This window comes from Micromys minutus (assembly GCF_963924665.1).
Source record: "Micromys minutus genome assembly, chromosome: X".
In the NCBI taxonomy this organism is placed as follows: domain Eukaryota; kingdom Metazoa; phylum Chordata; class Mammalia; order Rodentia; family Muridae; genus Micromys; species Micromys minutus.
The window spans coordinates 91,702,320-91,846,498 of record NC_137970.1 but is presented as its reverse complement, the minus strand read 5'-3'; the positions used below and the strand labels follow the sequence as shown (position 1 = coordinate 91,846,498).

General features: G+C 42.9%; 5 protein-coding genes and 1 pseudogene across 6 annotated transcripts; 3 read left to right on the top strand and 3 right to left on the bottom strand.

Moving 5' to 3' along the window:
* Positions 1–19,746: 19,746 nt before the first annotated feature.
* On the bottom strand, positions 19,747–20,277 carry LOC308415937 (vitamin K epoxide reductase complex subunit 1-like protein 1; annotated as a pseudogene). The gene has a single exon. The product of its transcript is annotated as a vitamin K epoxide reductase complex subunit 1-like protein 1 (transcript).
* Positions 20,278–33,211: 12,934 nt separating this feature from the next.
* On the bottom strand, positions 33,212–39,390 carry LOC308415136 (homeobox protein Rhox13-like; the record flags this gene model as incomplete). The annotated part of the gene is made up of 3 exons (XM_080910195.1): positions 33,212–33,331; positions 36,689–36,734; positions 38,816–39,390. The coding sequence occupies 3 exons, from the start codon at positions 39,388–39,390 to the stop codon at positions 33,212–33,214; spliced, it is 741 nt and encodes a 246-aa protein (XP_080766321.1).
* Positions 39,391–54,155: 14,765 nt separating this feature from the next.
* Positions 54,156–59,662, top strand: LOC308415135 (homeobox protein orthopedia B-like; the record flags this gene model as incomplete). Its single annotated transcript, XM_080910194.1, has 3 exons — positions 54,156–54,592; positions 55,139–55,184; positions 59,567–59,662. 3 exons carry the CDS (start codon positions 54,156–54,158, stop codon positions 59,660–59,662), a joined length of 579 nt encoding a protein of 192 aa, XP_080766320.1.
* A 25,494-nt stretch (positions 59,663–85,156) lies between these two features.
* LOC308415134 (uncharacterized protein) lies at positions 85,157–91,654 on the top strand (the record flags this gene model as incomplete). Its single annotated transcript, XM_080910193.1, has 3 exons — positions 85,157–85,536; positions 88,065–88,110; positions 91,418–91,654. 3 exons carry the CDS (start codon positions 85,157–85,159, stop codon positions 91,652–91,654), a joined length of 663 nt encoding a protein of 220 aa, XP_080766319.1.
* A 4,160-nt stretch (positions 91,655–95,814) lies between these two features.
* Positions 95,815–99,929, bottom strand: LOC308415674 (pituitary homeobox 3-like; the record flags this gene model as incomplete). Its single annotated transcript, XM_080910738.1, has 3 exons — positions 95,815–96,009; positions 97,479–97,524; positions 99,589–99,929. The coding sequence occupies 3 exons, from the start codon at positions 99,927–99,929 to the stop codon at positions 95,815–95,817; spliced, it is 582 nt and encodes a 193-aa protein (XP_080766864.1).
* A 34,655-nt stretch (positions 99,930–134,584) lies between these two features.
* On the top strand, positions 134,585–135,088 carry LOC308415679 (protein BTG1-like; the record flags this gene model as incomplete). Its single annotated transcript, XM_080910743.1, has 1 exon — positions 134,585–135,088. The coding sequence occupies exon 1, from the start codon at positions 134,603–134,605 to the stop codon at positions 135,086–135,088; it is 486 nt and encodes a 161-aa protein (XP_080766869.1). The 5' UTR covers positions 134,585–134,602.
* Between the last annotated feature and the right edge of the window lie 9,091 nt (positions 135,089–144,179).

The window sequence follows — 144,179 nt, the reverse complement described above, 5'->3', positions numbered from 1 at the left end:
ATGCTCTGAAAGAGCAGAGAATGTGCTTAACCACTGAACCATTTCTCTAGTCCCAACCCATCATTTTATAATCCACAACACTCAATGCAAGCTGGTCACCACCTTGCTGAGGAGAAATGCATTTGCCACATCAATTGCTACATACTAAATTTCCTTACCTTGACATGGCCTCTGTAACAGACCATGTATTGTTGGTGCCAAAGCTGGTACTAAGCACTGAGTTAATTATAAACAACAGTAAGCCTGCAAATTCCCACGGTCTTGTTGCATAGGCAAGACAGAGTCATAAGATGTAGAAATAAATTTTGCAGAACACATTATCTTCTGTGTTTATTTGCTTCAGACAATGTTTCTTTGTGTAGTCCAAGATGGCCTAGAATTTACAGAGATCTGTAAACCAGGCTGGTCTCAAATTCACAGAGATCCACCTGATTCAGTCTCCCAAGTGCTGGAATTAAAGGGGTGAGCTGCTGCTGACACCACCCCGTACGCATTATCTTCCTTAACTACAGTCATAATGGCGATTTTTAATATACCTCAGGAAGCTAACATGGAATGTGTTAGTCATCAGATGAATTCATTGTAATTCCTGTCATGCCTTAGAATCACAGGCAAGTGGAGGTATATATAAATAGCATTGCGATACTTGTATTTCATTCATCACTGAGGACCATAAAAATGAAGGCTAATAGGTTTCCTAAATTAGAGAGATGCTCATGTATTTTCTAGCTGTCTCTACTAAAGAGGGTGTGGGGGATCATAGTCTTGTGCAGTGGTGTATAAAAGGACCAAGAAATGCAATCCCTTCCACTATCAATAAACACTTATATCTAAGCCTCCTGGACTTGGTGTTCTGTTTTTGTTTCCTATCTTGTTTCTTTCTGCTAGGATTCTTGGTGAGAGCCTACATCCAGATGCCTGGCTGAAGGGCTTCTTTATTTCCTTATGTTTCTCATTTTTCCCTGCTTTTCTATTCTGCCCTGACTATTTCACCTTCTTTCTCTAGACTCTGACTTACTGCATCAGGGACTTCTGCCTTCAGGGCCAGCCACTCCCTACATCCAGCTTATGATTACTTTTTTCAACAAACCAGCGTTGTTCTCTTCCAACAGTTGTTACTAGGGTCATCATGCGTTCTTGGACGAATTATGCCTTTCTGAGAGGAACATGTTCTGATGGCAGCCCAGAACTTGATGACAGTTGTTACCCAGCCACCTCCTTAAAGCTGCAACTTCCATTATGTTAGCCATACAAAATTTTCTATTCTACAGCTCCTAACAAGTCTAGTGAGCATGCTATGAAACTCAGATGCCTGGATGACAGTGTATAAAACACAATTAATAAAAGCCTGTCTAAGTTGGGGTTTTATTGCTGTGCACAGACACCATGACCAAGGCAAGTCTTAGAAGGACAACATTTAATTAGAGCTGGCTTACAGGTTCAGAGGTTTAGTCCATTATCATCAAGGCAGGAGCATGGAAGCATCCAGACAGGCATGGTGCAGGAGAAGGTGAGAGTTCTACATCTTCATCCAAAGGAAGCCAGGAGCAGACTGAGCATCAGGGAGCTAGGAGGAGTGTCTCCAAGCCCATCCCCAGAGTGACACACTTCCTCCAACAAAGCCACACCTTCTAATAGTGCCACTCCCTAGGCCAAGCATATGCAGACCATCACAGAGCCAGAGTAATATATCCCCAATAGCGCCCAGAAACCCTAACAGAGCAGGTCCTAAGTATTGCAACATAGCTGAAGCACAAGAAAAAGACCTTAAAATAGCCTTTGTATTCTAGAGGTCCTTAAAGAGGAAGCAAATAAGTATATGGAAACACGTGGCAAAAACAATGGAAAGAAGTGAATAAAACAGTCAAGACCAGAACATGATAATAGAATCAATAAAGAAAACCCAAACTGAGGGAAAATTGGAAATGCAAAATTAGGAACTTGAACAAGAATTTCAGAGGCAAGCCTTACCAACAGATGGAAGAGGGACTCTAAAATGTTGAAGCCACAGTAGAAAAAATAGATACATTTGTTAAATGAATAGAGGAAGGAGAAGAATCCCAGCTCAAGGGTCCAGAAAATATTTTCATCAAAATCATAGAAGAAAAATTTCTTAACCTAAAGAAGGAGATGCCTATAAAGGTACAAGAAACACACAGAACATAAAATAAACTGGACAATAAAAGAACCCTTGGCACATAATAATTAAAACAAATACATATAGCCATTCATCTTCCATAAATGGTGCTGATCACACTTGATGGCTGTATGTAGAAGAATTAAAATAGAGCACTAATTATCATCCTACATGAAAAATTAACTCCACATGGATCAAAGACCTCAACATAAAACCAGATATGCCGAACCAGAGACAATAAAGTGGGAAATAACCTTGAACTCATTGGTACCGAAAAGACTTTCCGAACAGAACACTGTTAACACAGGCACTAAGCAACAATTAATGAATGGGATCTCATGAAACAGAAAAGCTTTTGCATGGTAAAAGAATAGACAATGTGGAAGCCTACAGAATGTGTGTACATGTGTGTAATCAACACACATATAATAGAGGGTTACTATCCAAAGTATTAAAGCAGTATTTAAGGCATTCTGGAGAGGTTGCCCCATCTCTCACATGGGATGCAGTACTAAGAGAGTAGGCCTTGTGCCTTACCCCGGCTACACAGTGGAGCTGACCCTGGCGGCAGAATTATGGGTGAGGTGGTTACCTGAGGATGTGAGTGTGGGAGAGCTGACCCCCCTGCCACATATCTACTGTGAAGTGTCCCAGGAATAGAGGTGATGCCCCACCCCACCCCTCCTCACCTCCGGCAAGATGGAAAGCTGCCCACAGGCTCATGAGGGAGGGAGAGATAGCCCTGCCCCTCACCAGCGGCAGGACTTGGGAGAGTGGGCCCTACATCTCACTTGAATAGCACTGCAGAGCTGAAAATGCTGGCAGTGGCTGAGGTGAGCAAGCCTGAGGCCGAACGTTGGGAGAACCGGCCATGCCATTAGTCTCCCACAAGGTAGTTTGGATGCTAGGAGTGGGTGATTGTAGGGAGCTGCGCACGCTGCGCCACTTTGTCGCACCCTAAGATGGTGCCGGTGTACACCCCCTCTAAACAGTAAACACCCTAGGAGCGCATGCACCTGTATCACGCCACTGTCACACCACATTACAGACCAATGATGCTATGACACCTCAGCTATTGGACGGGCTCGGACGGGCGGGGAGGATAAAAGGAGAGAGCCTCCCCGGCTCGGGGCTCTCGGGATCCATCAAAGCATCAAGAAGGTGTCCTGAATAAATCTGCTGAGAGAAGAACCTGGCTGTATTGTGTCTTTTCCTTGCGGGGCGAGGCTGGGTGTGACAACTGGTGCCGAAACCCGGGAATCGTGAAGGTTCAGAATTCTCAAGCGGTGACAGGAGCGGTACCGGTAAGTTCCCGGTAATTTGGGACAATAAAGTTCATGGTATGTGACTAGTGGATGGATCATTTCCTTGCACTTGCGCTGTTGGTACCGATGTGGACAGTTCTAGTGCTGAGAGTGTTCCTCATTTGCGGGTGCCATCTCCCCGCGGAAGAGCATTAGGCTTGCTTGGTCATGGTTAAAGAATCCGCACATGTAGTTAAGTGTGTCCGCAACATGGGAAATAACCAGAGCCATCCCATATGCTTGGCACTCAGAGAATTGCTGAGAGAAAGATGAAACTAAGCGAGAAAAACATCCAAACCTTTTTATCTCAGTGAGATCTCCATGTTCCATGGTTTGCAGTCTCCGGGGACCTTAACCTTCCTTGTTGGGACAAGTTAGGAAGAGACTTAGATAGGGCATATGAAGAAAACAGGTTAAAACCAGGTCTGAGACCTATTTGGAAGTTGATTCGTGCCTGTCTTGAAGACGGCCGCTGTAGCGCCACTATTAAAAACAGTCAAAAGGCGCTCAGAGAATATCAAGAGAGCCAGTCAGAATCTGATGATAGTCATAGTGATAAAAGGGAAATAAGGCATCAGATGAGTAAAATAGCACAAAAGGATACATTGCTGAAAGACGAGACAGAAAAGAAACCACTACCAAAAGAGAGGGAAAAGAAATACGTGCCTAAGATATAACCTTCTCTGAGAGAGTTTGAAGATGGAAGTGAATCAGATACTACCTTTAGTGAGAATGACGCTGAGGATCTTGATGAGGAAGCCACTAAGTATGAGAAAGAAAGGTATGGTCCTGACAGGGCCGTAGTTGGCAGACCATCAGTGCCACCCTCCTATTTAGAACAGGGTGGGCGCACGTTACATCGTGCAACTTGGAGAAGAGTTGGGAGAGAGCTCGCCTGCCCCATATTTGCAGATGCCAATAATCAAAGATACTATGAGCCTTTGGATTTTAAGGTAGTTAAGAGCTTGGCAGAATCTGTTCGTGCTTATGGGGTTACGGCAGCCTTTACAGTGGCTCAACTGGAATCCCTTGGTCGCGTAGCTATGACACCTTTAGACTAGATGCAATTAGCGAAAGCCTGCCTTAATCCAGGGCAGTACTTAGACTTTAAGGCATTCATGGCAGAGTATGCCAGTGAGCAAGCTTACATAAACTCACAACAGGGCAACCCTGTGTGGGATAGAGACATGCTTCTAGGACAAGGGAGATTTGCAGCACAACAAATTGGCTATCCACCTGAGGTATATGAGCAGATTAATCGTATATGCACTAGTTCTAACCTAATAGGGGAGAGGTGAGTGGAAATCTCACAAAGATCTTACAGGGCCCCACAGAGCCATTTTCAGATTTTGTTGCTAGAATGATAGAAGCTGCTGGTAAAGTATTCAGTAATCCAGAGGAGGCTATGCCATTGGTAAAACAGCTAGTGTATGAGCAATGTACCAAAGAATGCTGCGCTGCAATAGCTCCTTATAAAAATAGAGAACTAGAGGCCTGGATGAAACTGTGTAGGGAGTTAGGTGGACTATTAACTAATGCAGGTTTAGCAGCAGCTGTTATGCAAATGACTATAAGAGGAAATGGCAACAAACATTGTTTTGGATGTGGCAAACCCGGACACTTTAAAAGAAACTGTCCTAAACTTAGACCAAAAGGCCTCCACAGAGGGGACCGGGTCTGTGCCCCAGATGTAGAAAAGGAAATCATTGGGCAAATGAATGTCGCTCTGTTAAAGACATAGAGGGACAACCTTTAAGAGCAGGATACGGGAAAGCCTGTCCAAAAAACAGACAATGGGGCCCCCAACCCCAGGGCCCTCGAATATATGGGGCAATCACCAACAGAGTAGAGAAAGGAGAGGGGAAGATCAGCCTCAGGAATCCTCGATACAACCAAGGAGAGCCACTGCGGGTTCCACAGGACTGGACCTCCGTTCCACCACCAGACTCGTATTAACACCAAATATGGGAGTACAACTTGTAGAAACAGATTTCTATGGACCTATCCCTAAAAGCACAGTGGGATTATTAATTGGTAGATCCTCACTCATCATGAGAGGTTTGAAAGTTCACCCTGGAATCATTGATCCAGATTACACTGGACAAGTAAAAATTATGGTAGAATCCCCCAGGGGTATCACAGTTTTTACACCAGGAGACCAAATAGCTCAAATTCTCATATTACCTAGTTATCATAATTTGTTTGCAGTCAAGCCTAGGATAAGAGGAAAGCAGGGTTTTGGATCGACAGGACAGGACATTGCTTATCTTGTTTTAGACATGCACCAGAGACCTACCACAACCCTCCTAGTAGATAAAAAACCCATATTAGGACTTTTAGATACTGGAATGGATCGGAGCATTGTCACCTATAAAGACTGGCCAAAAGGGTGGCCTATTCAAGTCTCAGATCAAACATTACAAGGCCTCAAATATGCCAAGACACCAGATATCAGTGCCAGACAATTAAGGTGGGAAGATCAAGGTTATTCTGGAACAATTCAACCTTTCGTGCTCGACCTCCCTATAACACTATGGGGCAGGGATGTTTTAAAAGCACTACAACTAAAACTTACTAATGAATATTCCGTGCCATCCCAAAATATGATGAGTACCATGGGGTATATACCAGGTAAAGGCCTGGGAAAACATTTACAAGGAAATCCACAAATGATAGACACAAAGCTTAAGTTAGACAGAAAAGGGCTGGGTTTTTCCTAGGGGCCACTGCGGAAGCAATCCCCATCACATGGAAGTGGAGAGATCCAGTGTGGGTGCCGCAGTGGATCCCCATCACATGGAAGTGGAGAGATCCAGTGTGGGTGCCGCAGTGGATCCCCATCACATGGAAGTGGAGAGATCCAGTGTGGGTGCCGCAGTGGATCCCCATCACATGGAAGTGGAGAGATCCAGTGTGGGTGCCGCAGTGGATCCCCATCACATGGAAGTGGAGAGATCCAGTGTGGGTGCCACAGTGGATCCCCATCACATGGAAGTGGAGAGATCCAGTGTGGGTGCCTCAGTGGATCCCCATCACATGGAAGTGGAGAGATCCAGTGTGGGTGCCGAAGTGGATCCCCATCACATGGAAGTGGAGAGATCCAGTGTGGGTGCCGCAGTGGATCCCCATCACATGGAAGTGGAGAGATCCAGTGTGGGTGCCGCAGTGGATCCCCATCACATGGAAGTCGAGAGATCCAGTGTGGGTGCCGAAGTGGATCCCCATCACATGGAAGTGGAGAGATCCAGTGTGGGTGCCGCAGTGGATCCCCATCACATGGAAGTGGAGAGATCCAGTGTGGGTGCCGCAGTGGATCCCCATCACATGGAAGTCGAGAGATCCAGTGTGGGTGCCGCAGTGGATCCCCATCACATGGAAGTGGAGAGATCCAGTGTGGGTGCCGCAGTGGATCCCCATCACATGGAAGTGGAGAGATCCAGTGTGGGTGCCACAGTGGATCCCCATCACATGGAAGTGGAGAGATCCAGTGTGGGTGCCTCAGTGGATCCCCATCACATGGAAGTGGAGAGATCCAGTGTGGGTGCCGAAGTGGATCCCCATCACATGGAAGTGGAGAGATCCAGTGTGGGTGCCGCAGTGGATCCCCATCACATGGAAGTGGAGAGATCCAGTGTGGGTGCCGCAGTGGATCCCCATCACATGGAAGTCGAGAGATCCAGTGTGGGTGCCGAAGTGGATCCCCATCACATGGAAGTGGAGAGATCCAGTGTGGGTGCCGCAGTGGATCCCCATCACATGGAAGTGGAGAGATCCAGTGTGGGTGCCGCAGTGGATCCCCATCACATGGAAGTCGAGAGATCCAGTGTGGGTGCCGCAGTGGATCCCCATCACATGGAAGTGGAGAGATCCAGTGTGGGTGCCGCAGTGGATCCCCATCACATGGAAGTGGAGAGATCCAGTGTGGGTTCCGCAGTGGATCCCCATCACATGGACGTCGAGAGAGCCAGTGTGGGTTCCGCAGTGGATCCCCATCACGTGGAAGTCGAGAGATCCAGTGTGGGTTCCACAGTGGATCCCCATCACATGGACGTCGAGAGAGCCAGTGTGGATGCCGCAGTGGATCCCCATCACATGGACGTCGAGAGAGCCAGTGTGGGTGCCGCAGTGGCCTTTGCCATTAGAAAAGCTTAAGGCAGCAATAGACTTAGTTCAAGAACAGCTTGCATCCAACCACATTAAGCCCTCCACGTCACCGTGGAACACTCCAATATTTGTAATCAAGAAAAAATCTGGTAAATGGTGATTTTTACATGACCTTAGAGCCATTAACCAACAGATGCAACCCATGGGAGCCATACAAAGAGGGCTCCCCCTTTTAACTGCTCTACCGTCAGCCTGGATTACTATTTCCATTGATATTAAAGACTGTTTCTTTTCTATTCCCCTACACCCTAAGGACACTGAAAGATCTGCTTTTATGTTACCCTCATGTAACCATGAAGAACCAGATAGCAGATATGAGTGGGTCGTTCTCCCACAAGGCATGACCAATAGCCCTACCATATGTCAACTATATGTAGCATTGGCTATACACCCTATTAGAACAAAATTTCCTCATATTCGTTTTGTGCATTATATGAATGACGTCTTAATAGCAAGAAAATCGGATAAAGAAGTACAGACTGCATTTTCAGACCTTATTATAGCCTTGCAAAACAAGGGATTATACATTGCCCCAGAAAAGGTACAACAAAATACAGTGATTAATTATTTGGGAGCGTACATAGCTCCCAATAGCATAACCCCTTAAAAAATAACCATTAGAATAGACAAATTAACAACCTTAAATGATTTTCAAAAATTGCTAGGTGACACCAATTGGATCTGCCCTTATCTACATATTCCCAATTGTGATTTAAAACCCCTTTATGCTATACTTCAAGGAGATTCAGATCTTAATTCACCTTGTACCCTTACCCCTGCCACCCGAGAAGCATTGGTGGAACAAGCATTACAAAAGGCACAGCTGACTCGCTGTCTTGAAGGTAAAGATGTTGTCTTGTGCATTCTGCCTACTTTATTTCAGCCATCTGCAGTACTTTGGCAAGGTGGTCCACTTCTGTGGATCCACCCCCATGTTTCCCCTAGTCAAGCTATTGAATATTACCCATCAGCTGTAGCAAAACTAGCTATGCTGGGACTTGCCAATGTATACAGCACTTTGGTAAAACTCCAGCCACTATTATAGTCTCTTACACAGTAAACCAAGTTTCTGTTCTCTGCAACACTCTAGATGTTTATGCTATCCTGTGTTGTACCTATACGGAAAACATTGATAATCATTATCCTAAACATCCCATATTACAATTTGTCAAGGCCCATCCCGTTATATTTCTAAAAATAACGGCATATAACCCACTTGTGGGAGCAATTAACATTTATACTGACGGCTCTAAAACTGGAGTTGGAGCTTATTTAGTAGAAAATAAACAACCTAAGGTCATTCAATTCTCCCCGGGATCACCACAGGTGATAGAATTACAAATAGTCTTGGAAGTTTTCAAAACATATGATTGTCCCTTTAATCTCATCTCTGACTCAGCTTATGTGGTAAATGCAGTGAAAACTCTAGAAGCGGCAGGCACTTTTAAATCCACTAGCACTGTGCTTGCCCTTTTTGTCCAGCTACAACAATTAATTTGGCAGCGCACAAATCGTTTCCATGTACTGCATATTAGAGCTCATTCCAATTTACCTGGTCTGTTATCCATGGGCAACCATACAGTAGATGCTCTCACCAGAACTTCTTTTGCCTTTTTTACTTCTTCATTAGACAAAGCTGTAGAATTTCACAAGTTGTATCACGTGCCTTCACGCACGCTACAGACAAAATTTCATATCTCTAGGGCCGATGCCCATGACATTGTTCTCCACTGTCCACAGTGTGTGCCATTTCATAACCCTCCCCATATAGGGATTAATCCTCGGGGCCTACACCCCCTACAACTCTGGCAAATGGATGTCACACATATATCTGAATTTGGTAACCTAAAATATGTCCATGTATCGGTGGATACTTGCTCAGGCATTATCCACGCTACACCTCTGACAGGAGAAAAGGCGTGTAATGTGATCACGCATGGCCTTGAGGCATGGGCTGCCTGGGGAAAGCCTGCAAATATTAAGACAGACAATGGTCCGGCTTATACTGCAGCAACTGTTGTTGCATTTTTCAAACAAATGAGAGTCTCCCTCACCCATGGCCTGCCCTATAATCCTCAAGGGCAAGGCATTGTAGAATGTGCACATCGCACCCTCAAGAATGTTTAATAAAACAAAAAGGGGGAATTGGCTGTGGTCGTACCCCTAAGGACCGCTTAGCCATTGCACTATTCACCCTAAATTTTTTGAATTGTGACACTGATGGTCGCTCTGCGGCGGATCGTCATTCTGATCCCCGACCAATCAATAATCAAGAGCCAGTAAAATGGAAAGATATGATAACTGGTTTATGGCATGGCCCAGATCCCATGATCACGAGATCTAGGGGAGCTGTTTGTATTTTTCTTCAGGACCGGAGTGATCCTTTGTGGGTACCCGAATGGCTGACGAGAAAGCTGAAAGAAGACAAGAAAGATGCAGAAACTTCTATTACTCCTAGCCATGATGACATCTGCCGTGAGAGCTGAAGAAGCCATCTTTTGGGGAGGTGTCCAAGACGTGGCCAGTTCCCCTCCCCATTCATTGTTATTCCTCTATTTTACCGATTTTCTTTTCTACCAATTGCAACTCTGGCCTACCTTGCATACAACCTGACCTTTCAGCAGAGCCTTACTCTATCACAAATTTCTCCCTTATGTTTTACCGTAGTTAATTTTAGTACTAATTGCATTTGGCTTTGCAATAGTTCCCTTTATAATTGGCTAAACCCCTTGCAAGGTTCTAAGGTGCTGCTAACTCTCCTAAATGAGGCTCTGACACAGGTAACAAGCGGAACGGCCTCCAGGTCGGGGTCTGATAATGGTCGGACATGGCCTGTGCCCATCAAGTGAAGGAAAGATATTCTATAAATCCACTAAATGTAAGATACTTCCATACTGCCTCCCCATACAGACTTTCCCTACTGAGTATACCTCTTGCCAGAGCCCCATCCACAAACCAAAGCAGATAGCCCCAGGTTTTGAGTTCTCCCCACTCTGGGTAGAATGCTATTTACCTGGAAGAGTACCAAAAGTAATGGATGGCCATGGTATCAAAGGATCTTATCTAATGATAAGGGCACCTTTACTACCCTAGAGGCTTTTTCTTTACTGACTACAGAAAAAATTTCTATTTACAATATTTCAGCCACAAGAGACAAGCTCAAACTTACTAATATAAAGTTTAATAGTTTGTATGCTAACTATACTGTACGCAAGGCTGCAGAATGTATACAAGCCCCTTTCTTTTTCTTATTGTTTCACCGCAATAATAATTCTGATGTCCCTAATTGAAATGCTTCCTAAACGCAATGCTATCTTACTAATTGCTGGCATGGACGTAATAACTCAGCTCTAATTGTCCAAGTGCCCACCTTTGTCCCAGTGTCTGTCGTGGCAGATCCAAAACAATTTGCACTACTGCAACTTTTGCGCCAAAAGTGTGACTTTGGCATCACAGCAGCAGTTATTTCTGCTATTGTGTCTGCAGCAGCTGCGGCCACAACTGCAGCAGTAGCTGTGACTAGTACAGTACAGACAGCTAGTGCGGTTAATAAGATTGTAGAAAAGACAGCTATGGCATTAGAGACACAAAGAAAAATAGATTCTCAGGTAATATCAGGTATTCTCTCTTTAAACCAAAGAGCTGATCTACTACAACACCAGCTAGATCAACTCCATCAGCTGATAACCCTCTCTTGTGTACATTCTCTGAATGGTTTGTGTGTTACCCCCTATTTGGCTGCAAATTGGACCAATCATAAAAAACCAGTAATAAGTAATCAGTAATTATCTAAAGGGAAATTGGTCCTTGCAGGCAGAAAACCTTACTAACCAGCTTTTGTTTGAGATAGTGACCCTCAATAACACAAAGGCTAGCCTTCCCACTGCTCAGTCTATTTTAACCTGGCTGCAAAAATCGTTAAGTTTTATTAAGGAATGGGCAGGGATGGGAGTGCTCATATCCATGCTCCTCCTGGCCTGTCTGGTATGCTGTTGGTGTCTCTGTAAAATACGGCTCGAACAGTGCCGAACTAAAGCGGTCATGGTACAGGCTATGCAAGCTCTTGAAACCAACGTGTCACCAGCAGCTTGGTTAGCTGCTCTGAAAGACTAGTTTTAGACATGGCACATGGGTTGTCAGGCGGAGCACTGCACAGAGAATAGTCGAATTCCAGCTAGACATTCTCTGGGAGGTATATCCAACTAGATGGGGGTTTCAGTGTTCCCCCCCCCAAGAAAAATGACACGGGAGCTGGCCAGAATCTCATTGGGTGGTGAGCCCAGCTGTGGTTCTGAGTAAGGCCCCTAGAATTTTGCACATGGGAAGTTGGACCTCTGCTTCCACGCATGCAAGTTGTAAAGACAAAATGCCGACCTCGGCACAATTGGCATAAAACGTCGTCCCTGAGCTTTGAAGTGACCCTGCCCAGTGACGGGCACCTTCCCTTTCACCTAAGGCAGGATACGGGAGGACAACACGGTTATCCAAAGACGGGTACAATAAAGGGATGATCTTACGATGGGGGGGGGGTCACTGTGCTCAGCTTATGCTATCTAGACTATCTTAATAAAACAAAAAAGGGGGAACTGTAGTGAGCTGCGTGCACCGTGCCACTGTGCCGCGCTGCTTTGTCGTGCCGCTTTGTCGCACCCTAAGATGGCGCCGGTGTCCACCCCCTCTAAACAGTAAACACCCTAGGAGCGCATGCACCTGTATCACGCCACTGTCACACCACATTACAGACCAATGATGCTATGACACCTCAGCTATTGGACGGGCTCGGACGGGCGGGGAGGATAAAAGGAGAGAGCCTCCCCGGCTCGGGGCTCTCGGGATCCATCAAAGCATCAAGAAGGTGTCCTGAATAAATCTGCTGAGAGAAGAACCTGGCCATGTTGTGTCTTTTCCTTGCAGGGTGAGGCTGGGTGTGACAGGTGATGTCTTTCCCTTTGCTCCTCACCACCTGTACCAGTAAGGAGATCTGGGGTCCTGAGGACAGGAGAGCTGGTCCTGTCCTCACTGGCTAAAGCACTCGGGAAAGCAGTGCCTGTACCTCACCTAGGCAGCACAGTAGTGCTGCTGGCCCTGGTTGAGGGGGAGCAGGTAAGCCAACCCCGAGGGTGAGCATGTAGGATACCTGGCCCCCACTACTAGTCTTCCATGAGGTGGTGTGGGTGTAGGGTGATGCTCTTCACCATTCCCACCTTACCACCTGTGGCAGTCGGGAGAACCGGCTTTGGGGTCATGAGAACAGATGAACTGCCTGTCCCTTGCTGGCTGGGAGAATTGGCCCTGTACTGCATCTGGGCAGCACAGTAGATCTGGCCCTGGTGGAAGGGGCATAAATGTGACAGCACCAAGGTTGAGAGCACAGAAGAGCTTGCCCTGCCACTCATTTGGTGTGAGGTAGCGTGGGTGTGAGAGAGTTGCCCACCTCTTCTCCCACTTGCCACCTGTACTACTAGAGAGAGCTGGCCCTGTGGTCATGAGTGGAGGCGACCTATCCCTGCCCACTTACTAGCTGCAGAACTTGGGGGAGTGGGCCCTGCAGCTTAACTGGGCAACCCAATGGAGCTGGCTCTGGAGACATGGGTGTGGGTGAGCTGGTCCTGAGGGCATGCCATCAGGATAGCTGACCCTGCTTCAGGCCAATAGCAGTATTGTGTGGCCTAGCTATGGCAGTGCTAGCCCCGGTGGGGTGGATAAGGGAAAATTGCCAGGCTGACCAGCTTATCTCCCACCCAGGCTCACATCTAGGGCTCTGAATTGGTCTGCCCCAAAAATCATATGTGAAAGGTTGGGACTTGTGAAAGTACTGAAAGACCCCTCGTCCGCCTTAGCTGCGGTAACGCCATTTTGTGCAATGCTTAAATTAGACAGAGATGGAAAAATACTAAACTGAGAGTCAGCCAAGAAATAGCACAGCCAAACAAGATATCTGCAGTTGACCACCTGGACCGGGGTAAAGACACAATATTTTGCCATACATGCTGAGACAAGGACGAAAAACAACACCCTGTCCCAGAAGAGGGGCCAAGGCCGCCCTTTCCAAAAACTTGAGGCTTGTCCCCAGTTCACCCTGGTTTCATTTAAACTAACCAATTAAAACCCTGTTGCTATGCTTCTGCTTCTGTACCTTGCTTCTGCCCCCCAAGCCCTATAAAAAGGGGACTGCCCCTTTGTCTGGCGCGCAAGTCCTCTGAGAGACTGTGTGCCCACAGGTACCTGTGTAAATAAACCTCTTGCTACTTGAATCCGAAGTGAGTGGTCTCGCTGCTCCTTGGGAGGGGTCTCTTCAGACGGAAGATACCCTCCGGGGGTCTTTCAGTACCAGTCCTGCTGCTCCAATGCTGCAGGGTCTCCATGACACAGGGAAACAGCAGGAGAACCAGGAAAAGTCCTGATGAGGATTCAATATTGATGGTGTCACAGAAGCCAGAGATCTCAAACCAGACCAATGACTCATTGCCATGAGCATTTATAAGTGAGGATGTGTGGACAGAGGGACACACTGTGGGACACATTGTGAAACAGCACAGCTTCCACGATGGGAAAGAGGACTGACTAATAGAGGAAGCTATTCTTTATGTGGATTCCCAAATTCAAGATATTAAGACTCACCTGACCACCTCCTGCCATGCCAACTTTAAATGGATTCCGTTGGAGTTTAGCAATCACCACACAAAACATACAAACATTGATCATAGTTAAGCAAGAATATTTTATTGAACACATACCCCAAGAATGATCAATCAGAACCATGATAAAGGACTTGGGAACCTAATTATGGCACCAGACTGTTCTTAGGGCAGGCTTTTTATAGGAAAAAAGTCCAAGTTCAGAAGGCAAGGGTGGAGGCAGCACTGCATTTTGGCTGACTAAACAAAGAGTTATCAGCTGACTTTTCAGCTGATTGATTGGAATTGAGGTAAGAAGTGTGGTGGACAGGTGGGGAACAGGAGAGTTTCAGAGCATCGAGATAACAGAACATAAATAATACAACAATAGTGTTCTGACTTTTAGGAGAATTTTTCAGTGTCAGCAATGGACAGTTATTTCTGGGAAGTAGAGTCTTATAACCTGAACTTAATTTCACCTTATGAGCAAAATGGAGATCGAATACAAAATAGTTACAGTTGTGTTAAAAGGAGTACATCTCAACATTCCCCCTTTTGAGTTGTTTCAGTGAATCAAATTATTGACTCAAGATCTTAAGACTCAACCACGTCCTGCCATGCCAACTTTTAAATGGATTCCGTTGGAATTTAGTAATCACGACACAAAACATATGAATTTAGGAATCCCAAGACCAAGAGGAAAAATCCCATTTTCAAGAATAGGTGGGTTTAATTATCTGAAGTACATTTGATATGTGGCAGATGGATCCAACTCCCATGACTGTTTTTGATTCCCGGAAGTTTATGTGAATTTTATTTTACAAAAGGATATACATTAGTCTTACCATTGCATTGAAATCTCTATTTTAGAAAAACTAGTTAACAGATATCTGTAATACAACAGGAGTATGTTCATGCCTTTGAAACCTAGTAAAAGGTATAGGCTTGGGTCAATAGGCACAGAACATTCTTTTCTTCCATCCAAAAGGCAGAAGACAGCCAAAGGTAATTTAAAATCTCAAACTTGTGACTGAATTGTAAGCTTCCAGTGTTCCATTAGCTTATCAAAATTCCATGGGTTAATATTGAACTTCTGAATTTTGAAATAACAATAGTATGGGAGGGTATGAAACATTTCTTATTTTTTACCTTAAATTATTTTTATATCTCTACAAATTATACATACATATATATATGTATGTATATAAAGATTTTCTTAGACATTTTAACATTATTTTTCCACAGGTAATGTCTACATTTATTTTATACCAAAAAAGTTATGTGCAACAAATAAACATCCTTATACATTTACATCTGTTTTTATTTACCAGTTAGCAAAATGGTATCCTAAATCTCTGATAAAGAATATTTCTATCTATATTAAAGCGGGAATCTTCCCAGTGAACTCCTTTTTACCTGAATGTTTACTCAGGAGCTTTCGAGGCAGGAGTAGTATTTTAGATGGAGCATACTTCACAAGTCATATACACCTATTATCTGGGCCACGCTCAATACAGCCTCGTAATACTTCAACTCTCCTGGGCCAATTCTTTAAAGGAGGAGGGGGTGTTTGGTCACATTGTCTAGAATCTTACTCTTGCTCTTTTTGACTCAGGGCTATTCGCACAAAATTAGGATTCATAAATGTACTGCGTAAAATGCTAAGAGGTGGAGAGGGGCAGGGTACACTGATGAATATGCGTTGGAAGAAAACAGGAGTGGGTGAGGTTCATAGCCCCAAACAGATTCCTGGACATGACAGTGGGGAACTTGGCTGACATTTTTCTGACAAATTTTAAGTACAGATCACCAACCACCTGCCAGTATCCGTCAGAATCAACTGCTGGAACCATTGGAGCTTAGCAAGTAACTGCTGCAGTTTTTGTGATTTGAGGTTTTGCTTTTCTAGAAACAGGTCTCAAAATAGCCCAGATTGCTCTTGAACTTCTGGTCTTCCTGCCTCTAGTTCCCAAGTGCTGGGATTATAGGCATGTGCTACTATGCCTGGCTGCACTTTAAGTCTTTTGACTATAATTATAAATAAAAAACAAAAAGCAACAATATTAATTTTATTGTCCCATATCTTACCGCATAGGTATCAAACGCATAGGAAGCCAATACTTTCATATGTATATGGGTGTTTTGCCTTCATGTATGTCTATGCACCATATATATGCAGTGCCCTTGGGGACCAGAAGAGGGTGTCAGATCCCCAGGAACTGGAGTTGCAGATAAAGACTGTTAAGTAGACATGTGGGTGGTTGGAGCCAAAGCTGGGTCCTCTGTAAGAATGGCAAGTGCTCTTACCTGCTAAGTCACCTCCCCAGCGCCCCCCAAACTAGTCTCTTTACATGAAAAAAGTCAGTGCTTTTCACCATTCCTTATGTATAATGAATTTGAACCAGGCATCCTAGCACTTGGGAGGCTAAGGTAGGAGGAATGTCAAGTTTGAAGCCAGCCTGGGCTCTGTACTGAGTTCTAGGTCAACCTGGACTACACAAAAAGATCATGTGTCTCTTTAAAAGCAAAGCAAAACAAAACAACAACCACAATAAAAGAGCTTAAGGACAGGCTACATAGACAAAGTAAAAATAATTCTTGGCATACAGCTAGTGCAACTTAAACCTGAGTTGTACCAGAAGTGTACCCTCCCTGACAGAAACTAGCTGTGTGGAAGGACCAAGGGAAATCACACAAGCCAATCATAGGCCCTAGAACATTCCTAACTAGAACTTTTCTTACTCCCTCAAATCTTGTTGCTATGAAGTGCGGCTTCCTTTGTTGTGAATCACTTCAAAACCATGAAGCACAGAATTACTGTAGGAATCACCTTCCCCCTCGTCTGCCCGCTGTATTTATTCTAAGCCAACAGCAGTGTTTATTATTATTTTGTGGGTATGCTTTTGAGTCAGGGTTTCACTAAATAACCTGGCTGACCTGGGACTCATTATCTAGGCTAGGGAGGCCTAAACCTCGGAGATCCATCTGCCTCTGCTCCCTAAGTGCTGGGATTTAAGGTGTGTATTGCTAGGTACGGTCAAACCCTGCTTCTTCAGTGTTTAAACACGCAACGCAGCCTGAAACAGAACAATATTAGCAGTTTTATAACAGTGTTTTCTCCCCCCATTCCACTGGGTTTAATACAAGGTACAGAGAGAAGCCCGAATTCCCTCAGGGCAAAACTATCCAATGAAACGCAACAGGCTCACTTACAGAGAACATATATTTTAGCCAAAAAATTTTTTTTTACTTTAAAGATAGGGTCTCCTGTAGCTAATGCTGGTCTCTACTTTGCTTATGTAGTCAAGGGATGACCTTGAATCCTGATCCTCCTGCATCTATATCCCAAGTAATGGGACCACAGGCAAACATGAGCACACGGGTTGGCAAATGCTGTTTTTGCAACAGCACCTGTTAACTCTCAGTGAGAAGGGGGTATTCATTCTATTAGATCACAGCAATGTAACAAACAAACAAACAAACAAACAATTCATACAATCAATAATGGTGGTACTCCCAAGACTTAGGAAAGCAAAGGGAAGCCTTGAAGGGTCTGGTGGGTAGAACTCTCTCACATTTTGAGTAAGGGTTGGAGACATCTGTAATGTCAAGACAAGCTTTACCGCCACTCTGCTGAGTGATAAAAGTCAGACATGGTCATTTGGAATTGGGGCCCAAGGGACATGTTTAGCAGAGCCTTATTTGATATGTAAGTAGCAGAAATCTTAGCCATTAGCCATTCCACTGCCTTGGGAGACCTGGACACAGGGCTCTGAGATGACCTCACTGTACAGTTCTCGAATGAGGACTTGGTTTACCATAAATACCATTCAGTACTTTCTAGACGTTCTTCTTTAACTACTTCAGAAGACAACAGCAGTGTGTACATAGTAAGATAGTCATGGAAATGTTCACATTCATGGGGAAACACCTTTGATGCGATCCGACGTAAGCTGTCTTTAAGACACTGGTCAGAACCTCCTAAAAGAGCTTTACAATTCCTATTTTATACCTGCCCCGGGGCCAGAAATCCTATGGTGCATCAGTTAAGACTGAAGGTCGTCAACTGCTCAGAATTTGCTGTCTAGTTGCCTATTTTTTAACATATGAACCAAATCATAAACAACACTGCCACTTCTCAACCCGAGGAATAAAATGGCCGCACAGACCCTTCCGGTAGAATGCAAGTTCTCTGCTTCGTGGTAAGGAAGGAAAGGAGGGATTCTTCTGCCCCAGTTCAACACACAGAATGATTTGGTTTGAGATTTAAGACAGAAGGCACTTTTAACATCTCCTTTAAGATGCTAACCAGAGAAACACAGTTGCCATGCCATCGGGGTTATTCAGATCACCTTGGGTTTCTTCTCACTGCTTCTGTGTGGCTACCAGAGTGGGACAAAGTTTCCATGTTTCTCTTCCAGGTCTTTCTACATGTTGTGTTTCTTCTGAGTCAGCAAACGGTTCCTCGCAACAGCCCTAAGATTTACAAGTTCAGTATGGGATTTTGAAACACTTACTGACAATCCTTAGTGCAAGAGAAACGACAAGGGGAAACACTATGGACCGACCTCAGAGCACTTGGCTTGTGCCTAGTTCAGTCTAATACTGCTGAGCTGACTGGCACCAGAATCAAGGAAACACGTATATTGAGAGGTCAGCTACTGTTCAAGAGGCTTTGCCCAGAAATGCCATAGTGGTTTCAGTTTTTCTCCAAAGACTGCATCCACTTCCCACCATCAGTGTCCTGAGAGCCTTGGAATTAAAAGGTACAGTTACGATCCATCCAGTTCTGACTAGTCAAGCTTGGCTTGGATGTTCAGACTTAGTTTCTTTCTCTCAGAGTGGGAGATGGAAGGGAACCGACCACCCTGTTTCTGCTGTCAGTACTGCACCAGGGTTGACAGCACGTTTCCCAAGATCCTGTTTGCGCCTACTATCTCCACTGTTCATCAGTCACGGTGAACTGACAATTCCTCCCTATGCTTCACCTAAACTGTACAGTAAGTTCTGCAGGGGTGGATCCAATGTTTCTACCTTTATTTACAAATATCACACGAATGGACTCTAATTGAATCTACAAGTTTAAATCCATCGGTTAAAAACATATTACATATTGTAAACATGGCAATATTTAATACAGTATCTATTCTAAAATATTTTCATGTTCATGATCACATTTGTTATACCTGAAATTGAATTTATACACATTAAAGAATTACTAGCAATGGCTGCTCACTTTACGGTTGAGGACCGGGGGGGCTAGGGCTACATTTTAGTATCTCAGAAACATCTTCAAGGTAAAGTTAAAGCTTGTCTTTGATTGGCTCGGCGTATCCTTTTTTGTATCCGAATTTAAAATGAAGACTGACACAGGAAATAGCTAGGGCCCCTTCTAATTTACAATATTTTTTAAAAATCAGTTTAAGATTCTCAGGGAAAGTGTCTGTTGTGAATTAAAAAAAAAAAACCTTGCAAAATAAACTTAATGAAGAAGTGAGACGGTCAGGTGGAGACCCGCTGGCCGTCAGTCGTCCTTAGGCCGCAGCTGGCGCTTCCAGGCCTCATTCAAGTAAACTAGTCGTTTGTAATTGATGATGAGGAGGAGGAAGTTTAGCACATATGTGGTGATGCAGATGATGCAAAACTCCTTCAGCACAAAGTACAGAATGTAGGCCAGGTACAAAGAGCCCACTACGGACACGATGGAGGAGGTCATGAGGACCAGAGCTGCAACTGCGCTGGCTGTCATGCCAAGTAATAACTGTAGTATATAAAATATAAGTCCAAAGACACTGTTTGGCTGGTTTAATACACCATCTTTTCCAACAATGGAACCCAAAAGACCAAATCCTCGACCCCATCTGGAGGCCAGGGCGGCAGAGCACTTCACCCAGGGCCCCAGGTCGCAGGGGGCCCGGTGCTCCGGGTCCCTCTCCTTCTCCCGCTCCACGTGGTAGGCGTAGATGGAGAGCAGGATCCCGGCGGCGCACACTGCATACCGGGCCACCCGTTCCCACAGAGGCACCTACACTCTCAGCAGGACTGGCGCCGCCATCTTCCCCCCTCCGCCGCCGCCTCTGCCGCCGCCGCTGCCGCCTCCCTCCATCACCACCTCAGACGCCTCCGCCCTTCCGGGCCGACCCAGCCGCTGCCGCTCACATTTTAACATTATAATTTGCATTCATCAACCTCATTTTCCTAGAACCTTAAACATTTTTAGATCCCCAGACCGTATATAAATTTTAAACTTTACATTTTTCATTCCAAATATTTATTATGAAATCCAGAGAGTTGATTATTGAGTGTAGTTATTTAGATTAAGGACTAGCTGTTCTGGCCCAGATCCAGAGCCAGGACACTGCCATCAGGACTCAAGGCCTGCCTACAGACTGATGAGCGCCCAGAGGAGCTTCAAGGATACTCTCCCACCTGAGCCCATCCTTGAGTCTGCACTTACTCCCCAATGACTATCCAGGGAGGGAACACCAGGAACTCTCTGGGCCCAGGTTTCACAGTGCAGACTGGGAACCAACTGTTCCTGCACTCATCTGTGCCCACAGCCAGAGCCTGTTCACCAACATCGGAACTCACAGCATACCCACAGAGAATTGAATACTCAGGAGCAATCTCCTTCCCGAGCTCACAGGCCCACAGGAGAGAAAGCTTCAGTCAGAGACAACATCATTTAGCATCACAGGATAACAAGATGGCAAGAGACAAGCACAAGAACCTAAACAATGGAAACCAAGACAGCCTGGCAACATCAGAACCCAGTTCTCACACCACAGCAAGTAGTGGATATCCCAACACACCAGAAAAACAAGATTTGGACTTAAAATCATACTTCATGATGAAGATGGAGATCCCGAGAAGCACATGAATTATAAGAATTATAAGAGAACCAGGAGAACACATGTAAATAAGCAGAAGCCCTTAAAGAGGAAACACAAAAATCACTTAAAGAGCTAAAGGAAAACACAATCAAACAGGTGAAGGAATTAAAAATGAAAATAGAAACAGTAAAGATACTACATAAGGAGACAACCCTGGAGATAGAAAACCTAGGAAAGAGGTCAGGAGTTATAGATGCAAGCATGACCAACAGACTACAAGAGATGGAAGAGAATCTCTAGGGCAGAAGATAACATAAAAAACATTGACACAAAAGTCAAAGAAAATACAAAACTCAGAAAACTCCTAACCCTAAACATCCAGGAATCCAAGACACAATAAGAAGACCAAAGCTAAGGATAATAGGTATGGAAGAGAATGAAGATTCCCAACTAAAAGGCCCACTAAATATCTTCAACAAAATTATAGAAGAAAACTTCCCTAACCTAAAGAAAGAAATTACTATGAACATACAAGAAGTCTACAGAACCCCAAATAGATTGGACCAGAAAAGACATTCCTCCTGACACATACTAGTCAAAACACTGAATATTCAAAACAAAGAACGAATGCTAAAAGCAGTACAGGAAAAAAAGCAAGTAACATATAAAGGCAGACCGATCAGAATTATACCAGACTTCTCAACAGAGACTACGGAAGCTAGAAGATCCTGGACAGACATCATACAGACCCTAAGAGAAGACAAATTCCAGCCCAGGTTACTATATCCAGCAAAACTCTCAATTACCATAGATGGAGAAATCAATATATTCCAGGACAAAACCAAATAAACAAATTTACACAATATATGTCCACAAACCCAGCCCTACAAAGGATAATAGATAAAAAACTCCAACATGAGGAGGGAAATGACACCCTAGGAAATGCAAGAAAATAATCTTCTTGCAACAAATCCAAAAGATGAAAACTACACAAATATAATTCTACCTCTAATAACAAAAATAACAGGAAACACTAAGCACTGCTACTTAATATCTCTTAATGTCAATGAACTCAATTCCTCAATAAAAAGACAGACTATCAGACTGGATATGTAAACAGTATCCAGCATTTTGTTGCCTACAGGAAACTCATCTCAGCAACAAAGACAGACACTACCTCAGAGTAAAAGGATGGGAAAAACACTTTCCAAGCAAATGGTCCCAAGAAAAAAAGATGGAGTAGCCATTCTAATATGGAATAAAATAAAATTTCAACCAAAAGTTATCAAAAAGATAAGGAAGTACACTGTGTATTCACCACATAATCCTGAACATCTATGCTCTAAATACAAGGGCACCCACATTCATAAAAGAAACTCTACTAAAGCTCAAAGCATATACTATACCACACACAATAATAGTGGGAGACTTCAACACCCACTCTCATAAATGCACAGAACATGGAGGAAGAAACTAAATAAAAACACCATGAAACTAACAGAAGTTATAAACTAACTGAATTTAACAGACATCTATAGAACATTTCATCCTAAAACAAAAGAATATACCTTCTCAGTACCTCATGGTACCTTCTACAAAGTTGACCATGTAGTCGGTCACAAAACAGGCTTCAACAGATATAAGGACATCAAAATACTCCCATGCATCCTATCAGATCACCATGGACTCTGGCTGGTCTTTAATAAAAACAAAGACAACACAAAGCCCATATACACATGGAAACTAAACAATGCTCTATTAAACGATAGCATGGTCAAAGAAGAAATAAAGAAAGAAATTAAGGACTTTTCTAAAATTTAATGAAAATGAAAACACAACACACCCAAACCTATGGGATGCAATGAAAGCAGTACTAAGAGGAAAACTCATAGCTCTGTTTCCAAAAAGAAACTGGAGAGAGCAGCCTGACAGCACAACTGAAAGATCTAGAACAAAAAGAAGCAGATACACCCAAGAGGAGTAGGCGGCAGGAAATAATCAAACTCAAGAGTTGAAATCAACTAAGTAGAAACAAGTACTAGACCCTACCAGGGCTCTTTTAAGGTGATTCTTAAGATACTGACAGCTCTTTTTCCACATACAAGATCCATGAGATCCCAGGTGGGACACAGAAGTTGTTGTTCCTGTTACAGCATTACCAGCAACTGTCCATAGGGGAACCTGATGAGAACATTTGCCAGGTGGATCTTGATGGAGAAAGCCAGCTGCACCTCCCCTATGATGCCCCAAGACAGTAGGAAGTAGCCAATGAGACTCTCGCCGCCCCTATTTCCTTTTCACCATCGGCCTCTCCCTCCCTTTTTTCTCCTCTTTACAATAAGAAATGGGGAGGAATGGCAGCAGTAGGACTGCTCCTGAAAATTTTTTCTTTCTCTCTTCCAAATGTACTTTATCTCTACATATGTGTGTTCCAGCATCCTGTCAAGTCCAGGTGCTCATTACATCTAGAACAGCTCCAGAGAAGCAACCTACAGATGCTTCAGCCTTCTCTCACAGACACAGACTCTTCTACTGGACCTGTTCCTTCTGACCTATCCTCAGATGGTTCCGCAGACCCTGGACAACAAGTGAACAGCCAACTCTAAGACTGGACACACATCCCTACCCCCACTCTTCTAGACTCTCTAGAAACATCGCCCCAAAACGAACATGAAGGAGTCAGAGATGACAACGACCCTATTCCTGGCCTACCATCACCTCTAACTTTTCTCTTTTAATAAAACAGGGGAATGTTGGGATTCGGTAAACCCCACCCCTCAATTACCTGGCAGTAGCCAGGTATGCTCCACCCCAGTGACCTGACACTATAAAAGGGGCTGCTTGCCCCTCCTCACTCTCTTGCTCTTGCCTCTCTAGGCCTCTTTCAGCCCTGCTCTCCCCCTTTACCCCTCCTCTTCCCTTTCCCTTCCCCCCTCCCTCCACATACCTCTTCTCCTCTACTCCTCTGTTCTTCCCTCCCTCCTTCTCTCTCTCTGCCTCTACTACCCTCTTAACTCTCCCATGACTTGAATAAACTATTCTGTACTATACCATTATGTGGCTGGTCCCTCAGTGGGAAGGGATTCCCAACATGGGCCCCTCAGAGCCATCTCCCTTGTCCCCAGGCCTTGCTGCACCTCCATGGGCCATATGCCCCCCACTATCTTCATCCTTTCCCTAACAATGGTGCCGAAACCCAGGATGTCATCTTCTAACAACATTGATGCCCCATGAATTTTCCTTTCAACTTGATCTTTGACAAAGGAGCTGAAAACATTCAATGGAAAAAGGACAGCCACTTCAACAAATGGTGCTGGTTCACCTGGCAGTAAGCATGCAGAAGAATGCAAATTGATCCTTTCTTATATCCCTGTACAAAGCTCAAACCCAAGTGGATGAAAGACCTCCATATAAAAAACCAAGTACACTGAAACTATTAGAACAGAAAGTGGGGAAGAACTTAGAACACATAGGCACAGGAGAAAATTTCCTGAACAAAACAACAATGGCTTATGCTTTAAGAGCAAGAATCAACAAATGGGACCTCATGAAATTGCAAAGATTCTGTAAGGTATAGGACACTGTCATTAGGACAAAATGACAACCAACACATTGAAAAAGGATCTTTACCAATCCTATATCTGAAAGAGAGCTAATAACCAATATATACAAAGAACTCAAGAAGTTAGACACCAGAGAATGAAATAATTCTGTTTGTAAGTGGGGTACAGAGCTAATTGAAGAATTCTCAACTGAGGAATATCAAATGGCTGAGAAGCACCTAAAGAAATGCTCAACATCCCTAGTCATCAGGGAAATGCAAATCAAAACAACTGAGAGATTCTACCTTACTCCAGTCCAAATGGCTAAGAAAAAAAAAAAAAAAAAAAACTCAGGTGACAGCAGATGCTGGTGAGGATGTGGAGAAAGAGGAACACTCCTCCATTGTTGGAAGGATTGCAAGCTGATAAAACCACTCTGTAAATCAGTCTGGCGGTTCCTCAGTAAACTGGACATAGTACTACCTGAGGACCCAACTATACCACTCCTGGGCATGTACCCAAAAGAAGCTCCAACATATAACAAGGACACATGCTCAACCATATTCATAGAAGCCTTATTTATAATAGCCAGAAGCTGGAAAGAACCCAGATGTCCTTCAGTATATGAATGGATACAGAAATTGTGGTAAATTTATACAATGGAGTACTACTACTCAGCTATTAGTAACAATGACTTTATGAAATTTCTAGGCAAATGGATGGAAATAGAAGCTATCATCCTGAGTAAGGTAACCCACTCACAAAAGAACACACATGGTATGCACTCACTAATAAGAGGATACCAGCCTCCCAAAAGCCCCAAATACCCAAGAAACAATTCACAGACCTTATGAAGCTCAAAAAGAAGGAAGGCCAGAATGTGGATGCCCCAGTCCTTTTTGGAAGGGAGAACAGAACACTCACTGGAGAAAATACATAGACAAATAGAGGAGCAGGGATCGAAGAAAAGATCATTCAGTGACTGCCTCACCTGGGGCTTTACCCTATATACAGCCACCAAACCCAGGTACTATTGCTGATGCCAAGTAGTGCTTACTGGCAGAAGACAGGTATGGATGCCTCCTCAGAGGCTCTGCTGGAGCCATACAGATACAGTTGAGGATGCTTGCAGCTAACCATTGGACTGAACATGGGGACCCCAATGAAAGAGCTAGAGAAAGGACTGAAGGAGGTGAAAGGGTTTCACATGTACCCTCATGGGAAGAAAAACATTATCAAACAACCAAATACTGCAGAGCTCCCACAGACTCAAACACCAACCAATGAGTACACATGGAGAGACCCATGGCTCCAGTTGCATTTGTAGCAGAGGACAGCAGTGTCTGGCATCAGTGGGAGGAGAGGCAATGGTCCAGTGAAGGGACCTTTTCCCAGTGTAGGGGAATGCCAAGGCTCTGAGGTAGGAGTGGTTGGTTGGGAGAGGGAGCACCTTCAAGAAAGCAAGGGGATGGTGAGGGGGATGGGATGTAGAAAAAGGGGATAACATTTGAAATGTAAATACAGAGAATATCCAATAAAAAATTTAAGGAATAGTGAAACAGTACATTGAAATTTTTTTATCCTATAACACAAAGCCTATGAACAACGCAAACTTGTTTGCCCTTCTTCATAAGAGACCTAGTAGTTTTAATTAACTAATGAATTGACTAATGAACTAACAAAGTAAGGACCGAGTTGTCTGTTGCTCTCTAGCTGTGAAGGTATAAGCAGCTTAGCCATCAATGTGTTCAGAGATCCGAGAAATATAAATTGTTATCTAAGTGGCCCATGTGCTAATTTAAATGACAGAGACCAGGCCATATTTCATTACCTGGACAATTGTACAAGGTCCCTGTGGTCTACATGCCATGAAGCTCAGAGACAGTCTTTGGCCATCAGGCCCAGAAGATGAAGAGGCTTTTTCTGTGGAGGAGGAACAAGAGAAACTGACCTCAACTTGTCTTAAGCCACATGTGGCAATCAATTCTCTATGTATTTTCTGTCCACAGTTCAGGTTGGGCCCTGGCAGTGGGTAAGGCACTGGGACAGTCATGCCCAGTGATTATCATACCTCAATACCCGTGGTCTCCTTTGTCATTGTGTCCATATCTCCCTGGAAACCTTGAGGGATCACTGTTGGGATTTAGGAGTCTCACAGGAAGACCAACATCGTCAAGTAACCTGAACACTGGGGGCTCTCAAAGTCTGCATCACCAACCAAAGAGCATCTATGGGCTGGACCTAGCTAGGCCTCCCCTCACACGTGTAGTGGATGTGCAGCTTGGTCTTCATGTGCATCTTGAACAACTGGAGTAGGGGCTGTCCCAAAAGCTATTGCCCGTACCTGTGATATGTTCTTCTAGCTGGACTGCCTTGTCTGGCCTCAGTGAGAGAGGAAGCGCTTCACCTAGAAGACAGTTGAATTGCCAGGGCGCGGGGGTGGGGGGTGGAATCCAGGGGGTTCTTCCACCCACTCAGAGGAAAAGGGGAGGGGGAATAGGAGAAGGTTTGCAGTGGATGGCTGGAAGGGGGCAGTAAGAAGGATGTAAAGTTAAAACAATTTTATTTAATTTTAAAAAGTTGGGAGGTTTTGTTATGCTAAGTTTAAACATATTAAATGTCATCTCCTACAGGTTTGAGGGCTAGTACCTACCTAACACATCTGGGTTAAACTTTCTTCTTAGTTATCTGCTCTAAACTGTACCTTGCAAACATAAAATAGGAGACTAAAGTTTAATCTTAAAATTAACTGCATCAATACTTAGCATGCATCAATACTTAGCATGACTTCAGATACATATTTCTGAACATATTAAAGGATCTGATCATTTGCTTTTCTGACCTTTGCCTGGTATATTATTATAGAACAAAACAGTTTTAAGCTGAAGGCAGTGTCAGGACAGGAAAGGGTTAACAAGTTGGGGAAAATGGCAAGGGCTTGGCCAAGAGAACTAGGATCTCCTCCATGGGCTGCAAGAAGGGGGCTGGTGGAGCCTCACCAGAGCTGAGGCAAACCAGAAGCCAGTTGTTCTTAACCTTTTAAAATGTTTTAACTCTTTAATATAGTTTTAAATTAAAAATCATTTAATTTTTATTCCTGATATCAATACCATAATTTACAGGACAATATATCTGATATAATAAAAATAAAAAGACAAAGGTACAAGAGATTTTAAAAAAATCCCTCAGGAATGTATATCTGATTGACAACATATTAATTAATCAATAGCTACATTTTAAAAAATGAAAACCTTCTGTTGTCATATCTATTATTTCTATCACCAGATCCATAACTGTCTGAGATTCTTTCAGTATGATTATCTCTCCTTTGTGGGTCCATAATTTGAATGTTGTTTTCCACTATAATTTCTGAAGTCATTACAGTTTCCATCATCATTGCTGTTATTTTCATGAAAATTTCCTCCTTCATTGTCACCACCATATATTAATATAGACATTTTAATAAAATATTTTATCAATTTGAAAATGCCACATAACTTTACATATTTAACTACAGTTTTTAAAGGTTGCTTTCACAATATCAGAATAAACTATCTGTTTAAGAGTAAAATCATAGAGCATAACTACAATTTTAGAAGACAAAACCAAATTTTTTACAGTTAAAAAAACCAGTGTCTCTAAAATCAATACCAAGTGCATTATTTTCATGTTATAAATATTGGCAGCCAGTAAGAAAAGTTCTTATATATGAACACATGGAGGTGCAGATTTATTACCTCCCTAAAGAAACACTTTTAAATACTATCTTTTATAAATCTAGTTTTTAGGACAGGAATTAAATAAACATATTATTTCAATTTAAAAGTATCTTTAGAGACCTGCTTCCTTGGTCGGCTCATGTCATATGTTGTTGCCCAGAATGGCTTTAATCCTGAGTTACTTGTTTTTAAGCCAACATTTACATATACACTTAAGACCAGTCAGAAATAAAGGTGTAGTGACCACACATGTTTGTACATTTAAAACAAACAACATTTTAATTTCAAGGGAGCAGTGCCTTGCTACCTGTTGAATCCAATTCTCCTGGGCATAGACATCTTGTAGATAGAGTTTTCTGTGTAGCTTTGGCTGTCCTAGAACTCACTCTGTAGGCCACAGTGGCAGCCTGCCTCTGCCTCCCCAGAGCTGGGATTAAAGGCCTGCATCAAAAATTTCCTCTCCGCCCTATGTCAGGTGAACTGCCTGATTTTATGAGAGGGAAAAGAAGGCAAAGCAAACAACCAAAAACAAAAAAACAAAAAAAAAAACAAAACAAAACAAAACAAAACAAAAAACGTAGACTACTGATTTCTACCACTCTAAGACTTTTGCTAAAATAAAAATTATCTCAAGGTTAGTAAAACTAACAGGTACATTTTCTGAATTTCAAGATATATATGTTGATTGGGTATGGCTAAAGACATATAAAGTCTATAACAAAGGGTTAACTTAAGAACTTATAACAGAAGGGTTAACAATTAAAAAATCTATACATGGGCAACCTTAATTTACAATAAACTACACACACACAGAGAGAGAGAGAGAAAGACACATACACACACACTTGGATTCAACTCTTGTTGAAAAAAATGGATGCTTTTTAAATAAAAGACATGTAACTTCACTACTATATTTGTTAAGATAACCACATGATATAAATCGACTGAAGAAAGACAGCAAGTGTTCAAAAAATTTGAAATAAAATAAATTCTTATAATTCTAGTCCTCCAAATAAAAATAAAAAAATAAGGACAACATCATAAAAGCAAGATTTATAAAAGATAAGATTTAAAACAAATATGTTTAATGAATAAGATATTAAAGCTATACCTATATACATATATGAAATGCTAAAAAGCTATATGAATAAAAAATATAGACAATTCTTTCTTTTGCCTTTATGATGTTCTTTAATAAAATAACTGAGCTGTCAAAAATTTGGAGCTATCAGTAATGGGCTACTAGAGTATAATAATTAAAGACAGAAGTTAAAAAGCTTTGAATACATTTTATACCTTAATTAAGATAATATAAACAGGGTTTTGTTTACTATGATTAGTAACTCATTACTCTTTAAAAAAATTGTATAACAAGTCTTCTGGGTATCATCTGATTTTTAAATGTCATAGATTAAACCAAAATATTCATCCTTAAATGTCCACAAATTCATTAAGTCTTCATTTAGCAAAGTAGAGATGCTGTCATTTTATAGATGTAGAGATTCTCCTTGTAATTTTACCAGTTCTAGTCTCCACTTCAAATAAAGGACTAGGCCTGAAAATTCCATTTAAATAGTTAAAAAATTAGCCTAGGTTACTTTCTGGCTTAGGGCTTAAAAATGGTATTTTAAATATGTTCAGAGCTCTACTTGTAGTCATGCTAAGTACAAAGATAAAGCATTTATAGGGATAATGGCTTTTAGCTTTCTGTATATGTTTTTGGGGTTAAAATTAAAACAAGTAACAAAAAACAAAATTTATTTAAAATAAAGTACACTTATTAGATTGTCCTGATAATTTTCCAGAGATCTATTGAATATGGCATTGAAAATATTTAATGAAGCTTTCCGGGATAGACAAAAGTACTAGGTCCTAATGGGGTTCCTACGGTCTCCTCCTGGACTATGGTAGTGCTAACCACAGGGAAAGAATGCCTCATACCTTGCCCACCACTTAAACTGTGGATAAACTAGATACTAGAGAACTGACTTTCCCTTTTGCCTTGTCAAGGTAGGACAGTCTAGTTCTCACCCTCAGGAATATTCTGGACCTGGTAGTGAATAAACCAAAGCTGTCCTATGTGGCAATGAAAGTGTTAATGTCACCCTATGTGACTGATGAAGACTGAAGCAACTCCATCCATGGAGAATACTGAGATTGTTAGGAGCCTAGGGTAACCATTCATATAGCAAGTAAATGTTTGTCATTTTAATTGATACAGAGGTTGCTTGGTTTTTACTCCCTGTTCAAACTTAACCTTCTCAGATGGCTGATGGTGTTGATGGATAACTGTAGCTTTATTAGTTTACTAGTAGCTGCCTGGTCAATGCATTTCATGTATGAAAATCGGGTCTTACTTTTTCTAGAGCTATTAGGTCTCCAGATAAAAAAGAAACTCGCAGACTTTGCTGACATGCTGAAAAACTAAACAGATTTCAACGTAACGTTTTACTGTTCCTTCGTTTTAAGAAATGTCCTTTGCAATACTAAAAAGAAAGGTTTGAGGTTTATATAATTTATAAGGTTCTAAGAAGATAGAATATGATATCAAAATTTCTGATTTTAAGTTAATTTAAATCCATAATCTTAACATATTCAGTGAAATCCCGAGAAACTTTTAATCTAACTCTGGTAAAACACTGACTACTGTTATCACAGTCACAAACTTAAAATGTGAAAGTTTCCTTTAGATTTCTCTTAAATAGAGACTTAAAGATGCCCTTTATTATGCTAAAACATTTCTGTCCAATATATGTATGTATCCAGCCCTCAGAAAAGAGATGCTCATATTTTCAACTTAGAATAATCTTTTGGGCTCTCAAACTTTTACTATGAATCAAAGGCAGAAGTCTACTGCCTTTTTTACAATATGGATTTCTGTATAGATTAAAAATAACAATAAACTAATAGATCTAAAATTTTTATCTTTTGCAAATTTAGGAAAATTATATAAGGCACAAAAAGACATAATTTGAATCCACATGTTACAGGTCAAATGGAGGCCATCCATCAACAGCCTAAGCTTCCATACATACTGCTTATATCTGAGGGGTAGGTTCTAAATGTAAAGTTTACCTTTAAGTTCCTAAGGTTTAGCTTCTGTCCACAATCTATATCTGTCTCAGCAGATTTCCACTTGGCTGACAGAGACCATCCAGGAGTTAGCTGCAGACTGCAAACTGCTCCAAATGGCTGAAGCCTGAGACTTACTGAAAGCGGATGTGAACACGTCTACCTGATGTGATTATTGGTGTCTCTTCAACTGGGTCAGTGAACCAGACCCTTCTGACAAAAGTCCCTCTACTGCTTGAAGCCTTAACCCTTGGCCTTGGGCTAGCATTTCAGACTTCAGAGCACCAGACAACAAAGTCCTAATTTCAGCTGAGAAGCAGTTACAGAAAAGAGTACTTAGCCCTTCATCCCCAACAAAAGGCTGGAACATTAGGTTTAAAGTAAACTAGTAGTTCCCTTCTACCAAAAGGTTGAGACTTTAAGAAATATGGCTTCAGAAATAATAGGTAGTTACCACAATATCAAAGATTTAACTCATGATACAACTCAAGGGGAGAATGTGATACTTAACACTACAGTTAAAGTTCAGATTTACTATGCTTGAGAGACCAGAAAACAACAAAAGCCCTACTTCTAACAGCCTATACAAGCACCTAGCTTGTATAGGCTGTATCCTAGCAACCCAATCCCCCCATCTCTCACCCTAGATATTGAAGAAATTTTTCTGTTCTAGCAAGATAATAGGTCTTAAGGCTAACTTCTACTTCTTCTTTTGTAATTAAACTTGCTAATTCTGCTCAATGATTAGGACAACTTCAAGACAAATACAGTAAATTTAGACCCGGCCTACATGTAGAAAGAGTGCATGTAATCTTGTGATTTTTTTTACTTTATAAACCTTGGACTGATATGATTAGGTGCTGCTTCTTGGGAGCACTTTCAGTTGCAATCTTGGCACCATGAGTATCTCCTGCCAGTATTTAATAAAGCTTTTCTTTTTAAAATTTATTCAAGGTCATGGTGAATGTGTGACCCCAGACTCATAGAATTGTGTTCAATTCCAACGTGTTAGTTTTATTATATTTATCGTGTTTCATTTTATTATCACATGTAGAAGCTTTTCTGCCTGCCTTCCTTTCCCTCCCTTGCCCGTCCCCTCTTCCTTCCGCTCTCCCTCCCCTGCTCTCTCTCATACACAGAATTACTCTGTGTAGCCTTGGTTGTCCTGGAACTCACTTTGTAGACCAGGCAGCCCTCAAACTCTCTGAGATCTGCCTGACTCGGCCTCCCAAGTGGTGGGATTAAAGGCCTGCACTACCACCACCTAGCAACCTGTATATTTTCTAACTAAAGACAAAAGGGGGTGAATCCAGATGAGGGGGGCAGGACTGGGAGGAGCAGAGGGAAGGGAAACCATCATCAGGATATATTATGTGAGAAAAACTATTTTCATTAAAATGGAAAATAATTGGTATACACCACTAATAAAAAATAACCATCATCATCAATACTTCCTGTGCCTACCTTCTCTTTAATTGCTTGCTTACAGGCTTACTACTGAATCCCTTGCTCAAAGGATCAGGTGAGCCTAAATCAAGTGGCTCGCTGTCTCACAACTACCATGCATAGAGAATACTTGTGCAAGGAATACTTGTGACTTAGAAACATTATCCCATAAAATGAGAACTTGTCATTTTGCTTACATAGCATACATCCTGAATAGCGTACGTACATCATGTCCTACAAAACCCCAGAAAGTACATGAAATTAACTATCTTGGAAATGTATGCTTTTATTGTTAACATGCATGTTGAATAGCTAAACTTGACAATGGGCACATAGGTCACCAAGATGCCCCTTGCCACCTGAACAAGAATGGCTCATTAAGAAGGCTCTTCCACATCCGCCATGAAAATGAAGTCATCAGCACCAGGTGGCACATTTCTCAGCATTGCACGTCTTTCATTCTTCCTCTGCTTGGCTCTCCGATTGCTAAACCATACCTAAAATCAGAGGATGACAGGTTTGGGGTTAGCACTGGCTATGACCCCCAGAGCCAAGAGATAAAAAACAAAATCACTTGAAGGCTCATAACACTGAGTTTCCTATTCAGTTCACAAAAGCAAGGATCAGGTGTGTACCACACTTTGCAATAGGCCATAGTTTTATCTAGACACTTCAATAATTTCTTTTCTATTGGATGAAAAGCTTAGCTCTTTATTTGTTCCAGGTACTTGATGCTAATTCAATACACGGTAACTGGATAAAGTCTTCACTCTCATATTTGACCATCACCTGCATAACACCCTGCTGACTAGTGATCATTTGCTTTTGTTTGGACAGATATGGTAGACCACAAAATGTTAGTTCATTTGCAAGACGTATGGAGGGGTACAGCTTTCTGTTTGTAAAACTAATCCTCAGTATGCAGTATTTAATCAACAGAATCAAGCATGGGAGATATTCAGACAGAAAATAGCCTTTGAGAACGACAATGAGATTGCTGGTGCTTGAATTTTCTGCCAAGGAAATAGGTGGTAGGCAGAGGTGGCCTGGACAATGTTTTGACACTGTAGCCTCGGGGATTTGAAAAAGTTGATTAGCTTAACCAACGCGACACACAGGATGGTGAAACCTTTGCCACCCTGAGGGATTCAGCAGAAAGGGGGTAGACTTCTACCCCTGGCAAATCCAAACAGTATGCAATATTTCAAGTTATACAAATTTCTCTAGGATTAGGATACAGAAACTTTTCTCTGCTTCAGCTAGACTTCCAGACTCCTCCTGAGCCCAGAGGGCACACTAGGCCCTACTGTCACCAGGGCACACAAAGCCCATTCTTCTTCAAAAGGTAAAAAGTAAACATTTACAAAGAGTAAAAGACAGCAATGTTGGGGACAGGGGTCATAAATCAGCTCTTTCTTAATATCGGCTAACTATGGACATATAGTCACAGTCGCCGGTTAGATGTCACCATCATCTGAGACTCCTAGTGAATGGGGCTCCATGTATTTGTTACATTAAGAAGTTCTCAAACTGCATATTTGTGACTACACATACCTTTTCTCCCCACCTGGAATCCACTAGTGTGAGGATGTGTAGTCTAAAGAAGATCAGAGGACCGAAGCCCTGCTGAGGGGGACTGGAACCTACCATCAGGATGCCTCCACGAACTCAACCAAAGCCCCAGCGGCTGACTCACACAAGCTCACATTAGGCCAGAGTTCCCCATGTTTGATTCTTAAAGCCCATCGATTATGTTTGCAAGAAGAAAAGGGAAATCGGGCAGGAAGGCCTCGGGAAGTTCACACTGCAGTGTGCAAATGGGAGCACGTGAGTGTTTTCTCCTCTCTCGTGTCCCGTGGCCATTTTCTCTCCAGAGCTGCAGTGCATTGGTCTCTCTAGAGCTGCAGCACACTGGTCTGTGAGCTCGGAGAGGGGAAACCCCCACACCTTCAGCTTTTCTTTTCCTCTCACTGTCTCTCCATCCTGGGGAAAGCCTCTCTTCTTCCTCCCAGCATCTCCCACCTGAGCCTGGTACTATTGTAGATTCTACTCGTGGTGTTAGGATCACAGCACTCAGAGGCCTGCTATGTGGGAATGTTATTCCGCACAGCCCTGAGCAAGATCTGAAACGAAGACACTCCATGTTTCCTTTGCATTTTTTTGTTTTGCTATGAAGCATTTGACTTCTTTGGGTTCAAGTCCCAGATGTTAGTCTTTGCTGTCCCAAGAACAGAAAATCACTATGAAAAAGACAGGTATATAAATTGAACAAAGCCCACATCTTAAAACTAATGCCGTTTAAACAACAAAGAAACTTCCCAGGTTTCCAGTGATGCAAAGACTCATTCATGCATTTGCCATTGGAATTTGCAACCTGTATTTTGACTTCATGAAACTCTCCAGGAAGTTTTCCTCCTTAGTAAGTTAGATGAAATTAGTTTAATATTAATCTTTTAAAGCTTTAGACAGTTCTTCCAGGCCTCTCAACACTAATATAACTATTTTGGCAGGTTGGATACAACACAGAATGCTAGAACATCAAAATTATCTATTATCCTCTTACTCAGATCTGACAAAAGACCTAAGAAGACTCTTAGGTCTCCTTCCAACTTCGAAAGTCAGTTAGATGCAGATGTCTCTTTTGTGGCTGTTTGTTTTCTTCCTATGAAATTCAGCACTTTTACCCCTGATGTTCTGGACGCAAAACAGACAAATCAGGACAACTTAGGAATGAAGGTCAAGGGGTATAAGTCTCTGGATAGCTGAGACCCAAGAATTGCATCACAATGAACAACCTATGCTAGGAAGGCTGCCTATTTTGAGAGGATATCCCTTTTATGTAGAGATGTTGCAAAGTGTATATTACACCTCAATAAACTCAGCACTCAGGAGGTAGAGACAAAAGAACTGTTAGTTCAAGGTCATCCTTAGATACACGGTGAATTTAAGGCCAACCTCAGTAACCTGAGACCCCTAAAAACACACACAAATACCTATAACCTTGAAAGAAAGAAACAGTGTTAAAATAACAATGAATTATGCTTAAGTCTGCAAGTCTCTAGGCTGCTCTAAACTTCACTGCCACTGCCACCCCTTGAATTAATTTAAATATCTCCAAGATCATATCACACCCAAAATGCCTCATATAGTTTCCCTAAATCGCAGCAAAGAAGAAAAGATACGAACTTTATTATCAGATATGTATGCACATGTTCATACCTAGACATAATATATACTATGTTATATATGCATGCACACAGAGTAGGAAAGAGGTTTTTTTCTTTTATCTGGCTGTTTATCAGATTTCCTGCAGCAATGGGAAAGAACGACAAGGTAGAACACCTACGTTCTGTCTTACAACCTGAAAATGTAAAATTCAAAACTTGATAGGGGTTTAGAGTAATGAATTGAGGGGTAAGGTACTTTCAATGCAAGCTCATGGACTGAGTTCATATCCCACAAAACCCACGTAAAGCTGGAAGTGACAGCCTTCCTACGACGAGCAAGAGATGGAGGCAAAAATCCCTGCAAATGTATGGACCAGCTGATCTGACTGCTGCAGTGCTTAACAACAAAGAGACCTGCATTTAAATGGAGTAGAAAATGATGACAGATATTTGAGGTTGTTCACTGACCTTCACAAGTATACCATGCATGACAGTGTGCTTATGCACTCATGTGCCTGAAAGCACAGATGTACAGGCACAGTTATGTACACATACACACATATACAAAATAAATAAAACACCTTGTTTGCCAACATAAAAAGAAAATGAAACCCATTAATTTAACAAGGCTACCCAAATCCCAAGGACAGCTATAGATCGATAGTTTTGTTTGTTTGTCTTACTGACCTTCACCTTGATTTCAGGCACATTCAAAGTTCTTGCAAGCTCTCTCCTGAAAGAAAACCACAAATATATAGCATTCAGTGTTTTATATGAAATGCAATCTCATATATGATTTCTGTGCTTTATAAAAATATCCACCATCCTCCCTTAAAACTCCTCAAACATTATTTAGTTTTCCTTCTCAGAGCCAGCCTTACTTTGAAATGGTCTCACCTTATTACAAAAGTTGTAACCACTAGCTGGGATGAATACTTTTAACACACTGATACAGCAATAAAAATAAACACAGGACTCTATGCTGAGCAAATTCTACTAATTTCAAAACCAAAAACGTTCTGTCACTGTGGCTGTATAACAGCACTTCCGACACCCATGCCAGTGTAATTGAATTTCTAAAGCAAGAATACAGTACAGAGGAAACAAACAGCAACAACAGACAACTATAATGATGGAAAATGTTCATCAAAGGATGACATCAAAAGTATGAATGGGATGACCTGGAGTAACTCCAGCAATCAGGAAAGTAAAGTTGGACATTGGCTGGTGGGGTGCAGGAGAAACTGAGAGGGGACTGTCAAGGGGCAAGTGATCTGAAGAGGGAAAATGGGGAAACGGGCTAGGGTCTAATTGGGGAGAAAGAAGGGAAACAAATAACAGAAGATGGAGGTGGGAGGAAAAAATAACAAAGGATGTCTGAAAAAGTCATAAGGACTCAAACTAGTAACTATCTTCCTAAAAGTACCTATAAAACACTTAAGTCAGTGTATAAATACATACATGGTTTAAATAAAAATTTCCTACCTGAGATGACTGTGCTCCTTCTAAGAGCCAAAAACCATTGAACAAAACTCCCCTCATCAAGGAAGAGAAATCCTCGTTTGAGTTGTTGGTCAAGGTTGCAAAAATACAGCATAGTTTACACTTGGTTGCTCCCAGAAGTGGCAGGTAAGTCCCTATTGTTAAAGACACCATGCGCTTCTGATATGCAGACTAAAGGCCCCAGAACAATACTGGATCTGAAACCTCATCCATGAGGGCTAGTTTCACTAACTTCATTCTAAATATTTGTCCTTATACCCACAGATAAGTTAGTCCTCATCCCTCATCAAAGAAACTTCTTTTTCCAACAGAAGGAGACCATTACAGAAAACCCCAATCAGCAACAACCAATTAAGTAAACATGCAGAGTCGTGGAGCCCAGTTCCAATGGGAACATTGCAGAAGAGGAGAGAGATTCTAAGAGCCAGAGGCCAAGGGAGTTTTCTGTGAAACTGTGTCAAAAACAACATCCACAATATCTCAGCAACCTGACCATAAATATGAGTTGAACCAGGACAACAACAGATGGGCTGATGTGAACGAGGCATGCTCCTGAGGTCTCAACCCTAGAAGAAGAATTACAGACAACACAGAATGCTAAGGAAGGGAGAAATAATCTTCCCCAGGGAGGAGAACATCCTTGCAAGCATATATGCAGAACGAACATTAATACACACGGAGCAACTTGTATTTATGGATTTAGAAATGCACACAAACAGCCTAAAACAAAGCAGCAGCTACCAATATCATGGAATAATGTCCAACTGTTAAAAGGAAGGGAATTCTGCAAAAAACTATACCAGTCTTAGGCTAAAGGCAGCATAATTTCTGTCACGTTGGAGGTTTAAATTCAAAGAAAGAAAACATAGCAAGGTGCAAAGCACTGGAAAAAGGGAAAGGGAAACGGAAAGGAGCTGATGGATGGGTACACAGTCCCTGAAAAGGTGATGAGACTACTGGTAAGGGATCACTCAACAAAAAGCAAATAGTTAATGCTGGTGAACTTTGCGCTATTAAAGTAATGTGGCATGCTATACTCTCTCTTTCTTTCTTTACAGAAATTAAATATATAACTGAAAAGGAGTGGTGTCGAGTCACAGAAGATTCACATCAGCACTACAAGCTAGCCGATAGTGCCCCTGATGCCCACCCAAGGTACTCTCCCATACATGCTCCCTGGGGAGACCCGGGAGAAGGCACCCGTGGCTTAGACAGCCACAGGGAAAACAGGCCCGGAAGAACCGAAGGACACCACAACATGAGTCAAAGCTCATGAAGGTTGGGGGAGCTCCTTGTGCAATCCCCACATACCTTGTAAGCACATCCGGGTACTGGGTCTCTTCAAACAGGTTTTCCATTTCCTGGACCTGCCACTGTGCGAAGTGGAATGGGATTCGACCGCGTCGGCGGCGGTGGCGGCGGCTGGTACGATGAGGCCCTGGAATTTGAATAGCAGCGGCAGCAGGAACAGTTGGAGGGGCAGCGGTAGCTACAGAGGGAGCGTCCTCCTCCTGCGCCGGACTATCCTGGTCGCTGATGCTCAAGTCATCATCGTCCTCGTCGTCGTCGTCGTCGTCGTAGTCGTAGTCATCGTAGTCCTCGTAGTCGTCATCGTAGTAGTAGTAGTCGTCATCAGTCTCCTCGAGGTCACTCTCAGTCTCCTGTGTCAGATTACCCTCGACCTTTGGCTCATACACAGTGGCGCAGCCTATGGCTCCTCTACTGCCATGGCCACTGGCAGCAGCCTCTGCCTGCATCACCTCCACAGGCCCTGGGGCCTCCACGGCTGAGGTGGAGACCACGGCCCCTGCCTGGGCTCCAGCATTTGTTTCGTCCCCACACTCCATTAAGTAATGGTTGTGGTCAAAAGAGACCTTGTGAGCCATGACTAGAACTGGGTCGAAGCCACCAACAGCAGTGGGGCCCTAGGAACAGACTACCTCGAAGCCTGGCGTCTGTTACTGGTCCAGCCCGAAGCTGAAACCAAACGCTTGGGTAAGAGATGACGACAAAGGTGAACTTGTGCGCATGCTCCACAAGTTCTCTTTGTGGCCCATGGGCGCTACTGGGTCTTTCCTCGGTGACTGACTGCCAGCGGATCTCTGCCCCTTGTTGCAATAGATGGTGTTTGTTTAGTCACACATCTGGTGGAGTGAGGCCCAGAACATAAGGGACATACAGAGGGGTTTTGATGGGGGGAAGTGGGGAGGGGGGCTTTAATTTGTATCCATGCATGTGCGCACACATACACGGGCTGTCTATTCCTCATAGATTATAGTCCACGACAGGTAGACTGAGTGGAACTGCAAAATAATTTGGAAATATAGTACGGGAGAAAGGCAAGAACTCACATTTACCACAGGATTCTTGCGCGAACATTTAAATTTTTCTTTTGGCCCCACCCTCCACCTACTACTGGCTGCTCAGAGCATGGGCTGAAGATTAAGTGGACATGATTAGCTAAGTGGCTGTTAGTACACTGAGTACTAGCTAGCCATGGTTCTTCAAGTACAACCGAGATCTTGAGTCTGAGTCTGATAATGACATTATCAAAAAACAAAACAAAACAAAAACCAAAAACAGCCAGAAAGTGGTGGTGCAGGCCTTTAACCACAGCACTTAGGAGGCAGAGGCAGGCAGATCTCTGTGATTTTCAGGCTAGCCTGGTCTCCAGATCTAGGACAGCCAGATTTCAGGACAGCCAGGGCCACACAGTGAAATTCTGCCTTGGAAAATTAAAAACCAACCAACCAAAGAAACAAACAAAACAAGCAACAACAACAAAAAAGACACACATCATTACCCCCTCCAAAAATTAAATAATCTGCATAAGAAAATATAGCTGCCCCAGATTTTCATAGTTAATTTTTATTACATTCTACATGAAATATTTGGTTCAGTTCTTATCACCGAGGGTGATGATTCAGTTCCTTACTCCTGTTGGAGTGAAAGTAAAAATGTAAATATTCAAACTTTTTATAAAACAATATTTGGGCCATAGTTCACAGTATCTACATGATATTGATATAAAACAAATGGATAAATCTGCTCATAGTTGAATAGGAAATTATTTGAGTTTTCAAAGATCTTTCTTTTAAGTAAGTACAAAGATAGAAATCTTTAAATAGCATACACAAAAGTTTTGGTAAAGACACTATTGCTGATGACAAGAAGTACTTGCTGACAAGAGCCTGATACGACTTTCTTCTGAGAAGCTCCACCAGATCCTGACCAGTACAGATGCGGATGCTCGAAGCCCACCATCGGACTAAGAATAGGGTTCCCAGTGGAGGAGTTAGAAAAAGGACTGAAGGAGTTTAAAGGGCCTTATCTGGCATCAGTGGGAAGGGAAGCCCTTGGTCCTGTGAAGGCTTGATGACCCAGTATAGAGGGATGCTAGGGCGATGAGGTGGGAGTGTGGAGGGGAACACCACTATCATAGAAGCAGGGTAAGGGGGGATGGGATAGGGGGTTTGCAGAAACCTGGAAAGGGGATAACATTTGAAATGTAAATAAATAAAATATCCAATTAAAAATTTTTGATAAGATAAAACAATTTAAAAAACTAAAATAAATAAATGTTAGGGTACGGTTCACTGAATAAGAGCATTTGCTACTCTAGCAGAGGATCAGCTTCCAGAGCCCACATCAGCTGGCTCACAGCCACCTGTAACTCCACTTCCAGGGTACCCAACATTCATTTTGGACTCTGAATATACCCCCATATATGTAGTATTTATCTGTGAACACACAATACACGCAACTAAAAATAAGAGTAAGAATACACCTACTCTTGCCTCTCTTGCTCGCTTGCCCTCTTACCCCTTTGTCCCTCCTCTCCCCATCCCCTCCCTCCATGTGCTCATGACCAGCCTCCACTCTTCTCTTCTTCTCTCCTCTCTTCTTCTTCTTCTTCTTCTTCTTCTTCTTCTTCTTCTTCTTCTTCTTTCTTCTTCTTCTTCTTCTTCTTCTTCTTCTTCTTCTTCTTCTTCTTCTTCTTCTTCTTCTTCTTCTTCTTCTCCTTCTCCTTCTCCTTCTCCTTCTCTCTCTCTCTCTCTCTCTCTCTCTCTCTCTCTCTCTCTCTCTCTCTCCTACCTTAACTCTCCTCCCCGTGCCTTGAATAAACTCTGTTCTTTATTTAAAAAGAATAAATCTAAAACAAACCACATTGGGCTGAATCTTCAATCCCTACCTCTCAAAACTTCCAAAAGCAAGAAACCCCTAGGAGATCTGTCAGGGAGAGGGTTGTTGACTTTCTTCCACTCCTGACAGTGCTAACAAACATACCTATTATTTTTCTGAAAAGTGTCATGTTCCTTACAATGTATTTTGGGTATTTACAGAACTTGATTACTTGACCATCCATGGGTTTTATAGTGTAGATAAAAAGACAGAGACCCCGGGTCTGCAGCCTTCCAGTGCAGGAAGTTGGTGTCTTTCCAGTGATGGTGAGCCATGGAAAGTCTCTTGACATTTGTACATGGGCCTCAGAGACAGGTTTTCCTTTTGCTGACTGCTGTGAACTTTCTAGGAGACCTCTGGATTCTAACTGCAGAGGAGGAAGAGAGCAGTAGGCAAAGCAAAAAGCAGCATAAGCCCAGTAACACAATGTGGATTCAATTGTCAGAGCTGCAAAGCATCTGGGGACAGGCAACTATGGAGGAAGGTGGCTTTCTGTTCAAGGTGAAATCCATTAGTGTGGTCATTACCAAGTTCACCAGGACATCATGGGCTTCCCTCAAAGGTGTCAGAGTGTCCTAGTACATGAGCCATTGCTTGAAGTGTATGGATGTTAGATGGCTACCCAAACTGCATGTGGCCCCATTAAAAAAACCCGAGAAAGTCCCTGGGGTCAGGTGGTCTGAGAAGATAACATTTATCTTCAATGGTGCCCCATGCCAGTGGAGAAGCAAGCCATCATGACCCCACCCCCCAGGAATCTGCAGGCCACTGGGGTTTTAAATCATAAAGCCTAGTCTTCCAAAGGGTCTGTGAAGACCGCACTTTCTCAGCTTTTACTTCACCCTACATGGGGGGGAGGGGAGTACTCTACAGACAGCACCCCCTCCCAAAAAAAAAACCTTTAAAAAATGAAAAGAAAAAAAATAGACAGAAAATGGGATGGGCAGTGTGTTGTGAAGTGAGATGGGGAGGCTAAATCCCCAAGCCTCAGCAATGCATATCTTTGGAACCTTGAATAAAATGCTTCGTTTCCAGGTTCCTTAACTGTGAAATAGGGGGTAATGCCAATGGCACAGGACAGGGAGATTGTCAGACTTCACTGAGTTAACTGCAGGGTTTGACATCCTTTTACTTCTGCATCAGTAACTACTGTTTACTCCCCCTGAAATGCACATCCCCAAGCCTTTCAATTTCTTCCACAATGCCAGGACCTCAGCCCATAAGGTAGATTTTGTGTTAGCTGTCTGTCTTCTGGTTGGTACTGTTTTCATCTTCCTAGGACCATCAACAGCAGGAGAGAATGGGCCTGGGAATTCAATCCTGGCTTACACCTGATTACATTCTGTGATGCTCTGGAGATGGACACTTAATATTTTTGAAACAAATGTGGCATCATTGTTTTGTGTATATAATAAAAGAAATGCAGTGTACCAGAAAGGCAGCGGTACCAGGTATGTTAAAGAGCTGATTTCCCAGCACAGGTTTTGACAGTGCTCACTTATAAAGCAGCCAGGTAGAGGAAGGAGGCAGAGGGAAAGTTGAAACTCATCCAGGTCCATAGGAGGAATCCAGCTCAGATAACACCTGAGCTTTTGGAATCAGCTTGAAACCAGAAGTGCTGCTGATGGAACCCAGTTCAGGTCGCATGTCATTAGACATCCCAGAGCTCATGTCATGTGGGTGGTGTGGATACATTAAGCACATGCTGGGGGGCATGCATGCTTTTTGCTTCAAATTAGGGTACCTTAGCTGAATGGCAACCCCAGCACTAGGCTAGTACTCCCAGAACCTTTGACAGCATGGGAGCTTCTGACTTCTGTATTACTGAAACTAATCCAATCAAGCTGCCTTTAACAATCCCTTGCTCCTCATACTCATCTCTAAATGGGATGTCTCCATCATTTTGAATCCTTCCCCTCAGAGCCCAGGGGACTCCAGGGAAGAAAGGGGAGAAAGAGCATAAGAGCCAGAGTTCATGGAGGACCCCAGGAGAACAAGGTCCTAATCAGCTGTGCAAGGCTCATGTGAATTCACAGACTGAGACAGCACACACAGGGCCTGCACCAGGTCCCCTGTGTATATAGGACCAGGATGATGACAAGTGCTCCAGTGGACTCCAGGACATTGAACGTCTCTGGGATTGCCAAATGTTATTCTCTCAGTTCTGAATCATCAGGCTCTACCCCTCTGCCCCAGGATTCCAATAGGCTTTCTGTCTCTCTCCCTCTCCCTCTTCTCCTCCTTCTTGCCATGTGCTTGTCTGTGTGTGTGTGTGTGTGTGTGTGTGTGTGTGTGCGTGCATGCATGTGCCTGTGTGTTCATTTTCTGATGTGGCTACCTATCCTGTGAACTGTGAGTTGAATTGTGGAGAGGGAATGAGAGCAGAATACTGTCAGAAACAGGGAGTGACCTCTGCTCCTCTGCCGTGGTAACTATAGTAATGGAGCATAATGGAAGGCAGAAGCAACCTGGAGCACGTGTAGCCAGGAGTCAGCCCAGCAGCCCCTAGACTTCCCAGATTTCATTTTGTAATTCCAGAGCTGAGAGAATATTTCCCTAAGTATTCCACGTCTCTGTGTGATTGTGGGTTAAGCACCATGCTCAATGGCCTGAGCAAAGGCTGTACGCCAGGCCTCATTCCCCACTACTTGGCTTATTTCATGCCTTTTCTGTGCCGGGATACCCAAAGCTGCAATGGTCTTCCAACCACTGGTTGTGCTAGTGGACCCAACACCTTCTGAGCACTAAAGTGATTATTTTTACACATTTCAGTGAATCAGATAGAGTACATTGGCCTCATAAGAGATTTGTGTAAATCAGTTTCATCCGTTTCAGAGCCTGATCAGAGAGAGGAGTATAAGGTATGGGTGTGCATTTGAACATTCACATTATGTTTTTATACATGGTTCATAACAGACTCTGTACTGGCTAGTTTTGTGTCAGCTTGACACAAGCTTGAGTTATCACATAGGGAGGAATCTCAGTTGAGGAAATGCCTCCTTGAGATTCAGCTGTAAGGCATTTTCTCAACTAGTGATCAAGGGGGGAGGGCCCAGCCCATTGTGGGTGGTGCCATCCCTGGACTGGTAGACCTGGGTTCTATAAGAAAGCAGGCTGAACAACCCAGGGGAAGCAAGCCAGTAAGTAACACCCCTCCATGGCCTCTGCATCAACTCCTGATTCCTAACCTGCTTGAGTCCCAGTCCTGACTTTCTTTGGTGATGAACAGCGATATGGAAGTGTAAGCTGAATAAACCCCTTCCTCCCCAACTTGCTTCTTGGTCATGATGTTTTTGTGCAGGAATAGAAACCCAGACTAAGACAGATTCATATTAATCGTTTTCATCTTCGAAAATATTAAAAAAATACTATTCATTTGAAATTATGAGTCCTTGATGATCCTTATATTTAGCACTGGGTAGAAACCATTCCTAAAAGAAGGTTTCATTTGAATACTAGAGAGTATGTACCAAGCAAGAGGTTTAGAGAGAGTCATATAAGATTCAAATGAATTCTATCTTGCTTAATCCATAATTTAAAATGTGGAGTGTGTGTGTGTTTTCCACTCAGAAAGGAGCTTGCAGGATCTAGGCATAAGACTGAAACCAGTTGTAGGCCACATGCAGAAGTTTCTTCAGCAGGTCAACCATTCTAAAAAGCTGTGCAGGTTGTGTCTTAAAAATCTGAAGGTTATGTATTTTGCTTTTGATTTTTCTATGATTATGAAATAATTACATAATTATTGGTGTTTATGAATAACTATAGAAACTAGATTAGGGTACATAGGTTTCCCGTGATTTTGCTTTGAAATGTCTGACATTTCACATCATTGGAGAGTACAGTGTTGGGGCTAGGGACATAGCTTGGCAGTTAAGAGTACTGGCTACTTTTCAGAGGACACAGGTTCATTTGCTATCATGTACATGGAGGCTTACATTTTCTGTAATGTCAGTTCCAAGGGATCTCAATCTTCTGTGGTGTACAGACTTACATGCAAGAAAAACACTATACGTGTAAAATAAGTATATAAATCACTCATTCATCTATCATCCATTCATTCATTATTCCTAAAGGAAGTACAATGATCAGTGTCCAAACACTAACATCTAACATGGCCAGACAGGTAACAAATTAAGAGAATCAAGCAGAGGAGATACAGTGGCGACCTAGGAAAGAACATGCTTCTGCAGGCAACCTAGAGTTCCTGGAAATGTGCACTGGGGCATCATGCCCGTAGGGGACAAGGCAGTGGAATTTGATGGTTTGAGTGAAAATGGAATGGCCCTCATAGTGATCACCAGGAAGTGGCACTATTTGAAAGGACTGGGAGGTATGAACTTGCTGGAGGAAGTGACACACTTCCTTGGCCCATGCAAAACCCAGAGTCACTCTCTCTTCCTGCTACCTATGGATCTGGACATAGAAATCTCAGTTCCTTTGCCAGTACTATGTCTGCCTGCATACTGTCATGTTCCACACCATGATGACAATGGACTAAATCTCAAACTGCAAGCCAGCCCCAAGAAAATGTTTTCCTTTGTAAGAATTGCTGTAATTATGGGGTCTCTTCACAGCAATAGAACGCGGACTAAGACCACAACCTACTCAAACATGTTTTGTAGAGAAGTGTGCTGACCATGTAAATGAGGTGTATTGAACTCCTCAGACAGGAGCTCCCAACACGCTTGCTATACCTGAGAACCAATCTTAAGCCATCTTCATTCTTAGGGACAGAAGGAAATAGCTGACTAGACTCAAATGTCATGGACCCTAAAATGCCCTGTTCTGTCCTGATCATCTACACTGTAATTCCTGCACCCACGTGTACTCTGCTCTCTGTCCATCCCTGCCCCAAGCTTCTTCCTTCCTAATGCATGTGTGCTGTTAACCTTGTGAGCAGGATGAGCCAAGGCCCCACAGTGTGCACGGCAGCGCCGCCATCTGACCTCACCTTTCTTTCTAGGACATTTCAGAAATTATTTTATATTTAATTAAAATATAATTCCATCATTTATCTCCTTCCTTCTCTTCTCTCTAACTCCTCTCATGCCTTCCCACTACTCCTCAACTTCATGATCTCTTTTTCTCTTTATTATTGATACACGTATGAATAAATACATAAATGTAACTTGCTCTCAGAAAGCTTTTAGACTACTGCATGGTACAACGTGCTAAGAGGGAAAATCTAGAAAGTTTAAAATAGTTTATTTTCTATATTTTTATTGAATATTCTCTGTTTACACTTCAGATGTTATTCCTTTCCCCAAATCCCATGCCCCCTACCCCACTCATTGCTTCCATGAAGGTGCTCCCTCTCCCACCTCAGCACCTTGGCATTTCCCCTACACTGGAGAAACGAGCCTTCGATGGACCAAAGGCCTCTCCTCCCATTAATGCCCAACAAGGCCATCCTCTGCTGCATATGCACTGGGAGCCTTTCTGTTTATTTGTAGGGCAAATGGCCCATGCCACCAGACAGGCATAAAGGAGTGGTAAGTTTGAGTGAGCTCAGATCCTGGGACTCTCAGAGGTTTGAGAATGGCAGGAGTGAAGCAGCTCTGTTTCCATACCTGCTTGGAAAATGTAATCACAACACCCCACTGAGAGCACCTTTGGCTGTCACTCACATAATGGAGCCCTTGGCCATTCAAATGGAGCATCATTAACATCTCAAACTCAGCCAATAGGAAGCACCCACCTCTAAATCCCACCCCACCCAAGGTTCATATAGTCTATCCAGATGGAATAAAGCACACAAGTAATTTCTTCGAGGATTGTGTAAGAGTGCCTGTATGTAACACTTGGGGGGAAGAGTCCCCTTGTCCTGAAGCCTTGGCCTCCGGGAACTTTCCCACCTGGCTCAGCAGCTCCTCCCCGCTCATTAGAGGCTCACATCAGAGCACCTGCAGCTCACAGTCCCACCTCAGCCTCTCGGCCTCTCTCTCTGACTCTCGACCTCTCTCTCTAACTCTCGGCCTCTTGGCCTTTCTCTCTGACTCTCAGCCTCCCAGTCTCTCTCTCTGACTCTCGGTCTTTCTCTGTGACTCTCGGCCTCTCGGCCTCTGCCACTGTGCCTCTGCCTCTCTACCTCCCTCTCAGCCTTTCTGCTTCTTGGCTGGGCAGCCCCTCCCTGTTCGCAGAGGTTCACATTATAGCAGTGGCAGTTCGCAGCCCCGCCTCTGGCTCTCTGACCCCCCCCCCCCTCTCTCTCTCTCTCTCTCTCTGCTTCTCAGTCAGTCTCTCTGCCTCTGGGCATCTGCCTCTGCCTCTCTGCTGCTCTGGCTCTTGGCTGGGCAGCCCCTCCCCACTCTCAGAGGCTCTCATTAGAACAGTGGCAGTTAGCAGCCCCGCCTCTGCCTCTAGGACTCTCTCCCCGGGCTCTCCCTTTCTGCCCCTGCCCCTCACTCTGCAACTGCCACAGCAGCTGCAGCTGAGAGATCTAACACCCTGGCCTGCAAAGGCTGAACAAACCTCTTTGTTTCTGCTCTAAGAGATGAAACACACCCAGCATTCCCAGCAGGACTGGAGCCCCAGTGGAACCTTTGTCCGCAGCTCCGCTTCATCCCCCTCTGTCTGGTATACTTGACCTCTGATGCCCCGGAGGGAAGTGGATGGATGGCAGATCACATACTGATCGCACAAAATGATGTTTTCATATTCGGATGTGGCAGTTTGATCACGTTCACTTCTGAGATTATCTTCTCTTTTAGCCCCCCTCCTAGATCCCTTGCATTCCCCAGCTGATACTTATTACATTCTCTTATATTTTTATTACTTATATTACATATACAGGTAAGACTGTGTGTCACAGCTCCAAGTCTGGTTTATTTTGCTTAACATGTTCTCCAGATCAACTCATCCTTGTGATTTTAATGTCATTTTAAAGTGCAAAGAAAGAGACAATAAGAGTGTGTAGTAAAAACACCAAATTTTTCTAGTCCATTTTGTTGAGAGACATTTGTTATCTTAGCTATTGTGAATAGTGTCATAGTAATCATGGTAGCATATGCACCTCCAGAGTATGATGTCTCTGATTCTTTCAGATACCTGGATCATACACTAATTATGGTTCTAAATTAGTCTATCACACTAGAAACCAAGGTTTCAGGTTGTTAGGGACCCTATTTTTTCTGGCCCAGTAATGTCTGGAAAGCCCATGGGGCTACATGTCTAAGAGCCCCAATCCCAGAAAATATGCAAGGTTGTGCTGGGACATCTCTCTGGCTGACACTTGTATTCAGGTGACTGGAACAGATCTGCTGTGTGGCTTTGACCAAAGATCCCGAAAAGCTGTCCAGCTTCTGTTCACAAGCATGGTTGTGGTCTTAAGCATCTCCTCATCCAGTCAGTAGGTCACACCCTAGTTCATAAAGAAGAGCTAAATCTCCCTTAAACTGATGAGGGCAGCCATTTCCCTTCGCCTGCCTTGTGCCCTATGCTTCCCTTCCCCCATCCAGACTGCAGCCCTTTCTTCCTCCTGCTCTTTACAGTCTCAGAATCTCCCTCCCAGGTGCCCTGGTCCTCCTGGTTTCCCTCATGCCCCCTGCCTGAAGTAGGCAAGGCTAGCATCTCAGACTCACTGCCATTCTCCTCCATCTTCACTGCATGGTGTGCTTTTATCTCCCACCTCCTCCTGCCCCTCCCCAGCCCCATCTTGAGCTCTTTGAGTTCTGGAGGAGCTCTTTGAGACTAGGCCTGAGCTCTGACCTTCTGACTTTGTGTCTGCCTGGTCCATGTTTAGCAAAGCTCTTGCTCAGTCAGTTGAGCTGTCCTGCATAGCGGAGCGCTCTCGAGGTCTGCTTTGTGATCTTTGTGCATACACCCAGCAGAAGTCTGGAGACTCTGCCTGACTTAGGCAAAGACCTTTTATCTTTATTCAGCCAGGATTATCCCTTACTAAGGTGGGGATCCTGTGAGTGGGTTTCCTTCTACCACACTCCTCCTCCAGATCTCAAGTTATCAATCCCACATGCATACATTGTCATTTATTTTTTAAAGATCGATTTAGTTTAGTTTATGTGTGTGACTATGTTGCCTGCATATATGTCTGTGCATGTACTTTTCTGGAGTCTATGGAGGTCAGAAGACAGAATTAGATACCCTGGAAAAGGAGCTATGGACAGCTTTAGGCCACGATGCGGGTGATGATAACTGAACCCAGATCCTCTGAAAGAGCATCGGGGTGCTCCTCACCACTGAGCCATCTCTCCAGTCCCAACTAGGCTTCATTTTAGAGACAGTAACCTCAGTTACAGCCCTCGATGCATGACCTTAGTGAAGAAGTAGCAAAACCTATCTTTCTTTCTCCTCCACACTCAGAGTCACAGACCTGGCCCAGTATTTAGGTCAAAGGGGAGATTTGGCTACAAGCTATGTCTTGACTTTCAACCAGACCTGAACCTGAGCTCAGCTCCTTTCCTGTTTCCTGTCTTGACGCTCCCCTGGAAAACCATCTCCTTTTCTCCTGTTGAAGAGTTCAGCAAATGTTTTCCATTTATAGTTCTAATGCTGTGACTTTGACTTCCCTGAGCTCCTGGACCTTCGATCTCAGGTATTCCATGTTGGGCCTTCACTCTACTTATGAATCATTTTCCAGAAACATTGTTTCAGACAGCTTTATGAAAGCTGACTAAGGTGGACAAAACTCCCAAGGTCTGAGTCTATTCTGAAGCTGAGTTAGAACCTCAAACTTCTTTCCAAAGAAAGACTCCCCCTAGGCTCAAAGACCTTTATTTTTAAGCTTTGCCTTGGATGGGCACTATTTCCAGACTCCTTGTACTTGAAAGGTTTTCCCTGGGATGAAGAGACATCTCTGTTCTGTGTTATCCCATGGGATATCTCGTCTGAATGGAACCCTATTCATGAATCCTTACTGACTCTGACCTATTTTGGGGGGCAGAATTTTGATGACAGTAACTAGAACACTTATTGCAGTATTTGGGATATAGAAGCTACCTTATCAGATATAGCAAGTTCTGTTCTCTGTTTCTGTCCTCCTTGCTCCTTTAGTCATCGTCAACCCTTTTCCCCTCTGGCCATGAATCTCTGTCCTACCCTGCCACACTGTTTCCTTCTCACCCCAGAGCCTGTGATTTTCAGTCACTGGCCCAGTAGGACCTTTCTCCCAAGAAGGGATTTAGACTTGTCAACAACATTGGCATGAACCTCTAGTAGAAGAAAGCTCATCAGCCAGATCCTGAGTACTTCATCCTCTCATATGAGCAGGGTAGACATTCAAATAGGGCTCCTTGAACCCTCACCTAATATACAATTTTTAGATTACAGAAAATTCCATATTAAACTTCACAGAGATTGAATGGACTTCTCCACAGATATCCACTGTGTGTGTGTGTATGTGTGTGTGTGTGTGTATGTGTGTGTGTGTGTGTGTGTGTGTGTATAAATGCTAATGTACCATTGGTTTTTGTGTTACTTATATATATATATGATTTAACATTTATAACAACAGCTATAAGATACGTCCCTCCAATTGTGTGTTTGTATTGAATGCATACATAATACATACTAGAAATTTTCTATATCTGGTCATATGTATATAATGAATGCACCAATTCTCTTAAAGGATTTCCTTTTCAATTGGCTTAGAAATAAATGAGCACTTACATAAATTAAATATTCACACACCTCACAGAAACAAGGAAAGGAAAAGACATTTTCCTCAAGTGCACCTTTTCATTGCGTCTGGAAATGAGGAATTGGAATGGTGGGTGGCTAGAGGGCTCCCAGCAAACATTCGAACTGGAGATCATTGGCAATACCTGAAAAGCTACCAGCTCCTTCTGAAACAAAAATTGTACTTCTGGTTCATGAAACGTGTTTTCAATGTGCCATGAGCACAAATGGGCAGCAGTGAATATGTATTGTATCAGGGATGTAGAACTTGCTAGTGGACTTGAGTGTTCTGAGCTGTGCTGTAAGCTGGAGCTTTCTGTTGCATGTCCTTTCCACACACTCAGGTGTTCTGGGGTCTAGGCTGCTGCTGTGAGCCTGGGTAAGTGCACCCTGATCCCGGCACCATTCTTATTCTCAACCGTCTTGGCTGTTTTTTTTTTAAATATATATATATATATATCCATATGAAAGTTAATTTCCAAGTATTATGTGCCTTCTTGGGGAGGTGTAATCAGGAGCATGACAGGATGAACTGTGAATTTCTACTTCTTCCTGGATTGAAACCTTGTATCCGGAAAAAAAAAAAAAGCCAGTGACGAGATTCACTAGGCCCCACCCTCCCCAGGACTATATAAGTAGTAAAGACTCCTGTGCGTCACTCTCAGACCAGTGGAGCAGTCTGGAGAAGACCAGCCGAACTGCTTAGACGGAGCGAAGAGCAGTTGAATTGCCTGGAAGAAGTTGCGACTAACCGAGCCACCTGGAAAGACTGCAACCTGTTGAGCTGCCTGCAGGCCATAAGAGCTGGCTTTGCGTTTCCAGACTTTATGAGCTCAGGCTGAGATAGGCTCTGGTGACAAAGCTGTCTTTGAGTCATCTCTGCTCCTGTAAGCAACCCCTCGCTCATATTCCTGTAAGTAACTCTGGGGAAACCCATTTGTTCACCGAGGTGGAGACTGGTATACTTTTTACTTTGGTCTGCGGTGGGCTCCCTTTCTGTGGTGAGTAAACGTGTGTTGTTTCCCCTAGAAAAGGTCTGTTTCACAGTAGCAGCTGAGTGCGAAATGTTCTTAGGAGGCAAAAGAAATAGGTAAAACAGTAATCCAGGGGGGTAATATAACTGAGAGTCAAACACAGTCACTGAGGGTTCCAAGTTACAGGCTTCAGCCTTGGGCACACTCTTGCTACCTCAAACTACTGATCGCTCTCTCCTTACCTCACAGCTGCCTGCTTTCTATTCATTTTATGCTCCGTCTTACTTCTTTGTCTCCCCTCTTCCTTCTCGAAGGTTAGAATCCAAGGAAGTCCTGGCAGTAAGTGTCGCTTAGGAGTTTGGTGGGATATACTTGGGTCAAGAGTCTGGGGTGTAGAGGAATATGACTATGACTTATGAGTCCCTATAATGCACATAGGGCTCAACATCCAGTAAGTTGAATATTCAAAGATATCCTAAATATTTTTTGAAGATTTTTGAGCAGGCATACTTTTATGAGACTCTGCCTCCACCATAACCTTTGTACATACAAAAACAACCCAGGAGAGGTCTTCTGTAATGTTTCAGTAAGTGAAGGCACTTACTGCTGAGCCTAATGACCCAAGCTTGAGCCCTGGGGCACACGTGATAGTGAGAACTGATTCTCTTAAGTTGTGTTCTGACTTTCAAACTGGTGCTGCGGCACGCCCACATCATGGTACAGCTCCATATGCACATTTCAGATGAATTCAGTAATTTAAAGAAATCGTAATCTATTCAGCTACTAATTATGGCTATCTGAAAAGGCTTTCGCATTTATGGACACGGCTTTCACATTTGTAAGACAAGATATTACAACTTTCTTAGGAATTTTACTAGCTGCCCTAACATCACAAAGCTCTAGGGTTCTACAGTTGAAAGGAAGAAAGAAAAAGTTTGCACTTGGAGGTGGGAACGGGAGATATGGCTAAATGTTTAAGAGCATGTGTTGTTCTTTCAGAGGACCAAAGTTGAGTTCCCAGCATGCACCTCAAGTGCTATCCAACTACCTGTATATAAGTCGAGCTTCAGGGTGTCAGGCACTCCCTGCAGTCACCCATAAGCATGAATACCCCCCCACACACACAAATAATGATCTCTTTTAATGGTGGTATCAAGGATTTTTTGCAGTGTCTAGTCTAACAGAATATTACAAAAACCTGGCTCCAACCTGCCATTTCTGCTGGTGGAAGACAGTGCTTGGCTGTGTTTTTAATGTCCGCACAGAAATTTAGAAGAAAAAAAAAGGCAAACTGATATAACCACATGCACATAATTCCCAGTTCATACAATGTGCACCCAGTGAGATATAGAGGCTAAAAGTTCTCCAGAAGTTCACTCAGAGACCATGTGTTCAGTGTGAGTTCTTGTCTTCAGCCCCACTTGTACACCCACAACAGCTTGCTCTCTTCACCTGTCACTTCCTCTGAAGGTTTTAATGAATTAATCAATTAATTACTTTATATCCCAAATGCTGCCTCCTCCATCCCAGTCCTCTCCCCTCATAGAGTCCCACCCCACATCCCCTCCTCTTTTTCTCTGAGAGGGTGAGGGTCCCCTGGGTATCCCCCCAACCTGGCACATCAAGTCTCTGCAGGTTAGGCAAAACCTCTGAAGGTTTTGATGGCCTTGGTTGATTTCCAAGTTGGGCACATTCTGCACATGCTCCCTGGAGCCACTTCCATTGAGCACATATCTACTATAGGGGTCGTTAGACAGAAAGAGGCCAGATATGAAACTTGATAAAAGCCCATAGGCTGCAATTCCATTTCAATTCATAAAACATTTGTGGCAGTAATGCCACACTCCCTTGCAGATTCCACCATGGCTCTCCAATCCCATCATATGGACCCCAATTCCCACAAAATGGAGGAGCATGAGATCGAGGTGACCCTTGATGCTGATCAAGAAGAGTCTGATGTAGCTGCAGAGGAAGGCAGCTTTGGAAAAGGCTCTGTAAATGGCGCAGACAAACTAAAGTACCAGGGCATCCTGGACGACGACGACGATGACGACGACGATGATAATATGGTCTGTATTGGAGACGTGAAGTGCATTACTAATGGCATCAAAGATGAGTGCCACGGGAGCCACCCAGGGTCTAAAGATCCACAGCTGGAGGAGCAGAAGAACTTGGCTGCTGCCAGAGTTCCACAGGTCTGGCGCACAAGGCCACGGATCCAGTGGGGTCTCACGCCCAGGCAGCTGAGTGAACTGGAACACTTTTTTAAAAGATCTAAGTACCCTGATATGATCACAAGGTATGTATCTTATTTTAGGAGCAATCCCAACTTCTATCCTTTAGGATCTCCTTTGGAGGTGCCTTCTCCCTGCTGTAGCCTCTCATATGCCTTGAGCCCCAAGGCATGGGGACCTTTGTGTTGCTGAGTATGAAAAGGAGTTGTTTTGGTGAGGTCAAAGGCAATATATTCATTCAGTGTTGATGTCTAGAAATTGGTGGGTGCCTCTCAATTCCTTACTTCAGATTTCCTTTTATGTTTTTCCTTCTCCCCCACCTCTTCCTCTTCATGCTTCTCTCTGCCCCGTGTCTTTTGTAATGGGAATTGAACTCAAGACCTGGTGGTTTTTAGGCAACCCTTCTATCTATCTATCTATCTATCTATCTATCTATCGTGGTCAAATTGAGATAAATGAAAAGCCACCTTTACAATTAAGAGCTTAGCATCTTTATATATTCATTATATTCATGCACTGGTATGTGACCTGTTTCCAGAAGTCTCTTCATCTTACCAAGCTGAGATGCTATCTCCCTCTAATAGCTTCCCTTTCTCATCTTCTTTTCGCAGGAGGAACCTCGCAAAGCACTTGTACCTGGCAGAACACAGAGTGAAGGTCAGTAAATCTGAAAAGGCTTTGGGTAGAGCACTCAGCTCCAGGACATGGACCATTTTCTTATAGCCCTTATTAAAAGAGAGTGGAGGTGAAGTAGTGGGGTGCCCTTGCCTGTTTTATAATGGCTATCAAGCACTGAGTGTCAGAGTTTTTCAGAAAAGAAAATGGAATAAGCACCCAGCAGCTTATAACCCTTTGTTACTGCTAAAAGTAGCGTGATTGCTTAGTTGAAAAAAAAAAAAAAAGAAGCAGATTACTTATAATACGTATGTGAGCATCAGATGAATAGACAGCATTGAATATTATAATTCTATGGATATGGGAGGACATGAGTGTATACTGCTATATCTGCAGTGGTTAATGCTGGCTGGAGCCCTGGCATTCAGATCATTTCAGGACACTTATGTGTAGGGTCATATAGTGGAGCTCTAAGTGACTTCAGAGACACTGTGGTCGATGTAGCAAGCAGCACAGATGAAAAGCATTCAGTTGCATTAAATGTACACTTGGCTAAGAGTACAAATTAGTTGAGGCAAGGGAGAAATTCTCCCAAGAAACACAGTTTTTCAACAACTAACCTGTGTTCAGTTCAGATAATAGTCATGTGGACACTTGTGGACAGTAGGAGGCACTTAAAAAGTCCACATGGTTGCCCCCCATCTTTGTAAGTCTGTGGAAAGATGATGCAGACAGTGGTGAGGCTAAGTTTTCCTCTTCCCTCATGCTGGGTTGTGGTTAACTGAAAACATAGCCAAAATAGTTGAGTTGGTGTTTGGAGACTTCTAGGGCTGATAGCTTTGGAAATCTGTATTTAAATGAAACAAAAAGAAGGACATTTAAGTAATTTCAGAGTGTCTTAGTTAGGGTTTTACTGCTGTGAACAGACACCATGACCAAGGCAAGTCTTATAAGGACAACATTTAATTGGGGCTGGCTTACAGGTTCAGAGGTTCAGTCCATTATCATCAAGGCAGGAGCATGGCAGCATCCAGGCAGGCATGGTGCAGTAGGAGCTGAGAGTTCTACATCTTTATCTAAAGGCAGCTGTTGGAAGACTAACTTCTAGGCAGCTAAGATAAAAGTCCTAAGCCCACTCCCACAATGACACACCTACTTCAACCAGGCCATACCTCCTAATAGGACCATTCTCTGGACCAAGCATATACATTGGTTATCACATTCTGATCACAGGATACAGCACAAAGTCAAAATGTAGGCTAGGGCTGAGGACAGGGCTCAGTGCATAAATCAATTGCTAGATGAGTCTGAGAACCTGAGTTGGGATCCTCAGCACCTGCGGAAAAGCTTCACAGGTGTGTCAGCTCACCCGCAGTCACAATCAGGAGGCAGAGACTGGGGATTCCCAGGACGGTCTACACTAGCTTAGTTGCTGAGCTTGGGTTCAGAGACAGACCCTACCATAGTAAATCATGCGGGGATGGGCAATATAGGAAGATGCTTGGCTTCAATCTCAGTCCTCTGCAAGCACAAGGGTGCATTTGCCCATGGACACACATGCGTACCACACACCATTCAAAGAAAAAGTAAAGGCTGGAAAGCCACTCCCAAATGAATCTTCTTTTTTGGATAACTTGAAATCGGAAAGGTTCTCTTTCCTTCAAAGGAGACTATGTTGAAGATGTAAGTTTTTGTGAAATTTGAGCAAAAGAGATGCCACTTGAAAGTAGAGTTGTATTTTTCTTATTTTCAAATGAATTTCTTTTCTCCATATGGAAAAGACTAATGTTTAGGTCATAGGATCATCAAAGTTGAGACCATAATTTTGCACTCCCCCCAAAAAAACCTGAATACTCCATGCCAAATCAGACAAGACAAAGGCAACACAATGTGCTGTAGTGTTAACTTTGTTTAGGTTGCATCGAGGCAGCCGTGACATAAGCAGGCTGAACTATCTGCAGTAGATCCTGCAGAATAACATTCCCACATAGCAGGCCTCTGAGTGCTGTGATCCTAACACCACGAGTAGAATCTACAATAGTACCAAACTCAGGTGGGAGATGCTGGGAGGAAGAAGAGAGGCTTTCCCCAGGATGGAGAGACAGTGAGAGGAAAAGAAAAGCTGAAGGTGTGGGGGCTTCCCCTCTCCGAGCTCACAGACCAGTGTGCTGCAGCTCTAGAGAGACCAATGCACTGCAGCTCTGGAGAGAAAATGGCCACGGGACACGAGAGAGGAGAAAACACTCACGTGCTCCCGTTTGCACACTCTGCAGTGTGAACTTCCCGAGGCCTTCCTGCCCGATTTCCCTTTTCTTCTTGCAAACATAATCGATGGGCTTTAAGAATCAAACATGGGGAACTCTGGCCTAATGTGAGCTCGTGTGAGTCAGCTTCTGGGGCTTTGGTTGAGTTCGTGGAGGCATCCTGATGGTAGGTTCCAGTCCCCCTCAGCAGGGCTTCGGTCCTCTGATCTTCTTTAGACTACACATCCTCACACTAGTGGATTCCAGGTGGGGAGAAAAGATATGTGTAGTCACAATTATGCAGTTTGAGAACTTCTTAATGTAACAAATACATGGAGCCCCATTCACTAGGAGTCTCAGATGATGGTGACGTCTAACCGGTGACTGTGACTATATGTCCATAGTTAGCCAATGTATTCAGGAGGCAGTTTTGGTAACTGTTGTCCACATTGTGGCAGATCACCTTCCTAAATGAAGGTTCAACCTTAATGCTTTGAATGTCCTGGTAGAATAACAGGGCCCAGGACAACATATCATGTTGGGCAGGAAGTAGAAGCATCAAAATCTTAAAATTGCAGTTCTTGCTGAGAGCATTGCCTTCATCCTGAGCCCAGAAAACTTAAGAGGGCATGGAGAAGAGGGAGGGCAGAAGTGGCTTCTTCATCTCCCTTAAACTCCTTGGAAGCAGGGAAGTGTCAAAATAAGTGAATGATTATCTGAATTGGTTTCATTTTCCAAACTCTATAGGTGACAATGTCACAGTTCTGGGGCCAGCTTCCCTTGCATGATCACCCTTGCATTCTGTAGTCCAAGGATGAGTGGTGCCTTGGGCTTTCTCAAAGACATGCTTCTGTAGAAACCCTGTACATAAAATATAATACAACCGCATGTGAGGAGGCACCACTTAGAGTTGTGATCTAACTGCTTATGTAAGACATCACAAGTCCTTTGCCCGGTCTGCAAACAATCAGGATGTGATTGTTGAAGTGTGTCAACTTTATTCTTATTTTGACCTTTTCGTACAGAAAATAGATTTTGTTTCCTTAGAGTCATCCATTGCCTCTGGCTCCTATAATATTTCTGCCTCCTCTTCTGCATGGCTCCCTGAGCCTTGAGGGTTGGAGGGCTTTGATGATGACATCCAACTTAGGACTCAGAACTCCAATGTTGTTATTTAGGATGTTCAATCAGACCTAGTTTCTAGATGATTGAAAGTATTTTATTCTAGCCCTCTGGGACCATAGTATTCAGGCACCAAGGTGTAGCCCTGAGTGTCCAGAACACGTGGTTTTTCAAAGAAGAAACCGTGCCTTGGCATTTCCCTCAGCAGCTGCAAGGAGGCTTTGCAGAAGTGAACACTTCGAAGCAAGCTGTTTAACCTAAGCTAAGAATAGCCATTTGGCTGGGGATAGGGGCTCCGTACAAACTGGAATTCCTGATCTTTTGGTTCCTAGAATCGAGTTTGATAATTTTCCATGGGATTCTTCATCAAAGACATCAAATTCTAGTTAAATCTGAAATGGCTTCAGCAAGAATATGAAATGGGGGAACGCTTTTGTTGTATTGCCTTGACACAACGTCTCTCACTCTTAAGCACAAGACCTGCACAGGTTCAAACCAGACAAAACCCCAGCACTGAGAGGAGGAAGTAGACAGAAAGTCCTCATCCCCAACCAAGGAGCTATTTGCAATAGATACCTACCTGCTGGGAGAGGAAATCAGATTTCTACAGTGGAGTGACACTGTTTGTATGAAGCACACTTCGGGGCAGGCCCCTATGCCCAGGCATAGTTCTGGCTGATTCTGCACTTTCTGTGCTTTTTGCTTGTTTGTTTGAGTTTTCGTATGCTTTTGTCTTATTTTTTAATTTGTTTTGATTTTCCTTTTGCTTTGTTATTCTTATTTGAGAGGGGGAGGGGGAGAGAAAATAAAGTTGTGTGGGTAGGATGGTGTGGAGGATGTGGAAAGTGTTTAGAGAGGAACAATCATAATAATATTGTATAACATAATTTTCAAGAAACAAAACAAAACTATTTAAAAAAAAAACAGAAACAAAAGCCAGTTGTTCCATTCAATGTAAAGGCTCATCGGCATATACAGTTACATAGTGTGGGTTTTTTCCAGCTGCGATACTGACTGTTGAATCATACTAAAGCTGTCTCTTTCATCATGTCATTGCAGAGATGGTTTAAGAGAAGGAGAGCCAGGTACAGGAAGGAACAGCAGTCTCAGATGCTCACGAGTGCGTCTGCTGATACACAGAATGACTTGCAGTAAAGCTTGTGGAGGAGTCCTGTCCAGGCATCAGATGAAGGCATGTTAAGCGCCAATACTGTCCATGTAATCTTATTGCTTTTTTTAATAAAGAGATACTCATTCAATATGTTTTATGTTCTTTCTAAGGGTCAGTAAGTTGTGGATGTAAATTATTGAGAAAATACCATTTAAACAAAAGGACAAAGAAAGATGACAACTCAGGGTCATCTTGACTACTGCACAAATCACAACAGTTTCTCAGGAGCTACAGAAGTCCTCACTCAGACACATATTCTTCCCTGTTGCCACATTGTGCTATCCTCACCATGACCCTTAACCCCATGAGAGCAAATGCATCACATCAGGAGCAGGGCAAGTCCCCAGTGAGAAGATGGCCTGAGTTCCACCCATACTCTGGACTTTACTCCTATCCCCAACTCTGTAACAAATATACAAAAAGGCCAATCTGAGCATTCATGGGAGGAAGAGTGTGAAGGATCACCTAGGCTGCCCCGGGGTCTCCTCACTATCCTTCTTTTCAATGACATAATCATAGTACTAGGAATAATTTTGCCACAGGCCCTACTGTATCAAAGAAAACACAAGAGCCCATTCTGTGCTGATTAGAAAGATGCTTCTTCTCTTCTCCCGTCCCTATGCACAAGATGCACAAGAGGCCAGGCTAGAGAGACAAAGGATTCTCGGTAGATACACCAGGCCAGATTAGGGGTAGACATAGGTTGCAGGTTTCAGGGCATGTGGGGAGCAATTGGGCTGTGTTAGCCCAAGGGTTACTGTAGGAGAGGCAGAGCGGAAAGTATACAGAGAGGCCTAAGAATGAGGTCCAGCAGGCCAGACGCATAAAGGGGGCCATAGAATATTGGCATATGATATAGGGGTTTGTGGTACTATGAGATTTGGCCAAGACATGAGCTGTTTTTGATGCTGTGATCACTTGTGAGCTATGGCAGTCTCTAAGAAAGAGGGGCACTACAGCATGTGTTGAAGAGCCTCCTTAGAATCTGAGTCCAGGTAAGTGGAAATCTGGAATATGCGATGGAGAAGATGGTTAAGTAATTATTTACTGCACACGCACCTGTCTAGAAGTCTGGTATGATAGAGGAGCAGGCAGAGAGAGTATATTTGGCATCGCCTGGTATTCAAGAAAGTTTGTGAATGGTAGAGGCATTGGGAAAGATGGAGGAAATAGATCCACACAGCAAGTGTCCAGAGGCCAGAAAACATCCTACCTGAAGCAGGACTGGGGACACGGGTGCTGGAGTTGGAAGCACCAGTTTGGATGCTGGATTTAGGAACATCAGAAGGACCTAGAAGGAAGGGACATAGTAGACAGATGCTTATACAGGCAGAGAAGGGATGTAAGGGGGAGGGCAGTGACAAAGACTCCCCAGGGCCTACTCCACAGAATGCAGACAGGTTCCTAGTACAGTCCTGAGAATTGGAGAGTGGCTCATCATACAACACGGGACTGGCAGATCAGAGCCCAACAAATTCAGAGGAAGCTTCTCTCCATAGATATTAAAGACCAATGAGGAAGAGGGCCATTGTTAATGCCCAGGCCAGTTCTGCGGGGTCAGAGTGAGCATCCACAGCTCCACATACCCGGAGAGGGGAAAGTATATGTAGAACATATACATATGGGAAGATGACCCCACTGTGGCGTGCATTCCTCATCCAGCGACTGCCATCCCCACCACAAACCATGCTCTCCCTTTTCCTCCGGCTCTCTAAAAATCTTTAGGTTCCATCCCCAAGCTGTGATCTCAAGGTCCTGACCACTGAGCACCACTAGCACAGGTAGCAAACTTTGCCTTCAGTGCAATGCTTGCCAGAACCTTCTTCTCACCCAACCTAATGGGATGCTGCTCTGTAACAGTTTGCTCTGACATGGCCCCTTGCAGGCTTCCAAGCAGAGAGGTAAGAAATACGAAACGCCCACACACTGACCAGATTCTCTAAGGTACCTCTATGCCCGAGTAAATGATAAAAGCAGAGACTCCCTCCCAGCGGAAGAAAGGCTGAGCTGCAAAGACTCTCAGAAGACAGAAGCTGCAAATAAGACTCCAGAGCAGACCAGCTGCCCAGAAAAAGCAGAAGGTGGTTGTGCTTTCTGGAGGGGTTTAGAGCAACTGAGGCACCCGGAAAGGACGTGCTCCAACCTGCTGAGCTGGCTGCAGGCTGTGCGGTTGCTGCAGGTTCCCAGCGTTGTCAGTTCTTTGTCACCCAGTCTGGGGTTGGCTTTGGTGACGCAGCTCTCTTTGAGACATTTCTCCTCCTGTAAATAACCCTCCATCCATATGCCTGTAAGTAATCTCAATAAAACACGTCGGCTCACCAAGTTGGACTTTGGTGGTATCCATACTTTGGTCCATCATGGGCTCTCTATTTGGGGCGAGTGGATGAGTGTGTCGTGTCTCACCAGAAACAGTTTTGTCACACAACAACACATGCACGTAGTTTGAGGGCATCTCAAGAAAGCTATCTAGTAAGATAATGGGCTGGTGAAGTCATAGCAGCCCAGAGAAACCACCAGCATCTCACGGAGACAGTGGGGGGACAGTGTTTCCTGTGATCAAGTACTTGTTTCTCTAATTCCACGCCCTTGTCTGTATCCTATTTTCAGATCTTTGGTTGAAATTCAGCCAGGTGTTTATATGTGGCAGGGTTGTGTGTTAGCCAGTCCCCTCTCTGGTTGCATGTGTCTTGTTCCGCTTTCAGACTTCACAAAGTTGGCTGTGGGAAAGTATACCACTTCTACCCTGCCTATTTCTTCCCAGCCTGACAGTGATCCATTTGCTCTTTCTGCTCTGGATTTTCGTGAACACCTTTCTTTGGCTTTAACATTGACGGGCACTACTTTGTGGGCCTACAACTGCAGAGTGATTGGGGAAAAGTCTAGTGGATAGGAGTTCAAACATTTAAAAGATGAATATTTCCATTCCTGGAATGTTGGGATGTGGAAGGGAACATGTCATTGTAAGAATATTTCTAGATTAAGGTATATTTTAGATACAAAAAATTCTCTTAAATTTTACTTTCACATTTATTTTACTTTTTGTGTATGAATGTTTTGCTTGTCTGCGTGTATGTATGTGCGATAACTATGGGGTGCTGTATCTCTCTGGAAGTGGGGTTACGGGTGCATGTGAGTTACCTGTGTGAATGATGAACTCAGTTCTCCTTGAAGAACAGCCGGCACTCTTTACCACTGAGCCATGTCTCTAGTCCTCCGATAATTCTTTTTAGCACAGATGTATCTCTAATAATGTATAAAGAATACACATAAAACAGGACATCATGGTGTATGAAGTGGCTTATGCCTATGACACCAGCCTGAGACATGGCAGTCTCGAGAACAAGGTCAGTCTGGGCTACATACTGAGGCCCAGTCTCCACGCCATGCATTTATTACCTCTATTTTAAATGTACCTTAATGGTTCTCCAGTGAAACTACAACTGTAAAATAGATGCATCTTTACTTGACGAGCTTGTACAGTTGTACCTTCTTAAATTATCCCATGGATTCAAGAGGGTGCCAGGAAAAAATATATTGGGCACTTATACATATATGCACATGCCCACGTAATACACAAAAACACAGGCAGAAACACCAGTATTGTCATACAGCCTTGTCTGCCCTATGTGCTTTTCCTTTCAAGTATGTCAGGTTTTTCACTGAGGATGTCATGGTCTATTATTCAGCAGAGACTTCAGGAGACACGTAGGCAGTGGACAGAAAGGCTTTCCACAGTTTTATTATGCCCATATTTAGAATCTGACACCAAGCAACAAGCCTTGGAAAAAACCTGGATTTATATGCTTTTGTTTCTATACATTCTTCTGCTTCAGACAACTGCATGTGGCAAGTCCCAGGGTGAACAGAAAAGTTACTTTCTCCCATTTGACAGAGCTTCCATTTTTTTCACATTAGGAAAGACTCTTGCAAACTTGAAAAGCAACCTTGCTCTAGTCTCAGAAGCCAGAACATTTTATTGCATCAAATTAAAGACATAGGAAATGTCTCTTTTTCGGTAGCTAGGGGCTGCACAAAAAATCCTTCTTAGGACTGCCCATCCAAGGGCAAAGAGGCTGAGGGGGCTGTGGAGTGATGTCTAGGGCACAGAACCACATAGAAATAACCCCTCTAAACCATTAGCCTGTATCAGTTAGTTCAAACAACACCTCAGTAACTTCCTTACAGATCCACAAACACAAAGATGTTTAGTGAACTTGTAAATCTACAAGCCTGTGAAAATTAATTGCCTTTACAGCAATTTGACCCTGCACACAACTGCCTGACTACTAGAGAGGTATCTTTCTATGCATTGGGTAAGTCCCCTGTGGCTCGCTGCATTGGAGGTATTTAGAAAATGGTCTGCAAGCTTACAAATGAGCTTTGAAGCATCTGCTCCCCTAGCTGGGCTGCCTTGTCTGGTCTCAATGGGAGAGGAAGCACCTAACCCTGCAGAGACATGGTGTGGCAGGGTGAGGGGACACTCGAGAGGGTCCTACCTTCTAAGAGGAAAAGGAAAGGGGGATAATGGAAGGATTGTGTGAGAGTGTACTGGGAGGGGGTAACAATTGGTGTGTAAAATGAATGAATGAATGAATGGATGGATGGATGGATGGATGAATGAATGAATGAATGAATGAGTGAATAAATAAATAAATAAATAGAAAAAAGGGAAAGGGCCCAAATTATGTAATTTAAAAATTAATTTCCTCTTGAATTCTTGTTAGTCAATGTGGTTTTATAAGTAGTTACAATGTAATGTGGGCCTGACTTTGTTCATCTCACTGACATCTCATTCTCTAATGGTCACATGGTAACGGACAATGTGTGTGATGGTGTGAGGAAAGTGAAAACAACAACAATAATAATATCCAATAATAGAGAAGACAGTTCTGGGTCAGGGAGGAGTCATTAGTGCTCCCCCTTCTCACGGGCTGTGGGAGGAGCTGAGTCATGTTTTCTGGAAGCTGCCACCCAAAGCAGCATACAACTCAAGCAAATAAGAAATTCAGTCTCTTACATTTATGTAGATGAATCCATGAAATGTGGTGGAAAAATAATTTAAATAAAATATCTAGAAGCACGAGGTTCACGTACCTATTGCTCTTGGAGCAAAGCTGGCCCTTCAGGGGTCCTTTTTGGAGGGAACAGGTAATCTAGCAGACCCTCTCTCTGTGGAAGTTCTCCGGACTACTTTTCTCTGTCCACTTCCAAGTCCCATTTGGTTTTCTGTACCCTGGGGTTACCCCAGAACATCTGCTGCAACAGCTGTCCTCAAGTATGGACGCTGAACAACAGGGAACCTAGAACTGCCACCTGGTTTCCATTGATTGCTGCTGCAGCTGTGTGGAAGTTCCAAGCGAGGGGAGAGGTCCATAGTTGAAGTGACCAAACAAAGCCTGGAGAAACTCTTCAGGAAGTCCTGGGGTGAGACACAGAAGTAGGCCTAGAAGACTAAGCCATCCCAAAATGTCTCCCCCTGGTGTACAAGATGGGATACAACCGGCCAAGAGGGCCAAAGACAAAAGATGGCTTTGGAGCATAGGAGAACCTTCGGAGGTTACCTGTTTTAGCCAACTTTCTTCCTCCCCAGTCATATGGCACATTACCTGAACCACGCTAAAAAACAACGACCTCCCAGGCTCAGAGTACCCCATCAGAGAACAGATGCCTCCTTCCCCTGTCAGTGTGAGGGGGGCACTTAGAGATTAGTGAAGCTAAATGGAGATACTGTACTTGGGCTGGGTTGGGTTCTTAATGTCCAGTGCTTTCCCCTACTTCTAGTGACCCTGAGCCCCTGGAGTCCCCTCTGACCCTATGGATGGGAAGCCTGAGCAGGAAGAGAAGCTGTTAGAGTTGCAGAACAGCTTCCCTGCCCTCCTGCTGCAGTTCTGGGGCTGTGGCAGAGGGAAGGTGTGACCCTCCATATCTTCCCAACCGTGCCTATTCTCCTAGTGTCCGCTGACCATCTTCTCCAAGAAGAGGTGAAAGGAACACTGTAGAGATCCGGAAGAAGGTGGAAAGGGTCTTCAGTGTGTACATCCTTTCTCATGCTGCGTTTGGAAAAGCACCCCTTCTGAGTTTCAAAAATATAAGCCAAGATGGGGGAGTTGAGGTGGCTGAGCCAGCGGTTGAGGGTACACTTGGTCAGAATTACAGAAAATATACTGTGGCCCATCATCATTGGTGGGATAGGAGCTTTATGGACCAGTGGTGTTCCCCAGTACAGCGAACCCTATTTTATAAGAAGAAACGGCCTAGAGGGGATGTGTGTGGTGTCTGGGAATACTCATATAGAGGTGCTTGCTCATGGTCATTGGGTAAGCTTCCTTCTGCCTTGTGCCTGTATGGAGTGGCGCTGGGCTTTCTGGGTAGCAGATCACCCTGCCTGAGTCTAACTGGATTTCCAGTGTCCTCTGCCTCTGGCTGTGGCTTTTGCAGGTCTTGAGGGGGCCTAGGATATACTATTAGGGAATCTTCCTGTCCTTCCCTCCTGCATCCTATTGTTCCCCTGCTTTCCTTGTCACCTGCCAATCCCAGCTTCCTTTCTGTCGATTAAGAGGAATAAATCTGATCTTCTAAGTCTCTACTGACACCTCAGGGTAAGAAGAGGGAGCCCGGAAGCAAACCCCTTTCAGGGAGAATGTCCACAATGGAGGCTGGAGATGTATGGAAGAAGGGGTGCTCAGAAAATTCCCAGGAGGCTTTTGCTAGGGAAGCTTCTGTCACCCCTGTTTCAATCTCTGAGTTGTTCACAAATTTTTATTTGTGTGAAAGAAGCCAGAAAATAACTTCAGCAAATTGTACATTAGTGAAGCTGATATCAATATAAATACTGTAAAGAAAATGGTTGGAAGTCACTTCTAAAGCAAAGAGAACTTGAAAGACTGAATACACTATTGGATAAGAAATGTATGGGCATCCCCTTGTACCTGGATGTATATTGTTGGTGTGAGTTCATTCATGTGTGAGCTTAATGGGTGTGGAGACTGAGGACAACTTTTGATATGATTCTTTAGGTGTGGTCCACATTCTTTTTTAGTTTTATTGCAAATAGATTCTTCTCTCAAAAAATGCATCCTGACCACAGTTTGCCCTTTCTCCACTCCTCTTAGCCTCCTACCTTCCCCAGTTCCATTCAGCCTCCGTTTCCTTTTCAGAAAGGAGCAGGCCTCCTAGAGACACCAGTCAAACAGGACAAAACAAGATACAGTAAGAGAAGGCAGGAGCCCTCATATTGAGACAGAACACAGCACAGCATAGGAGGAAAGGAATCCCGAGAGCAGACAAAGGGGTCAAGGTTATACCTGCTTCCAATCTTAGGAGTCCCAGAAAAAAAAAAAAAAACCCAAGCTAACAGCCATAACATATACACAGAGGATCTACTGCAGACCCATGCAGGCCCTGTGTTTGTGTTTTCAGTCTCTGTGAGCCCATATGGCCCTTGCTTAGTTGATTCAGTGGCCATGTCCTTCATCCCCTCTGACAGCTCATCTCCTCCCCTTTTTTTGAGCCAGTGATTTTTTTTATAGGCCTGCTGCATTTCTGCTTCAGCTTGCTGTGTGATTTTGGAGAAGTCACTTGACCACTCTGTTTTATTTTCCCCGTGTATGAGGACATGAAGGTATCATTTTCATGCCTCGCTGCCTGGTACCAGTCTTCAGCCAGGCGTGGTGTGCCATCCCCATTCCAAACCTTGGCAATCTGACAAGAGAGGCATTTGCTCGTTCACTGGGTACATCCTTATGGCTCTAGAACCCTGCTACTTATTCAGAGTGAGGGTAATTTGTGAGCTTTCTATGTATTTCAATTTTGGAGACACTGGATGGATGGGCCAGCAATGTAGGTCTACGTGCATTGGTCTGCTATGATGATTACTTTGCTTCTGTTGAGTACGTCCCTGCCTTCTAGGGTTCGGTGCTGCCACTTGGCTCTTGCTACTCCAGGACCCAAGTAGATTTGTTGCATTGATTTTATCCAGTTGTGACTTCTGACTCCCAGTGTGGAGTGTGACATAGAAAATGGCCATGGCAGAGCACCTCGCTCACGCCAGTGCCTTGTTCACAAGTCTGTTTCCTGCAGTATCCATGAATAAAAATCCACAAGGTCTTCCCAGTATGGAGAAGTCTGTGTTACAGGATGTCTTTTAAAAAAAGATTTATTTATTTATTATATGTAAGTACAGTCTCACTGTCTTCAGACACGCCAGAAGAGGGCCTCAGATCCCATTACAAATGGTTGTGAACCACCGTGTGGTTGCTGGGATTTGAACTCAGGACCTTTGGAAGGGCAGTCAGTGCTCTTAACCGCTGAGCCATCTTTTTTGTGTCAGATTTTCCTGGAACCTCTGGTACTGTTTATCAACATGGAACAAGGCATGTTCATTCACTGTTGGCCTTCCTTTTACATTTTTTTTTAAATCAATGAAATATGTAATAAACACCATGGCTGGCCACACACTTTGCTTATTTTCATTTTAGAATTATCTTAAGCACACAAGCAAAATTATCTGCTTAACCCATTTTTAAAGTGGATATTTCAACAATATATTTCCTGCTGTTTTGGAACAGGTTTCTGGAAGTCTTTTTATGTTGCCAAGCACAAGTACTTGCCTATTACATACGCACTATTTCCTTTTGCTGCACAGTGCATGGCTGCCACCTTGGTACTGCGTCTCCTGGATCTGACCCCTTTAGCTATGTCATGCATACCCCTTTCCGGGCTACCGTGTTTCATTTAGTACAAGTCCTCCAGACTTACTATCTGCTCACACACATCTCAATTTCTCCTTTCTCAAGGATGGATAATAGCCCAATACCTTTGCAAAGATGGTATGTGTTTTCTTTTATCAGCATCTAAGAAAGAGATGGATTATTTGGGCGTGCAGACTGGCTGGGTTCCTGGGAATTGCTAGAAAGACAGTTTAGCTTATTTGATGATCTTTAGGCCAGTAACAGATTTTGTATCAAAAAACAAAGTTTTTTTTTTTTTTTTTTTTGCTTCTTTTGCTCCCCCCCCCCTTTTTTGGTAAAGCTGGCTTAACACATAAAAGTGCTTAGCAAGCTAGCTGGAGTATTTGCTCTCAGGGCCCCTTAAGGTCAGATACAGTGGTGGGTGTCTGGAATCCCAGTACACATGCAGGGAGATAACCTGCAGAGACAGAAGCATTGATTACAAGTTGTTGGGCCAAAAACATAGTCCAAAAACAACGGGTACACTACCTTGTCTGCCACAGAGGCCAGAAGGAGACTCCTAAAAGAACATCCATCTGCCATTCACAGATGTGTTTGTGTTTCTGTTCTTCCCCCGTCTTGTTTTCCTTCCTCTCCCTCCCCGCATTCTCTGTCACACGTACAAAACACAAGCACTCAAATGAAATAAACTATGAAAACTCAGAAATTGTAGAAATATTAATACAACATATCCTTTTCTGTGGGGCCACACGCAAGGAGTAAATGGATACTTCTGTAATTTATTACAACTGGAAGAGAAGGGAGATAGGGCTGTCCTGGACAGCCTGGTTCTGGAGGTCCCAGTTCTGGTGGTCCCAGAAGAGACCATCCCCCACCTGCTCCTGGAAAATGATGATGTTCTTGGACTCCACCAAAGTCTTCATGCGAAGTTCATCCCGGGTAGGAGGGGCAGGTACCTGCTTATTATTATTATTATTATTATTATTATTATTAGTAGTAGTAGTAGTAGTAGTAGTAGTAGTAGTACCTGTTTATTAAGAGTGCTCTAGCACTCCTAACAGTTTCTTAAATATTATTTTCAAATCTTTTCCTCTGTTAATTTTTCTTTTGTCCTGGAGATATATAGTTTGGGCCTATATTTCAGCATTTCATGTCAGGCAAATCAGGATTATATTTAAGAATATTCACATATAATTTTCTATCTTTAGGGATATGAACATCATATTTCCTATGCAATTGCTCCTATGTCAGAATCTTTAATATGCAATAATAAATAAAGAAATAATTAAAGAAAAGAGATCATGAATTTGAGATGGGTGAAAGGAACAAGAAGGGGAGAAATTCTGTGATTATATTTTAATTAAAAAAAAAAAAAAAACTCTGGAGCTGAGCCTGGCCCAACTGCCAGCTGGAAAGGCGGCTCGAACAGGCTGAGCAACTGGTGAGTGGGAGACCTAGGCTGCGGGGGAGCAGAGGGATCTCTGCGGAGTGCACACGGAAAGGGCACCCCCTGCCCTGACCTGCCCTGTCCTCCCCGATCCAGTGACCGGGAACAGATCTTAGGAACTTCGGTTCCCACCCGGAGATGACTTCAGGACACAGAGCAGAGCCTAGCCCAACTGCCAGCTGGAAAGGCGGCTCGAACAGGCTGAGCAACTGGTGAGTGGGAGACCTAGGCTGCAGGGGAGCAGAGGGATCTCTGCGGAGTGCACACGGAAAGGGCACCCCCTGCCCTGACCTGCCCTGTCCTCCCTGATCCAGTGACCGGGAACAGATCTTAGGAACTTCGGTTCCCACCCTGAGACGACTTCAGGACACAGAGCAGAGCCTGGCCCACCTGCCAGCCGGAAAGGTGGCTCGGAGAGGCTGAGCATCTGTGACCAGGAACAGATCTTAGGAACGTCTGTTCCCACCCGGAGGCGACTTCAGTACGCAGAGCGGAGCCTGGCCCAGCTGCCACCCGGAACCTGGGCTGCTGGGGAGTAGAGAGATCTCTGCGGAGTGCACACGGAAAGTGTACCAGGGACACAGACCAGATACAAGGGAAAGGCAAAAACATATCACTGACAACAAAATGGCAAGAGGAAAGAGAAAGAGTATATCCCAAGGAAACCAAGACAATCTAGCAACACCAGAACCCAGCTCTCTGATAGTAGCAAACATCGGAATTCCAAACACTCCAGAGAAAGAAGACACAGACCTGAAATCATGACTCAAGACGCTGATAGAGTTACTTAAACAAGAAAGGGAGGAAAAGCAAAAAGATTCAGAAGCTTTTAAAGAAGAAACAAGAAAAACACTCAAAGAACTCAAAGAACGAGACGAAAACAGAACCAAAGAAATAAAGGAATGGAAGAGGGAAATTAAAACAGAAGTTGACACAATAAAGAAAGCGCTAAAAGAGATAACCCTAGAGTCAGAACACCAAAAAAAGAAATCAGGAGTCACAGAAGCAAGCATTTCCAACAGATTACAAGAGATCTAGGAGAGAATCTCGGGGGCAGAAGACAACATTGCAAACATAGACAAAACAGCCAGAGAAGATGCAAAAAACAAAAAGCTCCTAACCCAAAATGTCCAGGAAATACAAGACACAATGAGAAGACCGAACCTAAGGATAATAGGAATAGAAGAGGGAGAAGAGTATCAACTAAGAGGCACAGTAAATATCTTCAACAAAATCATAGAAGAAAACTTCCCTACCCTCAAGAATGAGATGACCACGAGCATAAAAGAAGCCTTCAGAACTCCAAATAGGTTGAACCAGAAAAGAAATACCTCCCAACACATAATAGTAAAAACATCAAGTGCCCAAAGTAAAGAAAGAATACTAAAAGCAGTAAGGGAAAAAGGTCAGGTAACATATAAAGGCAGACCAATCGGACTCACACCCGATTTCTCAACAGAGACTATGAAAGCTAGAAGAGCCTGGACAGACATCATGCACTCCTTAAGAGAGCAAAAGTGCCAGCCCAAGCTGCTATACCCGGCAAAACTATCAATCACCATCGATGGAGAGACAAAGATATTTCAAGACAAATCAAAATTCACACAATATCTGACCACAAACCCAGCACTACAACGAATTATAGGTGGAAAACCCAATACAAGGAGGGAAAATACAGCCTAGTAAAAACAAGAAAACTCCTAAACAAGAAAACTAAAAGAAGAAAAAAAACACAGACACAACTCAACCCAAAAAAGCAAAAATGGCAGGAAACAGAAACAATTATTCCTTGATATCTATTAACATAATGATATCTATTAACATAAATGGTATCAACTCCCCAATAAAGAGACATAGACTATCAGACCGGATACATAAACAAAATCCAGCCTTTTGCTGCATACAGGAAACTCATCTCAGAGACAAAGACAGACACTATCTCAGAGTAAAAGGATGGGAAAAAAACTTCCAAGCAAACAGCTCCAAGAAGCAAGCTGGAGTGGCTATTCTAATATCAAATAAAGTAAAGTTCCAACCAAAAGTTATCAAAAAAGATAAAGAAGGACACTTTTTACTCATTACCGGGGAAATCTGTCAGGAGGAACTCTCAATCCTTAACATACATGCTCCAAATAAAAAATCACCCACATTCATAAAAGAAACTCTACTAAAGCTCAAAAAATACATTTCACCCCACACAATAATAGTGGGAGACTTTAACACCCCACTCTCACCAATGGACAGATCAGGGAAACAGAAACTGAACAAGGACACTGCAAAACTAGCAGAGACTTTGAACCAACTAGAATTAATAGATATATACAGAACATACTATCCTAAAGTAAAAGAATACACCTTCTTCTCACCACCCCATGGCACCTTCTCGAAAATTGACCACATAATTGGACACAGAACGAGCCTTCATCGATATAAGAAGATTGAAATACTCCCATGCATCCTCTCAGATCACCATGGTCTACGGCTGGTCTTTAACAACAACAAAGACAACAAAATGCCCACATACACATGGAAACTAAACAACGCTCTGTTAAAGGATAGCAGGGTCAAAGAAGAAATAAAGAAAGAAATTAAGGACTTTCTAGAATTCAACTAAAATGATAACACAACATACCCAAACCTATGGAATGCAATGAAAGCAGTATTGAGAGGAAAACTCATTGCCCTAAGTGCTTCCAAGAAGAAACTGGAGAGAGCTCACATCAGCAACCTGACAGCACAGCTAAAAGCCCTAGAACAAAAGGAAGCAGATATACCTAAAAAGAGTAGATGGCAAGAAATAATCAAAATTAGGGCAGAAATAGACCAAATAGAAACAAAAAAAAACCATTGAAAAAATCAACAAAACAAAGAGTTGGTTCTTTGAGAAAATCAACAAGATTGATAAACCCCTAGCCAGACTAACTAAAGGGCAAAGAGAGAGTATCCAAATTTAAAAATCAGAAAGAAAAGTGGTGACATAACAACTGAAACTAAGGAAATTCAAGAAATCATCAGATCCTACTACAAAAACTTATACTCCACAAAATTGGAAAATCTGGAGGAAATGGACGAATTCCTAGACAGATACAAGGTCCCAAAGTTTAACCAGGACCAAGTAAACCATCTAAATAACCCTATAACACCTAAAGAAATAGAAGAAGTCATCAAAAGCCTCCCAACCAAAAAAAGCCCAGGTCCAGACGGGTTCAGTGCAGAATTTTATTAGACATTTATTGGGGATATAACACCAATATTCGCCAAACTATTCCAAAAGATAGAATCAGATGGAATATTACCTAACTCATTTTTTTGAGGCTACAATAACCCTCGTACCTAAGCCACACAAAGACCCTACAGGGAAAGAGAACTTCAGACCAATCTCACTTATGAACATTGATGCAAAAATACTCAACAAAATCCTTGCAAACCGAATCCAAGAACACATCAAAACCATCATTCATCATGACCAAGTAGGCTTCATCCCTGGGATGCAGGGATGGTTTAACATAAGGAAATCCATCAATGTAATTCACCATATAAACAAACTTAAAGACCAAAATCACATGGTCATCTCACTAGACACTGAGAAAGCATTCGACAAAATCCAACACCCCTTCATGTTAAAAGTCCTGGAAAGAACAGGAATCCAAGGCCCATATTTAAACATAATAAAAGCAATATACAGCAAACCAACAGCCAACATCAAACTTAATGGCGAGAAACTTGAAGCAATCCCACTAAAATCAGGGACTCGACAAGGCTGCCCACTCTCTCCCTACCTATTCAACATAGTACTGGAAGTTGTGGCTGGAGCAATTAGACAGCAAAAGGAGATCAAGGGGATAAGAATCGGAAAGGAAGAGATAAAAACATCACTCTTTGCCGATGACATGATAGTGTACTTGAGTGACCCCAAAAATTCCACCAGAGAACTCCTACAGCTGATAAACAAGTTCAGCAAAGTGGCCGGATACAAAATTAACTCAAACAAATCAGTAGCCTTCCTATACTCAAAGGACAAACATGTGGAGAAAGAAATTAGGGAAAAGGTACCCTTCACAATAGTTACAAAAACTATGAAATATCTTGGTGTGACTCTAACTAAGGAAGTGAAGGACCTGTATGACAAGAACTTCAAACCTCTAAAGAAAGAAATTGAGGAGGATCTCAGAAAATGGAAAGATCTCCCATGCTCATGGATTGGAAAGATCAACATCTTAAAAATGGCCATCCTACCAAAAGCAATCTACAGATTCAATGCAATCCCCATCAAAATTCCAACCCAGTTCTTCATGGAATTGGAAAGATCAATGTGCAATTTCATATGGAATAACAAAAGACCTAGAATAGCGAAATCCATCCTCAACAACAAAAAAACATCTGCGGGAATCACTATCCCTGACCTCAAGCTATATTACAAGGCAATTGTGCTGAAAACTGCATGGTACTGGTACAGAAATAGGCAAGTGGATCAATGGAATAGAATAGAAGATCCAGAAATGAGCCCTCATGTATATGGTCACCTGATTTTTGACAAAGAAGCAGTAAACATTCAATGAAAAAAGGACAGCCTATTCAACAAATGGTGCTGGTCCAACTGGCACTCAACATGCAAAAGAATGAAAATAGACCCATTCTTATCTCCTTGTACAAAGCTCAAGTGTAAGTGGATTAAAGATCTCCACATTAAACCAGGTACACTGGAACTATTAGATGAGAAAGTAGGGAAAACCTTAGAACACATAGGCACAGGAGAAAATTTCCTGAACAAAACACCAATGGCTCAAGCTCTAAGGTCAAAGATTAACAAATGGGACTTAATGAGATTGCAAAGTTTCTGTAAGGCTAAGGACATCGTCAAGAAAACAAAACGGCAACCAACAGAATGGGAAAAGATCTTTACCAACACCACATCAGATAGAGGCCTAATATCCAAGGTGTACAAGGAACTCAAAAAGCTAGACACCAGAGAATCAAATAACCCTATTAAAAAATGGGGTACAGAGCTAAACAAATCATTTTCAGTTGAGGAACACCGAATGGCCGAAAAACATCTGAGGAAGTGCTCGACATCCTTAGCCATCAGGGAAATGCAAATCAAAACAACCCTACGATTCCACCTCACACCAGTCAGATTGGCCAAGATCCAAAACTCAGATGACAGCAGATGCTGGCGAGGCTGCGGAGAAATAGGAACACTTCTCCACTGTTGGTGGGGTTGCAAGCTAATACAACCACTCTGGAAATCTGTCTGGCGATACCTCAGAAAATTGGATATAGTACTACCTGAAGACCCAGCTATTCCACTTCTGGGCATATACCCCAGAGACACTTTAATACACAACAAAGATATATGCACCACAATGTTCATAGCGGCTCTATTTATAATAGCCAGAAGCTGGAAGGAACCCAGATGTCCTTCAGAAGACGAATGGATACAAAAATTGTGGTACATATACACAATGGAATACTACTCAGCCACCAGAAACAATGACTTAACCAAATTCTTAAGAAAATGGCTGCATCTAGAGAAGATCATCCTGAGTGAGATAACCCAGTCACAAAAGAACAGACATAATATGCAGTCACTGATAGTGGGATGCTAACCCCAGAGGCTTGCACTCCCCCTGAAACAACTCACAGACTATATGAAGTCCAAGAAATAAAGAAAACAAAAAATATACATATATTCACAAAACAAGAAGACTTTGACTATTTCCATGTTGCGTTTTGTTTTGCATGTACTTTACGCTTATTGCAACTAGTACGTTTTCAATGCATACTGTCAAGCCCTTGAAAAAAATCAAGTACTGACTAAAAAACATATTCACATGGTTTTATGTAAAATTTATTTTAATGTCTGAAAAAACAGTACTGACAAAAATGTATAATTTTAAGCAAAAAATGTTTAAAATCTTTACATTTATCTTTGTTTTGCAAAATAAAGTCGTTTTAAAAAAAAAAGAAAAAAAAAAAAAAACTCTGAACTACAACATGAAGCTCAGAATCTCTGCTCAGGGGATCATAGTCATGCCTGTAGCTTGATGTGGTTTTACGTTTCTGCCCCAAATTATCTCACCATCAAAAGTCCTTTAACATATTCCCAGGACCTTTGCTCATATGAATAAGGAAATCAAAGAATTTCTTCAGGGCTGCTTCTCCCCTGTATGCATCTCCTGAGATGTCAATGTAGTTATATATCTGAAAGCAAAGGTGGATCCTGAGCGCCATCTTCCTAGAACTGCTGAGGGACTCCTTCAGGGAATGCCAATGGTATCCACTGAAGATGTAAGTTCAATTCTCCCATCCAACAAGAGAGAGAATAATACTACAGCAGCATTGGTGAGCTTGCAGCAACCAACAGAAATGTAGGTAAAGTATTTCCTCACATGAAATAAAGCCCTTAGAAATAAAAGAGTTCATTGTCCTAGGTCTTATCAGGGTCTTCTTTTGTGTGTCCACCCCACTGTATAGGACCCCATCTTTTCATACTCAGAATCCTAACTCTAATTTCCTATCCCTTTTAGCTTGAGACTTACTAACATGATATTGTAGGTCAACCGGTCTCACTATGAAGGCTTTTTAAATTTTTTTTTTTTGCTATTTTTGACAGTTCTACATTTGTTTTTTTAATCACTGTTATAAACAAAAAAATTATTAAATGTTGGAGAAGAACCAGCGGGACAGACAGGTTTACCAAATGTGCGTGTCCAGAATAAAAGTTGAGAGACAGGGGCGCAGAACAGGGCTCGGCCCATCTGCCAACTGGACCAGCAGTTCCCAAAGGTACAGGCCTGGTGAGAAGTTGATCCGAGTCGCCAAGAGGCAGAGAGATCTCTGCCAAGTGCGCATGGAAAGCGCGCCCCTGCCCTGCCTGATCCAGGGACCAGGAACCTAGCATTGGGACCTCTGTTCCCACCCGGCGGCTTTGGGGCACAGAACAGGGCTCGGCCCATCTGCCACCTGGACCAACAGAGATCCAGACACACAGAACAGGTACAAGGGAAAGGCAAGAACATATCACTGACAACAAGATGGCAAGAGGAAAGCGAAACAGCATATCCCAAGGAAACCAAGACAACCTGGCAACACCAGTACCCAGCTCTACCATCACAGTAAACATTGGAATGCCAAACACTCCAGAAAAAGAAGATGCAGACCTGAAATCATACCTCAAGATGCTAATAGAGATACTTAAACAAGAACGGGAGGAAAAGCAGAAAGAATTAGAAGCTTTTAAAGAGGAAACAAGAAAAAGACTCAAAGAACTCAAAGAACTAGAGGAAAAGAGAACCAAAGAGATGAAGGAATGGAAGAAGGAATTTAAAACGGAAATTGACACAATAAAGAAAACACTAAGAGATAACCCTAGAGGTAGAACACCTAAAAAAGAAATCAGGAGTCACAGATACAAGCATTTCCAATAGACTGACTACAAGAGATGGAAGAGAGAATCTTGGGGGCCGAAGACAACATTGTAAAAGTAGACAAAACAGTCAGAGAAGATGCAAAAACCAAAAAGTTCCTAACCCAAAATGTCCAGGAGATCCAGGACACAATGAGAAGACCAAACCTAAGGATAATAGTAAGGGAAGAGGGAGAAGAATATCAACTAAGAGGCACAGTAAATATCTTCAACAAAATTGTAGAAGAAAACTTCCCTACCCTTAAGAATGAGATGACCACAAGAATAAAAGAAGCCTTCAGAACTCCAAATAGGTTGGACCAGAAAAGAAATTCCTCCCGACACATAATAGTCAAAACACCAAGTGCCCAAAGCAAAGAAAGAATACTAAAAGCAGTAAGGGAAAAAGGTCAGGTAACATATAAAGGCAGACCAATCAGAATCACACCCGATTTCCCAACAGAGACTATGAAAGCTAGAAGATCCTGGACAGACATCATGCAGACCCTAAGAGAGCACAAGTGCTATACCCAGCAAAACTATCAGTCACTGTAGATGGAGAGATGAAGATATTTCAAGACAAATCTATATTTACAAAATATCTGACCACAAACCCAGCACTACAACTAATTATAGGTGGAAAACCCAATACAAAGAGGGGAACTACATCCTAGTAAAAACAAGAAAACTCCTAAGCAAGAAAACCAAAATAAGAAAGAGACACAGACACAACTCAATCTACAAAAGCAATAATAGCAGGAAACAGCAACCACTATTCCTTGATATCTATTAACATAAATGGACTCAACTCCCCAATAAAGAGACATAGGCTATCAGACTGGATACATAAACAAAATCCAGCATTTTGCTGCATAAAGGAAACTCATCTCAGAGACAAAGACAGACACTATCTCAGAGTAAAAGGCTGGGGATAAAAAACTTCCAAGCAACTAGCTCCAAGAAGCAAGCTGGAGTGGCCATTCTAATATCAAATACAATAGTTTTTCAAACAAAAGTTATCAAAAAAAAGATAAGGAAGGACACTTTTTACTCATTACATGGGAAATCTGTCAGGAGGAATTCTCAATTCTTAACATATATGCTCCAAATACAAAAGCACCCACATTCATAAAAGAAACCCTACTAAAGCTCAAAAAATACATTTCATCCCACACAATAATAGGGGGAGACTTTAATACCCCACTCTCTCCAATGGACAGATCACGGAAACAGAAACTGAACAAAGACACTGTAAAACTAGCAGAGACTATGAACCAACTGGAATTAATAGATATCTACAGAACATATCATCCTAAAGTAAAATACACCTTCTTCTCAGCACCCCATGGCACCTTCTCGAAAATTGACCACATAATTGGACATAGAACGAGCCTCAATCGATATAAGAAGATTGAAATACTCCCATGCATCCTCTCAGATCACCATGGTCTAAGGCTGGTCTTTAACAACAACAAAGACAACAAAAAGACCACATACACATGGAAACTAAACAATGCTCTGTTAAATGATAGCAGGGTCAAAGAAGAAATAAAGAAATTAAGGATATTCTAGAATTTAATGAAAATGAAAACACAACATACCCAAACTTATGGAATGCAATGAAAGCAGTACTGAGAGGAAAACTCATAGCTCTGAGCACTTCCAAAAAGAAACTGGAGAGAGCATACATCAGCAACTTGACAGCACAGCTAAAAGCTCTCGAACAAAAGGAAGCAGATACACCAAGAGGAGTAGACGGCAAGAAATAATCAAACTTATGGCAGAAATAGACCAAATAGAAACAAAATGAACCATTGAAAGAATCAACAAAACCAAGAGCTGGTTCTTTGAGAAAATCAACAAGATTGATAAACTCCTAGCCAGACTAACTAGAGGGCAAAGAGAGAGTATACAAATTAACAAAATCAGAAAGGAAAGTGGAGACATAACAACTGAAACTGAGGAAATTCAAGAAATCATCAGATCCTCCTACAAAATACTTTACTCCACAAAGTTGGAAAATCTGGAGGAAATGGATGAATTCCTAGACAGATACAAGATCCTAAAGTTAAACCAGGACCAGTTAAACCATCTAAATAATCCCATAACACCTAAAGAAATAGAAGAATTCATCAAAAACCTCCCAACCAAAAAAATCCCAGGTCCAGACAGATTCAGTGCAGAATTTTATCAGACATTTATTGTGGAAATAACACCAATACTCTCCAAACTATTCCACAACATAGAATCAGATGGAATACTACCTAACTCATTTTTTGAGGCTACAATAACCCTCACATCTTAACCACACAAAGACCCTACAAGGAAAGAGAACTTCAGACCAATCTCACTTATGAACATTGATGCAAAAAATACTCAACAAAATCCTTGCAAACCGAATCCAAGAACACATCAAAACGACCATTCACCAAGACCAAGTAGGCTTCATCCCTGGGATGCAAGGATGGTTTAATATAAGGATATTCATCAATGTAATCCAGCATATAAACAAACTCAAAGATCAAAATCACATGGTCATCTCACTAGATGCTGAGAAAGCATTCGACAAAATCCACCACCCTTTCATGTTAAAAGTCCTGGAAAGAACAGGAATCCAAGGCCCATACTTAAACATAATAAAAGCAATATACAGCAAACCAACAGCCAACATCAAACTTAATGGTGGGAAACTTGAAGCAATCCCACTAAAATCAGGGACTTGACAAGGTTGACCACTCTCCCCCTACCTATTCAACATAGTACTGGAAGTCCTGGCTGGAGCAATTAGACAGCAAAAGGAGATCAAGGGGATACAAATCAGAAAAGAAGAGATAAAAACATCACTCTTTGCCGATGACATGATAGTGTACTTAAGTGACCCCAAAAATTCCACCAGAGAACTCCTACAGCTGATAAACAAGTTCAGCAAAGTGGCTTGAAATAAAATTAACTCAAACAAATTAGTAGCCTTCCTATATTCAAAGGACAAACATGTGGAGAAAGAAATTATGGAAAAGATACCCTTCACAATAGTCACAAAATCTATGAAATACCTTGGTGTGACTCTAACTAAGCAAGTAAAGGACCTGTGTGACAAGAACTTCAAACCTCTAAAGAAGGAAATCGAGGAAGATCTCAGAAAATGGAAAGATCTCCCATGCTCATGGATTGGAAGTATCAACATTTTAAAAATGGCTATTCTACCAAAAGCAATCTACAGATTCAATGCAATCCCCATCAAAATTTCAACCCAGTTTTTCATTGAGTTGGAAAGATCAATGTGCAATTTCATCTGGAATAACAAAAGACCTAGAATAGCAAAATCCACCCTCAACAACAAGGAAACATCTACGGGAATTACTATCCCTGACCTCAAGCTATATTACAAGGCAATTGTGCTGAAAACTGCATGGTACTGGTACAGAAATAGGCACATGGATCAATGGAATAGAATAGAAGATCCAGAAATGAGCCCTCACGTATATGGTCACCTGATTTTTAACAAAGGAGCTGTAAACATTCAGTGGAAGAAGGACAGCCTATTCAACAAATGATGTTGGTTCAACTGGCACTCAGCATGCAAAAGAATAAAAATAGACCCTTTCTTATCTCCTTTTACAAAGTTCAAGTGTAAGTAGATCAAAGATCTCCACATTAAACTAGATACACTGAAACTATTAGAAGAGAAAGTAGGGAAAACCTTAGAACACATAGGCACAGGAGAAAATTTTCTGAACAAAACACCAATGGCTCAAGCTCCAAGGTCAAAGATTAACAAATGGGACTTAATGAGATTGCAAAGTTTCTGTAAGGCTAAAGACATTGTCAAGAAAACAAAACGGCATCCAACAGAATGGGAAAAGATCTTTACCAATACCACATCAGATAGAGGCCTAATATCCAAGGTATACAAAGAACTCAAAAAGCTAGACACCAGAGAATCAAATAACCCTTTTAAAAAATGGAGTACAGAGCTAAACATAACGTTCTCAATTGAGGAATATGGAATGGCCGAGAAACATCTAGGGAAGTGTTCGACATCCTTAAGCCATCAGGGAATTGTAAATCAAAACCCTGAGATTCCACCTCACACCAGTCAGATTGGCCAAGATCCAAAACTCAGATGACAGCAGATGCTGGCAAGGTTGTGGAGAAAGAGGAACACTTCTCCACTGTTGGTGGGGTTGTAAATTGATACAACCACTCTGGAAATCAGTCTGGGGATTCTTCGGAATATTGGACATAGTACTACCTGAAGATCCAGCTATTCCACTTCTGGGCATATACCCCAGAGACACTCCAATATACAAAAAAGATACATGCACCACAATGTTCATAGCAGCTCTATTTATAATAGCCAGAAGCTGGAAAGAACCCAGATGTCCTTCAGTAGATGAATGGATACAAAAATTGTGGTATATTTACACAATGGAGTACTACTCAGCCACCAGAAACAATGACTTAACCAAATTCTTAAGAAAATGGTTGCATCTAGAGAATATCATCCTGAGTGAGATAACCCAGTCACAAAAGAACAGACATAATATGTAGTCACTGATATTTGTATACTAGCCCCAGAAAGCTCTGAACACCCCAGAAACAACTCACAGACTGTGTGAAGCTCAAGAAAAAAAGAAACCAAATAAAACAAACAAACAAACAAAAAACCATTATTCTCTATCCTTACACACCAAGAAAAGGTTGACTAATTCCGGGTTACATCCTGTTTTACATGTACTTTTTGCTCAATGTAACTAGTAAGACCTTAATGCAGAGTATCAAACCTTAAAAAAAAAAAAAAAAGAAAAAGAAAAAAAAAAAAAAAGCCAAGCACTGACAAAAAAAAATGTTGAGAGACACATCCTTGGGCTATTTGCTGTTAGGATGATCGCTGGAGCCTTTTCTGGGAATATAGCCTCCTCCACTGCTGCCAACACAATCTGCAAGACCTGCAGTCAGTTCTCAGAACTTAAAAGGGGCACCCTAATGGGGGACCACAGCTGCTAGCCATCTTCCTCTCTAAATTTCCAACCTCATGGTGGGACACTGGTCTTGTTCCACGTTGTCAGTGCCCTGTCTGAAAGGTTAGGAAGAATAAGAATCAAGAGACAATTCGAACACTCGTGTTCAGCACTGGGTTGTCAAGGCTTGAACGACAGCAGTCAGCTAAATACGGATGTCGTCAGCTGTCACTTAGGATGGCACTTCCTATTTCTAGTTTCCTCAGTGCACATGTTTCTAAATAGAAGTTTTTTTAATCAAATTAGAATATTTATGTATGTTTGGACCTAGGAAAATTCATCTCTCTGAAGTTTATTTTTTGCCTTTGTTATTTTATCCAGACCTGCCAAAAGCAATTATCTAACATCTTAGGAAGAATTTTTCCGAAATGTTCAAAAGTGTCCTTGTCTTTCACACTGGTGAATCGGTGGTGTGAAATGTTTTGTCTTGTGTATTTCATTAAACCGTTTTCCAAAATGAGAAATCAGTGGTCTTCATACTAGTCAGAGAGAAATTTCACCAATTTAAGTATAACAAAATTATCCACCCCCAGACACCATTAAGCCTATTTGGGAAATTAATTGCCAGCAGTATTTCTAGTATCATACTAGAACTTAAGGACATTCCCTACATTGGATTGCACAGCAGAAGCTGAAAGAACCTGACAAACATACATGCAAAAGGCAAAGAACTCAGAAGCTGCTCAAACAAAGAAGATAGCCTTCTCAGCAGCTTTAATCTAGTGTGGAAAATCAGGAAGGTCTCTGAAAAGTCTTGTGTTGGGTTCTCTTTAGAAGGCTGGAGAATCTACATTGTGATGTCAGACAATGGTCACTCCAGAGATGGTAAAATTACTTAGAAAAAGAGAATTCATAGCATACAGAAGGTTTTCCTTTGACTTCATTATATCTGGTCTTCCAGTTGGAATAAGTCACCCGTATTGAGGGATAATTTTCTCAAAAATTACCCTCACCATCTCCCATGGCTGTGCCTAGGAGGTAATTCTAAATCTAGCCAAGCTAACAACCACAGCCACAGAGAAGGGAAGTGCCTCCCAAGACTTCAGAAAACTTCAGGAAACTTCAGAAGATTCCTAGCTCAAGGTATGAGGAAGTAATCCTCCTTCCTTCAAATTACATTTCAAAAGAAGCCTCTGGCTATTTATTACCTAGCATCCTGGGGAGACTGAAGAAAACCATAGTAAAGGGTACACGGCAAAAAGATAGGAAAATGGTAAGAGTAAGTTAGAGCCAAGAGATAGAGCTTGCTACCCAATGCTACAAAGTGTCCTGTCACTGCAGGGGAATTGAGTTTCTCTCAGATAGAGACACAAGAAAAATGCTAATGAAGAGTCACCAAGAGACACTTTTCAGATCATAGATAGAGAGGCAGGAACAACTAGGTTGCTTTAACAAGATTCAATTGAAGTAACCCTTGCAGCTTGGGGTAAGGTCACCAGGAGTAGAAGTGGTAGGCAGACTGATGGCCTCTCATGGACCCTGGACATCTCCTGACCTTGGGGCTCATGTACATGGATTCAGAAAATTCTGGATACCCAGTGAATCCTGAAAGTAATAAATCTGGACCATTAAAAACAAAAACAAAAACAAGACCTCCCTAAACATTTTAAACTCTAACCCTTTTGAACCTGAATATTTTATTGGATATTCTCTGTATTTACATTTCAAATGTTAGAGGTCTTTGGTCCAGTGACCTGAAATTTTATGTGATCGAAGGTAGACAGGCATAAAACACTTGCACCCAAATCAAATACTTACTAATAATGAACCATGAAGCATTTTACTTTATATACTATAAAAGGGCTCCAGACCTTAACACCACTGACTCCATGATGGAAGTGCCATTCAGGCTGGAAAACTCAGCATACAGAGAGCACCACCTAACCAAACCTAAAAGACCTGATCCATCAAAGCCCATATAGTTTTGAGAAAGACTTAAAATGTACTAATCTTGCTTTTTGGGCTTCTGTAGTTCTGCTTCTGGCTAACTGTTCTTATTAATCTAAATATGTCAGCCCAAGATATGGTTTATATGTTTAAAAGCTCATCCTGACAAAGGCTGGGAGCTACACTGGGACCACAAACACTTAAACTGGTGTTCAAGTATCATTCTCTGGTGGGCACAACACACACACACACACACACACACACACACACACAAACACACACACACACACACACACACACACAAACACACACACACATACACACACACACACTTATATTCTTTGTTAAAACTGAAAACACATCTTTATAATTACACATGCTTACTTTTATTATTTTTATACAGAATTAATTATGGCCTAATTTGGCTTTCCAGGATGTAAAGGATCAGTTAATATTTTTCAGAGTTGATTCATTATTTTGACTTCATAATTTACATAATGAGAATGCTTCAAATAATAGGTAGTAAAAAGAGATGACTTTATTTAGGGTCACATAAAAGATGGAAATTATATCTTAAAATGATAGTTTATTTAGTTATCTTATTTTTGTTGATATCCTGCCATCGCCTCTAAATCAACCTAAAATGCATTCTCAGTAATAGTCAAGATCTTATCTTAGACCCAGGGAAACCCCTTAACTGAGGTCCAACTAGCGGTCCATTTCTCATATGAGTCAGAAAACTAATGCTCTGCTTCAAGTGGCCCTTTTTGGCACGCCGTTTATGGCGAATCCACACACGAGTTCATGTCCACATTCTACCACCTGTATGATTAAACTAGAGCCTCACTCAAGTTTGTAGGTTGAAAGCCAATCGCATCGGGGGGCAGGAGGGGGTGCGACACGTATCTGTGTCAGAGAGGAACGTGTGCAACCTAGGGTAACAATTTTAGTCTGGAGGACCCGGACAGCTCCTCAGAGGGCTTCAAGGAGCAGAGCCACAAGGGTGCGCCTTCTGACGAGCACAGGTCATGGCCCGTAAGTGCTTCTACTTCGACTACGACTACTATGGGGTGAACTTCTATGAGGAAGAAATCACGACTGAACCCGAGGAAAGGACGGCCTGCACAGAGATCGGTGGCAGCTTTGCCGACGAAGTAGAAGGCATCCTAAAAGAGCTGCTCTGTGAGAGCCAGCAGAGCACCATAGGCGAACACAGCCACCAAGGCTGTGACATGAATGACACCCAGAGTACTGAGCATGAAGAGCGAGAGGAGCTCAGGAACGTGGCAGAGACCAGCGAGCAGTCCTTTTTCAGGATTCCTCGGAAACCATACAAATTCACGCCTGGACAGCTGTGGGAACTGCAGGCAGTGTTCGAAGAAACTCAGTACCCAGACGCCCTCAGACGGTGTGTACCGGGTCTCAGAACTTGGGGCCCCCTTTCCTCTCCCCTGACCCCTCCTCACTCTTGTTAAAATGTTTTAATGTCTTTGAGGTTCAGCACACAGATTCCTTCACAGTGGCATACTTTGGTCTCTGAGGTACAAGCTCCTCAGAGAGCTTCAGGACACACAGCCTGAGCTGGCGCCACAGGTGTGCGCCCTCTAGCGAGCTCAAGCCGTAACGCAGACTGACTCTGAGCAAAGCATAACTAACCTACATAGCAGGCGGTGGAGGGTTTTGCAAAGCAGCACAGGCACACTGCACGCATTGTGTTCTGAGGGCCACCAGAGCCCTGTAGGTGACCACAGCCTCTCTTTAGTTTTGTTAAATCGGGGTCTAAGTTGTGCAGGCTGGCCTCGCACCAACTCTGTACCCCAGTTTGTTGTCCTTGAACTTGCGATCCTCTTGTCTCAGCGTCCTCCATCCATTAAAGAACTAAAAGGCAGGAAAGGTTCTAGACACAGCAGGCAACAATAGGTAACAAGTTATTAAAACTGAACTAGGACCGGTGCAGGGCAAGGCAGGCAGAGAGATGGCCCTTTCCACTAAGTAGAGAGGGGAATCTGAAAATTAAGTGTTTTTCATCAACCAAGCTGCTCACTTTTGAGTTAGTCATTTTAGACAAAGAAAAAGAAGCAGACAGGTTCATAGCTTCATGTAATGACCAGGCTGGATCTGTCCACCAAAGGCAGGAGAACAGGCTCACTAGGCTTTTGTCTCAGGTAAGGAGCATGAGGAAGGAGCAGAAAATTTCCTGTCTTATTAGTTTGAGGCCCCTTTCCCTAGCTGTGTGCAGGTTTGGTATTTGTTTAGCTCTTAGTCTCTCAAGAGCATGCCTCCCCTGGGTCACTGAGACTGCATCCTTGATGCAAACCGGGACTCCAAAACACTCACTGATCACTCCTTGGCTTCCTTTCATTTAAAGGATTGTCCTTACATATGGAAACATAAAAGCAGTTGCCTAAACCAAATCTCACTCACTCCTGCGCTCACACATGCATGTTTGCGCACACAGACACACACAAAAACCAAAACCATATATGGAGTCTCTTTCATATTGGCCGAGTACTGGGCATGGGGATGATGTTGTTCTTTGTCTTACAGAAGCTTTTCAGTTTCATGAGGTGCCATTTATTAGTTGTTGATCTCAGTGCCTGAGCTATTGCTGTTCCGTTCAGGAAGTTGTCCCCTGTACCAATGTGTTCAAGCCTATTCTCTGATTTCTCTTGTATCAGGTTCAGTGTATCGGATTTTATGGATCCCATTTTCTTATTAAACCTATTAGTCTGTATCTTTTGGTGGGAGAGTATTGACTGTGAATTTGGGGAGTTATTAATCATCAGTATTTATTGATTCCTGTTATTTTGCTCTGGTAGCATGGATTTTTCCCTCTTTTGATTCCATTTTCTGGGATTTTTTTTTATTTCTCTTGTCTTCTTGGGTGTAGCTAACCTTCTCTTCAGATTGGAGTTTCTTTCAAGTTCCTTCTGTGGAGGTGGACTGGTGTGTATAAATCATTTAAGTTTGTTTTTATTGTGAAATGCTTTTCTTTCTCTGCCAAATGACTAATAGTTTTGCTGGGTCTAGCAGTCTGAGTTGGCAGTTGTGGTCTCTTAGATTTTTAGTTTTTTAATATTTTACATTTTCTTTGGCTGAGATGACCTTATCGTGTACCATGTCTTCAAGATCTAAAATTCTGTCTCCCAGGTCTTTTCATCTGTTGTTAAGGCTTACGTATCAAGTTTTTCTTTGGCATCCTAAGGTTTTCCTTTCCATTTTTGTTTCTCTTTGGGTTTTCTTTATTCTATTCCTTTGTTAAGTCCTACGTTCGTGTCTTGAATATGTCTCAGTGTTTCATTCAACTGTTTGTGTTTTCGTGGTCTTTAAAAGCAGTTCTTCATGTCCTCTTTAGAGCCTTTGAACATGCTAATAATTGATGTTTTGGAGTTCCTGTCTTGTGCTTCAGCTCAGCTGTTTTACTTAATACAATAGTGTTGCTGACTTCCAGAGGAAGGATATTGTATTGGCTCATGCTTGTGTTTTGGTGCTGTGATCCAGGCATCCGAGACTCTGTTTTAGGTGTTTATTGATATAGACATCTGGTATCATCTTTGTTGGGTGAGTCCGTTGGTCCTAGCCAAGTGCGGCAGCTGTGAGGTAACTACACTCAAGGCAAGTGTGGCGGCTATTCACGCCTTGGCAGAACTGCTGTGCAGGTTAGTGGGGGATCAAAGAGGAAAGGATGAAAGGAGAAATGGAGAAGAACTAGAGGGATTCTTGAGTCTGCACCAGGAGGCTGAGTACCTTGGGCGGGGGCGGGGATAGAGGTGGGTTGGGAGGAGGGCCTCCTGCAGGCAGGCTGCAACAGAACCAAGAATAAGTATGATGAGTGAGACATTAAATCTTAAAATATGCACAGACCACACAAACTGTAGTTCATTTTCTCTTTGCCTAGTATGTAGTATTAAGTATTTGTCCTTTTTCTCTCCACAGAAAGGAGCTGGCAGAGCTCATGAATATAGAAGAACAGAAAATAAAGGTCAGTCAGCTTGCTTTTTAGTTTAGCAGGGTACTGATTTCAGACCCACCCCAGGACATAGATGACCATGTCCTAGGCTCATGTAATTGTTGTATTTTTTCGTGTGTGTTTTATTTTGGGAAATAACATTTGGACTATGGGGCCTTGACAGGTGGAAACTGGAAAAAGAAAAATTTAGCTGGAGTTTTTACTCCATGACTGGCAGTCACATATGTTCGTCCTAAAGTATCAGTGGAAAGAAGTAAATAGAATCTTCACTTATGTATCTATCTATCTATCCATCTATCTATCCATCTATCTATCTATCTATCTATCTATCTATCCATCATCTATCTACCTACCTATCCATCCATCCATCAATCCATCTATCTATCTAATCTATCATATATGTACATGTGTGTGTAGCATATGTAGTTTGAACATGTGTGATATACACATATATAACCCATAATTAACATGTGACACACGGGAGTCCTTCACAAGTGTCTTCTATTAGGCATCATTTTGAAACCCAGAGTAACTTGGAAATGGTCATATAATTGCATGGAGAATTTGGTCACAAAAGCTCACATAAGCAATTCATAAAAGAACGAATAAATAGAAAAATAGGATAAGGGAAATTTAGTAATTGAGCCATAAAACACCTTTCTTTCTTTCTTTCTTTCTTTCTTTCTTTATTTCTTTATTTCTTTATTTCTTTATTTATTTATTACGTTTCATCCTGATCGCTGGTCCCCCTTGTTCCAGTCTCCCCCTCACACAGTCCACCCACCCATTACCCCTTCCCCTTCTGGGTATCCCCCAACCCTAGCACATCAAGTCTCTGCAGGGCTAAGTATATCCTCTCCCACTTAGGCCAGACAAGGCCGCCCAGTTAGGGGGAATGGGATCCACAGACAAGCAAGAGAATCAGGGACAGCCCTTTCTCCAGTTGTTAGGTGACCCACAAGAAGACTGACCTGTGCATCTGTTACATATGTGCAGGGTGTGTGTGTGTGTGTGTGTGTGTGTGTGTGTGTGTGTGTGTGTGTGTGAAGGAGCTAGTTCCAGCAGGTATAAGGTCTTCAGTTGGTGGTTTAGTTTCTGAGAGCCCCAAGGATTTGGGCTAGTTGACTCTGTTGGTCTTCCTGTTGAGTTCTTATTCTGTCCAGTGCCCTCAGTCCTTCCCCCAACCCTTCTCCCTGAGCTCCTTCCAATGTTTGTCTGTGTGTCTCTGCATTTGTTTCAGTTTCTGGGTGGAGCCTCTAAGAGGACAGTTATGCTAGGCTCCTGTCTACAAATATAATAGAGTATCATTAATAGTGACAGGGATTTGTGCTTGTCCACGGGATGGGTTTCAAGATGGGCCAATTATTGGTTGACCGTTTCTTCAGTCTCTGGTCCATCTTCATCCCTGTATTCCTTTTAAACAGGATAAATTTTGGGTCAAAAGTTTTGTGGGTAGATTGGTGTCCTTACTGTTTCAACTGGGTTCTGCTTGACTATAGGAGGTGGACATTTTAGGATCCATATCCCTACTGCTAGAAGTTTCAGCTAAAGTCACTCCCATTAGACTGGAAGGCTCCTCAATCCCATGTCTCTGTCATGTCTTAGACATGTCTCCATACCCCCCTGTCCCTGCCAGCTACTTATTTCCATTCATTCTCCTGGCCCACTTGCCCTATCTCCTGCCTCTTCCCATACTTGATCCTGATTTCTTCTCCCACTTCCCCTGCCCATCTCTTCTCCTACCCAATTCCCTTCCTCCATCTGTATCCTATGTCCACAGGCTTGAACTCGTTGGTATAGGAGACAACTTCCTGAACAGAACACCAGTAGCCCAGGCACAAAGATCAACAATTAATAAATGGGACCTTATGAATCTAAAAGGCTTCTGTAAAGCAAATGACACTGCCAATAGGACAAAATGGACTGGGAAAAGATCTTCACTGACTCTACATCTGTCAGAGGAATAACATCGAAAATATATAAAAAACTCAAGAGTTTAGAGACAAACAAACCAAATAACCCAATTAAAAAATGGGCTACAGATCTAAACAGAATTCTCTGCAGAGGAATCTTGAATGGCTGAGAATCACTTAGAGAAATGTTCAAAGTCCTTAGTGATCAGAGAAATGAAAATAAAAACAAGCCTGCGATTCCACTTTATACCAATCAGAATGGCAAAGATCAAAAACTGAGGTGACATCAGATGCTGTCGAGGATGTGGAGAAATGGAACACTTCTCCATTTCCGGTGGGAGTGCAAACTGTACAACCACTCTGGAAATCAGTCTGGTGGTTTTTCAGAAAATTAGAAATAGTTCTACTTGAAGACCCAGTTATACCACTCTTGAGCATATACCCAAAGGATGCTCTACCATACTTTAAGGATGCATGGTCCACATAACAGCTTTAGTTCCAATAGCCAGAAACTGGAAACAACCTAGATGTCCCTGAACCAAAGAATGGATACAGAAAGTGTGGTTCATTTACACAATGGAGTACTACTCAGCTATTAGAAACAATGACTTCATGCTTTTTTTTTTTAGGCAAATGGATGGAGCTAGAACCCTGAGTGAGGTAACCCAGTCCCAAAAGGACATGCATGGTATATACTCACTTATAGGTAGATATTCTCCATAAAGTATAGGATATCCATGCTACACTCCACACTGTCAAAGAAGCTAAACAAGAAGGTAGGGCAAGGGAGGATGCTTGGATTTCACATAGAAGGGGGAATTAAAGCTGTTCCCATAATCTAGGGCCTCTTCAAAATAGGTGAGACAAATGTAGAAAAAGCTCGATGAATTTGTTTGTTTTGGAAGGTTTTGAAAGGTGATCTAGACAGTTCTAAATTTAAGTTTCTGGCAGTATTTTATCTTGTGCCCAACATATTGCCCCAAAATTCCCACTAGGGTGGAGAAGAGTCAGCTCTTGGCTACAAAGCAAGTACATGACCACACTGCCATGCATGAGACTTTGTCTAAAGACAGTTAAAAAAATAAGCATAAGCCTATGTGCAGAGAGCTTAGCAGGTGGCTGTAACTAGGTGAAGTTGTACAAAATAAAGGACACAGTATTTTGTACCATGTAATGTTTTTCTTTCCATTTCTGGTGGTGGCATACAAACCAGGAACTAAGAAACTATAGGCAAATCCTTGACCACAGCAAATACCTGCAGCCATGTAAAGCATTATGAACACTTAAAAACTGCATTGTGGGTTTGAAAGACATTTATGGGGACAAATGATATTGCATGATGTTTCCCCATCAAAGCAACAAGTGCTAAACATGTTACTCTAATTCCTCTCTCCCTCCAATTTCAGGATTGGTTCAACAATAAGAGAGCCAGACATAGGAAGATACAGAGGGAAATTCTAAGGGGCAAGATCATCCGTCCTACCCAGGACGAACTTCGCATGAAGACTTTGGTGAAATTCAAGAATATCATCATTTTCCAAGAGCAGGTGGGGGATGGTCTCTTCTGGGACCACCAGAACTGGGACCTCCAGAACCAGGCTGTCCAGGACAGCCCTATCTCCCTTCTCTTCCAGTTGAAATAAATTACAGAAGTATCCATTTACTCCTTGCGTGTGCCCCCACAGAAAAGGATATGTTGTATTAATATTTCTATAAAAGGTAGCTCAGAGCAGCTGAGGGGGCTTTGATACACAGTAGAGAAACCCTCGCTTGCAGAACAAGGGCAGACTCTGCCTCTGCAGCATTCGCAGGCAGTAGCATCCTTACTTCACATGCTTTTGCAGCCTCCTAGGTGCTTGTCAGGTCCTTCCCTGGGACTTCTGTGGTCCTACTGTGTTCTAGCCCACTGATCCCCTCCTCCACCAAGGTGTCTGGGAGAAAGTCTTAGGGGGAGGTAATGGGACCAGAATCTGAAAGCCAAGAAAGATGAGCCCTGGGCACCAGCAGCAGCAGTAGCTGTGTGTGGCTAAGGAGCAAGCATTGGTCACAGAACAACAGACCTGTCCAGAGAAAAATAAGGAGTGGGAAACTTGGGGGAAGGGTGGAGATAGCTACTTGTAGTTTGATAAGGAAAGTGCACCTGTATAAATTCTCCATATTTTTATTATTCCTGCCCCGACTCATCAAATACTTATTTCATCATTTTTTTTTCACAAAGAGGACAGTTTAGATTTGACTTTATCTTGTCTAAGCATTAAAGGGTGCCTTAGGAACTCTCTGGTGTAGCCAGGGAGACTGCTCAGTGAGAGCACGATCAAATTCCTGAAGACCTGGCTTTAGTCCCTGGGCCCCCACATAATGGAATGGAGTCTCCCTAGTTCCCCTCTGACTTCCATATGCTCGGGTGTTATGCCGTGCTCGTACATGTAATTAAAGTAAAATCTAATAAAGAACTGTAGTTGAGAAAGAGAACTGACTCTATCAGGTGTGCTTCCTTACAGGCACATTCATTTTTAGCTGTGAGATTTTGTGTGGTGTGTGCACATTTGTATTTGTGGGTAAAATATGCAGGAGGATACACCAGCTGTCATTCTTCACCAGACTCCCACCTGATTTTTCATAGTTTGTTTCATTTGAGTGTATGTATGTTTTTGTGTGCATGTGTGTGCATGTGTGTGTGAGTGTGTGTGTGTGTGTGTGTGTGTTATAGAGAATGAGGGGAGAGGGAGGGACACGAGAGAGAGAGAGAGAGAGAGAGAGAGAGAGAGAGAGAGAGAGAGCGAGAGAGAGAGAGAGGGAGGGAGTGAGTGAGTAGGGGAGGGGAGGGGAGGGAGGGAGGGGGAGGAAGAGTAGAGACACAGGCACATCTGTGAATGGCAGATGGATGTTCTTTTAGGAGTCTCCTTCTGGCCTCTGTGGCAGTCAAGGTAGTGTACCCGTTGTTTTTGGACTATGCTTCCTTTTTGAGGGCATTTGTCCCAACAACTTGTAACCAATGCTCCTGTCTCTGCAGGTTATCTCCCTGCATGTGTGCTGGGATTCCAGACACCCACCACTGTATCTGACCTTACGAGGCCCTGAGAGCAAATTCAAGTAAAACAGCCTAGAATGGATGCAGAGCGTGGAAGACAAACCTTCTATAGATGCCTGGTTAAGGAATTCTTAGGCTATCTTGTAGGTAACTTGAAGTCAGCCTACTCTCTAAATAGATCATGGGCTCCTTCTCATTCATTACTGAGTTCATTATCAAGACAGGCTTTGCAATGGTAGCCTTTTCCCACATATGCCCCATCACATTGAGACCCCATTTGGAGACCTCTGTAGTCTCCTGAGCAAGAATAATTTATGATTAGAGAACAGTTACAATGGGCAGGGGCACAGCTCTTGCTCAGATGTCAGAATGTAGACTTTATTTTATTCTTTGATAAGACACCAAGATGGAATTAAGGACTCGAAACTGCTCATTAGTTGGCATATCATCCTATCCTGGAAGAAGCCATCAAAGATACTAAATCTGGAGGAAGAAAGACAATGAATTCAAATGATTGCATGCAGCGAAACACAGCTTGTGCTGACTTTGTGTGGCTGAGGTTGTGTGGTGTCACACATGCCAAATGCTCTGGTTTTTCATGGCTTTCTGGATGGAGCCCCTCCCCATACACCACAAGAAAACATTAACCCAAAAATATACTAGTAGCCTCATGACGTGATTGAACAATGATAAAACATCACCCACTCTTACTGTATAATGTCTAGCCTCAGTGGAACCAATTTCTAGTCTCAATGGAAACTGAATTGCCCATTTGTTTTCTCCATTGCCACATTAACCCCATGGGTTGAACCAGTCCCTTTCCATCTGTGGTTTCAGGCATGGCTTCAAGAGAGGAATCCACAACAGAGGTAAAGCAATATTCATGCATGTACCACATGGGAGCCAGATTTTCATGGTGGGCCTGGAGAAGCCCTAGAGGGTCATCCTTGCACCTACTATTGTAATGCTTTCTGTGATTGATAACAAGTGTTAATAACAGGTCTTAATGTGTTAAAGCCTTGAGCCTGCCATGCTTGGTCATGGAACCCTCTAGTAGTAGCAGCCTGAGGGGCTTCCCTGATTACCACCTGCCGTGCACACTTTACCTTCACTCTGAGTGTACAGGATCCCTAGTGGACCAGAGCTCCTCCAGCCCATTCTTTGTGTGGAGGATACAGAACTGGAGCTCTGGTGTCAGAGGAGAATTTTTCACAGTGTTGGTAATAATTTCATAGCTAATCCACACGTGTTTATGATTCTACCATTTGTTTTGTTTTCTTCTGGCAGCATCTACTCCTGGCCTAGAGTTCCTGGATGAAGACAGATGTTGACACTTTGGATCATTCACACAAATCACAAGCCTCTGCAGATCATTTCAAAATGAGTTTCAAACTAAGTAACTGTTAAAAAAGAGAAAGAATAACCTAGGAGTCAGTAGGATCTTATTCTCAGCCTATTTTTTTTTCACTTTCATTTTCTTTTTCTTTCTTCTTCATTTATTTATTTTTTAATTTATTTTGGTTTTTAGAGACAGGGTTTCTCTATGTCATCCTGGATGTCCTGGAACTTAATATGGAGACCACATTAGTCTCAAATGCACAGAGATCTGCCTGCTTCTGCCTCCTGAGTGCTGGAGTTAAAGGAATGCACCCCACCCTCATCCAGATCTCATAAATATTAAGTACAGGGTATCTGGTCCATGAGCCTAAGAGCAGTTATGACAACAATCTAAAGAGAAGTCTGATCTCAGAGCCACATTTCACATTTTCCAAAAATGCCCCCTTCTTCTCATTGTATAATTGTATCCCTAAATTATTAATCACACATTCATTCTACTGTAATCTCACTTAACTGCTGCTTGCTCATGAAAAGAAACAAAAATCAAACAACCAAATATCCACGATAATACCAGAGTGCAACATCCTTTAAAAGTCAAACCCCAGTCCTCCCCCTTTGCAGCAGTTCTAAGACTGGCTGAGTAGGCTGTTGCCACAATGGTGCTGTAAATAAACAACTTTTACATTGAAAGAACTCCTCTTGTCATTCCTGGTGGCTTCAAAATCCATAATGCTACCTGCATGTTTTCTGTATGCTTGAATGAATTTTATAATAAATTACATTGTTACTCATCTTTGAGGCTTATAAACCGAAATCTGATTACCATTATAGATCCTGTAGACAAGCTACAGAAAATAAAGCAGATGGCCACCTTTCCACCTCTACTCTGAGATCCTTCTCCTCCCTGGGAACTATTAGCCAGGAAGTTTCCCTGCACTCCTTTGGCTGTTCCTATTTCCTTCCAGACTCTGGGTATAGCCTTTCATCTCTTCACTAGCTAACTCTGGACAGTTGTATAGTTTTGTGTTCAAAGTTTCATCCTTACAGCACATCATTACCCTTGCCATCAGTGCCAAGTTCACCCTTATGGCTTTCCAGTTCTAGTATATTCCTATTCTCCAAGTTGCTCTTCAAGAGGAAGAGATGCTATGTCCAAGAAGGGATATGTCACTGAGCCCTAACATTCAGGTAGGATGTGAAATTTACCTAGGATCCTCCAGGATAATGAAGGAGGAGGCCCCTTCTGCATGCAAAAGGTGTATGGTCACTGTATTCTCTTATTTTGGACAAGAAAGGACATTTTTGTCTATGTACTAGGCACAAAGCTGAACACAAAGTCATCCCATTCTGTGGGGAAAAGATGATAAACGTAACCAGTATTTTGAGAATCATTTTCCTTTCTTTATTGCTATTGTATGTGACTAAACAATCTTTTTATGACCAGCAGGATCTGCCATGATGTTGCTGGCACATGATGAACCCTATCGGCTTCTCAGGAACAGAAGTACTACTCTTGCGGTCTTCATTCATCTGAGCGGAAAAGTTGTTCAAGGTACCAGATGGAGCATTTCCGAGTAGTAACTCCTTATGTATTTTCCTGTATTTAGCTCTCTTATTTTTAAACCAAGCCTAAAATAAGACCAAGATATAGTTAATATTAGGACGGGAAGACACACGGTGCAATGTCATATAGAACATTCTTCCCTTCACAGAAGAACAGCTTTTATAATTAATTGCTCACAAACTTTTCAGGGCTTCAAGTATTACCCAGGGTACAATGTGCTCACAGCACGGACAATCCCGGTTTCCATCTTGTCACCACCAAAATCCATCAGACAAATTTACTTAGCACACACAGCACCAGACTCCCTCTTCTGCAGAAGCCTTCAGAAAACAAGTTTGCCAAACTCTGGACACCATCAGATTCATTCTATAGACAGACTTTCAAAGCAGTTAAGCCTTGCCTTCTTCATAAAGAAAAGAGATTTGGGGAAATATATCAGAAGTAATACATGGTACTAAGCTTGGAAATTTAAGTTCAGAGCTGCATTTGTCTTCCATCTTACTAAAACCTTACAGAAGAGAACGAGCTCTTACCCTACATCATTTTCACCTTAAACCGTTTCCCCATTGTGTAGAAAGGCAAGTCATCTCCTGCTCCACATTTATTCACTCACTCTGTTAGCTATGTGCATGTGTTTAGTAGCTAATGAAAGGAGACTTGGAAATGTATATTCAACATTAGATGGAGCTAAGAGCGTCTTATAAAAGGACTGGGAGAAGGACTGTGGACCTGAAGAAAGAACAGGGACTCCACTGGAAGACCAACACAGCCAACTAACCTGGACCCTTGGTGGCCACAGAAACTGAATCACCAACCAAAATGCAAACATTGGCTGGACATAGGGCCCCTGCACACAAGTAGCAGATGTGTGACTTAGTCTTCATGTGCGTCTCCCAACAACTGGAGTGGCAGGCTATTCCTAAAGCTGTTGCCTGTTTGTAGAATCCATTCAACTAACTGGGCTGCCTTGTCTGGCTTTAGTGGGAAAGGATGTGCTAGGTCTTGCAGCAACTTGGTATGCCGGGATGGGGGGAGGTTAAAGATACTCAAAGGTGGCTCTCCCTTCTCAGAGGAGAAGGGGAGGGGGATGTGGGGGAGGGTCTTATGAGAAGGTACTGGAAGGGGACTGATATTGGGATGTAAAGTGAAGAGATAATTAAATAAATAGAAAATAATCTTCAGAGGATCCTTTTGTCACACATGTCAGTATCAATTAGGGGACACATGCAGGTGTGTATGACATGTGTACATTCATACCCATATGCATGTGTGCTATAGTTGGACATTCTTTTTCTTTTAGTTGGACATTCTTAAACCCCATTTCTTTCCCACAGAGAAGACCTAGTTTCTTCCTTTACTGCTAGAAATCAGGAAGAAACAGTAGCTGGAGTTTACTTTTTGAAAAATCCTTTCTACTTCCAAGAACAAGTGAGTGTGACTCTTGCTAGACATAGAAGCTCCGACGGTATAAGGCAAAGCCATGCCTGTCCTGACGGGAGTCTGAGGTGGAGTACCCTAATCAACTTGTACTGACCTTCACCTTGCATTCGTCCACATGAATGAGGTCTGCAAGTGCTTTTCTAAGGAGAGAAAAGAACACAGGTTAGCCACTGCCACTGGGGGAGAGAAGGAAAGTGCACCTGTATAAATTCTCCATATTTTTATTATTCCTGCCCCGACTCATCAAATACTTATTTCATCATTTTTTTTCACAAAGAGGACAGTTTAGATTTGACTTTATCTTGTCTAAGCATTAAAGGGTGCCTTAGGAACTCTCTGGTGTAGCCAGGGAGACTGCTCAGTGAGAGCACGATCCAATTCCTGAAGACCTGGTTTTAGTCCCTGGGCCCCCACATAATGGAATGGAGTCTCCCTAGCTCCCCTCTGACTTCCGTATGCTCGGGTGTTATGCCGTGCTCGTACATGTAATTAAAGTAAAATCTAATAAAGAACTGTAGTTGAGAAAGAGAACTGACTCTATCAGGTGTGCTTCCTTACAGGCACATTCATTTACTTTCTGTGTAGCAATGCTTGTTTTGTTGGGTATGGGTAGAAATGCAGGAAGACATGCTTAAATGGCAGTCCCTTTGTTCTAAAATTTACTTCTTTCATTATATATGATATTGTACACATAATATTATTCAATTTTATGTATGTTACTAGATATTATTATATTGTTTTATATATTACATATATTAATATTATATACAGACAAGCAGACATAACACTGCTCCAGACAGCAGCTCTAGTAGAGGTGTTAAATTTGGGACTTTCGTCTTCCCTTTGACCTTGTTGAGGTAAGGATTTCCCTGCTGTTTCTGAGGCTATGCTGCTTACTAGATGTATGTGCCTCACAATATTGTGGTTTCCCCTGAGTGTGCCCGCCATCTGCCTGAAGGGATGATGACATTTAGACACTCATCATTACTTCTGGCTTTCTAATTGGGTCCCAAGAACAAAGAGATGTTCAGGCTTGTGTTTTAAGTACTTTTGCTCCATGAGCATCCGCTTCTTTTTTGATTAACTATATCTGACAGTGGTCCCATATTCACTGAGATGATCCCCAGGGTTCTGGCCTCCCTTACCTCCTACGAATGGTACCTCTTATTTTTCTTTAACCAGGAGGGAACAGACTGCTCAAATTAGGAAACAGAGAATTATTATGGCCAGCGATTCAGCTTCTTGGTATAGTCCACAAAAGACTTAAAGCTGTTTGTCCAGACAAACAAAGCATAGTTCACTCGGACCACAGGTCAAATGCATTCAGCTATCCCTCTGTGTGTGGTGATAGAAGTGGATTAGGAAGATAGAGGATGCTCTTGAGACATTCAGCTTCAAGAAAGCAAAGATTCTACCACATGCAGAAGCACACACACGGGCACTGAGGATACTAGTAAGAGCAACAGGGTAGTCTGAGAGGGAGAAGCTTTGCAGGACATGAAGACAAAATAGTACAATAGGCCAGAGGGGGCCACGGACAAAGGTTTAATAAGTGCGAGCATTTGTCTTAGCATCATACAACTCTGAAAAACTTTTCTCCAAAAGTTTGGAAACTGCTACATGCTCTGCACTTTAGACTTGGCTTATACAGGGGCTTCGGTGTGTTTTTTTTCTAAGACCACCATAAAGTGAAAGAAACTCACTGCAGAGAATGTGAAAGAGACACATCACTGTGGGCATTAAGGCAGTTTGTCCAAAGTACATGAAGAGGTTGACCTTTAGTCCCAGATGCCACCTTCCTCACCCCTGCCATAAATTCAGCTGAAGATTTTACGGTTTCGGGGCCAAGAAGGGAAGCAGGCCCAGCCAGGTACCAAGCTAATCTCATCTACTAAGGAGGCCGAGACAGGACTTCAAGATCCTAAGTTCAAGCACTGGTTGTGGGTAGACGGAGAACAAATCCACCTTTGTTAATGCACTGTCTTTCTTAAATTATAATGTGAAATGGACTTTGGATTAAACTTGGGAAAGAGAATTGGCCTACCATTTCTAGGGCTTCTGAGTTCAATACTCAGGATGCATTTCTGTGTGTTTTGTTTTTTGCTTTTTGTTTTTATTAATGAGGAAGTGGGCAACAGGATTGAGTAAAGGAACCCAAAGTCACTGAAAACAGTGGATTCTGAAACAAAACGGCATATATTTACCTTCGGTGTGCATCAGGATACTGGGTCTCTTGGAAAGTCTTCTCCAATTCGCACTGTTGGGCATAGGTGAACTTTTGGTGTTTTATTTGCCTATTGTGGGAACGACGAGAAACTGCTCCAGCTGCCTTCTCGGGCTCACTGGGACCGGCTTGTGGTTCCTTCCTTGTTTCATGGCTGTAGGTTTGCTTGTGTTTACAGCTCAGGTGGTCGTCCTGGTCCCTTCCAAAGTGGCAACGGGTTGCAGCCACGGCCACCCTCTGCTGAGGGTCAGTCAGTATTTCTTCCTCATAGAAGCTCACCCCGTAATAGTCGAGATCGAAGTAGAAGTATCTGCTCTCCATTGCTAGAGCTTTGCAGACGCAGCGCCTCTCAGCTCACGGGCGAAAATTCTGCGCATGTCCCACACTATACACTTAACTCGCTCCTGGGTGTGGCTAAGCTTAGGCACGGAAGTAGGGGGTTGGGTTACGTGTGGGCGTAAAGAGGAGAATCCACGCCACGGGGGCATACAGTTGCCATTAGGAGGCCTGGCCAAAGGGCTGCTTCAAACAAGATGCTGACTTTAGGGTATATTCAAGAAAGGAGGCCTGAGTTGGACCTGAATTCAGGCGTCTCCCAGGATCTCAAGAGAGTCCACTGAAGAAGACTAAAAATGGATATTTAAGGTTATTTGAAGGCAGAGAATAGGGTAGAGATAATAATTCAAAAGAACACTGTCTAACTTGGGAAACATCTCATAGTCCCACCTTCCAAGTTTATAGCCCAGGGTTCTCCTTGCTGGAGTTAAGTTGACACTGTGGGTTTGGGGGAATCTGCTCCATATTTCTTTTGAAGACAATGGAACCAGAGTTGGCTAGGTCCATCTAGGTACAGGAGCAGAATTTTAAGCATTGCCCTTGGTAAGATTCAGTAACAAAGAAACCCCAATGGTCACTGTGGGAATGTTACCCCTGTCTAGGGGTGAGCACAGACAGGAATGCTAAGGTAGCATGGGGGTCCTGCCTTCTTTGTGTCGCAGGGAAGGTTAAAACTTCAAATGGGGCAGGGCATTAGAATACCTCCCTAGCAGAACACTTTACACAGAGGTTAAAGAAACACAAACACTAGGCAGCTGTCTAACCGGTTAATTTAGAGTTATCACTTGAGTCTTTAGGATAGTGCTCAGTCATAGAGAACTTCTACTCCAGGGTGAGTGAGGGGCTTTGTTCTAGGCCTAGCACTGAAACCAAGCAAACAAAAGATGTAACTCTACAGAGACGATGTTTTACTGTGCTTGGAATTGGGGGGGGGGGTAAGGATCACCTTTGTGTCCAACAAAGGAATACAGGAACAAAACTAAAATCAACAGAATTATTATTATTACTATTATTATTGGTAAAAGTGGGTGCTGGAATCCAAATCAGGTCAGTGAGTGAGAGTGCTTGGCCAATATGCACCCAGTCTTTCATCGCTGACTAGGTGATGACGGCTTATCACCCCATTAGTGGGAAATTAAGTTTAGAATTTGAGCAGATTCATTAGTCACTACAAAAGAGAAAGTGGCCGGGGGTTCAGGAAACAGGAGCCCATATCAGGCTAAATAAATTTAATAGAAAAAAATCCTGGTTTTCTCACTAGGAAGGGTTTCATTATTAAGAGACTCTAAAATATCAAATGCAATTATTTTTGCTTAATCATGGGAGGTTCTTGTAACCTGGAGAGACTATAGCCAAAGATTACAGGGCTGCAGAACTTGGTGTGAGCAGGATTATGGCAAAGATTATTTCTGCAACAAACAAACAAAAACCCCAAAAGGTCTGGTTTTGGAGCCAGGTAGGTAGCTCTGTGAGTTAAGTACTTGCTTCTTACCAGTGCCTGGCTCCCTGACTTCAGATCTTTGAAACTATGCAAGAGCTAGACAGATTGGGTTTGAAATATCACTCAGTGAGTAAAGAGGCCTGCACCAAGCCCAATGACTTGAATCCAATTTCCTGGATCCAAGACTGGAAGGAGAGAAGCATTCGCTATGTAGCTTTCTAAACGTTTTCCCTACACGGAGGAGTTTTGTTTCTGCTATTTTGATAAAATATACTGGCAAAAAGTAACTTAGGGTCAATTCTCAGGTACAGTCTATAGCTGCAGAGACATCCAGGCAGGAATTCACGTCAGCATGTCACACCCACAGCGAAGAAGTGAGAGCGAATAAACACAGGCATGCTTCTGGTACTCGGCTAATTTTCTCTACTCTTATACGGGCTAGGGCCCAAAACAAGGGAATGATGCCGCCCACTCTCAGGATGGTTTTCCCCATGTAACTAATGTAAAATGGTCCCTCACAGACACACCCAAGGCCAACTTCAGCTATACGATCCCTGAGTGCAATTCTTGCCCAAGTGAATCTAAGCTGTGTCCAGTTGACATTTCAAACTAATGACCACAATGACCTGAAACAGTAAATTGTAGTTGTTTTATTTTCACTGAATTATTTAATTGGAAAATATTTTAGAGATATTTACTTGTTTACTTTTGGTGTTCTTGTCGCCAGGAAAGACTTTAATTAAAACCACAGTGCACTGCCATTACCAGTTTGAAGAAATATTTTATTTCATTTTATATAAAAATGACCTAAAGGCGTAGAGCAGCAGGACAGTTTATCGAGTTAAGGATGCTTGCTTGCTGCAAGCCTGATGACCTGAGTTCCAGCTGTTGTAATACTGAGTGTTAATGCCCTTCTTACACCCCCAGATAACGTCACCTCTCACTCCTCACAACAGAAGCATCCTTTTTCTTTGCAAAGGGCAGTAGATACAACATAAATCTACAACTGATCAAATTGCAGAAAAGAAATGGCTATGGGATGGCAGCCCCAATAGGTACTTGTATAATGCAACACTTACAGGTAACTCTCATCGAACATGGAGGACAAGGGAACAGAAACATTGTAGAATCCAGAATGAGCAGGACAACAACTGTGAGACATAGTATTGTTTAGGCATGACAGGGACACTGCACTCATAAAATCTCAACAATATGGTTACCTAACAAATCGCTGAGCAATGACAATACCAGTTAACATAACTTAGTCCCACACCTACATGCAGGGCTACTGGCAATCAATGGCTCCTGAAAAGGGGAGAATCTATTTTCTTCAGGAACAAACCCCCTGATGAGTTACCCAATCCCAAGTTGTCAGCCCCAAGCGCACGTGCACACACACAAACACACACACAGATAATCACTGACTAGACTCCGTAGGTCATATTCATGTAAGGATAATTAAGACGGCATGGGTTCAAGAGGGATTGGAAGGACAAACCCGGAAGGAGTGGAATGGCATAGGAAGGGGCAGAAAGGATGTCAATGTAGTACTCATGTATGGATGCAGAAAGGAGACATTTAATAACATTCACACCTCAAACACAGTAGCAATTCAGGCTCTGAAAAGCCAGCCCACCCCTACTTGCAAATGGGAGGCAGAGGCAGGAAAACCTTTAAAAATTCATGCACCAGCTAATTTTGCTTATATAGCAGTGAGCCAGACAGACCCTGTCTCAAGCAAGATGGAAGGTACCCAAGATCGTCTGTGGACCTCAACTTGGGTGATGGGGTAGCTGTGTATCCACCACAGACTCACAAATGACATAAAAGCCACCTCTCATTTTATGGAGGTGAATACCATGCTGAGAGAAATATGGTTATCTAATACGTACAGCTTTCTTTCTTTTTTTTTTTAACACAATAGGATCTGAAACATTCAAACTCTTCCTTTGTGTTAGTCCTGTGGAGGAGCACATTTAAGAGTGTGAAGGGCTGCAGGGGAAGATGAACCTGAGACAGAACTGACAGCACAGAATTTGGCCTGGGCAAGAGACACCCGTGTGCACAGCAGACCGTGAAAGCACGGGGGCAGGCAATCAGCTTGGAAACACAGGACAGCTTTAGAGAAACAGGCCAAAGCATGGCATAGGCTCATGAGGGCAAGCCTGCCCAGACCTCAGACTTGGAAATTACCTGTGAGCATGAGTCTCTTGGTCAGAGGCCTGATGCAAAGCACAGGGACTCCTAACATCCTTTTCAATACTTCATCCCAAGAAGTTCCACCAGACTCCTTGTAAAGGACCTGTCAGTAGGAAGGCAGGGACTCTCTCCTGAGGATGTCATCTCAGGTGTCCCTCCTTTTCCCGAAGTAAGTCTTGTTCTTAAAATTCCATGTGAACTTCTGAAAACTGGATCCTGGGTTGCTTGGAGATTTGTGTATCGTAGATCAAGAGAGGGAGGGGGGATCCCAGAATCCACAGGCATCTAGTGAAGGAGGCTGCATTCTTCATAGTGATGCTGAGCAGGAAATGGTCCTTTGCAGCACACGAGTTTTCTCAGGAAAGGACCAATCCACTTTCCCCTTTCACTGTCAGGACATCCTTGGATTCTGACAACAGCTAAGGAAGAGAGGAGTCCCCCACCCACTCTGCTACATTCAGTTGCAGCAGGACCAAGCACATCTCCCCCTGAGGCCAGACAAGGCAGCCCGGCTATGGGCAAGGGATGCAAATGCATCAATAACCTTCAGATGAGTCTTAAATACAGCCTGACCCCCAAGACCGTATTCAAGCCGAAACGGAGGAGAGGCTCATACCCTCTCCCAGTCCACGCGGCTCCTTTTAGGTTCATTTAGTGACAAAGGAACAGGCTTCTGAAAAGTTACAAGTCCACCTCCCTAACTGGCAACCACGCAACACACCAAAAATCTTCTTCAGCACACTAGATGCTTTGTGAGGATGAGGACATTGTAACTTTGAAATTCATCACACATTCCAGTAGTGGCCAGATTATGCCAGTTGTAGAATAACATCCAGTCCTTTGTATTTTTCATCAATTACTGTAGTTAGATGGAGAAAGATTTGTTTTAGTGTTTTCTTTTATGAACACACATTCAACTAGATATGATTTTGTAGGCTCAGATTTTTCAAAACCTACTTTTAAAAAGGGTTCTCAATCCTGTTGACTCCCCTTCTGGCCCACTGTTCAAAGGCAGGGGAGAACAGATGGTAAATATGACAAGGGGATATAGACCTGTGTAGAAGTAGCTTTGGGGGTGGTTCCAGTCTCCGTTGCCAGGATATCAGCAGTCCAGTTCAGTGATGTCCGGGTACCAGACATGAGTCGGCAGCAGTGGCATGATCCAGCAGAAAGAGCCAGGCTGCTGTGGACTCAGCAATAGTCAGCCCGAGGCTGCAAGCAGAACCCGCTGGGATGCTGGAAGGTCTCTGCTGTGCCTCTCTCAACGAAGGAACGATGTGAGACCACGGAAGTGTTGAGCGGTTAGCTATGCAAGCACCATTTCACTGTCTGTCGAGCCGTATTCCTACTCTCTCCAAACATGTCCTCTCACAGGCCTCGCCTCAGCAAAACACCACCCAAGTCTGTACCATGACATAACCAGAAACTTTCACTTCACAATTCAGGCTAGATTAATATTCCCTTTTAATCATTCAACTTATCTAAAAACATTGCCAGGCAGCCCATAAGCCAGGATTTAAAAAAAAAAAAAAAAAAAAAAAAACAACTTATATAGTTACTTGGAGAGTATTAAGCTGAGTCCTAACTGCATTTAGCTTTGAGCACTGAGAAGAAAGTCCTGGTTGGAGGCACCAGCTGTAGAATTCAATGAAATGACTGAACAGCTCCATCCTCAAGTGGTAACTTGCAGGATGATCACCACAAAGGGAGCACATAGCTGTAGGTGGATGCTTTGGGGGCTGGTATGTGGGGCCAGTGACTAAGTGAGGGGCAACAGGAGTTGTAGAAGGAACAGTCTGCTGACACGGTTATTGTGGTTGCAGAAACTACACCCATGATGACCCCATTGTGTCTAGGAGAAGGGATGAGAGCAGGGCAAACTGGTGCTGGCATGCCATTAGGCTGTACCTCTGTCGTGTGGTGAAAGACATGAGTGGGTACTATGTACAGCGACTGGAGATACTAAACTTTGTTGGGGATAAGGGTAGACTTATGTGGGTAGACACATGGCTGTCTGGTAGGAGCTGTGGGGGGAGAAGTATGGTGTCATAGCTCCTCTGACAGGGGGAACAGACACATTGTAAGGTGTGCCAGGACTATAGCCTGAATAACCGAATTCCTTTGGCATTTGCACAGGGAACCCCAGAAGAGCCAGGGTTATAAACAGAATTCATGATGTCAAGAACACAGCCTGATGTGCATGCTCGTCAAAGCCAGCACAACCAGCAGTACTGAATGATTCTCTTTAAAGTCATTACGTAAATTTTGACCTGGAATTAGGATAGAATTGGAACGTATTTCTGAATGGAGGGGTGGGAGGCTCACATGTTTCATCCTTTCCTTAGTTTAAGTTGTGGAGGAGCAAGAAACATTTTTCTTTATAGCCAGTGGCAAATCGTCTATGCTCCCATAAATAATCCCTTGACGTATCAAATGTAAGTCCCTTCATTAAATTCACTGAGTCACACTACAGGATACATTAATGTGGAGGGGGACTAGTTGGGAAGAACAAGGGGTGGTAATCAGGTGATGAGAGTGATCAAAAGACACTTTCCTTATGAAACTGTAATAATGAAATTTATTATTATAGAATTACTATATGCTAATTAAAAGTTTAAAACTTTTAGAGCTTCCCAACCTACAACATATTTGTTGTATAAAAATGTAAGAAATGCTCTTAAAAAGAAGTCTTAATTGAAACAAAAAATAAGCGAGAGCTATGGTGTTTAAAGAACTATAAAGTATTGGTATGCTTAATTGTTTGGTACACTGAAACGGTTGTGTAGACATTTAAATCGTATGAATTATTTAGAGACTTTACATTTTATTTGCACTTCATATTAAAGTATATTTAAACAACAGTCTAAAATATTTTTGAGGGTTCTGGAGAGAAGGCTCAGAGGTTAAGAGCCTGGCCTCTCTTCCACAGGCCCCGAAAATGAGATCTGGCGCCCTCTTCTGGCCTACAGGTATAATGCAGCCAGAACACTGTATACATAATAAATCATAGAAAAATATTTTTGAAAGTCTATAAATATACTTGTGCCTTTTAAAATACAAATTAATTTAAAGCAGGATGCATGATCAGCATTGACAATTATAAAATTAAATACTGATTAACTGTTTAAGAAACTAAAGATTGAACCTGGTCAGCAGTTGAAAAGCACTTGCTCTTCTTACAGAGGACCTGGGTTTAGTTCCCAGCAACCAGATGTCAGCACAAAACTGTCCATAATAAATTCAGTTCTATGGGAATCTGAAGCACTCTTTCGACTTCTATGGATAGTTCATACATGGGCACTGCATACATGTTTGCTACAGTACATATAGATAAAATACTCATACATATTTTTTAAAGAAAAGGAAAGAAAGCACCAAAAATGTTCCAATTCCCACAGTATCAAACATCCATGTCTGATCTAATTCAGGTTATTTTGCCAAGCAGCTTTCCAGAGGTGTTCTCATCCCCTTCAGCATTGGATGGGTGCCCCAAGAGGCCCAGGGTCCATGCCCAAGAGCTCCAAGGCCCACAAACTTGCAGGCCCATGGCGAGCCCATTCTTGTCTGATATCCTGCTCTTAGTCTTGGGACTGGACATTCTTCTTCAGTCCTTGGGTCACTTCAGCCAAATCTCCCTGAATCTGAGTGGCAACTGCTCCTTGTGCCTATGATCTGAACTGTGACCCTAAGCACCTCTTTCCTCAAGGACTAGGGTCACTTCTTATGTCCCAGTATGATTAGCAAGCGTGTAACCTATCTGACAAAGACACAATCCCCTGCAGCGGTGTCAAAGAACTTGCAACCCTCTAGAATCCCTGCCACTGAATGACTGATACTTCTCCTTTCCCTTCGCCTGCCTTGTGCCCTATGCTTCCCTTCCCCCATCCAGACTGCAGCCCTTTCTTCCTCCTGCTCTTTACAGTCTCAGAATCTCCCTCCCAGGTGCCCTGGTCCTCCTGGTTTCCCTCATGCCCCCTGCCTGAAGTAGGCAAGGCTAGCATCTCAGACTCACTGCCATTCTCCTCCATCTTCACTGCATGGTGTGCTTTTATCTCCCACCTCCCCCTGCCCCTCCCCAGCCCCATCTTGAGCTCTTTGAGTTCTGGAGGAGCTCTTTGAGACTAGGCCTGAGCTCTGACCTTCTGACTTTGTGTCTGCCTGGTCCATGTTTAGCAAAGCTCTTGCTCAGTCAGTTGAGCTGTCCTGCATAGCGGAGCGCTCTCGAGGTCTGCTTTGTGATCTTTGTGCATACACCCAGCAGAAGTCTGGAGACTCTGCCTGACTTAGGCAAAGACCTTTTATCTTTATTCAGCCAGGATTATCCCTTACTAAGGTGGGGATCCTGTGAGTGGTTTGTCATCCACAGTCCCCTACCCTATTCCTTGGTTGTGAATTCCTACTTTTCCAGTGTAGACTACAGTAAATATAAATCCCAGAATTCACTGCAAGGCACTTCTGCAGCTGTGTCTACATTCACCTCTCTTCCCCAGCATAATTTACATATCTGGTATCCCCAATGGGTTTCAGACAATAGAGAGGCAGGCAGCCTCTGATTTGATCTTAGCCAACCTTTGACCTTGTGCTCTGCACCTCTCCCTGTGCCTACTTGGAAAGTGCCATTGGAATCCTGCCTTTCTGTCCATATTTCAGAAAAAAGTTGGATATTTTCCTTTTATATTATGTTGCTATAACTGAGTCAGAATCAGTTGCATACCTGTACATGTTTCACAACTATTTTCACTTTTGATCTGTTGGCTATTAATAAATAATCCTAAATTGTGGCTCCTGGAATCTTCTCTGAAAGTCTGTAAGGACACACTTGACTTCTTAGGATTAATTCTATTCTCCACATGTCTTTTGAAAGTCTCTAGGCTCAAATACTTTTGTTTCTGATTCTGTATTGTGTGGGCATTATTCCCAGGTGTATTAGACTGCAGACATTTCCCTTGGTCTTGATGAGTAGATCTTCTGATCTGTGTAATCCAATTTCTCCTATGATCCAGTTGTTAGTGAGTCTAGAAGAACACGTCATGAAGTGGCTTCAGGTCAAAGATAGCAGTGTGGCACTGTTCCTGATTCCTTAGGGAGAGCTAGTCTGGGTAGCAGGTGGTGCAACTCTGAGCATAACAGCTTCTTATTTTTCCCTATGTTTGGTGCACCTAGTCTTAAACCAATCCTACAAAGACAGTCACACAAGGGTTAAGTTAATATAATAAATGGTATTCTAATGACAGAATAGATTGTGTAATGGGATTTGAGGAAACTTTTATAGAGGTGGTTTTTATTTTATTTTATGGGAATTGAATAATGAACCTTGCAGGGACTTCAGAAGTGTACTGCCACTACACTTAACTAGTAAGATTTAAAAACCCATTGTCTGGGCTTGGAGAGATGGTTTTTCCAGAGGATCATGGTTCAAGCCCCAGGACCCACATAGCAGCTCACAACCATTTCTAAATAGTTCCAGATGATCCAAAGCCCTATTGTGGCCTCTCCAGGTACCAGGCCACATATGTGGTATACAAACATGTATACAGGCAAAACACACTCATATTTATAAAATAAAAATTTTCAATAACCCATTTTCAATAGTTCTTATATAACAGAAAGATGATAGTGCCTCTCAAGAAGAATGGTTATCTGGGATGTTTGATGCACTGGTTCCCATCACCAAAAGGCAAAAACGAAATCCCTGGAGAAATCCCATTACAGGCAACATTGTATCTTGTCCTTTATTAAACCCATTGTGACCATCTAGGCCCTGAGACAGTGAAGGCCTGGTTCTCCATCCTCCTTCAGGTTTGACTGTGAATCTGGCTTTCAGCTTTGGGGTGTGGGCTCATTAGCATGTTCTGTTGAGCTTCACTTGTACCAATTTTCCAGTTAAGTAATAGCAGATAGAGAAACTAGAAACCTGAAAGTTCCTCCTTTGTTATATCCCTCCCTCAGTTTACCTACTGTGGTGTCATTAAAGTTCTGGGGGTAGACAGACCTATGTATGGGGCCTATACATATGGGGAAAATACTCATCTACTGTCAAACCTTTTAGACATTAATATCTCCAGCAAGTTTTCCTCAGACCTCCCCCTACTCTATTGTGTAGAAACTGATAAGAACCTTATTGTGAAGCTAGTATTAGGATCAGGCATCTAAAATTAGTCTGGCATGGATGGTATTGGTGATTCGTATAAACTCTCAGTATTGTGACCCCTAATCTCCTCGAAATATGCACTATTTCTGGGGCTTTTCAGGGTACCTATGAAAGATGAACTCCAAATACATGGAACAATTTAAAAGAAGCACCCAGCAGAAAGAAAAGCTTTGTAGTTCTTAAAATTTGCAGTTTGGGAACTTGCTGAAGACAGTGCTATGTAAAACTCATTAAGTTGGATCCTGAAAGGATGGAGCACTCTGTCCTGTGATATTTGTGGCCTTTTCATATGTCAGTGGTATATAGGGGCTGGATTTTTCATACCTCGATACACAAAAATACAGGAGTGCCAGTAAGTTACACCTTTTATAGTTAGGGTGGAGTGTGGTGTGGAAGTCTTATGTCAGCCATAGCTGCAGCGCTTTTTTTTTTTATGTTTTTATTGTTGGATTGTTTGTTCCTGCACAGCTTCATCACACTTTCTATCTCTGTGAGTTTGACAACTGTACAGACCTCATATAGATGTAAATATATTCTATTATTGCTCCTATGTCTAGATTAGGTCTTATTGCAACAGAGTTTCAAGATATAATCATGCTATAGCATGAACTGGTGTCATTCTTTTTGGAGGATGTTTCTGGACATTGAAACTAGTGTTTCATTACATCTTGATCACTAAGAGGGATTCAAGCCTTTTCTAATATGAATTTTACTGCTTAATCATTCATCCTACAAATGTTACTGTGGTGCTTCTCTTACATATTGTGAAAAATATGGGTGTGACTGTGTGGACACACACATGTGCTCAAGCTTCTTCCTTCAGTTACCTTGGTATATATTCAGAAGCACAATGGAACAGCAGGACTGTAAATTCATAATGCCTTAAAATAAATGTCTTACTATCTACTGAATCATTTCACTAGTAATTAATACTTGACATGATCAGATACTCTCCATATACTCACCAACAGAAGATAGTGTCTGTCTTCTGAAAAATAACCATCCTAATCTATGTGTGATATAACTTCATTGGGGTTCGAATTAATGCTAATGTTTTAGAAATAAACATTTTGGCCTCTGGCTTTAAAACAATTGTCTCCAATTTCACAGAAGGATTTCTACCCACGTTACTACATGCAAGAATTAGAAAGTGACAGTTCTGCCTATGGAATCCCCTTGGGACCAACCAGCTTCCCAGAGCTGCATGCTGTCACCCTGAGATCCACTGCCCAGTCACTGCTCCACCTACCTTTACCAGACCTACTTACACAGGGAACATCCAGGTTAAATCCCTCCTCCCAAACCTTTCCCCACTGGGCCCCCTGGAGCATACTCAGCTGCCCTGAGTTATGCACTGCCCCCCTGAGAACCACAGGCAGCCCATAAGGTTGTCCAAGACCTACCTCATCAGAAACATCCATGTTAGGTTCATTTCCCAAGATTTGCTACACTAAGAATATCCAGGGGCAACCAGATGGCTAAAAGCCAGAATAAGAAGACAATCAATAAGAGTCAGGATAATATGGCACAACCAGAACCCAGCTATGTCACTGCAGCTAGCCTGAATGTCCTAAAACAGCAGAAGCACAAGAAAATGAGCTTAAATATAACCTTATAAAGATGAGAGGGACCTTCAAAGAAAAAAAGGAATAAACCCGTTAAAGAAATACAGGACAGTAGAATCACATAGGTAAAGGAAATGAATAAAAGTGTTGAAGACCTGAAAATGGAAATAGAAGCAATAAAGGAAATGCAAACTGAGGGAATCCTAGAGATGGAAGACGCAGGGAAAAGAACAGGAACAAGAGATGCAAGCATCACCAACAGAATACAGGAGATGGAAGAGAGAATCTCAGTTGTAGAAAAAATTGATACATCAGCCAAAGAAAATGTTATTCCTAAAAATGTCTAACACAAAACATCCAGAAAATATGAAACACAATGAAAACACCTAAATTAAGAATAGAAGAAAGTTACATTTTCAAGTTCCAAGGACCAGAAAATATTTTTAACAAAGCCATAAAAGAAAAATTTTCCAACCTAAAAAATAAGATGCCTATAAACATACAAAAAACTTATAGAATACCAATTAAACTGGACCATAAAAGAAAATCCTCCTGCCAAGTAATAATGAAAATGCTAAATCTACAGAACAACAAAGAATATTAAAGCCTGCAAGGGGAAACGGCCAAGTAACATACAAAGGCTGAATTATCAGAATTACACCTGACTTCTGAACAGAGACTCTAAAAGCCAGAAGAAGATCCTGAGCAGATGTCATCCAAACCCTAAGAGAACAAAAATGCCAGCCCAGGTTACTATATCCAGGAAAACTCTCAGTCACCATAGATGGAGGAAAGAAGACATTCCAAGACAAAACCTTTTTTGTGGCAATCAATCATTTATTGGCTTGTTTCATCTCCACTACCACATCGGTCATTCACCATTTAAATACCTGGCTTCATCAGAAACTGTTTCAACACGTTTTTCTTCTTCCTACCATAAAGATACAGTAATTTACCTTAAAACCTATGAGGAAGCATCCTGGTTCTGCCTACTTTCCTAATGCTTCTGAGATAAATGTTTACAGCAAGTCAGCAGGCTGAAGCCGGGAAGTGGAGCCAGTCTCCATGACCTAACATATGTGTGGCTGAAACTACCAACCCTAAACTATAGAACTCCATAGTTCCCATTTCCCTTTGTTCTGTTAGCTCAAGTAAACGCAACTTACCTCTAACATATTCATAAAAATACTTAAGCCTCAAGGTCCTCAATAATTTGGGAGTACTGAACTAGCTCCACCCTGACACTTCTGACAGAGGTAACACTTCACTTACTGAGAGGTCTCCACAACCTGCTGTTAGAACCCACATACACAACACTGACAGCCAGTCACGGTCATGGGGTTTACTCTTCAGGTCGTCCTTTGACATTAGTCAGCTTTAACTAGGCCAGAGTCCAGCAGGAAAGTGCAAGGGGCACCAGATCCACCATGTCTTATGTTGCTACTGTTTTCTCTTCTTTACTGGAAGGCTGTACTGAGCCAGGTTTTACCCACGACAGGCCAGCAACATGAACACTCCTCTATCCTCAGCATTTGTGCTGCCTGGACACCCTTGGTGTAGAGCGCTGGCTGCCGAGTACCACCACCGGCCAACGGCATCTCCGACTATAGTGCAGCCTGCCCCCTGCCACTCCTCTTCCACTGACAAAACCTATCTATCTAAACACTGTCTATCCACAAGACCAATATAAAACACTAGAAGGAAAACTTAAACACAAAGAGCATAACTACACCCTAAATAAACCACAAAAAAAAAAAAAAAAACTTTCCACATCAGCAAAACAAAGGAAGGGAAACACACACAGAGACAGAGACAAACAGAGAGAGACAGAGACAGAGAGACCGACATACACAGGGAAAGAGACAGACAGACAGACAGATACACACAACAGAGATAGAGACAGAGAGAGACAGACAGAGACAGAGAGACCAACATACACAGGGAAAGAGACAGACAGACCGAGACAGAGAGAGACAGACACACAGGGAGAGAGACACAGAGAGAGACAGACAAAGAGAGACAGAGACAGACAGAGACAGATACACATAAGAAGAGAGACAGACAGATACACAGAGAGAGAGAGGAGAGGGAGGGAGGGAGAGAGGAGAGGGAGGGAGGGAGGGAGAGAGAGAGAGAGAGAGAGAGAGAGAGAGAGAGAGAGAGAGAGAGAGAGAGAGAGAGATACTACCACCACCTCTATCAAAATAACAGGAGCCATCATTGGTCATTAACATCTGTCAATACTAATGGACTCAATTCTCCAATAAAAAGACACAGGCTACCAGACTGGACAGACTGGATATGGAAATAAGATGCATCATTCTGCTTCATACAATAAACACTTTAGTAAGCATTTTTTGTCTGTCTGTTTGTTTTTAATATAGCCATTGTACCAATCAACAAAACCTGGAGTAATCAACTACCCAGCTATCATTATGGGGAGATGTCAGGCTGCCAGCACTCAAGGGGACTACCATAAACATGGGGAAAGCAGCCATTGCCCTGTTCTGTGCCCAATCTGACGTTCCACTAGCTTGCTAGAATCCTATCATCTTGTGTCACAGTTATACAAGCAGACATGGACACTCGTACAATTAGAGCAGTATAGAAGCCCCCCTCACTATCCATTGGGCCCCACCCACAGACTGCAGTACCCACATTTCCCCTTATCTTTTAAAAAACAGGAACTGTGTTGTAGGTAACTTTTAGGGCCATATATTTTGGCATAACCCTGCCCATTGTCATACCAGCTACAGTGGAAACTTGTTGCAATATAAACTGGAGTAGGCAGGGTTCAATCATCATGATGCACCATAGAGCAAGCACAGAAGTCACCACCGTTAACAACCAGGTAACTAACGAGAGGGCTTTGGAACCAGGACATTGGCTGATTGTTGGTACTGGGTAAGCAATTTTGTGTGTAGATTTTCCGGGGCATTTACATCGGATTCAAAAATATTTGACTCATCAACATAAAAGCAACATTCCTCCCATAACATAATGCAAGTGCCCCCATGCTCAGCAGTTATCAGATCCAGGGGTTTCCTATTCTGCAGCACCATTATGGCTAGAGTTCTTCTGGCATAGGCTTTTCCAGTCTGGAGTTGTCTGGTCAAGTTTGTCTCCAACCAGAGGCTGGGAATAAATGAGAGCTATCCCAGAGGCTCCTACACACCCCATGAAGAAGGCAAGTTCCCTCCCCGCATCAGCAAGGAAACAAAGATCTCCCAGTACGATTTTGGAGCAAAAAATGCCATCTCCTCAGGCTCATATAGGAAAACCTGTGGAACAGCAAGAACTGGGGTACAGGGAGAGGGAGAAGCAGCATTCATGTAGGCAGTCACAAGACCCTGTACCACAGGACGAAAGCACGGGGTGCACACGTTAATTCAGTCACTGTGATGTTACTGAAACAGGGCCTGTCTATATTTTAGCTCCTTTTAAACAGACGGGGGTACTCCCACCAAACCAAACTCGGGGATGTCGTGTAACTTGGAGTGGGTACCTTTTGCAGCTAGGTGATGAGTGACCGAGGCAGTAACGGGCAAGGCTGCCAATAGCAGGTGAGCACTGGAACACAACCGGAGTGCTGGGAGGCACTGTGAGTAGTAAAACTAAAAAAAAACAACCACATATCGGATGTGCTGGTTCCAGGAGACCATTCCCTGAATCTGTTTATATACCTGTTTTTAATGAGAAAAACGTAATGGTTTATCTGCCCTGGCTGTTAGCCAGAACCTGGAAGTACAGATGGTACCAATAGGGTAGTGGCCATAGATAGGTCTTGTACATTTTTTTTTCTGTGACCCCTACTCACCATCACTCATCCCAGAAATCATGGACACTAAGTAGACATTTAACTCCTTGTTTTGGTAAAGATGGATTTTTAGTCACATTATATTCCATCAGTAATATGAGCAGTGGCACCATCCTCAATATTCTTCTTTTGTTAAGCATGTGTCTTTATATTTTGCTTCCTGTCTATAAGGAATGCCAAGAAATGGATTCCATCTGCAAGGGAAGCTTCTAGGGGTATGTTCAAGAATCAACGAGGAATCACAGTCTACTAACTGATTTTGTCAGTTAACATACTGAGGTCCATAAAGGTTTTTTTAGCCCCAGCACAGGGGTTGACAGAAATGAGAACCCCCAGCAGGGGCATAGCAAGGGGTAATTAGTGAGCAATACGAGCCTGTGAATTAGAGACGATGATAGCACACCTCAGGAGACATCTGCTGAGCCAGGGTCACTAGATTCATCAAGGTCTGTAAACGGGAGGCTTCTCTGAGCATGTAGCCTGCATCGCATCCTCTGCTGGGCTCCTCCTCCATTGGGCCTTGGGTCCATCCTTTTTGGAGGAGATCATGGTCGGTCAGGAGCTTGTGTGCCTCTATTACAAAAAGCTTTGTAATTAAACACTTTAAATATTTTGTGGATCTCTGAAGTGTATATTTAAATGGACAAAGGTTTGTTTCTAGTTTTCTGTCCTACGTTTAGCCTTGAAAATGTATACAGGTATACAGGAGGCTTAATGAGTCTTGTTTTTGTAATATATTACATTACTATCTAGCATGCCTACAAATACAGTTTTGAACACATTTGATCATATATAATGTAACTATTAACTTGCATGTTTTAATTGTCCTTAACAGTGAGTAGTGTATATAAGGTTAGGATTCTGTAGCTTTATTCTTTACTTACCTTGAGGCTTAAAATTAACAATCTTTGAACTGAAGTTTAGTATCAAAATAAAGCTTTTAATCATAAATAAGGTCCTTAGGCAGACTGGCAATTTTACTGATCCTGAAAGTGGGCACAGAAAAATAATCAAAATAGCCCTTCCCTGGGTGAAATGGAAAACATCCAAATAGCTAAAGCTTAAAAGGAGAAGAAGCTAGACAGATATTACTGGGAACATGAGTAAGCCTTAGGAGCTTATACATTTTGATTATTAAATATATCTTATTAACCAAACATATGTTGTTGTTTATCTGTATGTTCTAGCCCTTTGGTTTTGAGCAATTAGAAAAGACATAAATAATTAGACATATATTTTAAATTATCCTTTGTTAATTTAAATGGATCTGTATAATTTAAAATTTTTATCATCATATACAATATATTTTAAATCAGACTTGAATCATATATACAGTATGTTGTACCAAATATAATTTTGAATTTTTTTATCATCATATAAAATCCATATCAATCTAAAATATTTAAGAATTGATGTTTTCTTAGTCTAAAAGTAGGTAAAATACTAATCATAGTCCATTATGACTGAGAAAGTTTTGTGCTTGTTGCATATGGTCATCTTAAGATGGTGAAGTTGCACGGAAGGTTGCAAGCCATGTGGCTATTTACATAGTGATGAGGTTACCAGCCAAGATGAAGAAGAGCCATATGGTTGTTTAAAAACATTAGTGTATTCCTTTAAAGAGTTGGAGCCAAGTTATATTTATGTATATGTAAATACAAGTTACAAATAGAGAGAATTGAATTTTATATATATATATATATATATATATATATATATATATATATATATATATATACATATATATAAAACATAGACATAGGAGGCCAAATAAGCTTATTTTGGTAATTAATCATAACTATAAGTAGAATATATGAACATGTTAAAGAATCTGATTATGTAGTGTTTGATAACTAATTTTTGTTTTAATTATTTTAACAGTTTATAATAACTGTTTGTATTTAAGCATGAAGGCAATGTTTGTACACGTAAAAGATTAATAAGTTGGAGAAAAATAGCAAGACCTTGGCCCAGGGAGCTGTTATCACAAGGTCACAATTTGTATTGTAGCTTACTTGGTTATCAACAGTGTAGAATTTAGCTTTAGAAATGAAGGGGAGCTACACATTGGGCTGGAAAGAGCTCATTGCCTGTGTGGGCAACAGTGAAAAAGCCTGCACAGGGGCGTGGAGGTGTGGGATATGATGTGTGTGTGTGTGTGTGTGTGTGTGTGTGTGTGTGATCTTCATCATCCTTGGCAGCCCCAGGATTCAGTTTTTTTTACCATACAAGGGAAGCATAGATAAACCCCCAGGGATAGATAAACCCCAGGCCAAGTTGCCACTACCAGAGGGAGGACAGGCCAGTGGATACTGATGCCTTTGGCTGTCAGGGAGTCTGGGTTTTTTTTTCCTGGTGATAAGCCAGGGTGGGTGGGGAATTGTGGGAGGGAGTGACAGTGACAGGAAGGGGTATGGGTTGGGGGTGAGGGATGGGGGAGGTGGTGATGGTGGTGACAGAGTGGAACCTTTTGCCTCCTCCTCATAGCCTTGAGGAGTGTACAATAAATCTTTGTTGGCTTCACTTTGTAAGAGGAACATTCTGTCTCTTGGAAGACTTTGACACCTCCTTTATCTGTAGAAGGGTCTTGTTCAGGAGTGGCTTAGAACATGTTATTGAATTCTTGCCCATTTTTTGTCCCTCAGGCTTCTTCAAGAAGACCTTAGGTGACCTTGGTGCAGAGCCTCCGAGGCAGACAGGTACAGAAGCAACAATTGGGAGAAAAATTAGGGTAGAAGCTTATCCTCAAACTCTTTCTTTGGGGCCTGGCAGATTATCCGATCTCAAGTGTGTCCGTCCCATATGCCCCACCAGGATGCAGGGGCAGAGGTCTATGAACTTTATCATAAAAGCTATTAAGCTATTTAGTAGAAACCTTTATCTGTCTGTTCTCCAGGATTCCCATCAAATGCTGATCTGACTGCTCTGTCTGTGAGAGGGGTCTTGCCCATTTCCAGAGAGATCCACTCACCCAGTTGGTTGCAGGGCTCTTCTCCAGGGTCCCTTTTATGGAACCAGATACGGAAACCAGAATGGGAGGCAGTGAGGAAAGCAGAGTCACGAATCTGTGCAACAGACTCCGGAGACCAGCACCGAGTACAGAGCTACTACTGTACTGCATAGCAGCAAGTATATTCATACAGCCTTTAGATCAACGGGGAATCAACACTAGCTGTGGAGTAGCCAATCATTTATTGTCATTATGGGAAGGTTCCAGACTGCCAGCACCTGGGGGGACCTCCATAAAGACAGGGAAAGGAGAAACTGCCCTGTTCTGGGCCCAACGTAAGGATCACTGTTTGATAAGTGTCTCACAGTATGTCAGCAGACATAGGCATGTGAATACTATTAGAGCAGAATAGAAGCTTCCCCCACTGTCGTCCAGGTCTTACTCACTGCTTCTAAAACTTATACTCCTATTGGAAAATCTGAACAAAATGGACAACTTTCCAGATAGATACCACTTACCAAGGTTAAATCAAGATCAGGCAAACTAAACAGCCCAATAACCCCTAAAGAAATAGAAGCAATCATTAAAAGTCTCCAAACTTAAAAAAAAAAAAAAAAAAGGCCTGGGGCCAGATGGTTCTAGTGCAGAATTCTACTAGACTTTCAAAGATCTAATTCTCAATGCTCCTTACCCTACTCCACAAAACAGAAACAGAACGAACACTTCCAAACACATTCTATGAAGCCTAAACCACACAAAGACTCAACAAAGAAAGAGAACTTTAGACCAATTTCCCATATAAATATTGATGCAAAAACACTCAATAAAATACTCACAAACCGAACCCAGAAACACATCAAAAACATCATTTACTATGATCAAGTAGACTTCATTCAAGAGATGCCAGGAAGGCTCAATATATGAAAATGTATCAACATAACCCAGCAAATTTCAAAAAAAAAAAAAAAACCTGAAAGAAAAAAATCACATGATAATATCATTAAATGTTTTTTTTATTATTTAAAAAAAACTTTGATTTAATCCAACATGGCTTAATGTTAAATGTCTTGGAGAGATCAGGAATACAAAGGCACATACCAAAATACAATAAAAGCAATATACAGCAAGCTGATAGCCAACATCAAGTTAAATGGAGAGAAACTTAAAGCAATTCCACTAAAACAGGGATAAAATAAGCCTCCCAAGTTACTCCACATCTATTCAATGTAGTACAACTCTGGAAATCAATTTGGAAGTTTCTCAAAAAATTGTGATTAGTCCTACCTCAAACTATACGACTCCTGGATGCATGCCCGAAAGATGTTCTACCACCCCCCCACAGACACTTTCTCAACTGTGTTCATAGCAGCCTTATTTATAATAGCCAGAAACTGGAAAATACCCAGATGTTCCTCAAGTAAAGAATAGATAAAGTGGTACATTTACACAATTAAATACTACTCAGCCATTAAAAACAAAGACATCATGAAAAATTTTAGGCAAATGAATGGAACTAGAAAATATCCCGAGTGAGGTAACCTGCCAAGTGCTGCACGACTGCTGTGGGCAGGATATCATGACACAGTTCCTGCCCCTGGAGCAGGGCCAGCAAGGCATGGGCCTCCATAAGTGTTGACAGTTGCATAAGTCTTGTTTTTTTTATAATCATTTTCATGTTCCTCTTTTAAGTCAACTAATCTGAGTCCTTTGGGGCTGACAGAGACAAAAGAGTGCGTATGGACTGGACTTAGTCTTCCTACACAGATGTACCAGAAGCACAGCTTGTTCCTCATGTCGGTCCCAAGCTTAAGCAGGGGTTATCTCTGGCACTGTTGCCTGCATTTGCATCCCTTGCCCATAGCCGGGCTGCCTTGTCTGGCCTCAGGGGGAGATGTACTTGGTCCTGCTGCAACTGAATGTAGCAGAGTGGGTGGGGGACTCCTCTCTTCCTTGGCTGATGGTAAATCCGTGAACCGGCCACATCCCAGGGAGGATTTTTTGTGACACTGGGTGAGGCTTGTTGCTTCTATGCCAACTATGCCAATAAATCAGGAATTATCAGAGTTGAAAATAATTTAGACAAGAGACAACAAGAGGATGAGTCTGATAATTCCTCATTATCAAACCGCTTGATTGGCACTCAAGATCCTCCTCACTGGCCTAGCTGACTCCTAGGACTCCTTCTTTATACAGGATTTTTGCATAGTAAATTGCTTCTTAAAACTCAGAGATACCTCAACTAAGCTAATAATTCTAAGGACCCAATGTTTAGTTGTTGGTCATGATCAAGAGCTTTAAAGTATTTGAGCAAAATGAAATATTGAAGTGACTAAAGTAACTCCATCTTCTGACTCCATTTAATGTCTGCCTAGACAGTACTCTGCTTCTGCTTCTCAACAGCCACATCCACTTTGGCAACACTTTTGGGACTGACCGTGACCCTGGCCATGCTCTGTCCAGATGTATAAACCAAAATAATTAAGTATGCTAGCATAACACATAAAACTGAAATAACTAGAGAAAGTGGAAATCAAATATAATTATGTTGTGTATGGAAAAATGCTAAGCTCTGCAAAAAGACAGCTGTTATAAGGTTACTCCAACCCCCTCTAACACTGACGTAATTGTGGCTTTTGTCCTTAAAAATACTGTGTCTCATAATCTCAGAGCTTAAGAGCATGGGGTTCAACTCTGAGAACCTACATGGCAGCTCACAACGGTGACTCCAGTTCCAGGAGATCTGACATCCTCACATGTACATACATGTAGGCAAAACACTAATGCACATAAAATAAAAATAAACTACTTAAAAATACTATACCCCTGAGCCTTGGCACAAAGAAACATTTTGGAGGCTGTACTGACTGGTTTTGTGTCAACGTGACACAAGCTGGAGTTATCACAGAGAAAGGAGCCTCAGTTGAGGAAATGCCTCCATGAGATCCAGCTGTAAGGCATTTTCTCAACTAGTGATCAAAGGGGGAGGGCCCAGACCATTGTGGGTGGTGCCATCCCTGGGCTGGTAGACCTGGGTTCTATAAGAAAGCAGGCTGAGCAAGCCAGGAGAAGCAAGCCAGTGAGTAACATCCCTCCATGGCCTCTGCATCAGCTCCTGCTTCCTGACCTGCTTGAGTTCCAGTCCTGACTTCCTCTGGTGATGAACATCGATATGGAAGTGTAAGCTGAATAAACCCTTTCCTCCCCAACTTGCTTCTTGGTCATAATGTTTTGTGCAGGAACAGAAACCCTGACTAAGACTTATTCTTGGTCTGGCCACTAGTAAAGGATTAATATTCTTACTTGGCTTGATTAGTATGGTCATCAGTAACTACTGTCTGGGGATCATTTCAAAAGGCTTATTGATTGAATTATATGTATTTAATAAAACCATTTAATGTCAGGTATGGCAGCATAAGCCTTTAATTCCAGCACTTGAAAGGCAGAGGCAGGTGGAATTCTGAGTTTGAGGCCAACCCAACATGACACACAAAGTGAGTTTTAGGGCAGCCAAGGCCACAAAGTCAGACTTTATCTAAATAAATACAAAATAATTAAACCAATTAATTTCTATGCTGTTGTCACAAGAAAATATTTTTTGTTCATTGCACACTGCCAGAGGATATTTCTTCTCCAATGAAATGTGTGTGTGTTTGTGTGTGTGTGTGTGTGTGTGTGTGTGTGTGTGTTAGTATGAGCAGCTGTAATGAAGATGAGGCTTCATCAAATTATTTGTGAAGCTATATAATCATTACCACAGTTAGTTATGGCCATAATTCTCGATATGAGGGATGAGTATAATCTAAATTTTAAAATGATCACATCAATTGAGAAAAGCTCATTACCAGATTAAACATCTATCAAACAGATGTGTGTGGCACCAGGGGTCAAGTATCAGCTATCCTGTATACCATATGTTTACATTACAATTCATAATAGTAACAAATTTACAGTTGTGAAATAGCAATAACATAATTTTATGGTGGGGGATCCCTATAAAATGTGGAACTGTGGTAAAGGGCTGCAGCATTAGGAAGGTTGAGAATCATGGCTCTAGCAAGTAGTGGCTAAATCATGGCTTCATCATCAGGAGGCTGGATTATATAAGTATGTTATGTTTGACAGCGATGCATGGAAATTTTGTATTAGGATGGGGGCTGCATTGTGTATTTAAGGTTTTCAAAGAGTGGCTTAAAGTTGTAAAATACTACTTAAAGACCAAGGTGAAATTAAAAATCTAAAATACTATTTAGAATAAAGAACGTAGTGGGATATCAGGTACATACATTGGGAATGAGATGGCTAAAGCCAGTGAGCCTGTAAATTCTGAAGTACAAAGGAGAGCCATTTCTTGGGAGAGAACAATGTGCTGTCACTTATGTACCAGCTAGTCAGCTACACACCCTAAGCCATGCAAGGCTGTCATGGAACAACTGATTTATGTCTACAAATGGATAATGAGATAAGGAACCAAGAGAATGGGAAGAGTGCAGAATCCCATAAGAACTGGCTTGAAGAGGTGGTAACTGGGTTAAAGGCAGAGAGGGACTGCAGGAGGAGTCACAGAGACCCATATTCCTCCATTGAGAGGTCAAAAGGTCAGGGGCTCTGCTGCTCTATCTACACCAGTGAAAAGTAAAAACAACACAGAAACCTATTTTTTACAAATATACATAAACCTTTTAAAAGAGCAATAAATGTAACAATGCCAGAATTATATTCACTATAACATATGATATTGTATTACATAACATAACATTACATTTTAAATATATCAAAGCCCTTCAGAAGAGGCTTTAGGGCCTTTCATCCTGACAAATGCTTAAGGAGGAACCAGCAATTTGGGACTGGGAATTCATCGGTCACCATCATTTCTTGGCATTTATGTTAAATTTTATAGCTTGTATGAACAAACAAAAAAGAATTTAGGCACAGTGAGCAGCTATAAACCTTACAAACTGAATACTATTGGAAAGGCAAAAGTAAAATTAAACATCAAACCTTCATCAGTTACTGTACTAGTCAGGGTTCTCTAAAGGAACAGAACAGTGAAAACAAGCATATATGTGTGTGTTCTTATATATGTTATATAGCATATATAATTACATATATGATCATATGTATGCAATTATTAGATTGGCACTGTCATATGACTAGCCACACAATGGCTATCTCACATTGGAGAGGCTGACTGTCTAGCAGTTGTTCAGTCCACAAGGGGAATTTCAACAGTCCCAATTTAGTACTGAGGCCTAGAGGATTCCTAAAAGGATGTTGGTCTGCAGTCTGTGTTGAAATCCCAAGGAAGTTGGTTCTACTGTCAGTGAAGGAATGCCCCAGCAAGCAGACTGATGAACTAACCAGGAAGAGTGAGGACAAGGACAAGCAGGTGAACTGCTAAGTTTCCATCTTCCATGCACTTTTATCTAGGCTGTCACCGGACAGTGCCACCCGAATTTAGGGTGCTTCTCCCTGCTTGAAATAATCTAATCAAGAAAATTGTTCATAATTATTTTGAAATTATAATATAATTACACCATTTCTGTCTTTCCTTTCCTTTCTCCAATCCCTCCCATGCAACCTCCATTCTCCTTTTCTCTTAAATTCATGGCTTTTCTTTAATTACTGATCCACCATGCATACATGCATATGTGTATGCATGTGCATATTATATATATCACATATACAGTATATAACACGTATATTATACATATCACATGTCTATTATATGTCACATATCATATGTGTGTGTATGTGTGCCCAACTGATAGATCTACAACACAATTTCTGCACCCAAGGCTCAGGGATCATTACTGAAGAAGGGACAGGAGTACTGTAAGCACCAGAGAAACTAGGAGTTTACTTTCAGGTTATATCTCCGAGAATATCAAACTATACCCATGAAGTCTCACTAAGATGGCTGCCTAAACATTTACTGAACAAGGATGTCAACAATAGACATGCTCTTTTGGAAGGGGGAAAGCTTGCAAGGCCTCAACCCCAGACAAAGAACCACAAGCAACTAAAGAGTAGTACTGACATCTGGAGAAATAGTAAACCCTAGGGCAGTGGTTCTCAACCTTCCTAATGCTTTGACTCTTTAATACAGTTCTTCGTGTTGTGGTGACCGTCCAACCATAAAATAATTTTCATGAATACTTCATAACTGTTATTTTTGTTACTTCTATGAATCATAACGTAAATATTTGGTATGCAGGATATCTGATGTGTGACCCCTCTGAGAGCATCTTTTGACCCCCAAAGGGTTACAAGCCACATGTTGGAACTGCTGCTCTAGGGAGAACGCACCAATTGAGTATCTAATACCATATGGTCATCTCTGAAAACAGTGACATTGTATAGAGAAGGCAGGTTATATATTATAGTTAGAAATAGACATATATGTAATAGTAATTAGAGAAAAAGACGGCATGAATTTGATAGAGAGCAGGGTGGGGTATAGAGAGGAAACAAAAGTAGGAAATGATGTAATTAAATTATACTTAAAAATAAAAGAAGTGCTGGGCTTGGTGGTAGAGTGCTCGCATAACAAGTGCAAGGCTCTGCTTCTGAACCACAGACAATAATCAAGTACTGATTTAACAGATAAAGTCTTAGTACAAACACTCCAACTCCCTTCAGATCTGGCTGTGAGAGAGATCTGAAAGCAAACAGGATTTCCCTTTGATAATTTAAAGTATAAGTAGAGAATGTGAAAAAGTACCCTATAGAAGAAAAAGCTTAAGGTTTAACATCATGTAGCTATTTCATTTTATAATGGGTCAGAGACTGTATGTTTTTTGCCTTCCATAAGTACTTCATGGTCTTCCTCCATTTCAAAATTAAGACTTACAAACTGGATACCACTGCTTTGGGTTGACCTTTCGTGTACAACAGAGAGAAGCCTGGGATTTACTTCATTGAGAATTCAGTTCTTCAGATAACTCCTTCTCCTGTTTCATCTAGTGATATTACTGCTCGATTAATAGTCCCCTTTATGTGTTTTCTTTCTTGTTTTCATTCCTCTCCAGCCTGAAACATCACATTTGCCTCTACAGAGTGGAAAGGGAGAAGCAAAGCGAGATGCTGAGGTATGAGGAGGACCCAGTGACAGGACAACTTCTTTTCCCTTGCCTCTCCAAGAATATTGTCACTTCTTGGACGTCATTAACACATCAGCCGCATCCGGATAGTGACCAAGTCACTCGGGCCTGGCAGTCCTTTGATAATTTACCCTCTAACATTTTAAACTTTATTTTGTGTATGTTTGGACAATGGAATCAACCTGGAACTTATTTTGTAGTTAATGTTATTCTGCTTCTTCAGCAAAGCCCCCCTTCCCTTCTTCATCCCCTCTCCCTCCTCATCCCTACTCCCCCACTCCTTATTCCCTCTCCCTTCTCCTTCTCCTCTCCATCCCTCTCCCTACACATTTCCTCTTCCTTTTCACTTCTTCTTCCCCATCCCCCATGTTTTTCATCTCCTCTCCCTTCTCATCCTTCAGCCCCTGCCCCTCCTCTCATCCCCTCTTCCTTTTTATCACCTCCCCATCCCCTTCTTCCCTATCCTTTCTCCCTTCTCATTCCTCCTCCCCCATCTCTCTCCTTCCTCATCTCCTCTCCGGTCTCATCCCTCTTCCCCTATTCTCCATCCTCCCCTCTTCTTTTCTTCCTCTTCAGGTAGGCAAAATATCTTTGTTCTCTAGGCATTGAACTTCACCTTTATTGGTACTGTACTCTCTCTCCCATAGTTTTGTCCCTAACAAGGTGGTTGCATCTCGGTGAAACTTTCTTTTTTCCCATTATGATTCCCACTACTACAGTTCAAAGCTGACTTCTTTATTCATCTGCCAAGGTTCATCCTTGAACATAGCAGCAACTGTGGCTCTGAATTCTATGATAGCTTTTCCTGTAGCAATAGTCCACCAGCTCAGGGTTCATCATCATTGCCATCACTGGGTGGTCTATCATTTACATAACGCCTGGCACCAAGTCCATCAAGAGGGGTAGTGAGGGGCAGGCCAACTCTCACTGGTCCCCACTTGACCATGGCACAGTGCTTTTCTCATTATTCCCACAATACTATATCTAACTCAGATCAAAAAGCCTGGTGAAGTACATAGGTCTTTATACCCTCATGCCACCAGCATAATCTTGGGCTAGCTGGGGTCCATCAGCTTTGCTCATCAGCCTAGCTTAGTGAGAGACTCAAACCTTGACAGCATTCACAAAGCCCATGTTTCAAAGTCCAACAGTCCTGTCACCTGCCTACATTATTGATCGATTAAGACCCTGCACCCAAAACTCATCTTCAAACATCCTAGCCTAGCTGTTATCATGAAGCCTGGTGTATCCCAATGAAGTCTGCCGGCTATAGCCATCCCCAGGCCTAGTTGGATCTATTAGACTGCACATTATCCCAGGCTGATGAGAGCTGAAGATTTATCCCTATTCTTCCAGAGAAATACTAATTTGCCCAGCCACAGCTTGGGTGGCACAGCCTTATTCCACCCTAGCCTGGTGAATGACCGGCTACATTCCCACATTCACAGCCCTAGCTTAACTGAAGCAGCCTGGAAAGCAGCCCATCCTAGTGAGTGATCAAGATACTACCCTATTATACTGTTTTCACCCTTCAGGCCTTGCTCCTGTCAGGCAGCTGTACCATTGCCACACCTGGTTGGCAGGATCTTGCCTTCCCAGATATGCTCAGAATCGATAGTGATTTCACAGTCCCACTCTTACTGGGCATCCACGCAGAATTGCGAGTGACCCAGAAGTGCCTCAATTCCACACCATTGTTATGCTCTCAGGCCTGACTCTGGTTGTTAAGCCTACATACAAGCCTAGCCTAAGAGTGATCTAGACCGTTTTCAAAGTGTTATATTCCTAGAGCCTCCAGTTGCCATGAGGTCAAGTTGTCTGCTTACCAACCTACCTGAAAGAGTGACCAAGGCCTGGACCTCCCTTACCATCTTAACAATTCCAGGACTTGTTCCCATCAAGCCTTGTAGCCACTAGAGGGGAAAAATGAGTGTCCCAGTGTCCTCACACTAAGAGGCCTAGCTTGGGTCATACAGCCTGAACAACGGCCCAGCCCTAAGAGAGATCAAGCAGCTTGCTTCCAGCTCTAATCAAGCTTCTGACAAATGCAGCCTGCTGGGTAACTCAGACTCCTGTTCTCCATTAGTCTCAATAGTCTCAGATGGTGGTCAGGCCACAGACACACTAGCTCAGATTGGAAGAGCAGCAGCATATCCTCATACACCATCCTCAAACTCCTAGGCCTGAATCGTATCTAAATACTGCGCCTAATGAAAATGTATTTCTGTATATAAAGGTCAAAAATTAAAAGCAAAGAATTGGCACAGTGACACTTTGTTTTCCAACCTGACCCAAGGACTTGTAATGTCTTATATAAACAATTAGATCCTAACTGCTAGTGACCCATAGTATAGCCAGTCTCAGGAAGGGCAACGGGGACTGGGAAATTTATCTATAAGATAGTGTGATGGCCACTTCCTACCTTGCCATGGCAGAAAAAAAACATACTCATTCTCAGATTCCCCCACGCTACCCTATTCCTTTTCCTGTTCCTACTCCACCTCCTTCTTCTACCCACATTTTCTTCTGTGATTTTCTTTTCTCTGCCACATATGCTTTATAAAAACACTTAATTCCCCAATGTAAGTGCTAAAAGACCTATAGGGCAAAAACATACAGAATGCTTTAGAACAAAGTATTTCTACAGACGATAAAGACATTACTACCAACTTATTTCTTGTTGACTATAAAAACTCTTTATTCCCTTGTTACAATTTCTTATCATAGCATGCCAGAACAAGGGCATTCATAACAATAGTCTTTTTCAAATGTTTAAAAAAAAACCCACTTGCCCTGTTTCAAAGAGCTGTTAGGCTTCCTGAGAAAAACAACCTCACAAAATAAATGTATTGTTGGCTTAATACACTGGTGATAAAATTTGCCTTCTGGGTGCCTACATTAAATAGAAGAGAAGAAGAAAGGGATGTAAAGATGAAAATATTTACATGTGAAGATAAAGATGCTAGGGATGGGAAGGAAATAGAGAGAAGGTTTGTATAGGTCTGAATAAGTTAATGAAGGTATGTACATGATATTTAGCTAGAATCTATATGACTTCAATGTTGAAGAGTGACCTTTATGTATATCAAGAGTTTTTATAAGTTATTAGCATAAATCCTAAAGTTTTAAACAATTAAATTATTATAGCTACTGTGTCAAAAATGTTAATATGTTCAAGTTTGTGATGATACCTCTTCAGCTTTATTTATGTTGTTCACATATATGTTAAGAGGATCCCACAGTAAGTTCTAGATAAATATGCAGGACTATTGTCTGTTTTTTGTTTTGTATCTCCTCTTACCAACTCCAGGAAATTCGTGTTCCTTAGGGCATTCCCAAGGATAAACTATAATCGAACAAGCTCAGAAAGCAAATGTATAAACACGTCTGGGAGATAAGTTATTACCTTGTTTAGGAGCACCTTGCAAAATAAACTTATACTTTAATACCCAAGGGCACTTATAGAAACACAGGATAATTGTCAAGGCTGATGTGGGACCAGCAGCTCTACAAGTATGCTTTCTCCTGTAGGCTTTCTCCAATAGGACTCCATACCGCATACCATGAGCTGGTAAGGGAAGAGAATACCTTGGTTTCAGAAGAGGGACTGACCCTCTTCTGATTTAAACCACATGAAGACCACATGGTACTTCTAATTCTAGCCTCATTTTGCAAACTTCCTCTCATGATGCTGTGACTCTATCTCCTGGCTCTTACGTGGCATATACTTTGTATAACTGAACAAAACGTCACAGGTTTAAACGGGAATCCAGGTTTTATTATATTTTAAATATCACTATGAAATTATAAGAATAAATCCATATTGGCAGAGAAATTCTCAAGAGGTTGGTGAGATGTTCTTGAAAGTGTAGACTTGTGGTTTGTGGAAATGAGGAAGGCATTCTCATCAATATTCACTTCTTTTGTGTCAGTCCTTTTGTCTTTGGGGACTCAAAAATATCCTTGGTCTAGAGAGTCAGGAGGGTAGAGGAGGGGTTTTCTTTATAATGAGATGTTTCTACAACATTATGTACAACTTCAAATGTTTAAAGAGCAATCCCCCTGACCAAACCCACCCTGGACCACCAAGTCACTAAAGGACCGGGAACACCCACCTCGGAGGCCAGACAAGGATCTCTAGCCAGGATAACAGGATCCACAGGCAGGCAACAGGTTCAGGAGCAGCCCCATCTTATGTCCCCCGCCCCGTTCCAGTTGTTTGTGGACCCACATAAAAACCAAGCTGCAAATCTGTTACATATGTGGTGGTGGAGACTCTGGTTGGTAGTTTAGATCCTGGGAGCCTACAATGGTCCAGATGAGTCCATCCCGTTGGTCTTACGGAGCCCCCATTATCCTCGGGTTCTCCAATCCTTCCCCCAACTCTTTCACAAAACTCCTGAACTCCATATAATGCTTAATTCTGGGTCCCTACATCTGTTTCCATTGGCTGCTGGGTACAGCCTTTCAAGGGACAGTTAAGCTAAGACTAAATTCTACTTTTTGTTTTTGACAGGACAGCCATTCAGTTCATCTGCCTCTTCCTCGCGGTGACCTTTAAAGAAGGATGCTGACTGATGCTACCCTATCATGCCTTGACTTGCACTTCACCAGTGATTGCCTGCATAGACATGCTTCTTGAGAACTATGACAATACTTTTTTTCTGAAAAATAAATTCTCTTTTGACCTTGAAACAAAGTTCAAGTTGAGTTCCAGGCTAGCCTGGTCTACAGAGTGAGTTACAGGACAGCCAGGGTTATACAGAGAAACCATGTCTCAAAAATTCCCCAATCAAAATAAACAGCAACATAACAGAACTACAGCATATAGCTTGATAATATCTGTGTGCTACTCTGGGTCAGTAAAATAAAACTTCCCTTGTATAACTATCCTGAGACATTTAGTCCTCATTTCTTGCCATGTGTTCTTCAATGCAAAATTGACAGGTGACAATTCTAAGAATATTCTTTAGTCACATGGCTAGCATCCTGGCACTCCTCAGCACCATCACATCCCCCAGTCTGATTGGTTACACAGACCTCTACCCTCCCCCCACTAGGTCACAATGGCAATGATCTCACAATAGGAGATGGCCTGTCTGCCAGCAGAGTCTTTAGAGTAACCCAGAACCCCACCCATCCTCAACCATTACCACACTCACGTCAAGCAGGCTGGCACCAGCCCAGACTGGTGAGTAACCAATTATCTCTTCTTATAGTTCCAGGTCTAGCTGGTGTTACACAGCTGGTACACCAGTCCCCAGTGGTGAATTCCCAGCAAGTTTGTCAGTTAGAGCCATTCTTATACTCTCTGACCTACCAGGGTCAATAAGAATGGACCATCTCAGTATAGTAGGAGACCAAGATTTTATCCTGGGGTGTCCTAATATTTCCTGACCTAGCTTTGGTTGAATAACCTACATTCCAGCATAACCTAGTGTAGGATCTAGACCCCATCTTACTGAATCATCCTGATACGCTCAGATTGAGTTTGGGTCAAGCAGTTTACACACAGATCAGCACAGTTTAGTTAGTTTCCTAGACTCCTGTCTATAACAGTAGTTCAGATTATCAAGTGATGTCATGATCCTGGGAAGACAGTCTACCAAGCCAGCATTGTGAGTGCCTGATATCCCCACCTGTCTTTAACACACAGTTCTCGATTGGGCCACAGACCCTAAGCAACAGCCCCATTCTGTAAGTGGTAAAGACTCTCCAACCATAATCTTTCCCAGACTCCCTGGCCTAGTTCAGGTTAAACAGCTCTCCAACAAAATTGATGAGGTATCCCAAACTCTAAACTCCTCTACCACCTTCAGATTCTCTTGCCCAGTTGGTATCAATCAGCCTGGGCACTTGACTAGACCAGTGAGTGATCACATCACTGCTTTCCCATAAGTTATACTCTCAGACCTAGTCTGGGTCACATTGTTACTTGGCATCCCAGTCTTCCAGTACCTTAGAACTTTGCCAGTCCACACCATTTCTACACTCTCAGACCCAGCTGGGGGACACAAAGCATGGCTATCAGTTAAGACTGATTAATGTCATGACCTTGTTCTCCACACCATTCTCACACTACTGAGCTAGATAAGATTATATACCATCCCAGCCTGATAGGAATCAAGATCCTATGCTGCTGGAGTGGTACTAACCCTTGCAGACCTAGTTTGTAGTACACAGCCTGCACTCTCGCCAAGACTGGTGAAAGATCGGACCATTGTATTCTCTGGACATCTCCACAAACCCACATCCCTCTTGGTAATGGATCAAGACCCCATACTCTGGTATTACTCTCATACTCCAAGACATGGTCCCACTCTAGCAGCTTCCTGGCAATCCAAGATACATGCTCAGACTTAAGGAGTGATCTCCCAATCATAGGCAGACTGTGGACCAGCCCAAACAGGGTAAGTGATCTTGATTTTATTTTCTCTATTACCACCCTTCTAGGTCTAGCTTGATCAAAAATCCTGCAAACAAGCTCAGCCTGTAAGGGAACTATATTTTTGTTCTCCTGTATCATCCCCACAGTAGTGGTTGACTTGTGGTCAGGCTGCCTGTTCCTAAGCTTACTTTGGTAAGTGATCAAGTTCTGGATGTTCCTCACAAACAAACACACACACACACACACACACACACACACACACACACATACACACACACAGTCCTAATGATTCCATGACTTCTTGGGGAGGGGGTTTCAAGAAATGTGGAGACTATAGGAAGCAGTGAGTACATAGTAATCAAGACTCTTCCTCTCACGTGTCCTCCTAACATTCACAGGCCTCACCTGGACTACACAGCCTGAAGAAAAGATCATCCCAGTGAGAGACCAAGATTCACCATCATTCAGCTACCTCAGAGCCCTGGTGAAGAGATCACAGACTAGCACATTCTGGTGAGTGTCCCAGTCCATTGTCTTCCATTGTAAGCCCCATATTCTCAGCCCGGACTGCTAAGTGGCCAAGCTCTGGCTACACCATCACATCCTCCATCTACAAGGCCCTGTAATTATCACAAAGCCTGGCAAGTTCCTCCAAATCTCACCTGTGACAGCCATCCTCATCTTAACTTGCCTGGAGTCAATCACATTGTATACCAGACTTAAGATCCTGTCTTCCTGGTGTGGTACTAATACACCCTAATAGCTTGTGAAGCATGCCTGAACTCTAACCCAGCCTGGTGAATGACCCAGACCCTCCATACTTCCAAGAGCATCTTCACATTCTCAGGCCTACAGTGGCTTCAGCAGCCTGGGTATCACCCAGCCTGGTGAGGGGAAAGACCTTACCCTCATGCTCTTACCTTATATTCCTTGACACAAGTAGCTTGCAGGCCTGCCCAGCCTTGTCAGTGGCCCAGAATGTTGTCCTCATGCTTCACCACAGTCTACAATGTAGTCTCACAATCCCAGCCATACTATGTACCAGACCAGACTAGTAAGTGACAGACACATGATCATTCTACCAGGGCTAATTCAAGTCACATAGACTGCACACAAGCCACTTCTTTTTGGCCTAGAACTTTGTTCATCCTTGTTATCCCCATATACATAGAGTTGTATGGGACTATGCCACCTACTTACTGCTATACTCTGGCAAGTGTTCAATCGCAGGCTTTCGCTCACTCAGGAGCCTAACAATCTAAGACTCATTTAGAACAAAGAGTATGGGCATCAGAAGACCATCTTATGTGATTAGGACCATTTTCTTTATTCCACACAAACTCATACACCCATGCCTAGCTGAATCAAGCACCATGCCTAGCTGAATCAGTACAGCCTGACAAAAGCCCAATAAAGACACTTGCCTTCATCACTCTCCCGGGCCTAACTTTGGCCTTTTAGCCTGAGTAACAGTAGAACCTGGTCACTCTTCAAGATAGTCCCTCTCGTGCCTTCCTCACACACTCCCACGCTTAGTTCAGGTCCACCTGATCACAGGCCAGCACTACTTTGTGAATGAGTTGAACACTTGCTCTCCTTAGCCATCTCCAGACCAAGTTGGGGTCGAGCAGTCCAGGAACTAGCCAGACTAGAGAGATGTCAAGACAAGTGCTGTCCTACACCACTCCTATCTCTCAGTCCCGGCTTATTCAGTCAGTTTGCCTCAATTTCATGACTGATCCAGGATACTACCTAACATATCATTACCAAGTTCCCAGGCCCATACAGTTTCAAGCAATCTGTGCAAGATCCAGGACTGGTAAGATCGTAAGACATTCACTGCCTGGGCCAGTCCATTGTCTAACTGGAGCCAATCATACTGTGTATCATTTCAGCCTGGGGAGAGCTTAAGATTCTTTTTGCGGTTGCACCATTCCAGCCTAGTAAGATCTCAAGGTCCTGCTGCTGGCTGAACACCATCCCAGCCTTGCAAGAACTCAAGGTCCTTTCCACTGCTCACAGTGCACCATCCCAGCATCGCGAGAGTTCAAGGTCTTTTCTGCTACTGGCGCACTAATACTCCCAAAAGCCTACCTTCAGTCACACAGCCTGTGTGCAAGCAAACCTCGTAAGTGACCCAGACCTTGCACTCTTGTACCATCTGACCAGGCTCTGGAAGACCTGAAGTCAATACACCTGTATACCAGCAGCAATTGGTAAGTAATCATGAACCTGCTCTCTTATACTCAAAAGCTCCCAGGCATAGCTTGTGTCATGCTTGTCCACCAATCTTGGCCTGATGAGTCACCTATAACCCTGCTCATCTATAACATTAACAGAGACCCAGGCCTAGCTTAGGATATGCCTTTTTGTGCCAACCACACGGTGGGTGCCAACATAAGCTGGGTGGGGTCAGGCTGCCTGTTTAGTGGCCCAAACTGGTGTGTGATCAAGACTACCCTCCTCCAACCCCCGAACCAACCTAACAATCACAGTACAGGTTGGGATCAAATAGCCTGGGAATAAGAGCAGCCTCATAGTCAGGAACCAAGGTGATCCACTCGGCACCATCCCCATACTGCCTGTCCTGGTTCTGGTCAGGCAGCTTTCCCATCAACCCAATCTAGGTGACTTTGTTCCAATTCCCCGCACTCAACAGGCCAAGATATGTGCTCAGTGTGTTGTTCTGTGTGCTCAGCCTTTTTACACTTAATATACCTTTAAGAATGCAAGTGACTCTGTCTCTTGGAACTGGAACTACAACTCTCGGGGTCCTCGGAGGCTCCTGGGCTGGTGGGAGGGTGGCTGCAGAGGGCAAAGCGATGTGACCAGGCTAGCTCTCTTCTCCCATCTCTTCTCTCCACAGTAACATTTTTCTCTAAAAGAAAAGTTTGCAAAGGGCCCCTAGAGCTAATAACTGCCTCACACACTTGCTTTCTCTAGACCACTGGGTCTTAGAAAGCTGGGGTGGCCGTTGTGCTTTCAGTGGCACACTACTGACCTGTCTGCCACTCCACGCATCCCCCTTCTTAACCCTTGCAGCCACCATGATTGGCGAGATCTGTGCTGCAGCTACCTTCATCTCCAAGTTCCTCTGCACCAGGGGCCTCAGGAATGAGCAGCAGCTACAGACCTTCAGCCAGAGCCTGCAGGAGCTGCTGGTAGAACACTACAAACATCACTGGTTCCCAGAGAAGCCCTGCAAGGGTTCAGGTTACAGGTGTATTCGCATCAACCATAAGATGGATCCTCTGGTCGGTCAGGCAGCCCAGCAGATTGGACTGAGCAGTCAAGAGCTGTTCAGGCTTCTCCCAAGTGAACTCACACTATGGGTGGACCCCTATGAAGTATCCTACAGGATTGGAGAGGATGGCTCCATCTGTGTGCTGTATGAAGCCTCACCAGTGGGAGGTAGCTCTCAAAACAGCACCAATACACAAATGGTAGATAGCAGAAGTGGTTGCAAGGAGGAACCTCTTTTGGGCAGAACAAACCCTTCTAAAAACTACAATATGATGGCTGTATCAGGTTAAGATACAGACTACAGATGGATCATCTTATAATGGATGGATAAATTTCATTTTTGCTTTGGGTGGGCTCCTCTTGGGGATGGATTATTGAATTTAAACCATGTCACAGCTGTGAAGATCTAACATGAGACTATTGATTATTTGTGATACTGCTATAGTTTGGATAGTACCTTTCAATGGTGAGTTCAAGGAAGCATTCACTTTATCAAGGAAGCATTCACTTGACTCACAAGGGATGGTTTCAGTTTCTGCCAGATGTACCTATATTTTCACATCTGTCCGTCTAACAAAGTCTATTTAAAATAACCATCTCTCACCTAAAGACAAACAGGTTTAATGAAAAGGGAAAATGTCAGACCTTGTATTTATATCCTCAGTTTTTGCAAGGAACCAGAATATGACTTTACAAGAGGCTTTTTAAAAGCCCTTAAAATGACACCACCTAAACCATGTTTGTTAGCACCAGTCTGTTCACAGCATGTTTTGCTAGTTTGTACTTTTCTAAGTATAGTTATTTTTAGGAAATGGGGGTGTAGTTAGTCAATTCCTTATACTTAATTGGGTAAAAATATGTCCAACAAATGAACATCTATTTTATGAACTCTCAGTGGCTCCTAATAACTTGATACTTTGTGAACTGCTGTAATTTCTACAATTTATGTATCCTGACTGTGGCAAAGTTGTACAAAATTCTATATTTTAGATGAGAGATTATTTACATGTACTCATCTTTTATAATGTAAGATAAATTCGTAGCTTTCAAATTAAATTGTACATTATTCCATGATGTCAACAATGTACTTGACAGGTCTAGCTGGTGCCACTCATGATGAACACCATCCATGTGCAGTCAATTTTCAAGAATCTCACCTTGCAGAGCCATATACATACTCTCTGGCCTTACAGCAGCACATCCAAGGCCGGGCGAGCTCCACATCATGTCCTGATGCCCTTCTACAAATACCCCTTGGCTTGGCTGGAGTCCAACTACCCACACTATAGCCCAACCTACTGAGATTCATCATCCTGAAACTCCCAGCCCATACTTAGGTCAAGCATCTCACCGTGAAGCCTAGTAGTGATCTAGTCCCCTGCTACCCTGTACCAGCTCACACTAGCCAGAAACCTCATGTTCCTGGGTACACCAGTGCACACTAGTGAGTTCCCAAATTCCCTACTTGCCTTTACCATAGTTATGCTCCCAGTCAGAGGAACAGCCCAGGCTGATGAGTCGTCAAGACTCACTTTTCAGTGCCTTCCTCAGACTCTCTGTCCTGGTTTGGGTCAAGTAGATCACTGGCTTGCCCAGCCCCCAATGAGCCACTCAGACCCTGTTCACCACTGTAATCCCTGAAATCACATGCCCAGCCAGGATGAAGCAGCCTGGCACTGGTAAGCGATGAAGACCACGTTCTGCCACAGCATCCCCGATGCTGCCGAGCTTAGCTGTAGTCAGAAAGTCTGCCCACCAGCACGGCATGGTGAGTTCCCAAGTTGTCCTACACTGTGTGGCCTACGTGTGGTCAATCAGATGCTGTACCATCCCAACCCAGTGGCAACTCAGTACCTTTTCCTTCCAGTATCACATTAATTGTCTGTGCTCTTGCCTGTGTGCCATGGCCTGAACATCGTTACCCAGCCTGGTGCCTGAACTAGATCCTGCACTGTGGGGTTATCCTCGCCATTCCAGGTCTCTGCATTGCTCAAACAGCCTGGGTATCAGTCTGTCCTGGTGAGACTCTGCTCTGAAGGGGTGTATCTCTCCTTGGTGACAAAACTCCATTCTTCTTTACCATCCTTCACTCGCACAGGTTTAACTTGGATCATATAAAATGAGCAATGGCCCAACCTGGTAAGTGAGCAAGACTATCCAGAGACTTTAAGACTATTCCTCATCAAATAGTTAGCCTATAACCCAGCTTGGTGAGAAAACCATAACATGCCTGCTAGTTTTATCCATATGATCACAGGTCCAGCTGGACTCAAGGTACCTGGGAACCAGCTCAGATCTATGGTTGATAAAGACATTCCAACCACCACAAAATCCTCCCACTCCCAGGCCTACCTTGGATCACACAGGTTGCTCACAGCCCAGTCTGGTAAGTAATCAGGATCCTGTCCTCCAACAGGATTCTTGCCTTCTCTGGCTTAGCTGGGGTCAATCAGACTTGTACTATGATGTCATAGTAGAAGTTCAATTGCACACCCTGATTTCATCATACAAATTCTCCCAGGCTTAGCTTGGGTCAGACAGTGTTCATTTCATGCCAGCCTTGTGAGTGTCCTGAGCCTTTTACCCCAATCTGAAATAGGTCCCTGGCCTATCTCAGGTGAAGCAGTCTGAACACTGGCCCATCTTGGAAAGAGACAGAGGACACATAATACTGCACCATCACACTCTCAGACCTACTTCTGGTCAAGCAGCTTGTGCAAAGTTAGTGACTCAGAATCCTGCTCTCCCATATCAGCTCAGACTAGCTAGTGATGTCACAATTCTATTCATTCTGGACACTAGCTCAGCCTGATGAGGTATTTAAAAACTCTACCTTACCTTATAATTACCTCATTTTGAATACTGCTTAGGCCATAGTGCCTGAACTACTGGCAGTTACCAAGACCTTGGCTGTCCACTGACATCCCTTGTCTCCTAACAAGCTGAGGTCAAGCTGCCTGCTCATTAGACCACCCTGGTGAGTTATCAAGACTGGGTCCTTTCCTATAGCCTATATGTTCCAGGAATTTGTAGGGTTAATTAATCTGGACACTAGCAGATCCAGGTCATTAATTTAGACTCTCCTCTCCTGCACTATGGTCACATGCACAGGCCAAGCTGGAGTCAAACAACTTGATCAACAGCACAGCCTAGTGAATGCCTAAGATTCTCATATGCCTATACCTTCTCCCCACTCCCAGGCAGTATCGGATTATGCACCCTGAACATCAGTTCAGTGAAATCAGAACCCAATATCCCAACCACTTTCGTGTTCCTCCAAGGCCCAACTTGTGTTATACATCCTGAGCTAAAGCCAAGCCTGGAGAAGGAACAAGATGTCTTCTCCAGCAACATCCTCAGACTTCCAAGCCTATAGTTAAGGACAAGCAGATTGCTGAACAAACAGGCCTGATGAGGGAGGGACCCCATATCCCTGACTTTCTGTGTCCTCACCACAAATCAGGATTTAGTTGGAATCAGGCAGCTTGGGCTTTTAGCAGACTCTGGTAAGTCATCAAGACCTGATCTTCCCCAGAATATACACATTGCCAGGCTAAAATGGCAATGCACATGAACACCTGTTTAATATGGAAAGTTCTCAAGAAGAACATTGACTGCAACAGCCAATCACTGACCTAGCTGAATTCAGTGAGATTGTACACTATTCTAGCCTGGGGGTAGCTCAAGATCTTAGAATCTCAGGGTTCTACTATTTTTCCCAAGGCCATGCTGTTTCTCACAGCCTACACTCCTCTCCAGTCTGGTGAGTGACCCAGACCCTTGTACTCACAGTGCATCCGTACAGCTAGGCAGTCTGTACACCATCCCATCTTAGTGAAAGATCAAGGCTCTACACTCTACTACTCCCTTGCCTAGCTTCAGTTAAGCACCTTACATACCTACAAGTCCAGTTAGTGAGCCAGAAGCCTGCTTTCCCACACCAGCTAAGACTAGCTACTGATCTTACAATCCCACTAGGACAGGCCAGCAGGCAAATGATCGAGAACTCTGCCTTTCCGCACCATTACTAAGTTTAGAAGTTAGGCTGTCTTTTGCCCAACTGTGCCACAGATTTGCTGCAGATGAAGTCAAGTTACTTGCTCAATAGCATACCCTAGTAAGTGATGGAAACCTGATTATGCCCCCAAATCTTAATATCCAAACTAGTTGGGGGTAAAGAAACCTTTTTACAGCTGTTGCCTAGCCAATGATCAAGACAGTCACTTCCACAATGGTTGACTGTTTTCAAACCAAGCATGGTCTGCATGGTCTGCATTCTGGACCTGTTGAGTGTTCTGGACCTATGTGAAAGAGAAGACCATGCCTTTATGCATATAAAATTTTGGCCCTTCTATATTGATTCCATACTCCTAAACCCATGTTTGTGACTTTGCTGGAACATCTGCCCAATATGCCTTCAATGTCTGCAAGGGCCCATCTGGGGACACTGCCTGGTACCAGGCCTCCATCTTTCCTTATTATACTCTGGCCTAGTCCAGGTGAAGAAGATCACTGACAATCACAGCCCGATGAGTCTCACACAACCCTGCCACTGATACCATTTCTACTTCCCATTACTCAGTTATATCCAGCAGCCCTGACACTAGCCTCATACCATCCAAAGACTCATACATTTTGGCCTAGCAGGGAGTCAATCAGATAGTTCATGGTCCTGCTCCTGGTGAGAGCTCAAGATACTGATAGTAGTGTGTGACCATCCCCACAGTCCCAAACCTAGCTTAGTTAGACATGATGCCAAACTACTTTTACACTGGCCTAACTGGGCTCCATCCATCTACAATGTGAGCCATTCCTGCAGGTGTCTTTCTTTCTAATGCCTTCATGCCTGGCTTGGGGTAGCCTTGTAAGACATCTCTGAAGTCTTGGGCATTTCTTGTTAAGGGATGAAGACTCTGCCTTCCTATATCATCCTTACAGTTGCCACTCCAGCAGCTCCCAGGCAGCAAAGACTCCTTTGTCACCACCTTTATCCTCCTGCAACTGATGAGAGGGGGATCGATCCAGGCATAATGAATCAGATTGCCAATCAGAACATCCTAGTGAGTCTCTAAGATGCTTGTCTCTAGTGCCAGTATATTCAGTATCCCCGTCTCCCATGCTATCCTCATACTTGAGGCCTAACTAGGGTCAATGACATTGTATACCACTTCAATGAGAGATAGAGATTCTATCTTGCTGGTATGAGCTCCCACAATTTCAGCCTGTTCAGTGTTCTGGACCTATGCACTTCCAGAACCTATCAGGCCAGCTTGGAATGTATGGAGCAGCCTGAACCAGGGAAAAGGACCATGCCCTTATGCATCCATACTGATGCCATACTCCCAAGCTCAGCATTGTGACTCCACTGGAACACTGGACATTGATATCATTATCATACTCCCATACCTACATAGGGTCAAGATGCATTTGCAACAGACTGGGCTGATCATCAATCAAGACCAACTCCCAAACCAACATTACACTGACTAGTCTAGTTGGTGTTACAGTTCACACAGCAGCTTAGCTGGGTGAATTACCATGAACCCTACCTGCCTGATTCATCTGCTCCATCCCTGGTCTATCTGGGTTCAGTCAGAATGAGCATCAGCCCAGCCTCCTGAACCTCAAAATCCTATAGGTGAGCTAAAATAATTTCAGGCCTACCATGGGAAGTATAGCCTGCACACCAGCCCAGCCTGGTGAATGACTGGACCTTTGGCCTGCTAGAAATCCCCCATTGTACCAGGCCCCTCTTGGTAATGTCAAGACTTGCCCTCCTGCCCCAGTTTCTAGACCAGCCAAGATTCTTTTGGTACCCAGAACCCTGCACTCCTGCACTTGCTTAGAAGGGGAGTAAGGTCCCACCTCCCACCCCCACCTATTTCAACACTCCCAGGCCTAGTGAGAGTCCAAAAGCCTGCATATAATGTGATCCTGTGATTCAGATCTCCTCTGCCATCACATAGTTCATGCTCAAACTGGAGTCAAACATCCTGATGATCAGCACTGTGCAGGCAGTGTTTAAGTTCCCAGGCATCTTACATCTATCTCACTGATAGGCCAAACACAGTCATTTCCCAGGAACACCACATGCCTCTAACTTTCCCAGAGTAACACGCCAATATTGGAGCATACAGCCTGAATCCTCGGCTGCCTTGTTTAATGATCAAGACTCCAGCAGCTTCCTCATTACTCAGTCCCAGTCCTAGTGAGCACCACAACCTGGTGAGTCTTCTAGATCCCTACTACCCAATGCTCTGCTAGGATCAAGCAGCCCAGACATTAGCCCAGAGTGGTCAGAGATCTAGGTCCTCCCCTGCTGGGCTGGGACTGAAAGTTCCAGGCCTAGCTTGGGATTCAAAGCCTGCTCTCAACCCACCCTGGTGAATGTCCTGAACTCATGTAGTTCTAAGACATGGTCCAAAATACAGAATGGCAGAATGTGATTCGATTCTGGGTCACTCTTGAAATTGCCTGGGCTATGTATAATGTGTGGCATTAATACTCACCTGGCCTAGTTTTGAGACCATAGCCTGCACTCTAGCCTAGCCAGGTGAGTGACCAGGACCTATGCACTCCAAGGATATTCTCATGGTCTCAGAAATAAAAGGGCTGAAGCCGACTGAGATTTTCACAGTCAGTCTCATGAACAGTTCAGAATCCTACCCCTCCACTCAGATACAGCATTCTCAGGTCCAATGGATGTCAAGAAACCAGGGTACTATCCTGGTTGAGGCCACAACTGCTTCAGCCAGTAGTTGGGGTTAGTCACTCAAGCCAGCTTTGTGAATGACCCAGACTTGTGTCCTCTTGTACCCTGCTCACCTTCCCAGGCCCAGGCTTATGTCAATCAGCCCGGTCACCAGCACAGTGATCAAGACCGTGCCCTCACATTCCCAAGCCTAGTTTGGATCACGCAGCTTGCTCAGCATCCCAGCCTCATCACTGGACACAAACTTTTCATCTGTACCTCACCAGACGATTGAGGGACCAAGACCCTGCATTCCCAAACCACTTGTAAGTTGTGTTACACAGTTTACACTACAGTCCTACCCTGGAGTACCTAAGAGCCTTACCTGTCTGAGGATATATCATCCGATCCTTAGCGTAACTTTATTCAATCAAAATGGGCCCCACCACCAGCCCTTCCCACCTGGGTAAGAGCTCAGAATCCAGAAAATATTGTACTGATAACCTTGGGCCTAGCTTGAGTAAAGAGCCTTCATTTTAGCCCAGCCTGGTAAGTGGCCTGGACCCTTCAATTGATGGAATATTCCAACAACCCCAGGACTGTCTACTGAGGAATCAGGACTCCGGTTCCACCCTCACAGTCCCAGGCATAGACACTTCAGCATCTCCTAGATAAGCTATTACTTCCTGCACTCCTGGACCTGCTCAGAAGGTGTGATCTCACAGTCACAGGCTGACTGTGAACCAGTGCAATGAGGTCAGTGAACTATAGCTGGTGTCAAAATATAAAACAGCACGCAACCTGAACCTGGGAATGACCATGACTATTTGACCTGCACCATTCCAACAGCCATTCCATCTGACTCCACCGGTATCCTAACAACACAACAACCTATAGTGCTTGTGCAAGAGACCTGGTCACCAGAGCTACCCAGCCAGTAAGCAGGACTCTCCCTTTCCCGAAAGCCTCTCACTCTCAGGCACGTCTGTGGTCAAGCCCATCAGCCAAGCACAGTGATTGCCCAAGAGTCCCACCTGCCTGTACTCTCTGTTAGCTCTTCCTGCCAATTTTAGGTCACATAGCCCAACCATCAAACTTGTCTGTTCAGTGACCAGCACCTTCTCTATACCCCAAGACCTACTTCAGGGGAAACACATGACTAAACAGCACAATCTTGCTGAGTCTCTCAGACAGCTTCCCATCTGTGATTGAGGATCCCAAACATCAGCCCACACTGCTGAGTATTCCAGGTCTACCTAATGTCACAAAGCCTGATGAGATCCAGTAACATCTCCTGCTGTGGACACACTAACATTCTGTGGCATAGCTGGGGTCAGTTAAGTCTCCTTCATGGAAACTCACAATCTGGTACAGCTGGCCCATTAGCCCCTTGCTCAGCTAGCTTTACACTGCCAGACCTAGCTAGTGCCAGCGGTTTACACAAAAACCCAGTTTTTTTTTTACAGTATTTTTTCTATTTTTACTTTTGTGGAAACTACATGTCCTTTTAGTAAAAGTGAGAGAAATTTACAGAAAATATATAACAAACAAAACAATTTCAAACTGTCAACTCGAGATGTAAATTGCCTTGTTTCTTTCCAATTGCTAGGGTCCTTCGCCCATCACATGGGTACTGAGTTTGGGGAGGGACATGGCTCTGGGTCCTTCTCTCTCTTCTTTGCCTATGTACAGCAGCAATTACAGACATGGCTGAAATCACTGTGGATTTCAGAGAAAGCCAGAATTACACACGATAAAAAAATTTTAAAATAACTACTTCATAAATATTTATTATTTACAGTGAGGGGGTTTCTCAGTAGCAAGAGTTTTATACAAGTTGACGGGACGCACACGCAGCAAGAAGGGGCTCCAGCAGCTCACACAGTGGAACGAGGATGCAAGTTATAAAATAGGCTAAATGAAAAGAATTTGCAGAGGTGGACAGGACATGATAGAAACCCTTTTCTTAAAAAATAGAAGGTATCTCACAAAAGCCTCAACATTTTACACGTTAGTAATAGAAGTCGGGTGAGGTGGGGGAGCTTCATATACTCTCATCACAAAAATATTTACCAGTCTTCTGACTGGAGCGTTCTTTCCTTATGACTGCCTCCCTGTGGAGGGCGCAGGCTTGCAAACTGTATAGCTAATGATGCATCCTTCCGTTACAGTCACGGCATTTGTGCATCGCCGTCTTATCTAATACCATAAGAAAGGTTCTGCAGAGAAGAAAGGAAATCAAGAGGGAAGATGTGTGGTGTCTTTATTAATACTTGTCACTGGTAATAGACAGATGGAGGTGCCAGCCCTCAGGCCATGCCTCCATTGGAGTTTTTCTTCAGCAACATGCTGTGGGAGCTCAGGCCCATGTGTTTCAGAAAGGGGCATCCAGAGCGATGGCTGTTCTTGTCCTTGCTCCTGGGGATGCACTGTCCACAGGGCCTGGGGAGACAGGATGGTAGAAAAGGCCCAGCCCCACCCGGCGCAGGGCAGCAGTCCTGCCCACGCTGATGTCTGTGCGCAAGGTGCTTCCTCTTCTTGTCTTTCTTTATCTTTTTGGCACACTTCGGGCAGAACCACTGCATCTCTTCTGGAGGAGCAGTCATGATTCCCACACAGGGCCAGTGGTACCAATCATCACAGTCGTCACAGCTAATCATCGGGCTCCCGTCATCTGGTTTGTTAGAAAC